We start from the raw sequence: 142,338 nt of genomic DNA on the forward strand, positions 1-142,338 counted from the left end.
AAGGTGCCACAAGTCCTCCTTTTCTTTTTACTGGGACAAAGGCAGCCCTGATTCTCTACACCAGGGATGAACCTGGCCCATGTACTTGTACCACTCTTGTTATTGTGGTGTCTAACCAGTGCTAAGGCACAAATGCTTGGGCTTGGAGGCAGCAGTGCGTGTGCAGAGAAAACCCCATCCCTATAGAGGACACGAACAGGAACGCAGCACCTTCACAGAGGAAGGGAGCAGAAAGGGCCAGGAAGAAGTGAGCGCAGGGATCCTTGAGGGGCCAGCGTGAGTTGTGGGGCAGAAGCAGGGGTCCTAGAGCTGTTTGGCCACTGAGTCAGAGCCAAGCTCCCAGTAATGGTCGGGGAACATCAGACTGAATTCCAGCCGTGGCCCCGCTGCCCTCTGCCTCCTCCGGGACAGACACACACACCCCCCCTCCAACCGACGCTGCCCCACTGGATCTCCCACACCTGCCACACTCAGACACAACCACAGCAAGCTCCAGGCTACCAGGCCAAACACACAAACAAATGACCCTGCGGAGACCTCTGCGAATTGCATCATAAACCATGCACAAATACCTTAAATAGTGAGACCCAGGAGATCCAGACGACCCTCAGCGTCCAACCACACCTGCCAGACGCTGGGTGGGACGCAACCTAGGGAAATGCTGCCACCTTGGCTTGAGCCACTGTCAGACTCACTGTAACTAGAACCTCGCTCAGACCCAGCTGCGAGGGGCAGGGGAAGGGCCCCCAAGGTGTGCCTGGCTTATCTTGTCCCCAGGGTTTCAGTGCTCTCGGCCCATTGCTCCAGAGGGGAGGGGAAGGGAGAACACACAAACGCGCTCTCTCTCTCTCTCACACACACACTCCTCCGGCACAGCCCCCTGGAAAGGGGAGAACACCGCTGTACTTCCCCCTGCCCTATGCTCTGTGAGGCTGCTAGGTCCCCTTTCTACTGCAGTCTACAGTCCCACCGCATTGCGTTTGCTCCTGTTCCCATCTGCCTTGGGCTGTGCTTCCTGAGACCAGGCTTTCAGAGGCCAGGCGGCTGTACAGCTTCTGACTCCAGGATCCCGCTAGGCGAGCCAGAGACAAAGGCAGCTGCTGCGGCCACTCGGCCAGCGCTCTAGCTCGGGGAGCACTCCAGAGAGGGCAGCTTGCTGCAGCCTCCGGCACTGGCCAGGCTGGGGCTGGGGCGGGGAATTAAACATCGTTTGGGTGAGGAGAAGGGCCTGAACGAGCCCCGTGCCTGCCCCCGTGATCCTCCCCTCGGCATCCTTCCAGCACAGGAGGCAGGCACTGCAGCGGCTGATGCAACAGCAGGGCAATCCACTCTGAGCTGGGTTTGCACAAAGCCCCAGGGCGCGGGGGAGGGACGGCCGTGTCAGCGAAGGGCCGTGCCAGTGCCACTCGAAGACAACATGGCAAGGGAGACAACACAGTGAAGAGCCTCACACACAATAATCAGCTTTATACAACACGCCCCCACCCCCCCAGGGCGCATGCCCCCCCAGGGCTCACCCCCGGCCCACAGCCCTGTCTGCGAAGTGCAGTGACAGCATGCCCGGGGCATTTCCTCCCAGAGCTGACCCAGCTGCTCTCCGCGCTCCTGCTGCCGATCCTCTCCAGGGTGCTTGTCAGCAGCATGGCCCGAGGGAGTCCCAGGCTCAGGGCCGTGGCTTTGCCAGCTCTCCAGAGGCTGCTGCAGGGTTGTGGTTTCCAGTTCCCACATCCCAGGGCAGGCAGGGCCCATCTCTTCATTCCCCCCCAACCCCCCGCCGGCTGTCCATCTCCCTGAAGTGAAGGTCTCTGAGGAGCCTGAAGGACTATGGAAATGGCCCAGAGCTCCCCACCCCAGGCTCTGGGGACGCCCTCCTCTCTCCTGGAATCATCCTTCCCTTGCAGGAGCGGTGAGGCTGGCAGGCTACTTCCTGGGGGTCAGGAGACACCCGCCCAGAGTAACTTCCCCTCCACCCCTGGAACCGGATCCAGGCATAACGCGGGAAGCCTCCGTCCCCGACTATCCTGCAGCATCTGCTTCTTAAGCGCCCCCAGCAGCTGGGGAACGGTTAGGAGACAGATGTGCAAGCATCTGTGTCTCTGCGAGAGCGAGGGCCCCGCTGGGACCCCAGCACAGCTCTCCGGGGCTGGCGGGTCCCGCAGGCTGCGGCACAGCTGGCGCAGACGGGAAGCGTGCTCTTTCGTCAGGGCCGCAGAAAGCAGACACGGCTTAGCCCAGTCCCCGCTGCCCTCACTCACTCACTCAGAGGCCCTGCCTTCTCCTCCGCCCGGCTGGGGTCAGAGGGATGCAGCTTGCACTTGGAAGGGGAGTGCCGGACAGCTGAGCGGGAAGGCCGGGCGAAGCAGGAGGTGAGGGACTGGGAGCTGCAGTCGCATGCTGTGTCCTGCAAAGAGAAAGGGGAGGGGGGATTAGAGGTGTGGAGGGCTCAGGGGAGCTGCAGCTGGGACTAGCCTGGTACCCACTCGAGGGCAGATCTCATCGGGCTAGGTGCAGTGCTGGCAGAGGGGACTGCAGCAACACCCAGCTGGGACCAGAGCCCCCTAGGGCTAGCACTGGGTGAGCCCAGAGGCAGAGCACCTGCCCCAAGAGCCAGCTCTTTAGTGCGTGAAGCCCTGACGCGAGTGCAGGCTGAGGTTCCCTGGGCCGTGAGTGTCTTGACCCAGCCCCATGAGTGAGAGCGTGTACCCAGCCCCCCTGTGGGGAGCAGTCTCCGAACGGGAGAAGCCAAGGGCTGAGCCAGCGTGGCCCCTCCAGGCTGCAGCACAAGCCTCGGCTGCTACTGCCTGAGTGTGTCTGGCTGTCAGATGCAGACAGTGCTACAGCCAACCCACCAACTGCTGCAGGAACAGGTCTTCTCCTCTCAGCCCTCCGGCCCCTGGGGTGGAGAGGGGCTGCACTACACTTCAGGCTGGGGAGGAAGCTACCTCCTCTGGTGGGCGCAGAAGCTAAACAGATGTTTGCTTTGTCAGCCAGCTCTGCCCTGAAGTCGATCTTATTCGCTAGGGTAAAAACAAAGCTGCCAGGGGATGTTGGGAAGGCCAAAAGTGTAACTGGTCTCAAAAAAGAATGAGACAAGTTCATGGAAGCTACATCCACCAATGGCTATTAGCCAGGATGGGCAAGAATGCAACTCCATGCTCTAGATGTCCCTAAACCTCTGACTGCCAGAAGCTGGGCCTGAATGACAGGGGATGGATCACTTAATAAACTGCCCTGTTCTGTTCATTCCCTCGGAAGCATCTGGCACTGGACAACTGGCAGAGACAGGATACTGGGCTAGACAGACCATTGGTCTGACCCAGTCTGGCCGTTCTTATGTTCTTACCTCATTGGCTATCATAGATGTGATGTCCAGGTCCCTTGGGGCCCCGTCTTTGCTCCCCTGGCTTGGGGAAGACGCCTTGGGCTCCTCGTTGCTGCTTTGCTTCAGGAGTTTCTTGTTTAAGCTCCGGGAGACGTTTTCAGATGGATGGCAGGTGACCGGCTGGGAGTGATCCTGCTTTTTGGTGCCATCATCTCCTGGTGATTCTTTCTTCTCTGGGGCAGAAGTGGGGCTCTGGGCCCTCCCGCACACGTTCCTGAAGAACTCTTGCACGATGCCGTATTTCGGGGCTTCTGGCTTAGCTTTGCTCTCTGGACAGCCTGGTTTCCAGATGGACTCTGTACTCCCGGAATGCTCCACAACATTGAACAAGCTGGACAGGCCATCATTGATGTTACTGAGGACCGGGCTGTCTCTGGTTGTGGTTGACCTAGCCCAGGCCGACCCATTTTGCTTACTCTGATGAAGGCTCCACAAGCTTCTGTCCTTCGAATTGTCAAGCTTGGAGGAAGACCGTCTCTGGAGCTTTGGGGAGCCATACTTGGGAGAACAACAAGGCCGTTCGATTCTGGAGTGGACTTTGTCCAGAGACGAAGAAATCTGTTTGCTACGCACAGACATCAGGGAGGAGCTGCGTGGGGACCAGCTCTTGCTGTGGAGGTTTCCCCGGGGCATGTCTGTCTGCAGACCGACGCTCACCATCTGAATGGTCTGGGTCCCGACGCTCGTCAGCCCCGCGGTCTGACTGGAGGCGCTCTTCACCTTCCTCTCCAGCGAGCTGGAGCGGATGGCCTGCCGCACGCAGTTGGTGATCTCTTTCATGTCGTCGCTCATGTTGCCGGAAATCTCAAAATCGTGCAGGGAGGATGGGAACCGGGGGCCGGAGGGCCCAGCCTTGTCGGCACTGCGGCTGTCCAGCAGCTCGCGGTGCTGCTTCGAGAAGTTGCACAGCCACCGGCTGTACGTGTTCTCTGAGCTGTCGGATGCCTCCAGCTCTGTCGGCTTGGCCATTGTGAACAGGAAGCCCGGCTCAGTCATGATCTTCCCCTCCTTGCTGTGGATTAGCGGTGCCTCCAGCCTTCGCACCACCGGAGGGCTGTAATAGATGCGGATCCCGGTCTTGTCTGGTGCCGTGTAGCTCCTCTGCATTTGCTTCTGGGCCGGATCCTGCCCAGAGAGGTTGTTCGCCCGGGAATAGTCCCAGGAGGAAATGCCCAGTTTGTCTTTTGCCAGGCTCTCAGGGGCAGGTTGCTCTGTAGTCACATATGTACAGTTTTTGGGGTGGACTCCGGCAGGGTCTGTTATGCCATTAGGCAGCAGCTGTGTGGCTGGGGACCCCTTGCCTCGTGCGTGGTCAGGGATCACAGGGCTGGTCTTGCCTGGAAGGTAGGGAGAACAGTCGAGCAAGCTTTCAAACTCGGACATCGAGGAAATGGACTTTGTCCTAAGTGGAGAGAAGAGGGGAGTGGTCAAAACGCGCGGGAAACGCAGGTAAAGAACTCGTGTAATGGCGGCTCTTTCAGAGCTGTGGATACCACTGTACGTACACACGTGCCCCATCCACGAGACCAAAAAGTTTGGAATAGCAGTGTCTGTTGGGCCTGCGCTTGTTCCCCCCTCCTGCTCATGCTCCAATACAAGGGCCCAAAGCACACACCGCTGAGAGCCTCCCGCAGTACCCTCGCAATTCAAAGCCCATGTTCCTGAGGGCTCTGAAAAGCGAGGTGGATCAGGGATCCATACTGACAACGACATCTCCAAGAACCACAGTTACTGCAGGGTAAGTAACTGTTCTTCCTTCTTCAAGTGCGCATCAGTGGATCCCGCGGTAGATGACTGGATCGTGGGGGTGAGGAGTTTCAGCTGTATCACTCAAACAGGGACTGAATCAGAGACTCACAGCAAGGTAGGGCTGGCAGGGACCTCGAGGGGGTCATCTAATCCAACCCCCCACACTGAGGCAGGACCAAGTAAAACCCAGACCATCCCAGGTAGATGTTTGTCCAATCTGTTCTTACAGACCCTCAAAGTGGGCATTCTGCAGCCTCCCTTGGAAGCCTGTTCCGGTGCTTAACTACCCTTACAGTGCTGATTACTTTTGTCCTACTTCCTGTGGACTTGGAGAACAATTGATCAGACCTCTCTATAACAGCCCTGAACATATCTGAAGACTGTCTTACTCGTTTCTCAAGACTAAATATGGCCAGTTCTTTTAACCCTTCCACATAGGGCAGGTTTTTCTAAACCTTTTGTTTGTTTGTTTTTTTGCTCTCCTCTAGACTCTCTCCAATTCGCCCACATCATTCTTAAAGTGTGTTTCCCAAAACTGGACACAGTACTGCAGCTGAGGCCTCACCAGTGCTGAGCAGACACCTCCGATGTCTTACACCTCCTGTTAATACACCTCAGAATTATATTAGCCTTTTTTGCAATTGCATCATGTTGTCCAATATTCAATTTATGATCCAGTATAACCCCACATCTGTTTCTGAAGTATTACTGCTGAGCCAGTCATTCCTCATTTTGTATTTGTATATCTGATTTTTCCTTCCTATGTGAAGTATTTTGTGCTTGTCTTTACTGAATTTCATCTTTTTGATTTCAGACCAATTGTCCAATTTATCATGGTCATTGTGAAGTCTAATCCTGTACTCCAAAGTCTTTGCAACCCCTCCCAGCCTGGTGTCATCTGCAAATTTTATAAGCATGCTTTCACTCCATTAGCCAACTCATTAATGAAAAATTTGACCAGTACCAGAACAGGACAGACACCGTCAGATCCCCACTAGGTAAGCTCTCCTAGTTGGACAGCAAACCCTGGAAAACGACTCTGAGTACTGCTTTTCAACCGCCTTACAGTAATTTCCTTTAGACCACACTTTCCTAGTTTGCTTATGAGAACATCACGTGGGATTGTGTCAGAAGTCTCACTAAGGTCAAGATACATCAGATCTACTGCTTTCCCCCTCCCTCATCCCATCCACTAGGCCAATGACCCTGTCAAAGAATGGCTCTTCCCAACTCGTGATCTGCCCTGGCTGCCATGTCAAGGATGTAATGTTTCTCAAAAGTCAGTGGACTGCTCCATGTTCCAGCCTTGCCAATGTCAGAGAAGACACATTCCTGGAGCAGGTGGAAGACAGAGCCTGTGCCTTGGTGGAGTGTGTGGTGACGTATGGAGGGGGAGGCTCACCAGCCATCCGCCAGTAGATGGAAATACACAGTGGGATCTACTTAGAGATTCTCTGTGGCAAGATGGCATGGCCTTTCGATGGGCTGGGGATGAGTCCAGAAGGGCCTGGTGCCTGATGGGTGTGGTCCTGTTAAGATAGCAGAGAAAAGCTCTGGACAGGGCCAAGGAATATGGCTTCTCTTCCCTCAGGATCGAGTGGGATTTGGGAAGGACACTGACAAGGCAATTGACGGGTAGTGGAATTCCAAGGCTGCCTTGGGGATGATGCGGGCTGAGCACCATCAGGTCCATATGGAAAAATGCATAAGGCAGTCTGGCCATGAGGGCTTACGCAAGGATCCGCAAAGGGACTTGAGCATTGCAACGCCTCACTTTTCGGCACCCAGAAAATCACTGCAATCAATCCACAGAGCCTGAGCTAGGGGCCCAGGCTCCCTACGCAAGGCACGGGGGAGCCAGGCACCACAGAAGCCAGCACACTGAGCAGCAACCCGCCTAAGCTAACCCATGGGAGATGCTGATGATGAGAGGGTGTGTCCTAAGCCCGCCCCCCTCACAGAATTTGGCACCTATGGCTGCTTGTGATCCTGGAGCCAGGCGCCATTCGCACCTAACTCCACGCAAGTGAAAGGGCTCTTCCCTCACAACCTTAGCCCGGCGGTTGAGGCATTCACCTGGCATGTGGGAGATCCCGGTTCAATTCCTCCCTCTGCCTGATCGGGGGGGAAGGGATTGGGATGGTGTTTCCCATCTCTTGACTGAGTGCCCTAACCACTGGCTAAACATTATAAAGGGATCCTTGTCCTCTGGCCATTGGGCGTGGAGTTAGGCGTGCTCCGGGTGCACTGACTGGATCGGGCCCTGCTGATGAGGTAGGCGTGACCCTGCCCATCTTCCCCGGCCTGAGGATTGCGCTGGGGTTAGGTGTGAGACAGACATCCAGATGCCTGCTGGAGGCGAGGGGTGCATTGCTGAGGAGGAAGGCTGGTGCCCCCTGATGTACTGGCATGGTACTTGGGTTGCCTTGGATGGCAGGATGGCTCCACTGTCTTGACGGAGGCTGAGGATGGTATGGGGTTGGGGAGCACAAGACGGCCTTGAAGTCTTAATGGGTGTAAAGCGCCATCTGTCCGCTCCTTGCCATCGAGGGACAAGGCTCAGTCATGGCGTGTTCCTCTCTCAGGGTACCAATGCCTGGGGCCACAACACTCAGTGCGCTGTCACAGCAGTGGCCATAGACCGAGCTGCTGTGTGAGAGGTGTCCATCACCGATGTAAGGCCATCTTGGCCACCAACTGGCTGTTCTTAATGACCTCCCTGAGCTGCTCCCTGTTGCTAGGCAGGACCTTTGAGAGGAAGGGGGTGACCCAGTACGGCCCGGCAATTAGCTACATTCAGCTGAGGCAGAGTACGATGTGCTCCCAAAGAGGTTGAGCCTTTAGGGTCCTTGTCCTTAGGGATACTCTTACTCAACTGAGACTGTTCGTGTACCACTGACATGACTGGGGAAGCCTGGGCTGGGGTGAGCAGAGACACACTTGAACCCTGTCAGAGACTTCACACAGAGTGTTACTGCAGCAGGCATCTGCCACAAGGCCCTGGCCAGGCTGACAAGTCTCTCATTCACAGAGAAGACAACCTGGGCTGGACCAGAGGTTGACACAGATGGCAGAAGAGAGGGCCCTCGGCTGGAAGATGGGGTGACAATGCTCTGATGATGGTGAGGATCAGCCGATCCCCACTGGAGTTTATGGCACTTTTGCTACCGGGGACTGAACGGGTGCAGGCAGGTTCTTCGGCACTGATGAAGGTCCCGGTTCTCCCTGGGATGCATCCTTCATGATAGGCATTGACGCTGAGGCACCACCAGAGCCTGCCTCTGACACAGGCTGCTCGTTATCAGCAACCCTCGGGCTGTATGGGGCGTGGTTGTTTTATCCCCAGGGGCTCTACGTGGTCTCTCCTTATTGGAGGACACTGAGCTCCACCTGGAGTCTGCCTCTGTGCCTGGAGCTTCCTCTTGGTGTGGCTTGAGAACAGGAAATGGTGCCTGATTTGGCGCTGCGGGGAGTTTCAGTGGGGGCGCCAGAGCAGCGTCCCTTCTCAGCATTATCTTCTGCATGCTGGCATTTGGCACTGTGAGTCTGCTAGACTGGGCACTGGATAACACTGTCTACTAGCAGGGCTCTGGGCACGATCCTCAGGCTTTGATGAGACTCCACAAATTGCTCCAGAAGATGGGCCTTCAGCCACGTCTCACAACTTGGGAGTCCTAGCCCAGAACAACAGGTACTCCAAACCCTGGCTCGGTATGTGTGACTCTCCTAGATACTTGCTATGCCCAGCTTTCAGTGGGGAGTCCTTCACAGGCTGGCCAGGGCTTGACACTTTGAGGTTTCAAGTCCACCATGTTAGGTAGCTGCGTCCCGGAGGGATGTCCAGCAGGTCTGACACTACATTATGTAGCTGTGTCCGGGGGGGGATGTCCAGCAAGGTCTGACAGCACGTTAAGTAGCTGCGTCCGGGGATGTTCTGTGGGGTCTGACAGCCAATACTCAGTCCAGACGCGTCGATGTAGATTATGGCAGTCATACGTGGAAGAATCGGAAGAGCTCTCGCAGTTGTAGAAGATTTTTGAGATGGTTCAGCCAAACCTAAGAACTAGCAGGTCTGACACCTGCCAGGTTCCATCTTTGTGCTGCAGTTGGTGAGAGGGACCTGAGGGAGGGTCATGGCTGCCCTACCCTTTATGGGAGCATGTGTAGGTACGAGGGCAGCCCTGAGAGACTCTGCTCATCAAGCAAACTCTGGCCTCGTGCCTGAGACGCACGCATAGGCGACGACTCCGTGGGTGCTCCAGGGCTGGAGCACCCACGGGGAAAAATTAGTGGGTGCTCAGCACCCACCAGCAGCCAAGCTCCCCTCCCCGCCCTCCTCGCCTCCTCCCCTGAGCATGCCTCATCCCCGCTCCTCCGTCTACCTTCCAGCGCTTGCTGCCTCCAAACAGCTGTTTGGCGGCGTAACAAGCTGTGGGAGGAAAGGGGGAGAAGTGGGATCGCGGCACACTCAGAGGAGGAGGCAGGGAAGAGGTGGAGTCGGGGCAGGGATTTGGAGGAGTCAGAATAGGGGCAGGGAGGGAGCGGAGTTGGGGTGGGGACTTTGGGGAAGGGGTTGGAATGGAGACGGGGCAGGGGTGGATTCGGGGCGGGGCCAGGGGCACAGGCGGGTCTAGCACTCACCAGCACGAGCAGAAGTCGGCGCCTATGGGCGCACGAGCCCTGCAGTGGGATCCACAGCAACACACGCATGACAAACCCCTGCTGCTTCCCCTCTCCAGCTGTCCAACAACGCTCGCTAGCCAGCCAGCAGAAAAAGAACAAGCCCAGCCCAGCAAGCCTCTCTCAGCTGCTCAAGGAGACAAGAGCTTGGACCAGTTCTGGGCTAGGGTGAACAGCTAGGCCCCTCCTGTTCTCCCCAGAGTGCTGGCCCAGTGCTCCCGGTGGCTTTGCTTCAGCTAGCCCTGGCTCCAGCTCTCTGACATACATGGCAGGCTACCGCCCTGGGGTTTGTTGGAATAACAGCTTCCATAGGCACCGACTCTGTGGGTGCTCTGGGGCTGGAGCATCCATGGGAAAAAAAATGGTGGGTGCTGAGCAGCCACCGGCAGCCCCTCTGCTAGAACCTCTCCCTCCCCCCAGCGTCTCCTGCCCACTGGCAGACCCTGTGGATCAGCCCCTCCCCCTCCTGCCCAGTGGCTAGCACCTGCCCTGGATCAGCTGGTGCCCTGGATCAGCTGTTTTGCGGGTCAGGAGGCGCTGGGGCGGGAGGAGCAAGGGAGAAGTGCACTTGGGGGAGGGGGCAGGAAGAGACAGGGTGGGGCGGAGCAGGGGTGGAGTGGGAGGGGGGCCTGGGCAAAGCTGGGGGGAGCACCCCCCCCGGGAGAGTAGAAACTTGGTGCCTATGATGGTTTCTGACGTTAGGAGCTGGGTGGCAACACAAACTCTCATCTGCCTTTCGTCTGAAAAGGAGAGGGAAGCAGGGACCCCTCCAGGCTCAGCCCTTGGGCTCTGCTGTGCAGAGCTGCTTCCCGGAAGGGGTCTGGGTGCACACTCCAGCTCACAGGGCAGGGTGAAGACACTCACTTCCCTGGGGCCCTGAACCTGCACTCAGTGAGGGCATCACACACCAAAGGGGTGAGCTCTGTATGCCTCTGGGTCCACCCAACGCTGAGCACAAGGGGGCCCTGCTCCGGACTGGGCCTCTGGGCGGTGCTGTCATACACCCGTCCTAGCACTGTGCCAGCCTGAGGAGGGGCGCTGCCCCTTAGGGGACACCAGACTGGGATTCCCTCTGGACTCTGCTCGGAGCATCAGCGGCGTGTTTGTGCTAGGAAGCGCCAGAGCAGCACGGTGGGGTTCTCAACCTGAACTGACCCACTGGGCTGATCCAGAACTTGGCCACACTCAGCTACCAGCGCGTTTCTCTGCAGGGTCATCGGGGCCCCTGGGCTTTCTATAGCACCCCAAATGAACTGTCCCACCCACGCTTGCCTGTCCAAGCTGGGGAGACCCAAACAGTGATAGGCACTTCCAGCATTCTTCCTGGCCCTCCCACTCCAACCCCTCTCGCTCCTTCTAGGAAGTGACCCTGCTGAGCAGCCTAGTTTACTACTACGCTCAGTGCTGCTTCTCTCTGGGGAATTCACACTGGGACTGATCTGACATTATCCTGCAATCAGAGAGAGATGGTGGGGGAAGGAATAGCTTTTACTGGACCAGCTTCTGTTGGGGAGACAGAAGAGCTTTCGAGTCCAAAGAGCCCTCCTTCCAGTCTGGGAAAGGAACTCCCAGCCTCATAGCAAAATACAAGGTGGAACAGACTGTTTAGCGTAAGTAGTTAGCACGTAATCTAAGCGACCATTCAAGGTGAAGTGGCTGTTAACAACCCCGCAGGCATAGGACAAAAAGGGGGGCTACTGGGTTACAGTTTGTTGTAATGAACCATAAATCCAATGTCTCTGTTCAGACCATTGGTTCTCAAACGGGGGGGTCGCGACCTCTCAGGGGGTCGCAATCTGGTTATGTGGGGAGTCGCGAGCCCCAACCCCAGCGAGCGGCTGCAAGTTGCGAGCCCTGACCCCTGAGCCAGGCTGTGAGCCCTGACCATGACGCATGGCTATGAGCCCCGACCCCTATGTGGAGCTGCGGGGCTGCGAGCCCTGATCTGGGCACGCTGCTGTAAGTCCTGACCCCAACACCTGCGCCGGGCTGTGAGCCCCGACCCCAACAAGTTTGTAAACAGCGAGCCCCAACCCTAGTGCCGGGCTGTGAGCCCCAAGCCCCTACCCCAACCCTGGCCAGGCGCAGGGCTGTGAGCTCCGGCTAGGCGTGGGGCGGCGAGCCCTGACTCTGACCCCCCATGGGGCTGCGAACCCAGACCCCAACCCTGGCCAGGAGCAGAGCTGTGAGCTCCGGGCAGGTGCAGGGCTGCGATCCCCGAGTCCGACAGCCATGTGGGGTTGCGAGTCAGAAAAGGGGCTGAGCGCTGTGAGCTGGGGCATCCAGGATGCTGTGAGCCTCGACCCCTGTACTGGGGTTGCCAGGCAGAGCCCGGCCATGTTGCTTCAGGTCATTAATTGCTGTCAAGTATTAAAATAAAATTCTACTTAAAAATAACTTTTCCACTTATATTTAATTCAATAAAAATGTGTTTTAGTCTTAATTTAAAAGCAGTCAGAAAAGGTAAATTCATTTTAAGCAATAGGGTTTAAATTTAGTATTTAACATGGTGTTAAATATTAAAAATGTGTTTTTAATTTCTAAGGGGGGTTGCACTCAGAGGCTTCATGTTCGAAAGGAGTCACCAATACAAAAAGTTTGAGAACTGCTGGTTCAGACCATGATTTTTGGTGGCTAGCAGAGTTATGCATTTAAACTCTCAGGCTTATCTTCTGAAGGTGCTGTGCAGGTTTCCTTTGAGGATGAGGACCGAGAGGTCAGACCCAGTGATCGCTTTGGAAGAAGTCCAATGGCACCTTAAAGACTAAGAGATTTATTTGGGCATAAGCTTTCGTGGGTGAAAAACCCACTTCTTCAGATGCATGGAGTGAAAATTACAGATGCAGGCATAAGTATATATTGGCACATGAAGAGAAGTGGGTTTTTTTTACCCACAAAAGTTTATGCCCAAATAAATCTCTTAGTCTTTAAGGTGCCACCGGACTCCTCGTTGTTTTTGTGGATACAGACTAACCCCTCTGAGATTTGGGAGAAGTGTTCACCCACAGGTGACAGGGTGGTTCTGTCTTTTATCATTTTACACCCAACTTGTCTCTCCAATACCTTGAGACCAATATAGCTACAATTACACTGCATACAACATCCTGCAATCTCCTTGACAAACTTTATGGAATTAAGATAAACCTTGCTGAATGAAGGGCATCACCAGGGAAACCGACTACTAACGAACACTAACTATATACAACAAGAAACTAGACAGACTATTTGCGAGGTTGTGAGGCTACAACCACACAGAGCTCTGACTCCAGCCACGGGCGGGGAGAAGGAACTGAGGGGGGGGTCGGGGTGGTGCTGCCTCATATAGCCAGGGGAGGGGCCACAGACACAAGGCACGACACCGTCCCTTTATGGATACTGCTAGGCAAAATCTCTGGCTCCAGTGGGCTGGGCACGTACACACCTAGCTGCAAGAGACGGCTGCATCTACTCGAAGAACCACCTTACTGAATCAAGTTTAGTACCTCCCCGTTGTACTGAAAATGCAAATGTTTGTGTTCTATCCAAGGTCTGTATAGGCGAGGCAGGCAGGATTAATGCAATCTCAGGGAGATACCAGGAACTTCAAAGGCCTTTTGGGGACAATACATGTGAAGTGGATTTCCCAGGAAACACTTGGAGGCAAGGGGAAGGCAAAGGCCTCACCTCAATCCAGGCTTCTGAAGCTGCACGTTGAGCAGAGCCCCACTGCCCGGCTGCTGACGTGCTCTGGGTCTCAGCATGCTCAGGTTCGAGCAAAGGGGGTGAGGACCTTGAACCCACAAGAAAATATCTGGGACGGTGGAAATGCTCCTGACAGAGCCATTTGGCAGCTGGCTGACCTCTGGTAGGCCTGTCTGCATGTACGTCCTTTCATTGTTGGTAAGCTGTGTTCTCTGTAATGCTTCTACCCTACGAATGAAATGTGCTGGTTTACAAAGGGCAGGGTGGTAACAAATACCAGGGGCAATCACACACTGCACTGGCTCAGAGGAGAGAAGTGCCGCAGGCCTAGGGTGACCAGATGTCCCAGTTTTATAGGGACAGTCCTGATTTTTAGGTCTTTTTCTTATATAGGCTCCTATTACCCCCCAACCCCTGTCCCGATTTTTCACACTTGCTGTCTGGTCACCATACACAGGCCTGCTTAGGGGATAACACCACACAGGCAGAGGGCCATTCAGCCTGAAATACCCTGCTCAGAAGGGAGAGAAACGTGTGGGTCTCCAGCCAAGAGAAGCCCCGGCTAGGGAGCAGGGAGCCTAGAGGGGGTGGCCTTGCTGGACCGTGAAGGAGGATCCAGGTGCAGTTGCCCTGAGTTGTGAGACACAACCATCTTCAGCAAGCTAGATGGGAGGTGGTTGCTCTCAGGGCTACTCACCTGGCTCTGCCAGCCAAGGCTTTGTAACTCACCAAATGAGAGAGCAAACCCAGAGGTGCGTCTAAGGCTGGCACAGCCCCAACAGCGAAGACGCTGGAGAGTGGGGAAAACCCAGAGGCAGCAGAGAGAGCCTGACAGATGAGAGCTGAAGAGGTGCCAGGAATTACAAATGCTGTAAGGAGCCTACAGCCTGGACGAGCCGAGGAAGATGAGAACGCAAATGACCTGCAGCTGGGGTCATGCCAAGGAATCATTCCAGTGAGTCCTCTCTGAATGCGGCTGCTCTGGGCATGTTTCCTACATGGCTAACAGGCTCTATCTAGGTGGGCTGGATTACACAGCTGTGATCTCGAGGAGCACACCCGGTATTTATTGCTGCTCACTCTGCTGGGCCTTTGCACAGTGTGGTGAAATGCTGGGTGGGCTAACAAGCTGCAAGGAAGGGTTATACACCAACCCAAGCTTCCTGTCCCCAGGCAGGATTTATGGCTACAAGCCAGCACAGCAGTGCATGCAGTGGGGGGAGGGGGGCACTACCAGGTGTTGGGTTCCCCTTGCTGCAGGCCCCACCACCTTGGCACACCCCACCCAAAGCAGGTGTCTTTTGGGGGGAAAATGAGCATCAAGTTTAGACCTTCAGGAGCTGCCCACAGTGGCCACCCAGGATCAGCTGCTAGTGGGACCAATAAGATTTGGTCCTCCAGTGGCTAGAAGAGCCAGGAGTAGGCAGAAGCCAATCAGGGCTCAACAGTCAAGATGCAAAGGGCTGTCTGCCTCCTCCAAGCGTGCAGTTCTGGGTGAAGTTGGGATTGGTCTTAACCTGAAAGCCTGGCCTGGCCCCTCACTTCCAGCACTGTTCAGCCTCAGTCAGCGAAAAGACTGTTCTGGGTCAGGTTACGCCAGGCACAGCTGCCTGGCCATCCTGCCTTGGTTGTACAGATTTCAGGAGCTTGCTTTGGGAGAGGTTCCCCTGGTTCAGGTGAACCTGCCACAGGCAGGTCCCTGGGAGAATATGCTCCGGGCTGGGAGCATGGAGCAATGGCATGTTTGGGCAGTGCTGGCTGAACGCAGGCTGGAAACAGGGCAGAGCAGGGTTCAGGGGGTCATAAGCCAAACCCTACAAGTCTGTTTGCAAGGGCTGGCCGCAAACCCACCCTATGCATTCACCTTTGGGTTCAAACCCAAGCATCTGTCCCAGATGCACTCGAACCCCCCCCCAGCCCCCGCCTCCCCTGGCAGTCCTGCCCCACTCACACACCTCTGCAGGCTCTGGAAACGCCCAGGGAACAGAACGTGCACCTCTCCCCTGCACAGCAAAAACAGCAATGATTCCTCCCACCCTGCAGCCAGGTCCCTGTGTAAACAGGGTGCCTCCCCCACCCAAATCCCTCGCCCAGTAACTAGGTAACACCCTGGAGTTCCCTAGCAGCAAAGGATTCTGGGGCACCTCCCAGACGCTGCTCAATAACGGGTGCTTTATGCTCATGTTCCTTGTGGAGGAGAAGCCAAGTTTACCTCTCTACCCCAGGGCACCAACGTTCCCTCTAAGCTGCGCTGCTGCCCAAGAGTCAATCAAGTGCCGCGCACATCTGGCGACGTGTGTGCAGGTGCCCCTCCCCCCGCTGCTCTGCGGCCGCCTTGCTCCTGCCCTCTGCCTTGGAGCCCCTGGCCAGCTGCTCCCGGGACCCTCCTGCTTGCTGTGGTAGAGGGGGGTGTGTGCTGATTTCAGGGTGTCCCCCTCCCCCCTGCCCAAGTACCCCATCTCCGCAGAGCGGGGGTAAGGAGACAGGGCTCAGGAGCAGAACAGAGCTGCTGTGGTCTGAGTTCTGGTGAGTGCCTCTCTGCTTAACAAGACAACGCATGGTCGCTCATACACTTCCCCAGCTGCTGGCACACTCTCTCTCTCTCACACACTCACTCTCACACTCACTCTGTCTCTGACTAGGGCCCTACCAAATTCACAGTCCCTTCTGGTCAATTTCACGGCCATAGGATTTTAAAAATCGTAAATTTCATTATTTCAGCTATTTAAATCTGAAATTTGGTGATGTTGTAATGGTAGGGGTCCTGACCCAAAGAGGAGTTGTGTGTGTGTGTGTTTGTGCATGGGGGGGGAGGGTTTTTTTTTCGCAAGGTTATTGTAGGGGGGATTGTGGAACTGCTACCCTTACTTCTGCACTGCTGCTGATGGCCCTGGCGCTGCCTTCAGAACTGAGCCACCAGCTGCCGCTCTCAGGCCACCCAGCTCCCAAGTCAGCGCAGAAGTAAGGGTGGCAATAGCACGACCCCCCTATAATAACCTTGTGACCCCCTTGCAACTCCCTTTTGGGTCAGGACCCCCAATTTAAGAAACACTGGTCTCCCCCATGAAATCTGTTCAGTATAGGGTAAAAGCACATAAAAGACTAGATTTCGTGGTGGGAGATCAAATTTCATGGTCCGTGATGCATTTTTCATAGCCGTGAATTTGGTAGGGACCGATCTTTCACATGCAGTGTCTCTCTCTCTCTCTCTCTCTCTCACACACTCGCCTCCCAACACAGACTTGTGTTGCTATTGTTGTTACTTCTCGGTACTTCCTGCAATACACATATATTCTCTGTAATTTTATTCTTTCAAAGTGCTGTTATTTTAGTTTTTTGACTGGTCTGTGCATTTCATAATTTGATTTCTCTCTTATGCTTAAATTTAATTCTTTGAGTAGTGAGTTCTAACCTGTCCTGGCTGGAGTAATTATCCCTATGGTAACTTTAAAAAAAAAAAAAAAAAAATCTAGGTTTTTTGTTTCTCCTGGTGGCGCACATCCACACATTACCTCAATATTGGTGCACATAACAAAATTTATTCCGCACATGGATGGAAAAAATTGGAGGGAACATTGCAGGGCACCATTCTAGGGGTTGGAGCAGCAGCCTCCCCCAAAAGAGTCTGTTGGGGGAAGCAGGTCCCCAGCACTAGCCCACTGAGATAGATGTCAGAGTAGCAGCTGTGTTAGTCTGTATCCTCAAAAAGAAAAGGGGTTAGTCTCTAAGGTGCCACAAGTACTCCTTTTCTTTTTGAGCTAGATGTGAAGGCCATCAGATACTGAGATGAGCTGGGGGGGTCCCGGCAGCGTGACACCTGTAAGGAGGGCTGTGAGCCCATCAGCCCACATTCACCAACCAGTCACAGCCCTAGGCTGAGGCTCCTGCACTCACCCCCCAAGCCCCAGGAGGAGCGAGCAGTGCCAGGCTGCCCTGTACCAAGTGGGTGTATGTGTCTCACCTTTTTAAACTGGCTCCCTTGGGGTCTGTTTCAGAAACGGTCTCTTTGTCGGTGATCTTTTCGTTGAGCGTCTAGAACGACACAGGAGGAAGCGCTGACGTTAGCTGGCACGCGGTCTGGACTTGGGCACGGTACGTCAGGCCGGGAGACTCCAAACCAAGGAGCTGCACTGGCAACTTCCCCGGAGTGCAGGAGCTACACCTAATCTGTATCCAAGTGACAGTACAGCTCATCTGGCAGCCAGGACTCCTGGGTTCCGTTCCCAGCTCTACAACGGCCTCATTAAGTCAGAACTTTTCAGTGCCTAAAGTTAGGAACCTAAATCTGTCTTTAGGCCCCCAGGAAAGAGACCTACAGCCCCCATGGCGCCAGGCAGAGCTGCCAGGGCTCACCAAGCCTGGATCAAAAGCCATGTATTCAGGGGTCTAATTGTAGGGCCCTATGTTTGAACCTGCCCGTAATCTTGGTGCCACATTAACCCGCCTGGTAACAATGACCCCCCTCTGAGATCTCAGGGCGCCAAGGGTTACATAAATGCCACGCCCAGTGAGGTCCCATTCATGATCCAAGGGAGCAGACTGGTCAGACTGAGTGCTCTGGGGCAGGGCCTGGTGTGTTGGTGTCTGGCACAGAGGGGCCCCGCCATGGCTGTGTGCTGGGCATGACTAACACAGGTGATGAGTCCCAGCATGCAGTGCTCCACCCCAATCCAAGGGAAGGGGGCTGGGCTTCTGCTCTCAGAAGCAGCTGCTCCGCCTTCCCACGGATCCAGTCTCATGCCCAGCTCACTCCCTGGGAAGCTGCTGGCAATGCCCCCTCCCCCCAACAGGCAGGCACAGCTGCTCTCCTGCTCACCTCTTTCCAGTTGCTACCCTGCTTCTCCACAGCCCACCGGTCGGCTCCCTTCTGCAGCTGGGAATCGCACAGAAAAGGAGCCAGTCACTTGACATGGGAGTGGGGGAGAGGCCTTGTAAGAGCAGCTGCTGGCCTGAAGGCAGGAGCTGCCCCAAGGGCCATTCCTGCAGGCAGCGACGGCTGAACTGGGGCTCAGCAGCGCGCTGGCTTTCCCATGGCCCAGAGCGCTCTCGGCCAGTGGACGTACTGGACTCCTCAGGCTCAAGGCAGGCCCAGGGCTGCACTCGACTTGGGGGGGCTGCAGGAGCCTGGCTGGAGCTGCTGGAACACAGCTGGGCTGGGGAGCTTACAGGACTGCTGCATGGGGAGTGGGAGACCTAAGGACTGGGGCAGACCCACAAGGGGGGACAGCGAGCCAAAGGCAGAGGGGATGAGTTCCACCTTGGGGATCAGACAAACCAGCTAGCAAGGCCTGCGTTCACCCAGTCACCACAAAGCGTGAGCCACTGCCTGCAGGGGAGGGGGCTTCTGAGAGCAGTTTGGGGGATGTGTGAACGCGTATTCCTGTTAGCGTGTTCCCAGGAGCGTGCACTACGCAAGTGTCATGTGAGCACGTGCAAAAGCAGGCTGGGATGGCTTGCGTGGGAGCGTGCCTGGCAGTGGCTGTACACACGTACGCTCATGTGAGCATGTGCGTTCATGGGAGCAGAGAGCACTGGCGTGAGAGCTTGGGTGCATCCATGCACTCGCACGGTCGCACAAAGCCCCATGAGCAGCAAGCACTTTTGTGAGCGTGAGCCCAGCGACACGTACATGTACACACGGGGGTATGCTCCCAGGAGCATCTCTAAGCACCAGCTCACACGCGTGAGCACGTACACATGCAGGAACAACGCCTGTGAGTGTGAGCTCAGGAGCGTGGGCAGGCACACTCCAGTGAGCGGCACCTGCGTGCGTACGCCCCTACCTGGTTGATTTTGTTCTGCAGCTCTTTCACTTGCTGCTCTGCCTGCTGCTGCTCATCCTTGAACCTGCCCAGCAGCTCCACCTTCTCCTGGTTCCAGTTCTTCTCACTGATCTGGAGCTGCTTGGTGAGGTCCATGACTGCGCTGTAGGACTCGGCCAGGAGGTGCTGGTGTTCCTCTCGCTCCCTCTTCAGAGCCACTTTCCAGTCCGACGGGGCTCGCTCCGGGACCCCTTTCCCAACCTTCGACTCCAGCTGCGGGGAATCCAGGGGAGAGGAGATCAGACCGCAGGCACGCCCGCCTCCAGGTGAGTATTACAGCCTGCCAACCACCAGCCCTTGCTAACACTGGGCTGGGCCAGGGGGCTATTGCTGAGTCAGCTTCCCAGAGCCTCACCCGGCATGTCCTCCTGGAGCTGCTGTGCCCACAAGGGGACAGTCTCTTTCTTAAAGGACCAGCAGGGCAGCTGCAGCCATGGTCATGCAGAGGGGAAGCACAAAGCTGAACATGCAAGCTCAGGTGCTAGCAGCCTGTGGCCTGGTGGCTCTTGGAGGGCTGGCTGGGAGGGAGAACCCAGCTCAGAGGCGCGGGCGCAAGCAGGGGGCATTACAGATCTTTACAGCCGATCGCTGGCTGGGACCCCATGGAGGATCCCGGGAGATGGCGCCTCTTGTACTCAAAGCAACGAGCCAGATCCCAGCTGGGCACTGACTGCACAGGGACAAACACTCCCCAGGTAGGACCCTCAGCGTCCCAGGCTGGGGGACTCCGTCCCCGGGTTAGTTAGCTCCAGTTCTTCAGGAAAAGTGCCAGGAGATCTTCAGCTTCCCTCTGGCCCATTATCTAGTCATACCACACTCCCTGTGGCAGCGTCTGAGCCCCTCTCTGGGCACACACCAGGAACGGGCAGAAGAAACCCGGGTTTAGCCCCTGCCAGTGCTGCATGAGGAATGGGCCCAGAAGCCAGCACAGGGCTTTTGGGGCACAACCTGAGTGGGACTGGGATCACGGGGTGCCTGCACAATACAGTACTGAGGCCAGGCAGTGAGAGCAGCGCTTAGTAGACAGGCTAACACCCCACACCTGGGAGAGGGACAGCAGCAAGGAGCACTCAGGCGGAGAGCAGGTGGCTGCCCCCTTCCCACGCAGCAGGGAGACTCCTGGCTGGCCGGAGCCTGGACACAGACGAGCTGCACTCTGAAGGCAAGGGGCCACGCTGGGAGGAGGCAGGGCTAGGGCGGGCTATGGGAAATCCTAGAGCCCCAAGCCAGCCCATGCCTGTGCCCTGGAGGCAAGAGGCATGGGATACGATACCCAGGATCTCCCAAGCCCTGAGACCAGCTCGCGAGCAGGGGTGAATCTGTGTGTGTCTCATCCTGGGCTCAGCAGCTCAGACAGCTCACAAGGGGCTTAAGCGTGTGATGGCTTGAGAGGCAGGTTGAAGCCACTGACAGCTACTCAGAGAGAGCATCAGCAAAAGATGCTGCCGCTGCCAGAAACATCGGATCAGCAGTAGGGGCAGGGGTACCGCGTGGGGACTAACCCCTCGAGCCGTGTCCAGTGCCTTCGGAGGTAGCACCGAACAACAGCTGGCCATTTTGGGGTGTAAACCAAACTGGGTTCTCAGTTAGTTTCTCATGGATCTGCCTTGCAAAAAGGGAGATGAAGATCCAGGGAAAGCAATCAGAGAAGAGAACAGAGCTCAGGGCGTCCAAGGGCAGGTTAGACACAGACCCCCATGAGACGGACGAGGCCATACCACTACACCACACGGCAGGGTCCAGCTAGCAGGGAGCCACGGCACGGCTCAAGTCCTCTGACAGACAACGGCTCAGACAGCAGAGTGGGAAAGGATTATTCTGAGCTTGGTGATAAATGGGTCTGGATGCTGCACGGCTGCTTAAAGCCAGGCCAGTCCAATGACACTAGGGGATACTGGAGTCTGGAGGAAAGCCTAAGAATGACACCTCTGGAGCACGGGGCTGGCAAATGGTTTATTATTCATGACTTCATGAGGGCCCAGTGCATCTCTGAGCAGGCCCTTACAATCACATTAAGCTAGCATCACACTGACACGGCCCCCAGCCCCAGACAGCTCAGCGCGATGGGGATGAAACCAACAGGAAGCCTCAGTACATTTCCAAAGCAGTAAGAGTTAGACGACGGGACAGAAAAGGTGCCCTGGTGTCAGAGAGTGGCCAAAGACACCAGCTTGTTTGCCTAATGGCCTAACTGTTCTCCTGCCCCCGGCCCATGATTTACTGCCTGCAAATGGCCTGCACACACAGCCTGCTCAGCTGGAGAGGGTCCCTGACAATTCCACTGACTGCTCCTATGACCCCCCCACCCCTGCCCCCCAAACAGAGAACGCCCCTTTCCCAACAGGGTTAACCACCATTAGAAACAAGCTTTGCTCCCTGACTACTGACATCCCCAAGGATGCCTGGTTTGACCCTAGAGTTGCCAACTTTCTGCTCACACAAAACCAAACACCCTTGCACTGCCCCTCCTCCAAGGCCCCGCCCCCGCTCACTCCATCCCCACTCCCTCTGTCACTCACTCTCCCCACCCTCACTCACTCGCTCATTTTCACCAGGCTGGTGGGGAACCGGAGATGAGGGATTTGGGGTGCAGAAGGGGGCTCTAAGCTGGGGGGTCCAGAGTGTGGGAGGGGGCCCAGAGATGAGGGATTTGGGGTGCAAGAAGGTGGTCCAGGCTGGGACCAAGGGGTTTGGAGGGCAGGAGGGAGATATGGGCTGGGGCAGGGGGTTTGGGCATGGGAGGGGGTCAGGGGTGCAGGCTCCGGGCAGCGCTTACCACAAGCAGCTCCCAGAAGCAGCAGCATGTCCCCACTCTGGCTCCTATGCAGCAATGCGGCCAGGCGACTCTGCACACTACTCCATCAGCAAGCGCCGCCCCCGCAGCTCCCATTGGCCGCGATTCCTGGCCAATGGGAGCTGCAGAGTGGTCACTTGGGGCGGGGGCAGCGTGCAGAGCCCCCTGGCTGCCCAATGCATAGGAGTCAGAGAGGGCACATGCTGCTGCTTTCGGGAGCTGCACGGAGCCACGGCAGGCAGGGAGCCTGCCTTAGCCCTTCTGTGCCACTGACTGGACTTTTAACGGCCCGGTCTGCAGTGCCACCCCCAGGGTCCCTTTTCAACCAGGCGTTCCAGTCGAGAACCAGACACCTGGCAACCCTATGTGGCCCATGGGACTCACACAGCACCCCCAGCAGAAGGTCTTGTCAACACCCTGGCTCCAGCTCCCAAGCTCAGGTGCAGGTGCAGCACTGCGCTCCTCCTGCAGATCCTGGCCACGAAAAGGTTCTCCAAATTAATCTGTCAAGTAACACGTTCCCCTGAAGCCTGGGCATTGTGGTCACCCAGCATTTATTGCCTCCGGTCATCGGAGCCAGTAAGGCCATAAATCCAGGCTTCATTTCCACTAGTTTGGGTTCTGCTGATCTCAACACTGCCTGCTTTGAGCTGCACGCAAGCCTGGCATGACTCTGAGCATGCGACAGCTTGGAGATGACTATTTGTAGGCCAGAGACATCAACACTGCACGGCCAAGGGACTGCACGTGCCCTGATCCTGGGAAAGCCCACAGAGTAGACATGTACTGGGCAAGTATTTCCAGGTGTCAGGAAAACATGCTGATTGCCAGATGAATTGGCTTTGCAAGGCTAGCAGAATGGACCCTCACTGTCAGATGGGCCAGGAATGTCACTGGAATCTGCTTGCCTTAAAGTGCAGATCTGCTCAGCAATAGCCCTTCATGCTGCAGCGTGTGGATCAGAATCCGAGCCATTGTCCTTAAGCACTAAAATCACTCTGTGCTCCTGGCAGCCCTGTCCAGCCAGCACAGCTGACAGAGAAGGGGCTGGAGTCTGTTCACTTGCTCCCACTCAGCGACACCTGTGCTAATGCCTGCTACAGAGCCTTTATTAGTGGTTTCCTAGGCATAGGGAAAAGCCCAGCTTGACTCTCTGATCCCAGACTGATTCTCCAGGTCAGGCCGTTTCCTTCTACTTGTGAAATGACATACGCGAGATGGAGTCACTGAGATAAATACAGAGCCTCCTGGTTGAAAAGGTGACCCTAGTGTCACAGATGTGGTGGTGTCTGCCTGAGTCTGAAGAGAGCCTGACAAAAGAGCTCAGAGAGGTGGGAGTTGGTCCATGCAGCTCCATGTGTGTTACCCTACAGCCGAAAGATGGCAGTGCTGTTAACTTTTTCACTGCCAATCAGCACCCAAGGAATATCTGAAAACTGCCGACCAATCCGCTGCAAGCGGCATCTCATTTTGGCATCACGATTTAATTGGGGATTGGTCCTGCTTTGAGCAGGGGGTTGGACTAGATGACCTCCTGAGGTCCCTTCCAACCCTGATATTCTATGATTCTATGATGTGGGTGGAGCATAGATTATGGGCGGAGTTTGGAGGGTACCACCTCTTACTGTCTCCTAAAATGAGGAACGGTCAGAAGTGAGGACTTGTAGCTGCACCTGCTCAGTGTCAGGGCAGCCTATTAGCACAGCAAGGCCACCTGATTGACCATTCCACCTGACCGGCTGAGGAGGTCACCAGGCCTGCTCCTATGACCATCAGCAACGACTGAATGATCTCTGGCTGCTCATCACACACGCCTGCAGCTGTGCTCTCTCTGGTGCCAGCCCTGCTCCTAGCCTTGCTCCAGCCCTGAGCCTGGCTTGTTCCCAGCATTGCTCTTGGCTTGCCCAGTCCGTTTCCTACTTGCCTACTGGCTTCCTGACTCTGGTGCCTGAGTCCTGCTCCAACCACTAGGCTTGGCTGCCCACATCCCAGTTCATGACAGTGGTGCTGGACAGCTATCCTGTTCAACCAGGGTCCCTGCTGAGCATCCTCAGGGCTCACTGCATGCACAGCCAGCCTCTCCACTGCTTCTGTTTGGGATCTCTCCAGCCAGGATACTCCTCCCACCTGCTCTGGGTCCCCAGCCCAGCAATCCCTGCAAGGGAAATAAGGGGCATCATTTACTCCAACAATTGGATTCTCAGTGTCAGCCCTGTTGCTATAGAAACTCCCTCAGCAGGAGCAGAGATTACTAATTAAGATTCCCACAATGCTCTGCTTTCATCCTCTGCCCCAGCCCAGCTTATCAGGCTGCAGACATCTCCTGCCGCTCTCAGCCCCTCTAATATTAGACAAACACTGGGAAGCGCGCTCTGCCCTGCTGGGCTCTGAGCACACGCTGCCGTTGCATTCAAAGCCCTGCCAAGGGGGTCTGCTGGGGCCATCCTGCTGGCCTGGAAGGAGGGTCATCCTGAAGCAGGGATTTTGGGGTGACGGGGGAAGGGAAGCCAAAGGAGGAAAATGCCCCCCCCCCCCAAGACTCCAGTGCGCGTCTGCAGCTCTTACCTGGGCGACGTGGCACTTGAGCTCAGTCCGCTCGACCTCCCAGGCAGCCTTGGCCTTGGCAAATTGCTGCTGCAGCTCATTCATGCCCTGCCTCTCCTCGCGCAGCTCCGTGCACAGCTCCTTCAGGATCACCTTCATGTCTGCCAGGGTCTTGACGTACTCATTGGGCTGCCGGGCAGGGGAAGGGAGAAGGGCGTGAGCGCGGGCAGCTGTTCACAGACGTCTGCCCGGGGGGAGGCGCTGCCGTCCGCTCTCCCGGAGCCGTGGGCGCAGGGCTCCACGGGCCCAGTGTCTGTCTATGCCAGGCAGCGAGGACAGGGAGAGGCAGCTCTGCCGGCCCCAGGGGTCTGGTCTAGGCTGGGCTGCCTCCTCCCGTGGATTGAGTTTCAAGAATGTGCCTTGCCCTACAGCCAGTTCAGCAGCAATGGGGCCAGCTGGGCTGTCCAGCCCCCACCCCGCCAGCCTTGGGACCTGGGGGAGGAAGGCTCACTCCAGCCCAGCACTCCAGCTGCACCCTGCAATACACACTGGAGTCATTTCATGGTCCTCAAACCTGTCGTAGAAACCCCCTGCTGAGGATGACGACCCCATGGGAGAGGGGACACAGAAGTAACCCCGAGCCCCTTCAGGCCAGTAGGCTGCAGAGTTGGGAGGGCAGAGCACAGGACTGGGAGACAGAGCTGCACAAATCCCCAGTGCCCCTCACACAAACGGGAGAAGGACTTTGGCCAGCTGCAGGAGGGCTGGGAGAGTCCTTGCCCGCTGCCCAGCTCCCCGCTCCTGCCGGAGCAGCTCAGCGTCCCACTGCCACCCGCTCTCAGTGCCCATTGGCTTCCGCCCGCCACCCAGCTCCCTGCTCCTGCCGGAGCAGCTCAGCATCCCACCGCCACCCGCTCTCAGTGCCCATTGGCTTCCACCCGCCACCCACCTCCCCGCTCCTGCCGGAGCAGCTCAGCATCCCACTGCCACCCGCTCTCAGTGCCCATTGGCTTCCACCCGCCACCTCCCCGCTCCTGCCGGAGCAGCTCAGCATCCCACTGCCACCCGCTCTCAGTGCCCATTGGCTTCCGCCTGCCGCCCCACCCCTGCTGGAGCAGTTCCGGGGCAGAAGGCTGGGAAACAGTGCAGGGACCCCTGCTAGCCACCCTAGGGTCAGCATGTAGAGGCTACCCCCTCCCTGGCCCGTGAGGAAGGTGAGAGGCCATTCCCCCAACCCCACAAGCGGAAGGGCCCGAGGAAGCTGCAGCAGGGGCCAGTTCCTGCAGAACTTGGCCCTGCCCACTGAGCTCACCCAGCCGCCATCTCAGGAAGGCCAGGCCTGCCGGGTGGCTGGGAGGCCAGCCTCAGGGCCTCTCCCAACACCCCCGTTCGTCCCTGGAGGATCAGAGAAGAGGAGGAATGTCTGCAGAACAGGGGCAAAGGGGCATGCAGGCTGGCACGCTCCATGGAGGCCCCCAGCAGAGCCTCACACAGGCTGAAGGCAGGGAGGAGGGTGTCTCTTCATTGGCACTTCCGCTGTGAGATCCCGGGCAGCCAGGTGTGCAGCCCCAGGGATGGGAAGTTCAGGCTCCTTTGTACTGCCAGCTACACCCAGACGCTGTGTCTTTCATAGTAAGGAGCCAGGCTTCAAGCGCACCTTGTTCTCAGCAGATAGAGCAGCAGGATGCTGGAGCCCACAGGACACAGCGGCTCTGCCGCAAGCTAGGCCTGCAGTTTGCTGGTTAGGCCCAGCCCCTTGCTCTACATGACACAGAAAGCGTAATGCCCCAGTGTAGAGACTCCAGCCAGCCCCGGGGCCCAGTGCACAGACTCCGGCCAGCCAGAGCTTACCCCACAGCCAGCTGCCCTGTTTGCCCCGCTATGGGACGTCCTGGTGGTGCGGGGAGCTGGCGACAGGTGCCCCGCACTGCGGTGTCCCTCAGAGCCCAGCCTAGAAGCTGCATGCAGGCTCCCTCCCCATCCAGCTTCTGCCTTACAAGGGCTAAACACAGACATCTGGATGGCTGCTGCTCTCCGATGTAAACATGGACCTGAGCCCGTGGGCCTCAGCTGGGGCAGGCTCAGAGACATCCCCCACTCAGCCTCACTTCCACCCCTATGAACGCCTCCCCACAGCCCCCAGCAGCGGGTGATGTTTCCAGTACAGACCTGCCCACCCCTGCACAGGATCTGCAGCCCCTGCTCTCTGAGGAACACCCACATTCCTGCCGGCACCGGGAGCCACGTCACCGGGTTCAGGGGCTCCCTCAGCTCGTCTGCGCGGCATTAACACTTTCCGATCAATCCCCAATGCTTACAAATAGCAGGAGCAGCCTGCACTGCAGCCCTGGCCCCAGCCCCCAGCACACATCAGGGCTTCTGGCCTCATTGCCTGGGCAGCAGGGTCTGACTGTGACCAGGCCATTGGTGCTGGGTTTGGGGTGCAGCACACCGACCCGCAGTCCCTTCTGCCAGCCCAGGAGAGGGGCCGGGATGGAAGGACTGAGGGGCTGCTGCAGCAGACACGCACAGGGCCCCGGGCTGCCTGAGCTCCCAGGGAAACAGCACCCTCCCGCCTCAGCCTGGCCCTGCACAGCCTCCTGGTCCTGGGTGTGCTTGGCTCCTGGGAAACGAGAACGGAGGAGGAAGGGGGGATGTAAGGCACCCTGCCCACAAACATGCCCAGTCTCTACGCTCGCTCTTTGCTAGAGCCAGGCACCAGTCTGTGCCCGGGGAGCCGGGCTGAGCCCAGAGACTACAGAGCACTTGCCCCCCCCGCCCCCTTCCAAGCTCAGCGCTTGGGCGCCCACCGCAGCAGGCGTGCCAGGGTCCCAGCTCACTGTGTTCTGGGTCCAGGTGTCTCCGGCACACATCTTGTTATCGGCCTGCTGCTGTGGGGTGAGCTCCTCCTCCTCGATCAGCAGGTACAGCTCTTTCATGCTGTTCACCTGGAAGCACAACAAGATACAATGGTCCCCCTCAGCCTCCAGCCACGGGCAGACGAGGGGCTCCTGGCCCAGGGGAGTGGGGGGAAGGGGCCCTGGGGCAGTGAGAAGCTGGCACCCATGGCTGCCTGTACCCAACAGAGCCCAGGGATAGGGGGTGACTGCGAGCTGGGATGGAGGGCCACCAGGAGAGCTGTGTGTGGGGCCCAGGACTGGAATAACGGAGGAGCTGCATGCGTGGACTGAGGGCCTTCAGCAGAGCTGTGGGGTGGGGGTGATCTGGTCTCAGCACCTCCCCAGCTCGTGTTTCTGGCTCTTCCGTACCAGGCACCAGAAACTGCAGCCTCGTGCCAGGGCACAGAGTCATCTTCTGGCCTCAGCACAAGGCCAGGCCATAATGAGGCTGTTGTTACCAAGCCTCAGACACAGTTGCTGCCGGCCAGAGGCAGCACACTCTGGGCACGTCATTTGTTCTCGTTTGTGAAGACGTTTAGTGCTCAGAGAAGCAAGGGACTCGGGCTTGGCACAGACAGGTGTTGGGCAAGCTTCCCCGAGGGGCAGCTATGCACTTAACTGGCATTAGAGCAGGGAGCAGCTGCCCTGGCTTGGCATGTAGATGGGCGTCTCATGGACGTGCGCAGGAACAGTAATGATGCGGAGGTGCAGCCCGCAGACTAACAGGCCCTGGCCTGTCTGCTTGGATGCAGGGCTGGAGTCTGAGGGCTGACCTGCGCTGACTCCGGACTCTCCTGCTTCCTGCCCTGTGACCTCCTCCCTAGCATGTGACCATTGCTGGGGAGCTGAGTGCAAGCTGACATTGTGTAACAGCCAGCAGGTTTCCAGCAGCCAGCACCATTGAGAGGTGGCCCCAGGCAGCAGCATGCCCCCCCCAGAAAAACCCTGTGCCAGGCACCACCTCTGCCCACAGAACAATGGACACACAAGGCGATGGGCCATTAGCCCTGCTATGGCTCCCACGTCTCCATGCTGCTCCCACGCCTCCCCCTGCGCCGAGCTGCCCAGCCTCCCTTCTGCTGCAGAAAAGGGGGCAGGATCCAGGGCAGGCCAACCCTGGCCGGCACTGCCCAGGTGTCCCCATGCACAGCCTAAGCCTGGAGCCTTTCGGAACCCGCTGAGTCTGGGGTGAGATGTCAGCCCAGACGCAGGAAACCACCCAGGACAGAGCACAGGGCGGGGAGTAGCTGGCTCAGCAATGGGCCACGGGGCCCTTCACCTCAGGACACTGCAGGACTGTACTGCCCAGCAGCTGGTCCCTGCAGTGACCTGGGTTAAATGAGCAGGACTCTTAGGGGGCTGCAGAGCGTGCGGGTGGCACCAGGTGGCACTTTATCCGCAGTCCAGTGTGAGAGAGGAAGGAACGGCTAAGCCAGACTGACCCCCACTGTCCCTACAGGGACCCTCCCCAGGCTGGAAGTGATGGGGGTTGGCAACGCTGACTCTACCCAGCTGATAGCCCAGAGACTGCAGGTCCCAGCATGCCGAGCTCCCTCCCGGGCTGCGACCCACAGGCTCTGCAGGCTGCATATCTATGTGTAGGGTCACAAAGGCTGGAATAGGCTCCACTCCATGCCACCTGCCTGCCCAGACTCTGCTGCAGGTCTCCACTCCAGTTGGGACAGTGCAGCCTAGTACCCAGCAGACTATGGGATGGGAGCTCCTGGCTGCAGCAGGGACCCCCATGGCACGCAGGCCAGGCAGCACGCCCTACCTCCAAGAAGCCATCGCCCTCACTGTGGAGGATCTTCCCCTGCCTCCAGCGTTTGAGGAACCACTTGAGCTTCATAAAGAGAAGCAGGAAATTCTGCTTGAATTGCTGGGATTCCTGCACCAGGAGGTTCTTCTCCTGGCTCCAGAACTTCTGCTCCAGCCGCCTCTGGAGGCTCAGGCTCTGCAGCTCGAACTCCCGCCTCAGGAGAGCCTTCTGCTGATCTTCCCGCAGCTGGGGGAGAGCCACTGTGAGAAGGACCCTCCCCTGGGCCGCGTGAGGACCCCTAGTGGGTGCTGCTGCAGGATCTGCGCAGGTGGCGGGACTGGGGGATTAGGCCCCTGGTGGGGAGGGGCTGAGACTGGAGCAGAGCTCCTAGGGCTGTCACTCATTCCTCGCCTCATGGGCACCGGGAGAGCAGCGGTGGAAGAGGGAGGGCCCAGTCCTGTCCCAGGGGCGCTCAGAGCAGGGTCACCTGGCTCTGGAGATAGTGGTGCTGTGCCAGGGAGCTGTGGGGAGCAACAGCGGGGAGGGGGGAGAAATACAGACATGTTGGATGATTGCCCTGATGACAGGCTATGGGGCATGTGTGCGCCCCTCACGAGCCCCGGGCATGCTAGTGGGCCAGGGGGTCCCAGGAACGCTGGTGGATGGGGGGAGAGAGGATCACGCAGGCCCCAGGAACGCTAGTGGGCAGGGGAGGGAGGGGATGGTCCCGCGAGTGTGCTGGGGGGGGGGAGGGAGGGAGCGGGGCAGGGAGTGATCCCGCTGGCCCTGGGCACGCTGTGGGGATCCCAAGGGCCCCAGGTGCACTGGTGGGCACTGGGAGAGGGCAATCCCGCAGGCCCTGGGCATGCTGCAGGGGTGGGGGCTGATCCCACGGGCATGCTTGTGGGCGGGGGAAGAGGGCAATCCTGCGAGCCATCCCCGGGTGCGCTGGCGGGGGGGCGGAGGGAGTCATTTCACGGGCCCCAGGCACGCTGGTGGGCTGGGGGAAGGGGCGATCCCGCGGGCCCCAGGCACGCTGGTGGGCTGGGGGAAGGGGCGATCCCGCGGGCCCCAGGCAGGCTGGTGGGCTGGGGGAAGGGGCGATCCCGCGGGCCCCAGGCAGGCCGGTGGGCTGGGGGAAGGGGCGATCCCGCGGGCCCCAGGCAGGCTGGTGGGCTGGGGGAAGGGGCGATCCCGCGGGCCCCAGGCAGGCTGGTGGGCTGGGGGAAGGGGCGATCCCGCGGGCCCCGGGCACGCTGGTGGGCTGGGGGAAGGGGCGATCCCGCGGGCCCCAGGCAGGCTGGTGGGCTGGGGGAAGGGGCGATCCCGCGGGCCCCAGGCAGGCTGGTGGGCTGGGGGAAGGGGCGATCCCGCGGGCCCCGGGCACGCTGGTGGGCTGGGGGAAGGGGCGATCCCGCGGGCCCCAGGCACGCTGAAGGTCTCAAGGTGAGGCTGTGGCACAGCTCCGCCAGCGCTGGGGGGAGACGGGTTTGAGCCGCGGGGGGCCCTGGGTGCTGCACACTCCTCTGAAGGAGCTGACAGCCCAAGCTCTCATGGAGACTCCCCTTCTCCCCCAGCAGATGGGGCAGGCAGTGGCTGCCTCGTGCCTGCCCAGGAGGTGGTGGGGTTCTGGGCTTGTCTCCTCCAAGGTCTGTGACTATCCCCAAGGCCCAGCCTGGCTCTTGGCTGCCTCCAGTTACCCCCACCGCAGGCAGGGGCAGGCAGTCATGGCATAGACCCCACCTGGCCGCTGCAGCAGCTCCCTGCGGCGCCTCTCACTGACCTGGCAGATCTTCTGGGAGAAGTCCTCCAGCTCCTCCTTCCTCAGCTGCCTCTCTTGGGTGAGCTGCTCCTGAAGGCCCCGCAGGCTCTCGTTGGCTTCAGCCAGCACCAGCTGCAGCTCCTTGATCTGCATGGGCAGCGGACAGAGTCAGTCCCCTGGCACTCTGCCATGCCCAGGCCTCGTTCCTCTCCCCTGGAGAACAAGGCCCAGGAGCAGGCGCGAGTGCATTGGAGGGGACGGTGGATACAGTTCTCCTGGGCTCCACCCCAGCCAAGGGACAGAGGAGGGGGCTCAGAGGCTGCACTCTTGGACTCTGCTCCTGACACATGCCGTGACCTTGAGCTCATCACTTCCGCTCTCTACACCGCAGCCGAGCCAGCTTTAAAATGGGGAAGCCACATCCTTCCCCGCCAGGTTCACTAGCCAGCCAAGGCCCGTAGGCTCGTAGACCCTGCGGCGTGCAGCTGGGAGGAGCTGCAGACAGGCACACAGGGACTTGGAGCCTGGGGCAGGTGGCTGTTTGCTGTACTGGGGCCTCATGGCAGCCACTGCTCCTGGGCATACGAGAGAAGAAAGGCCCCAGCCATGATCATGCTGCTGCTGGGATGGGGTGAGCTCACGCCATTGCTGCCAAGCAGTGGTTTGGAAAGGCCAGGGCCCCTAACCAAAGCCCTCTCAGTTTAGCCACAGAGCCACACCGCACTAAGGGAGCAGCTCGGAGACACCGGGCCTGGCACAGGAGCTGAGGGGTGGTGTAAGGACAGCGCCCCCGTAAGCAGTGCTTGGAGGAGACATGCTGGAGGCTGGGGTGTGAACTGGCCTCTTGGAAAGTTCCCCTTCCAGCAGCTCTGCTCTCCCAGTGCACCCGTCCCTCCAAGGGTCACTGGACATGCCTGGCAGTAGGTGGCTGCTCACAGGATCCCTAGGGAGGGACAGGACCTCTAGTGAGCCATTGGGCCCGTCCCCTGCCATTGGGGTCCCAGCCCCACATTTTAAAGACCCTTTTCCCATGTTTGGACCTTGATTAGTTCAGAGCAACGGAGCCAACAGCCCCACTGCTGGCTGGGTGTCCCACACCCACTCGTCTGGGAGCTGGGGCCCCCCAGGATCCGCAGCCCCAGGCCAACCGCTCCAACCTTTCCCGAGGCTCTGCCCTCCCCGGGTCTGACGGGCCCTCCAGCTCACGGAGCTCAGCCCTACACAGGAACTGCAGCTGCTTGTGGGACTGTGCGGGGAGCAGCGTGCCAGGTGGCACAGCTCAAGGTTTCCAGACAGCAGCCGGGTGCGGAGCAGGACCGTGCCCCCGGAGGCCAGGGCACAGACACACGGCACCAGTTTGTACAGAGATTCCCATCAGCAGAGCCAGCCTGCCAGGAACGCGCCGCTTCGTGGAAAGACAGCAATGAGACTCATGCCAAGGCAGCTCAGAACCCAGATCCTGCTCTGGAGAAACTGGCCAGTGCAGGCCCGGGGGGGCAGTTTGTCTCCCCCATGTTGAGGGGCAGCCAGGAGCTGGGGAGGCCTCCAGTGCAGGCCCTGCCTTGTGTCACTGCTGCAGTGGTACAGAATACCTGGAGCCATTCCCCTCCCGCTCCAGCACGCCCCCTACCAGGGGAGGGGCAGGGCCACAGAGCTAGTACTAAGCTGGCGGAAACATCACACAGAGCCAGATCCATGCCTGCCCTAGGGTGCCCACCACTGGGGCTGCAGGGGAGCTGAGGCAGCAGCAGGCAGGGTGCTGTGAACAGCAGTCCCTCCTGAACAGTCAGGCCGAGCAGGAAATGAAGGGCAGGTGGGTTCAGCAGGGCAGCAGCTCCCAGCCTCGGCAGGGGTGTGTGTGTGTGTGGGGGGAAGAGTGCTAAGAGGGTGGGGAAACCCTCTTAGGCCAGGCTGGGGAAAACCCTACTACCCAGTAGCCCAAGGCAAGTGTCAGGGCTCATGCCTGCTGCACAGGGACAATGGGGCAGCTGAGGGCACTGGGCCCAGCAGCACAGAAATGCCAGTCCGAGGGGACGGGGATGGACCAAGCTGCCAATCACGCCAGCGACGCCTTGGGCAGAGGAGGTAGGACCAGGGAGCAGGGCCATGCTGTGAGTGCCCTGACCCGAGCTCTGGGGCAGTGACTGGGGAGGGGAGAGGCAGAGCTTCTCAGTCAGTCATGGCTCCATCTTCTGCCACAAAGGCCAAACTGTCTGGTTTTCCAGCCAACCCAGAGTTAGCTTTGGGGCAAATTAAACCTCCATCTAGTTACATGTCCCTGCTGTGAACCACACATGCAGCTGAAACGAGGAGGGAACTGGTCTTTCAAATTCATTACAGCTCTGCCTTGCAACCTGAGCAGCTGCTGCGGAAGTGTACCACGTGCTCTACAAGGCTGCTCTTGAGACACGCACAGACTATTCCACACACTCTGCAGAAGAGCTAGGTCCATGGATACTTCGGGAGTTGGAAACAAAAGCATGAAACCACCCTGGGTCGGGGGCTAAACCTGGCAACAAACCCGCAGCCTGGCTCAGCAGAGGGTAACACCGAAGTTGCTGCGCCAGAGGAGCACAAAGCCCGTGGCACAGAGGAGGCGGCTCAGAGACAGGATGTGACAATGTTTCCCAGAGCTTGTGGAAAGCCATTTACCCCAGGCTTCATGTCAGGAAGACGGAGCACTGGGTGGGCAGCTTGCAGAAAGCACGGGGAGCTCTCTTGGCAAGGCACTCCTCGTTTGGGGCCGGCAGCACTTTCCTGCCTGTGGAGAAGCAATCAGAACCCCTCCCCGCGTCAGACAGACCCAGGGCAATCTGGGAAGAGAGGTGGGAGATAGCGAGAGGGGGAAGCCCCATCCTCCACAGCAGCTAACAGACACAGACCCATCATGCATGAGTCAGGTGCATTTTAGGGACACCCAGGTTGATGCTGCTTGTCCCTCTCTTGAGCACTGGGCTCTGACTGCACTGTGCCTGTCTGCTTAGGGAAGTGGTCCTGCTGGGAGCAGCATGCCTGCAGTGCCCATATCACCAGCTGGCTGAGCTCCAAGACACGAGAGGGGCTGCAGGGCTTTATGGCAGCCCGGGAACCCACAGCCTCCTCTCCTCCCAGGACAACCGGCTCCCCTCCAGGTGGTGCTGGCACATGGGGAAGGACACAGCCTGCTAGCTGGAGTCTTTGCTCTCTGGAAGGAGTCTGCCCCATTGCCCCACTAGCTCAGCAGTGCTCTCCCCCATCACCCCATTTACCACAGAGAGAGGGGAGCTCTCCCCACCCACATCTGGCAAGCTCCAGAAAGCAGCTTTCAGAGTGATCCAGCAGCCCTGTGGGCCCGTGCTCCCTCTCACCCAGCTGGGCCATGGGCCTGCTGAACACACGTGCCGAGAGCTCTCCCATGGCAGATCCCCAAGGGCCCCAGCAAAGCCACCCCTGCCCCACATCAGTGCCTCCCCTTTCACATCTTCTGGCCTTCCCCCTCCCCCCGCTGACTCAGCATCTCCTAGGCCAGCCTCATCTCCTGCAGGGCGGGGCGCTCCCGCCCCCTCTGCTCACCTACCTCGGTGACATAGGAGTCGTTCTCGTCCGGTCGGTAGGGCTTGTAGTTCCTGGGGAGTTTCACACTGGGGTCCACGTCCATGGCGTTGTTGCTGCGGTACAGGTCAGGGGGCCGGCTCCCCGCGGCGTCCCAGTCTGGGCCGTCCCTAAAGTCTGGCTGCTGCATGCATGGGCAAGTTAATGAGAACAAACCAAAAGGGCGGGAAGAAAAGAAAAACAGACAAAACAATGGGTCTCAGAAACAGCAAAGAACTACAAGACAACGAAAAGGATGAAGAGGAAGAGGAGCTTCAGCACAGTGGCATAAGACAATGTGGAAAACAAAAGGAAACACAGGATGAGGAGACACGTGGGCTGGATTGTTTGGGGTGGGGGAGAGAGAGAGAGGGGAAAAATATGCAAACCCCAGTTATGGTGCCATGCAGTGACTGGTGGGGTGGGGGCTCGGGCTGGGTTGGACTAAAACCCAGCAGCATGCAGGAAAATAGAACTCTGAACAAATGAGAGTGTGCTTCGGAAAGGGGTACTGCCACCCGGACACGTCTGGAAATCTGCTCCCTCTTCAGAGCCCGGAGCCCTCTACCCTCCCCTGGCAGTCTGCAAATTCTCAGCTATGGTCCCCCTCCTCCTGCTGCACATGGGCTGGGCTGGGCGATGTGGAGCTCGGGGTGGGGGCGGGGGAGGCGAGGGGGAGCGTGCTGGCTGGTTTGGGGAACAGCGTGAACCCAGGGTTTTTGGCACATTCCCAGCAGGACAGATTTGGGATGGTGGTGGCCAAGGGTCTATGCCGTGAGGAGATGGTGCTGCTGGAGACGTTCCTCAAGGGGAGCGCCGCCATGCATCTCGAAGGGACTGCGTGCTTTGGGACAAGCCGCATCCTGTTGCTCCAGCGGCATGGAGGGGCTGCTCCCCAGGGACAAGAGGACATGCTCAGAGTCTTACTGAAATTTGCCTTTCAGATCTTCACTCTGGAGTCTCTTGCTCATGGGCTCTCTCTGCAGCACTTAGCAAAGGGGCTGGGAAGTTCTCTCCCAAAGAATGGCTGTTAGGTGGGGTGCCACCGGGATCCTGGAGACCCAGGACAGCACCCCTTGCCCTCTCTCCCATGCACTGTGCCGATTTCACATGAGCCTCCTGCCTCGCTTAGATGGGGTCTGAGCTCACTTGGGGATGTTTCACCATGACAGGAATCTGGCATCAGACCGGGCAGCTATTGCTGGGTCTGCAGAACAGTGCAGTCACCTGGGATGGACCCTGGGCATGCTGAGGTAGGACTGTACTTGAGAGCCCTTCACCTGTGGCTGGGGACAGGCTCCGTGTCAGCCAGCCCACGCCCCAAGAGTTCTGAAGTGACGATGACCCAAAACAGTGTTCCTCTGCCTGCCCCATCTCCAGGGCTCCACCTTCCCCCTACGCACACTCTGTTAGAGCAGAGTCCTATCTTGTCTGTGGGTTCATTACCATGCAGTGAGTTGTTAGTTTGTCATTCACTCTAGAGAGGAACAAGGGAGGTTACATTATAGGTGGGGTTTGTTTTGTTAAAGCAGGAGAAACAGCACGGCAAATAAAGCAACCACCACTGCACGGGAACGGCAATGCTATGGAGAACACCCTACCTGGAAGTCAGAGCTGTGCTCTTTGCGCAGTGCTCCTTTGGGAGAGTCCTGGGCGCCGCAGCTGGGCAGGAAGGCGAAAGGGTCCATCTGCTCTTTCCAGCAGTCCCCAATGTGATCCACCTTCCTCATGAAGGAGCTCAGCTCCTGCTGCAGGACGCGGAGCCTCACGAAGATCATGTTGATCAGCTTGGAGTCACTGGGACTTTCACTGTTGTTATCCACCGGCTCGCTCAGCACCAGGTCCATGCAGTCATTGTCCAGACACACCTTCAGGCTGGGGGTGAAGCCATTGGAGTCCGAAATCAAGACATCGATGGCTTTGCTGACAAGTGCGGCCTGGTCCCGGATGCCGAGCAGAATCTCCAGGTCCTTGGATTTGAACAGCTGGGTGGGGCTGTTATCCTGAGACTTCCCATTGCCGTTGCCAGGCCCTCTCTCAGGGCGGTCCTTGGCATCATTCTCTCCTCCAACGGGCACGTCTCTCCAGAGAGGGGTCGGGATGCAGTCCGCAGAGTCGCCAGCCTCAGCGTCGGTCTCCATCATCGGCCTCGTGGTCTGGCAGGAGGCCAGGTCACAGCGCTGCAGGTTAGAGAGCAGCACGCGGTTCTCGTACTGCAGCTTCTTCACCTTGCCGCTGAGCTCGCTGATCTGCACCTTGGCTGTGGCCAGCTCCTCTTGGGACGGCTCGCTGATCACCGAGCAGCTGTCCTCTGACAGGGTGATGTCCAGGTCATGGTCTGACTTGTACTTGTTCAGCTCATTCATGAGGAGCTTGTTTTGGTCTTCCAGCTCCATCAGCGACCTCCTCAGTAGCTCTGCCTCCTCTTCCACGAACTGCAGGTGTCGCCTCAGCTCCACCTGGCTCTCCCCAGAGTCCCCACAGCTGGTGGAGGAGAAAGCAAACCGGATATCCTGCCCCATCAGCTCTCTGTCGCCTTGTCCCTTCATGTCATCCATCTCTGCCCTCAGCCCGCGGTTTTCAACCTCGAGCTCCACGATCCTCCGACTCAGGATGTTGGCTTCTTCCTCAACGAGCTTCAGATGGGCCTTCAGTTCTGCTTCTCGCGAATGAGGGGAGTCCGCCAGCTCCTCTATGGACAGAGAGCTCTCCAAGTCCCCGTACAAGGAGTGGTATTTCACCAGCTCCTCCTTCATGCTGTCGTTCTCCTTGGCTAACTTTGTTAGTTTCTTGCACATCAGAGCCGACTCTTCTTTCGCAAAATGCAGTTGACACTTTAGGTCTGCGCTGTCCTCCTAGGGGCCAAAATGGCAAAGGCATTAGAAAACAGGCTGCTTCTGGTTAAAAATGAGAGTCACAGACCACGCAGGACCATTGTGATCATCTAGTCTGACCCCCTGTACAACACAGGCCAGAGAATGTCCCTCAAATAATTCCCAGGACAGAGCGTTTTAATACCTATTGTTTGCAGCTCTACAAAGTTCAAGTAGTCAACCTGCCCATTTGTAATTTATTAACATACACCTGAGCCAAAGCACAAGGCCAGGAGCACAAGACATGGCTTCATATGGACTGCAGTTTATTGAGAATTAATGGGCCTACCTCAACGGTTTCATTGCCTCAGTTACACTGGGCACGTGAGAAGTCCAGGAGCTCATGTCACGAAGTGGAGCTGCGCTCTCAAACCTATGGGCAGAATTTGGCCCTTGAAGTTGGGAATTAATTTGGGACACTGACATGGAGAAAAACCAAGTGAACTGGCCCACAGCAGACATTCTGTCATTGTCAGAAAACTGTCCCTCAGGTCTGCAGAGTGACAGTTCCTACAGGCCCTACCAAACCTCAGATACCTGGAAATACGGCTCCATGGAATTGTGGCAAACACAGGAAAAGGGTACCCAGAGAGCTGGAAAGCAGCTAATCACACAGGAGATGGGCCCCAACTGGTCTGAACTGACAGGGAGGAATTCACACCCCTGAAGCTCCATGGCACTGAAACGATGTTCACACTTCACTCTAACCGGGCCAATAAAATAGAGCTAAATGTTGTTTCAGCAGCGTGGGGAACAAGCTGTCAGACTCCATGTGGAAGAATAAAAACCACAAGCAGGTTTCCTCCTGAAAGCCTGGCATTGCTGTGCAAGTGCGGCAGTGTTTTGAATTAGTTCAGATTGCTACAAATCCCCCCTCTGGGCTCCCTTCTGCTGCCCAGCCAACAGGAGTCAATTGTTTCAAAACAGAGCAGCTCAGCCTCCCATTCGCTCCCTCCCCTGGGCACGTCACTCCACCCAGCCTGCTGTGTGCTCGCTGTGCTTGGACTGAGCGTGCAGGGCACAGAGACGCTCTGTGTGCTCTCGGACAGTGCTGCATACATCCCCGCGGACGTTAGCAGCAGCAAACACAGATCTCATTTGTCTAAGGGCTGGAAACGTCAAAGGTACATTTTCAAAATGAGCTGGGCCTTTTGCTGTACAGCTCCCAACGGCCAGTGAAACAGTCCCACCCACATCCTGACACAACGGCTGAAGTAGCTGGCCCTTTATGCCACAACTTTGTTGCATGAGCATAGATGGGGAAACCCTGATAGGTCCCATCCACCCCCTTTCCCCCAAGGACCAAAACTGGGCTGCTCCTCTCAGCACCGCTCTCTAGTACTTTGTCCATGGGGCAGCGGGGAGGCCCCCAGTTCCCTGGGGAGACTATTCCCCACCCTCAGGAAGATTTCCTGTCGTTCCCTTTGCAGGAATTCACTCCACTGCTCCGAGAGCTGCCCCATGGCTGACAATGGCGTAGAGGGCCAGCGCTGATCTGATACAGATTCTAGGTGTCTGTCAAGTCAGCCTTCCAAAGCAGCTTGGGAGAGCCCCTTCCCCTGCTCACGCCAAGAGACGGAGACACACAGAGGAGCAGGGTGCTCCCTGCAAAATGCCAAGTACATGTCTTGTGGGGAGGGGACATCAGATGCCTGAGGGGCTAGAGAGACTTCCACTCTGCGACTTCCATCTCAAAACCCAGCAGTAAATACTAAGCCAGAAAGATGGGATGAAGCCATTGCATGTGGAATACAGGGAAAGCTGGACCTGTTCCACGTCCGGAGAGACAGCCGAGGGGAAAATCTCAGCTCTGCTGTTCATTACCATCAGTCTTTCAAAAGCCAAGCCATTAGGAATTTGGAGATTTCTTTCCTGGACTCCCCAAGTGCGTTAGGGATTTTTTGCTCCACGAATATGACCTCATGCAAAGGGTCTGTTGGTTGTAAATCTCATTGAACGCATTTCATTTCCTGTTTTCAAGGCTGGGAGAAAGCATGTTCCTGGGAAAACTCTGCACACTGGTGACGAATCCCTCCCACTGAGTGCCCTGTGAAGCAGTCAAGATCTTTTTTCCAGATGGCTAATACAGTTTGAAAATTCAAATTCAACAGCTACGCCTGAGCCTGCATCACCCTCAGATGAGCAGTAGCTATTAACTCTGCAAACTTCCCAGGCTGCTTTATGAAACCCCAGAGTTTTTTACTGCAGCCTCGTTCAGAGTGTAAAGGTGGGTGCCTGCTCCCAAGCTAGGGCGCAAACCCCTGCTTGACAGAGCAGTGGGCATGATGGCCTCATGTTATCCTTCCGCCTCACTCAGAACATTCCGCAGGAGCTCACCAGCCGATTTCACATCAGTGGAAAAATGGTGTACTGCGAAGGACAGGATATAGCCCTTACTATACCCTATGAGGGCCAAATTTTCAAGTGTTGAGCATCCTCAGTTGGAGGCAGATTTCCAGGAGAGGTTTCCATTTGGGCACCTAAATAAAAGCAAGACTTTCAAAACCCACACCTCCCTGCAGCTCCCATGGGGACACTCCTGGCCAGATTTTTAAAAGATCTCAGCACCCCAGATGTGGTACCCTTTTAAAATCTGCCCCTTGCTCAGGTGCCTGAATGGGAGTTCAGATCTTGAGAAAATTCAAGTCTTAGTGTTGAAGATCAACACACCCAAACTGCCAAACCACTGGCCTGGAACCATCAGACCCCTAGAAGTGATGGTGAATGGTGCTCTCTGAACACTCAGATGACAGACGGAAGCCCACCTATAGCAGTCTGTCTGATTTCCACCTAACACCCTTTTAATTTGAACAGAGTCACATTTCATACTACACCAGTCAGATGTGAGCAGGATGTGGCCCCAGCAACTCTCTAAATCAGCGATCAATCATGAATCAAAGCCGTCACTGGCGATAGCTCACAGCACGCAAGTAGCAGTGCTGAGAGTTACCCATGAACAGCGCTCCCTCCCGCAGAAACAAGCAAGTGAGGAAACGAACGCGGCCAAGGGTAGGCAGAAGGATGCCACTTCTCTAGGTGTTCCTGCTGCACTCGTCACGGCCTACATCAGTCGCATCACGGGAAGGGACTAGTCTTGCTGAGAAATTGCTGGACTTTCCAGTTTTACCCACAGTGCTGAGACAGGGACAGTCATAACTCACATGAGGCAGAGCCCCAAGTCCCCCAGACCCATTTGCGCAGTAGCATGGACAGCCTAATCCCTTTGCCCACCCTTGCACACCAGCATACTGCTCACACCCTAGGGATTTCTGAAGAATCTGGGGGTCCATCTCCTGAGCTCACCCAGCTTTGCAGCAGCCATGGGGTCTTTCTTGGCTCCATGAAGACGACAGCCTGAGAAACATGAGGTTTATGTCCTGTGGTTTGGAGTTGTGTTGTGTTTGTTCCCTCTGCCCCTTGTGGTATCTCATTAGGAGGGAGTGGGGATGGTTTTGTATTTCAGTCTCAACAATGTCTTGTAAGAATGTTTTTGATGTTCTCAAAGGCCTGAACATCTCCCACTAAGAGGGACAAAGATGGCAGAGGGGACAGCGTTTCCAAGTGCAGCTCAAACGTGCAAACTGGTGCACCTGACCATTAACCACAGTGCCCAACACATGTACAGACGTGTGCTCTGGGGAACATCCAGTCGTCTTGACTGAGCTCCTCCACTGATGAAATATGGGAGGACGGAAGAAAAGCCACAAATGAAAGGACAAAGAAACCAGCAGAAACAGACCCCCATTCTTCAGCGTGTCCCCTCCACCAAAGAGATCTGCTAAGACACAAACACCCTGCAAAGGGAAAACACAGACTGCTTCCTGGTCAATGATTTCAGAACCACCACCAAGTGTGTCATGGTGGGCAGCGGATTATCAGATTTATCATCACTGCGCAGGTATGGGGGTGAGACAAACTCTCAGGAGACATGGACCTTTCCCTAAGTCTGCAGGGAAGATATACCTGCTATTCCAGTGAATACTTTGTACGTGTGTGTGAATCTGTGTGCGTGCCCTCCACGGTATGCCCCCATGTACAATGGCAGGCCAGATCCTCAGCCGGTGGAAATCAGCTCAACTGATGTCAGTGTAGCTATGCTGATTTATACCAACTGAGGACATCTGTGTGCGCAAATCCTGGAAGACCAATTTTATCCTCACTGCAGATTTAAGCAGGGCCATAAATTTAACCCTGCAATGCAATGAGTTGGAATTTCCTCTAACACTCATTCTGCTGCAGCAGACTCATGTTATCTGGGGGGAGGGATAGCTCAGTGGTTTGAGCATTGGCCTGCTAAACCCAGGGTTGTGAGTTCAATCCTTAAGGGGGCCATTTAGGGGATCTGGGGCAGAAATTGGGGATTGGTCCTACTTTGAGCAGGGGGTTGGTTGGACTACATGAGGTCCCTTCCAATCCTGATATTCTATGATTCTATTTCCTTTGTATCATTGTATTGTTCTAATGAACCCCCTTGGCATTGCTGCCAGTGTCTTGAGTTGTATGTAATTCAGATATTCCGCTGTTATTCGGGATTAACTAATGCAGCTCATGAACTCAACATCAAGCATTTGGACGCTGGAGACAAACCAGAGCAATGAATGATGAAGACTTTACCGGTCAGTCCTTTCCTACCTCTAAAATGCTGACATCAGCCTTTGAGAGAGGCTTTTAAGAACAATAAACTGCTTTCATTTCTGCAGTGACAACACCAACTTTGAACCTTCGCACCGCGGTCAGGTTATTAGAGAGTCAAAGCCACTGAACACACCAGTCACTGAGAGACGAAATCCTTCCACCAGTGGAGAGAGCCCATATCTGCTGCGTGTCCAGTGTCCTGCACAAGGCAGGGATACAGAGTGCATGATGTTCGGGAAGTTTACAAGGCGAGACTGTTGGACAGAGGCACCTCAGCTGCATCCACTAAACCGTCTGAGCAAGATGGATACCTGAGCATGCCCGTGTGCAATGGCCCGTGCTGCAGAGGCAGGTGTGAATGGGACACACACAATCACCCGATAGCCAGGGCACAGCACCCTCTCTGCAGGCTGAGCTTTGGCTTGGATTTTTAAATATCTCAGAGTGTCAAAACTGCCCAAGTGGTGCTGGGATCACTGTTCTAGCCAGGCACGATGCTCTCTCCACCAGGCACACGGGAACAGGACGTGGAACTGGAAGGGACCTCATGGGTCATCAGGTCCAGTCCCCTGCTATTGCAGGCAACCCCGTCATGCAATCCCCATCCATCCCATGCAGCTAGGCCCAGAGCCAAGGTCTAAAGCAAGGGCACTTAGCTATGTACTGGGTCTGAGTAGTTTTCTGGTTAACGAATCCTCGTTACCCCAGTGGAGTCTGGACTGTTCTGAGCCCCACCCCATTTCTTCAGGCTTGACTCTCCAGCTGTGTCATAAGTATCCTCCCTCCAGCCAAGGAGACCTGGCTGAGATTCCTTACAGAGCACATCACTCAGTATGCCATATGCTCATCCGCCTCCCCACCCAGCCACGTGGGGGTGAGAGCATGAACTCTGTAGCACTCCCCAGAAAAGCGACCGTTAGCGTCCCAGGTAGGAGCACTGCAGGGGCAGATGCTCCATTTGCTCCTCAGCCATTGGATGTTCTCCAGAGAACAGCCCCAGCTAGCCCCCAGAGAAAGTCAGCTACATGGCTCTCTGCAGCACCAGCATCGTTCCATGGCTGAGCAGGCTGGCCAACCCACTTAGCACTTCTGGTTCCAGGCCTCGGGAGCTACGTTCCAAACCCTTTATTAGAAACCCTTCACCCTAACCATTCCCCAGGAGCCACTCGACTCATCAGGGCCACGCAAATTAAGACATGACTCTTCCATGTGCACAGTTTTACTGCTATGCCAGGACTGGCGACCTGCAGGGTGAGCATGGCTCTTTGAGTTCTACAACGCCATGGATAGTCAACATGGCCCCAGGAGGGCCTGACTGGCTACAGTCTGGGTACCTGGACTGACGGCTTCTTTTCAGTCTTCCCCACAGAACGAGATCCCCTTTTCTTCAACGAATTCTGGAAAGAGATGAGAGAAGGGTTATGCAGAGTCGTTTGCACACTGCAATGCATTTGTGAATTCGGTTATTTAATATCAAGCAGACACTTGCACCAAGAGACTGCTCTATCGGCCGTGGGCCCCACCCTGAGCTAGAACCCTGCCGTTTGCTGCCAGCTTCGGTTATGGGCTGCTGAACGCAGAAAACAAACCCCAAAATGTGAACTTTGACCTTTTTGCCACCTAGGTCAATCTAACCATTTGCAAAAACAATACCAATGCCTGCCAACTGCATTATGGGTAAGGCTATGTTTATGTCACGAAGGTCATCCTGACATTCTCTGCTTCAGCCCGAGGGGCTGAGGGATCAGAGCTGGCAGCTAGCAGGGCCCCGGGAGGGTTCCAGCGATAGGCAACAGCCTCCTCAGGGTTTCAGCGATGGGCGACAGCCTTGCGCAAGGGAAGGGCGGCTCCTTGGGTGAGTGGCTGGGTGTGTCCTGTTTTCTCTTTGGGAAATACGGTCACCCTGCAGCTCCCAGCCACCGTGTGTGGAGGGAGACCCCCCTCCCCTGCAGCTTCCAGCTGCCGCGGGCAGTGGGGGTACCCCGCAGCGGCAGAGGACACCATGGAGCCGCAGCAGCAGAAGTCACAGACAGGTCACAGCTTCCGTGAATTTTGTTTATTGCCCGTGACCTGTCAGTGACTTTTACTAAAAATAACCATGACAAAATCTTAACCTTAATTATGGAGGCACACTGCTGCCGCCTAGGAGAAATCCCATCACAACATGGTCCCCAGCTTGATTTAATGGACTTTGGCCAAGGATGTAGTTAAAGGGGAGGGAAGGTGCAGCACATTTACCAATGCGATATATGCCATCATGTGCCAGCAATACCCCTCTGCCATGTACACTGGCCAAACCGGACAGTCTCTACGCACAAGAATAAATGGACACAAATCTGACATCAGGAATCATAACATTCAAAAACCAGTAGGAGAACACTTCAACCTCTCTGGCCACTCAGTAACAGATTTTAAGGGTGGCAATTTTGCAGCAGAAAAGCTTCAAAAACAGACTCCAAGGAGAAACTGCTGAGCTTGAATTAATATGCAAACTAGATCCCATTAACTTGGGTTTGAATAGAGACTGGGAGTGGCTGGGTCATTACACACATTGAATCTATTTCCCCATGTTAAGTATCCTCACACCTTCTTGTCAACTGTCTAAATGGGCCATCTTGATTATCACTACAAACGTTTTTTTCTCCTGCTGATAATAGCTCATCTTAACTAATTAGCCTCTCACAGTTTGTATGGCAACTTCCAACTTATCTGTATGTATATATATTTCTTCTTACTATATGTTCCATTCTATGCATCCGATGAAGTGGGCTGTAGCCCACGAAAGCTTATGTTCTAATAAATTTGTTAGTCTCTAAGGTGCCACAAGTCCTCCTGTTCTTTTTGAGGATACAGACTAACATGGCTGCTACTCCGAAATCTGATTCCCCTGAAGGGGGCTGCTGGCAGCTCGTTTAATACCTTGCATTCCCAGCCTCCGGCTTCTGCGGATGGAAGAGCACCAAGTACCGAGCCAATCCCCAGTGAAGCAGGGAAGTGCTGTCACAGTGAGGGTCTGCCATGGACTAGAGCGGCACAGCTGGGGCTGGAGGCCAGCAGCCCTGATTCGCAGCGCCCAGTTCTACCCACTAGGCCATGCTGCCACCCCAGGGTTTCTAGGGGCACCCTGTACCCCACATGGAGCAGAAGCACACAAGAGAAGCTTCTGCTCCTATTACCCGTCTTTTGGTGATAAAGGACAGCTCGGCCTGACACTTCTCAGCAGCACAGTATGTAAAGCGGACACCAGCACAAACCTCCCTGGCTTCTGATCATCACACTTGGAAAACTTCCACGTGTACAGGAATCCTGTTGCAGGCCTTCTGGAGCCACCCGCTTCGGCCTGTCTCCCTGCAGTTCTAACACCCTGGAGGGAAGTCACTCTATCATGAGCTGCCCTGGGCTCTGTAAACCACAGATCCAGAGACAGCTGCCCAGACAAATGCTGGGTGCAGACAGCGTGACCGATACAGCTGGACCAGACCTATTGATGACTTTGGAGATCAGGCCCGAGGCCTTGTACTGGTGATGGAAGTGGGTTGGAAGCTGGTGGACGAATCGGCGCAAAGGGGAACTGTGCTCACAACAGGCTGCTCTGTGAGGGGGCTGGCTCCCTAAGGAATGAGACGCTGACAGCTTCAGGGCGGGGCCAGAGAGTGAACAAACCCTGTGAGGTGGTTTGCAGGGCTACTTGACACAATACTGTATCTAAGCACATCAGGAGGGGCTGCATGGTGGTCTGTGCAAAGCCGCGACCCGCACCACCCACCAAGAATGTCGCAAATGCCCGTGTGGTTCCAGCATCAGCATCCAGAGTAGCAATAATGACCTTGGCCCAGGGCATTTCCTGGGGCTTCACAACCAGTGGCCGTCCTCTGTTGCACCTTAGACCAGCAGCTCCTGCCAGCCAGTCATGCACCTACACTCCCGGCTTCAGTCATTTCAGTTCCAGGCCAGACTTCCTGGATTGGCTGCCCAGTTTTAGTCTTGATCACGATTTGCATGGAAACAGCATCTTTATTTCTTAACTGCTCCCCCAGCTCCAGCCTGACATCACTGGCCAAAGACAGAGTCTGTCCAGGTCCTTACAGCGCTCCCATGGCTAGCATGCATGACAGCACCAGAGCGCGATTTTTTAAACAGAGTCCAGGAACCCACAGCAGTCTGAGGGCAGATGTCAGAGGAAGCAAGCTCAACAAAGCACTTCTCTCTTCCTACCTGCATCCCCTCAGGCTTGCCCTGGGTTCAGCAGCTTAGCTGACCACCGCCAGGCACTGAGTGAGCGGGGAGATGGGGCTGAGCAGACACTTCAATCCAGGCTGCACCACCACAGGCCTTCCCCAGATTTAGGGCAACATGAGGAGGAGGATGGAGCTGGAAGGGACAGCTCAGAGCACTCATGTCTGTTGCTCAGATGCCCATAACACCACTCTGGGTTTGCTGCGAGAGCGACGACCTGAGCCAGTTCAGGGTGTTTCTGTTGATCTGTGCAGGGACTTAGAGGTGGGATCGGACTGTCTACTGATCAAAGGCATCCACTGCAGCAGAGGCCCAATGTCACGAGGATGGAGGCACCTGTACCTGCCCACCAGACTAACAGGTGCTGTCTCTGTCTCATTCCCTGGGCTGGAGCCTGATGCAGTAGGGTCCAGCTACTTGGCCAACAGGAGGAACTGGACCCTGCTCATTTATTACCTTCTCTATCAGCTTGTTCAGGAGTGTGAGGCCTGACAAGGCAGCACTCCCCAGTCATTCCCTGGAGCAAGGGTTTTGTTAGTTCTGAGCAGACTCCTGCCTGCCTGGGGCAGCATGGCAGATTCCTCTGCTCAGGTGAGGTGCCCAGGTCGGGGACCATCTCTCAGGTGGGGTCCTAGAGTTCTTTATTCTTTCCCCATCTAAAAGGGCAGATGCAGGTGGTGCCCAGGTGCTACCATTGGCCCAGGAGAGGAGCAGCTTTGCTGCTAGAATTCTTTTCCAATGGCTGCAGGAACAGAATTTGTTTTACCTGCTAATTCATGTGGGCTCAGCAGGATTCCTGGGGGTGGGAGGTAAGGAGGAGTGTTTTTGGCTTTGAGGAGAGAGCATTATTCATTGCTCTGCAGCCACTATAAAACAGATTAGATCTCTGTCCCCAAGGTTGCAGCTCTATTTTACTTGCCCCAGGCAAAAGGTGAAGCACTCCTGCAGGGCTCAGAGGTCCAGTTCTCCCAGGAAGCCTCTAAAACCCCTGTCCTCCCAGCTGCCTGGCTCCGGCCCATCCAGTCCCCACAGCTGTCACCTCGGCCTCCTGGAAATCCCAGCGTAAGACTGCCAGCCACTGCAGGAAGTGACAGGTTGAGGGAATGTAGACGCTCTTGGGCTTCTCTGCCAGGGAGCAGCCCACAAATCACATCAGCACACCAATGTGTCAACTCCCCTTTACACTACACATATTGGCCCATGAATCCTAGATTTATCAGTGCTGGGGACAGAGCGACTCTAGGGAAAGGCCAATGCCCACAGCTCATTGGAATCCAGCTTCTGCCTCTGGTCCCTTACACAGCATGGAAAGGACAGAGGCGTAGAGCAGCCGAATGCTGCAGACATGAAGATGGGCTTTGGGGAACAGCTGATTGAGAGCTTTATGAGATTTTAACACCCGCTTTCAGTCCCACAGCCTGCTCCAGCTGCAGGCCTCCTAGGAAACCAAACGGATTGCAGGCTCACGTGGTCTCCTCCCTCCCCAGGGCAGCATGGAGCTGGCAGGCCCAAGCACTTGCCGATACAAAATGTAGGGAGTTTGTTACAGATGTCCCTCCTATACCTCTACTAAAAATGCAACTGCCCCAGCCACCACCACATTGTCCACAGCATGATGCCACTGAGCCTGGAGCCATCACACTCCCCCCGGTAGATGAGACAGGGCAGGGCTCGAGCCTAGGACTGGGGCCATCCAGGCTCAATTTCCTGCTCTGCCTCCGACTTCCTGTGTGCCCTTAGGCATGCCCCTTAGCCTCCTGGGGCCTCAGTTCCCATCTGTGCAGGGGGTGGGGTCATCACAGGCCTGCCCTGCCTCCCGGGAGGTGTGAAGATAAATGCGTGGGAGATGGTGAGGGGCTCAGATACTGTGGGGAGGGGGAGTAAGTACCTCAGATAAACAGGAGAGACTCAGACTGGGCAGCCAGTTCCAGGCAGGACCCTCCCAGCCAAGCTGCCTGACCTGACTTTCTGCACCATCCAGCAGGGAGTGTTTGGGCAGCAGACCGTGAATTCAGGGAAGGGACGAATGACCCAGATGATCCTCCAAGACCACAGCAAGTGCTCCTCACCGGCCGGCCTCTTCCTCGCTACCCCACATGGGGCAGCAGAACTGAAACCTGGGTAAGGTGTTCCACCAGCTGGCGTTGTACAGCGGGTTTCGTTCTGGCCACATGCACAGCAGCCTGGCCGGCTGGTCAGGCCAATCCAGCAGGGCAGCAAACCTTCAGGCTAGCCCCGGTTCTCCACTCAGTAGCCAGGAGGCCTCAGGTACAGAGGGTGAGGCGGGGCACTCAATGACGAATCTTCCCAGAGATGCCCCGCACTCATCTCCTACCCCCAGCAGCTCGGACAACCCAGCTTCCAAGCACGCAGCACCTGGGGTTCTGACCTCCCCGCCCGGGGCTGCAGCTTTGGGCCGTGCTGCCCAAGAAGAGTTAAGAACACCCCCCCACACACACGCCTGCTGGGCTAGTGCTCACTCCCTAGGCAGGACCCAAGAACAGCCTGGCAGGTCAGCTGGGGAGCAGGCGCCACGACCTGGAGGAGTCAGAGCTGGGATGGAGAGAGAAGAGGGGACCTGGGTGGGGGTGGCTCGAGGAAGGGAGAAAGGTCAGCTAGGGAAGGAGGCTGTGGGGGGAGTCAGATAAGCAGGCAGGAAGTGGGGGATGCCTGGGGGAAGGGGCTGCTCCCCACACACTCAGAGCAAAGAGGACCTGCTGTCTGCCCAGAGACACTGCGTGTGGGGAGAGTGGGCCTGCGCCCGATGGGTGAGAAGGCTGCTGGGGCCCCGCCTGGGGAAAGTGCCATGGGCAAGGCAGGGGCTGCTGAAGAAGGGAGCAACTGGGTGGAGCAGAGAGTGGTGGGATATGGCAGAGCCCCCAGAGGTTGGGATACATTTCAGGTAAGCGGCAAAACACGCATGTGCTTATCTGAGTGAGACCCAAGATTCTCCATCTGTGCACCCACAGACTTGGGGGCTGGCCCAGCCCAGGCTCCGTGCACACCAGTGCTTGCTGCTGGTAGGGTCAGCTCCAAAAATACCCTAGCCCTGGAAGCACCAATGCTTCGCTCTGCCTAAAACCCACCTGTGACTCACCAGCTCTGAGCAGGGGAGTGAGGGAGGTGGGGCGAATATCCCTTTCTCTTGGCCATGCCCTTCCCACTTCCCTCTTCCCTCACCAGCTGGGGGTGGGTCTGGCAGGCGAGCAAGGTAAGCTTAGCAGCTGCCATTTGGCAAGCCGGGCAGGAGGCAAGCCAGAAAGGAGGAAGGTGCAGCCAGGGGGGGTGATGACCAGCAGGGCGCGTAGCCAAGGGCACCATGGCGGATTTTCAATGTGTTGTGGCAAAGCACGAGCAGGAAGAGGAGCGAGGGCCCGGGTGGGCAGGGGGAGCCTGCGGGACAAGAACCCTCATCGCCATTGTTTAACGTGCAGGGCAGCAGACAGGATGCAGAACCACGGCAAACCCTGCCCCCGCGAGCCCCCCCACATAGTGTGGTGGTGAAGAGAAGAGCGTGCAGCGGCCTTGGAGGCTCATGATCATCAGCCCTTCGCCAAGCAGATTGCGCGGGGAGCCTCACACGCAGCGGCAGTTCCCCATCTTGGAGGGTGCAGAGCGAGGTCCCAGGCATGCACCGTGCACCTGGGCTGCTCCTGCATTCTCTGCACATTACCTCCTTCCTTCCCACCAATTTTCACATCTCTTTTCAAAGCTGAATTTGATTCTTGTTTTCCAGCCACTGCCACCTGCTCCTGATGTGGAGACCCGGGGGGAAGAGAAGCCACACTGACTCGAGGGGGACAAATTTCATGCTGCTTTAGTGGGTCTTGAGAAACCCTCCACTGTGAGCCACCACGTCTCCTGCTCCTGCGAGATGCAGGCATTTCCCCTCGCCCGGGCGGAGCAGCCCAGCTGCCTACTCAACCCCGCAGTCCCAGCAAGTGTTTGGTGAACAGCCCTGCCAGCCACACTACTGAGCAGGGACGCTGCAGTAGAGCAGGGCCCCGTGGATGCTGCCCTCAACACATGTGCTGCACCAGAAACATTCACAAGCTGGTGCTGGGACCCGGCAGCCGAAGACTGCAGCTGAGCAGTGCAAGCCGCTGGCTGTGCCAAGGTGCTGAGATCTAAGCCACTGCTATCAAGGACATGCCCGTTGTCAGGGCTGCTGCTGCTGCTGCTGCTGGGAAGCCCCCATGCAGTGAGCAAACCCTCCCAAAGGAGCAGGGCCACACCACGCTTACATCTCTCCCCCTTCTCTCCCTCAGAAGCAAAATGCTCTTGTGACACCAGCATGACTCTGGAACGGGGCTGGACCCGGCTGTCCCACCCCGAGGCCAGAGAAGTGGCTGGGTAACGGCCGGAGAGGGCGTCCCTGAGCCTGCGATATCAGCACCACAGTCCCGTCAGCCTCTGGCGCTGGGGTCATGGTGTCAGCACGGCCATGCCGCCGGGCACCCCTCCAGCAGTACGGGCTGGCAGCAGGACTGTGATTGCTGGGCAATGCTGGGTTCAGATTAACACGTCAGTCCTGCTGTGCCGAGCTGCGCCATGTGGCTCCGCTGGGCGTCAGGACCTGGTCCTGTCTCATCCCCCTCCTGCCACCAAAGGACTCAGGCGCTCCGGGAGATGCAGCCCTGGGAGGGGAGAAGATGCACGGAGCCACAGGTGTTGCGTTGCATGCGCTGGGTGATTAATTGGCCTTCCCAGCATTTATCCAATTATGGGAGACGCCTCTTCCGGCTGCAGAAATAATCAGCCTCTAATCCCCTTAGGGGCAAGCCTGTCCCTGTGCTGAGCCGTGGAGAGGGGCTTGTTTGTATTGCTACTAACCAGCTTGGCTGCTGCGCTGCCAAGATGCACCTCAGCACAGGAGGAAGAGGCGGCTGAGGGCTGTTAACTCACTTGTTCAGAAACCCTAATTAGAAAACCAAATGAATCACTGAAGCTGCTAATGAGGAGCTGGGACCTTGCTGGCCTCGGGGTATCCACTGCATGGGCATGCCAGCCCAGCTCCTTTGCTGAGCCACCTCAGACAGCACCTCAGCCCAGAGAAGCATCACGGTTTGGACACAGTCCAAGAACAGCAGGCTAAATAAGTTAGCAGCCAAGCGTGAGTATCCCAGAGGATGCCTGCTGGAGTCAGGACCTGACCTGACCCCACCTGCAGTTCAGGTCTAAGCCACTGAAAATACACAGCTCCCAGCTGAGAAGAGATTTTGGCCCCCGCTCATCACACACCTCTGAAGTGCAGAGTCCTGAGAGCTGGCACAAGGGATGGTTCTCCCCAGCCCAGAGGGGACCCTTGCAACCCTCTGTAAAGGAGGCAAGAGAGTCTGGCTTTAGCTAAGATACCTGCAGTGGGCAAGGGGTGTGTGGGGGTGTCTCTCTCTCTCTCTCTCTCACACCCTCCCTATAGATTTGTCTCTGGCACACCTGCAAGCTTTCAGATGCATAAAAACAGTTTCTAGTCATGCTGACGCCTCCAGGAAACTGCACATTTGCCTCTGAGATGACAATATTCTGTGCTTATGTACTGCTTCCTCTCTCAAGCCCCTTCCCCAGGAGGGTCAGCATTAGCAACTCCATTTCACAGATGGGAAACTGAGATAATGAGGGGGAAGCAACTTGCCCAAGGCCACAAAGCAAGTCAGCTACAGAGAAGAGAGCACAAGCCATGTCTGACTTCAAGCCCACTACTCCATCAGATCACAACTGCCCTTGGGACAGCCCTGAGGATCCCAGATCCAGGCAGATCCACCTCCCTAGCAAAGCTAAGGAGCTGCATCTTCCTGTCTGTAGCCTGTCAGGAACCCTGTGGAGATTAACAAGAGGGACTTCAAACACCAGTGCATGGCGCTGGCCTTTCCTCCCACCTGCCCCATCCATGCACAGCTGCTCAGAATAAGAAATGAAAGGCTGAGGCAGGAGGACAAACCCAGCTGGGCTGCATCGAGACTGGCAAAGAAACGCAGCGACACGAAGCCAAGCTGCCTAGCAGAGGAGGCAGGAAGGCGTTTCCAGCGAGGAGGAGAAACTGACCAGACAGAGGGCATGGAGCTGCGATACCAAACCGAGAGAGCCCATGCGAATGAGGGAGAACTCTCCAGATGCAGCTCTCCTCTGTGCAGCGCTGAAAGCCTGGACAGGGCACTGCCATTCCTGTGGGGGCGATTCTGCATTGGCACTATCTGCCTGGGATTGCAGGGGTCGCCCTCGCCCCTGAACGAGGAGCACTAGACACAACGACACCCTGGAGCTGCATGTTCTGGCATCTCTCAGCGAGACCCTGAGTGCAGGCAGCACACAAACCTTAATCCCTGGCCACAGCTAGACATCAATAACTCGGTCTGCTCACAGCACGCTCTCATTGCGGCTTTCTCTGCCTCTGGGTATCAGGCCATAGAATCCCCTGCAGTTCTGCTCCAGCCACTTTCCTTTGCTAGTTCACGCTCTCCGGCTGCACACAAGCTAATCTCATGCCCATTAGTACCGTCTGCTCACGGTTGGGCAGCACTCTGGCTGGGGAGCCATGCTCAAGGGAACGCTGAGCCAAACGTGCATTGGAGAGCAAGGACAGACAGTAGGCAGCTCAAGAAGAGCCGCTGCTCTGAATCAGCCCCAACCCTGTACACAGAGCAGCTGGACAGGGTTTGCAAGTGTGAGATTAGTTCCCAGCTGCTCACATGACATGTAAGCAAAGTCCGCTCTTGGCCTGCAAGGACAAGGGCCATGGAAAGGGATCTGCACAGGAGGGAGCCAGGCAGGGCAGGAGGGTTACTGCACAACATAAGGGTGGGTGGCTAGCTGGCTCCCCAGAGGGGCTGGCCTGGGCCAGCAGTGCAGGGAATGGCACTGGGGTGAGCATGGAACCAAGGCCCCAGCATGGTGCTGGGGTGCTGTGCTGCGAGAGGCACGGTTAGCAGAGGTGCCCGGCGCCGAGTCAGGCCGACGATCCTGCTGTCTGCGCTGAACGTCAGTCAGGGTAATTCCATCCTGCTTACCTGGACCCCCCCCCACATACACATATATTCAGCGATGCCCCTTGCTCCTGCCCTGAACTATGCGTACTGGCTTTACTGTCAGAGCCCAGAGCATGGCAGGGAGAGCGGGCCCTGCAGGAGGGAGAAGCAAGTCAGCTCTCAATGCTCCTCTCTGGCCTGCCCCGCAGCCGCCTCCCCTAGACAGCCCCCGGGGTCCTGCAGCCAGCCCCAGCTCCCTGGCTGAAGGCAGGGGCTCAGGATACAACCCAGACGATGCATGCTGGAGAGAGGCTATTCTGGGAAGCTGCAGGACCAGCAGGGCCCTCCCAGCCCCACGAGGCAGGGCATGGCGCTGCTGCTGACTGGGGCGTGCATGCTGCTGTGAGGCAGACACATGGGGGGAGAGGCAAGGGCAGCACTGGACTTGAGGAGGGAGGGGGGACTCTATGCCCAGAGTGACCCCAGACCCGGGCTGCTGCCAGGAGCCAGCTCCCCGCCATGGCACATGCATGCTATCCGTCCCCCCCCCCATGCACTAGTTGCCCGGTGCATGCATAGACCCTCCCTCTGCGGCTCAGTCACACACGCCTCAGCTGGACCAGAGCCAAGGGTGCCCCAGGGAAAACCGGCTGACATTTCTAGGCTCAGGAGGTGCTGGTTTCCTCCCTCTCAGGGACCCCATTCATATGCTGGGAAAGTGTCACAGTCCCTTCCACCAGCAAACAAACGCACCCCCTGAGGGACGTCTTCTGCAGCTCCTGGGCCTCCCACCCTGGCCCCACTCACCGGCCGTCACAGGAGGGCGGAACAGTATTTATTGGTCCATGTCTGTGGAGGGCGTCCACACAGGCAGTCAAAGCCGCTGCTGTCGATTCAGAGAGCTGGAGGCACCTGGGTCAGCCCCTGCTGCCAAGGCCCCCCTGAACCGCGGCGAAGTAAATCCCAGCAGGGCTAGTGTCTAGTAGGGATGGAACGGAGATCTCACAAGCAACTTAGCTGAGGCCCTAGGCCATTGAGGCTCACAGAGAGGAGACAGGCACTGCCCAGAGCTTGCAAACCGGGGGAAAGGTTATAAATATTTTGATGGCAAAGCAGCTTTCATTTAAATGAGGAGAGCAGAGAGGCCAGTGGATTCCCACGGTGCAAGGAGACAGGAAGCCTTCTAGAGGCAGAGAGCCTGTAGCCACTAACCACTAGCAGCTGGGCTGGCTTCCTGGTACACCAGGGACACATAAAATACCCCCCACCCCCACACAGCAGGGTGCATACATGCTCCCTCCCCCATGCACCCCAGCCCTCTCACCTCACGCAGTTTGTCCATCTCGTTCTGCAGCACCTGCTTGGCCAGCTCTGTCTCGATCAGCCTCTGGCGCAGGTCTTCATTCTCCTCCTCCAGCTTGATCCTCTTCTTCTCCACCACCTCCAGCTCATTGTGGAGCCGCACAGAGACGTCCTTGGCCACCTGCAAACAGGGCAGGGCCACGTTCAGGCTGAGGCTCACAAGAGCGAGCAGGTGGAGCGTCTCTAACGCCCGTATGAAAGCAGTGCTCAGAGGGGCAGGCAGGACCGGGGCCCATCACGCGGGGTGCTCTACAAGCACACAAGGACCCAGACACTGCCACAAAGGGCAGCCCAGGCTAGAGGGCTCTAACATTTCCTTGTGGCTTGCAATAGCTTCTCCATCCATGTAGACTGGGGATTTTAAAAACAACATGCAAACAGTAGCCACAGTTTATATAGGGCCTAAAATTTGCGATGAGCAGTAGTAACTAGCCAGCAAGCAGCAGTTCTCAGAGCTGGGCTGCTATGCCCTCCCCTAAGCAGGTGGGAAGCCTGCCCGCTGAGCCCTCTCTGAGCTAGGGGGTTTGCTGCTCTCACTGAGGCCCTTTGTGTCCATGCAGGAGAGAACAGACTCTGACCCAGCCTCCCGAGAGGACAAACCGTCTTTGCAGCTGTGCATTAGCCGCCCTGCTGTACTGGTGGCCGTGCTGGTGCAGCCCCAGGAAACAGGAGCTAGTCCGGGATTGCTACTCGAACCGCTTCAAACCCAGCTCCACTGAGAACGGAGGAGGGAACTGACACCAGCAAGAGACATTTATTGTCACTCGTGCACAGCAGGGAGTGCAAATTACAGGGGCCCGAAGTGCAGCAGCTGACGTCCCCGGTGCCCGCAGGAAGCCCCAGTCCCCAGGCTGGATCCCCCGTGTGGCATGGGGCAGGAGCTAGCACTGATCGTTCAATGGAAACATTGGTCCCACCAAGCGGAGAGCTCAGACACAGGGAAGAGCGCGTCACGGCCAGAGTAAAAATGGCCATGGGGGAGCCTGCAACTGCTGACATAGCCAGGGGGCATCTGGCACAGCTCCACTGTACTGGCCACAGCTCCTGGAGGAAGAAGAGTCACTAAAGTGTCAGTGGGTGACTCAGAAAGACACTGACAGCTACGGAGATCTCTGCAAACAGGTCACATTCCTGCAATGGGTCTGCCTAGCCAGAGTGCTTGGGCTGCCAGAAGGGCCCGAGGCTAAGGCAGACCCGAGCCCCAGGCAAGGAGGAAGGCCAGCTGAATGGATTTAAATCAACTGATCATGGGTTTTAAACACAACTATATCTGTCACACCAGATGGGCTCAGTCTCCTTTGCCGGGTTCCTGCTAGTCCCCCAGGGCTAGATGTCTGTATCTATGACAGGCTTCAGAGTAACAGCCGTGTGTGCACGTGTGTGTGTGTGTGTGTGTGTGTTTGGGGGGGGGGGGAGGAGAGAAAACCTGGATTTTGCTGGAAATGGCCCAACTTGATTATCATACACATTGTAAGGAGAGCGATCACTTTAGATAAGCTATTACCAGCAGGAGAGTGGAGTGGGGGGGAGGTATTTTTTCATGCTTTGTGTGTATAAAAAGATCCTCTACACTTTCCACAGTATGCATCCGATGCAGTGAGCTGTAGCTCACGAAAGCTTATGCTCAAATAAATTGGTTGATCTCTAAGGTGCCACAAGTCCTCCTTTTCTTTTTGTATCTATGACCTTTTTTCTATAAACGAAGCACCGAATGGGGTCACAGCCTAATTATCCACCGCTCACAAACCCACGCCTGCCAATCCCGGTGATGGGTTTTGTCTCCTGGAGTACCACCTGGGCCCTGGGAAGGGACACTGCGACCGGGTAGCACCAGGACGTGCCCTCCCCAGCAGTTAGGAGGAGGTTAGCTCTGGGCCAGGATAACACCGCAGTCCTTGTGCAATCTGCCAGAGATCCGTACACTTAATCCCGGGTGGGGGCAGTTGGCAGAGGCACACGTTGCCATCGCACTAAGCCGATGAGGGGGAAACCATGCCCACCACGTGGGGAGCGGAGCGCCTCCCAGATTCCAGCAGATTGGAGAGAGAGACAGACAAGGCTCTGATGGCAACACACATGCTAATAACCCACATGAGCTTCACACGCTTGTCTCTCTGCTGGAGGGCGTAGGGTGGCTGAGAGCACCAGAGAAGGGGATTTATACCTGGGGGAGCCTCCTCTCCGTGAGCAGACTGTCTCCAGGGCAAAAAGCTCACACAAATTCCACCTTCCTGGGTCTGACCTTGGTGCATTCAGCATCCTCTGCCTCTCCGTGCACTTCCCACAGCGAGTCTGCCCAGGTGGGGTCCTGGAGAAGCCAGAGGGTCCTGCACCCCAACTTCACAGTCAGACACGACTCTTAGCCCGCCGGGAACACAGAAGGTTTATTAGATGACAGGAATACAGTCTAAAACAGAGCTTGTAGGTACAGAGAACAGGACCCCTCAGCTGGGTCCATTTTGGGGGGCAGTGAGCCAGAAAACCACATCTGCACTTCACTCCACGTCCCCTGCCAGCCCCAACTGGCCCACTCTCCACCCCCCTGCTCCTCTGGGCTTTGTCCCTTTCCCCGGGACAGGAGGTCACCTGATTCCTTTGTTCTCCAACCCCTTTAGCTATCACCTTGCAGGGGGGGAAGGGCCCAGGCCATCAGTTGCCAGGAGACAGAGTGTCCGGCCATTTATGTACACTGGCCCTTTGCTCTCCAACAATTACACCCCCTTATCCCACCACCTAGAGACTTAAGAAATGCATAGGGGAAACTGAGGCATCCCTACAGTATTCAGAGGAAACATTAAGAACAGTCCCACTTCATCACACAGGGCACCACCCTCAGCCAGCGGCTGTGTCAGAAATGGGGGTGGCTTCCAGCTGCAGTGCAGAGAGGGAACAAACGGGCGGGCGGCATCTCCATGCCAGGCCAGGCCAGCATGGGAACCTGCAACACAACAGCTGCAAAGGCTGGGGGAGGTACGGGATGTCCCAAGGCAGCCCTGACTGACAGGTTGGACAGCGGGAGGGGGGCGGGGAGGGGGGAAGTGTGTCAGTGTGTGTGTGTGTGTGTGTGTGTGTGTGTGTGTGAAGACACAGAACTGCCCAGTGCACAGCTGAGGGGCCAGGAGAAGGAGATGCCCCTTCTTTAACCTTCCGCAGTTATTTGTGCAACACCCCAGCGTAGACTGGTCTCTGGGAACCGGCAAGCAAGCTGTGAGGGCACTGCTGCATGGCAGACAGCGCCCAAGGAATGCAGGCATGGCTGTGGGCCTCCATGGGGAAGGCAGCTTTGATGAGCAAAGTGCTTAATTCCTGTGCGTGGGAACACGGCCAAGAGGCAGCTGCTGGGAGTCGAGGGCGGGAGGTGTAGGGACAATACAGACTGACACACACATTGGAGCAATCGCTCCCAGCTCCTGCTCCCAGGGCAGAGCCAGCCCGTGAAGCCAGGCACCCTGTCTCGCCATTCACCTCCCTGCTGCGAGACTCATGGCAAGGGAACAAGAGGATGCAGCCAATGCCTGAGACACTGATCCCCACTCTTGGACCCCGACCTCCAAAGCAAAGCCAAGCCTTCCACCCTCAGAACACAAGTGTCAGCATCCGGACTCATCTCCAAGGCAGAGCAAGTAGGCAGTGTCGGCTAGGGTGTGCAGAACCTGGGGGAGACAGGGCCCCCCCTCACGGCCCTGAGATACAGCAAGCTGATTTGACAGGCCTGAAAACCCAGGCCTTGGCCAGCTGCAGAACCGGGCCTCAGCCCTGCTGCTCTGGGGGCTGCAGTCTGACAACACCCACAGTAACACTAGACAGCACCACTAGTCACACTGCCTGCGGGTGCCTGCCACCCAGTCCCCTGGGGCAGCTTCCGGAAGCCATGGCTTCTGGGAGATTTTGAAAGCACTTCCAGGAGTCCAGGGAATTGTGGGACAAGAGATCAAATTCCCCTAATCCCTGTGGCATTGGTCACGTTTCCTAACCCTGGTCTCAAGACAGAGGCCAGGGTGTGTCATGCAGATCCACAGGGGCTCAGGCGCTCTCTAGGGCACTCAACCCAGCACCCAATCGACTGCACAGGGGACGTGGGAAGGCGACTGCCACTGGCTGCAGCGACACTGTCCGGCAGCACTGCTCAAGGGAGCTGGCAGCATGAAGCCAGGGTTGCTGTGCATCAGAGGAGCAGTGCAGGGGACCCAGGAGAGGAACAGCACGGGGGCAGCAGGAACATAAACCCATACATTTGGGTACATTGATTGCAGGGAGCAGAGTTCTGTTCTATCGGCTCTCGCAGGGTTTGTCCCCAGCAGGTGTGGGCAGCAAGAGACTCGCTTTTAAATACACACTCAGACTTTTCCTCATAATTACAGGCCAGTTAGCGCCGGATGCTGGGGAGGAGCCGCCATCAGTCACTTGTGGCATGTTTCTTTTCCAGGATCAGCCGCTTTCTGATGCCTGGGGCACTTGGCAACCCAACACCTCCTTTGTATAAGGGCCCTTGTTTGGCTCAAACTCAGACTTTGCTCAGCTTCCTAACGCGAGGATGGAAAAGCGCTTCATGCCACAGGATGGCCAAGTGCTAATCTAAGCCCCGCGGCTGTGATGCCTGCTTTTACGGGAGCCAGCGGGGGGAGGGGAAGGTGCCGCCTGGGCTCTGGCTGTGCAAGAGAGATTACAGAGCCAGGGCATGGAGACTTCCTCCTCCGTGTGCACAGCAGGGCAGGGAGGGGAAGCCAGGCCCTGCCCAGCTGCTGCAGCGACCTTCCTCTTCTGCCCCTCAGTGACTCTGCAGTGTGAACTCTAGGAGCCAACTGGGAGAGAGACAACTGGCTCCCCCCAGACCCCCCTGCCTTAGTCCTACATCTACTGATTGGCCCCGGGAGGGAGCAAGGCCAGGCCAGGCCCTCTGCCTGCGGAGCAAATAGCATTGGAATGGTCCCAGAGAAGAGAAAGGGAGGGGCGACGGTGTCCAGCAAGCTGCTAGGAGCAGGATCCCTACTGTCACTGTCAGCACTGAAGACCACACGCTGGCAAAGGCAGGCCAGGGCCTTGCCCACTAACCCTGCCAAGCTGCACTGAGTAGCACAAAGACAGCAGGGGGACCACAGCATCTCTGACTCCAGAGAGGGGAGTGATACAGCCCTTTGGGGATCAGCAGATGGTGCAGAAAGGAAGGGTTCAGGGCCAAGCTGGGGGGAGGGGCCTGGTTCCAGCTCCAACTCTTCGCAGGGTTGCTGATTTGGAGGCCGGGTTCTCTGGGCGACTTGGTTTGCAGGGGATCTGAAGCTGGAAACAGGGGCGCAGACTGTCAGGTGAGAGTCAGTAAAGGCTGTTAACAATCCGATGCTTCCTGCACCCCAGCAGCTGCCTGCTCCCCTCGTTATCTGCAATCCAGAGGCTGTAGAGACCCCCATGCTCCTGCTGTAGAACCTAAGGGTATAGCTGTACTCCAGCGCCTCCAGCTGCATCGCGATGGCACTGCTGTTGCCTATATCAAAGGGCTTTTTCCATCGCTGTAGTTAATGCACCCCCACCCCCTGAGAGGGGGTAGCTAGGTCGGCAAGAATCCATCTGTTGACCTAGCTGCATCTACACCGGGCGACCTAGCTACGTAGCACAGGGTGCAGAATTTCCCCCCATCCCTGAGCGATCTAGCCAGGCCAATGTAATATTTACCTTTAGATCAAGCCTTAGGGTTTAAAAGCTTCTACGTGTGATGGTTGTAAAGGTCACCTTCCAACGGCGAACAGCGTTTGGCTAATCTATGGTCACCTTCCCAGTGGTCCTGGGAATCAGCTCAATCAGCCAACACTTCTCTGTTTCACTGCTGACCACTTCAGCGGGAACACCTGGCAAACGTGCCTGTCTGTTGGTCTTGGATGCAGTGATAGTTACTGAGGAGTGGAGAGCAACCAGCTGAGGGGTGCTAGGAATTAAAGCCCCACAAAATTCAGATCACTTCTGCTCTACCCAGCTCTGTAAACGAGTATTCAGTGACGCCAGCTGCAATCAACAAAGGCTCAGCTCTGCCAGCGTGGCTGAGACATGTGGTGGGAGCCAGGACCCCCCAGCTTTGGCTCCACAAGGGCTTCACCTGGGGCTGGGGAAAAGGGGGAGCCTCTTGTCAGGAAGGCTGAGGCCTCTGTCCTAGCCAGGCTCCAGGTCACTGAGCATAGCCAGCCCCACCACAATGGGGCGAGCTGCATCTCGGAGTGACACTCCCCTGGGAGACCTACAGGCTACAGCTCTGCAGCTGGAACAATTCCCACACACTCAGCAAGGGTCAGGAAAAGCTGAAGCTTCATGGCTTGCCCAGCTGTACCAAGCCAGCCCTCTCTCCTCCCTCTCCCTCCCATCCTCTCTCCACCCCCTCCATCCTGTTGTCCTTTCTCCCTCCCCCCAGCTCCTTTCCCTTACCTCTTCCCCACTTCTGTCCCTTGCCCCCTTGCGGCTTGTGCTATTCCCAGTGTCACTATGGCCCCATCCAACTCCTATCCCTTCAGCTAGGGAAGCTCTAGCAGAAGTCCTGAGGCTGGGACCGGGCCACAGAGGGCACAAGATGACACAGCCGTCCATCCGGCAGCGTGGGTGCTGTCGTGCCGAGCCCGCACCATCCCCAGGCAGCAGTGGAGACAGCTGCCTGGGACAGTCATTAGCTAGCCCAGACCCTCAGCCAGCTCCTGGGTACAGCTCGCCCTTCCAGGTCCCTTCAGCTGCTCAGCTCCGGGATTCGAAGCAGCACTGGTGGGAGAGCAAATCCCTGCCCGGGAGGCCAGGAGCCCTGGACCCACACATCAGGCTGGAGTGGCACAAGCAAAGGGGCATTCGAGGGGAACAACAGAGGGAAGCGTGACTCCTGCTGCAGCTGTGCCCTCCCGTGTCCCTCCTTTCCACGGAGAAAGAGGCTGCCAAGGGAGAGGGGAGCCCAGAAATCTCAATCCAAGGCTCCACCGTGCAGAGGAGGGAAGGGGGACGCAGGGCTATGGGGTCACAGTATTGGTCCCCTTCTGATAAGGGGGAGGAGCAGGACCTTACAGACTACCTGCAATGTGAGATGACCCCAGCGGCCCCTGGGACTGGCCAGTTCAACCCCTCACAGCCAGCCAGCATGGAGGGGGCACAGCCAACCCCCCCGCCGCCCATCCACTGCCCCTCCCCTCACACTGCCTGAGCCAGAGAGAAGCCCACCGCTCCAAAGTGCCCACTCCTCTGCACAGCCCCAGGGAAAGCAGGACAGCAGCTTCCACAGACCAGCAACTGCCACAGGGCCTTCCTCTCACCGCGGCAGCGTGGGGGGCGGGGGGGGAGAAGGGGGGGGACTTCCACACCCATCTGCCTTCAGAGCCACAGCAGCAGGGTCCCCTCCCCCAGCCACCCAAAGAGCAGCAGCGGGCCCTCGCCTGGGGCAGCCTGCCCTAGTGTACACCTCTGGTGGCACGTGGTACCACCCGCCCCAGAGCCAGACCCCACACACGGGCCTACGGTGCCTGGTGGCTGACGCAGCCCAGGGCATTCAGCTGCAATGGCACCATTATGGTCACTGTGGTTACGCCTATGCTGCGGTCAGGAGGCGTGACGTAGCACGGGCAGGCACCCGAGCTAGTGCGGATCCAGCTCACTCCAAGCACGCCGGGGCACCACGCCGTGTGCTGGGATCACGCCGCCTGGTGCAGGGCCCGCACAGCCGAGTCAAAAGGGGCCAGGGAGGAGCCAGAACCCTTCCCAGACTCCCGGGAACGCTCCTGGCTGCAGGAAACAGAGCCCTGACCCCAGGGCCTGGTGACAACTGGGGGGCCGAGATTACAGCACCTGAGCCACTCCTCCAGCCCTGGGCCATCCATGGCTGGCCTGGGCTCCTAGTACTGTCACCCACCCTCCCCACACTGGTTTGTCCCACCCACTTGTCGGGTCTTGCCCCATTAACTGCGATTGGAAATGCCTGGGGCAGGAGCTGTCTCTCCCTGTATGTCTGGGCAGTGCCTAGCGCAGCAGGGCCTGGGCCTGGCTGGAGCCCATGGGTGCGTCTGCAGTACAAAGTCCCTGGCACAACGGGGCCCCCGTCAGCCGGCCCTTAGGCACTGCCACAATAAACATGGCTAATAAGAAATAATAACCATTCAGACAGGACCACACATCAGTCCTGTGCAGCTCCGGGGTCCTGCACACACCACCAGCCCACTGGGCAGCGGGACCCCCGAGATCTCTCTGGCAAGGTCCCCATCCCTGCAGCATCTGAGCTCCCACGACTAACAGCTTTCTGTGCCCGGAGAGCAGAAGCCAGAGCAGACGTGGCTGGGGCCCGTCTTACCTTGACATCCTGCTCCAGGCTGTGGATGAGCTCGCCGTCCACCTGCCCAGTCTGTGCCACACGCAGGCTGCGGCGCTCTGCTTTGCGCAGCCGGTACTGCAGGATGCGACAGGTCTTGCTGGCCTGGTCCAGCTGCTGCCGGAGCTCCTGCAGCTGGTAGACATCCTCCTCCATGTAGACGTCTCTCATCTCCAGCATCTCCGCACGCAGCTCCTCAATCTCATCCTGAGAGAGGGGGGGACACGGGCATCAGGGGGGCCCACTCTTGACAGGAAAAGCCCCCACGACAGATCACCCACCCAGTCCTTCTCACTTGCTGCCCTGAGCTGCCCCCCGAGAACACCAGGCCTCAGCCTACAGGGCAGACGTCCCACAGAAAGAAGCTCTTTTCCCCCCAGGACTGTCCATGCCATGCACCAGGTTCACCAGCCACAAGGAGGGGGGCAGTGCCCAGAGCCACCATCAGAAATCGCCAGGCCCAGGGTCCCCTGGGGGTCTCTGGGGAGCAGCAATGACTGTTTCACTCCCTACCTGCAAACACACCCCACAACTACCAAGACTTTTCCTCTCCATGAGCCTCTCGCTTCCTTTGTACCAAGCCCACAGAGGATTTGAGGGGTGCCACGGCCCCTCAATGAGATGAAGCAGTTCTGGGGGTGCTTATGCTCCCCCTGCAGGCTGCATTAACTAGTGGTGCCCCACGCAGAGCGTCACCACCCCAGAGACACTACACGTGAGCACTTCGTGGTGAGGCAAAGACAGTGCTCTGGCCGCTGTTGGCAGGACCGTGCATTCTGCAACTCTGGAGCTCCAGAGCATGCTCTGGGATTTGCTCCTTGTCGCTGAATCTCAGTGTTCCCTTCCAAGCCATAACGCTGTCTAGCCGGCATGGTCGTGAGGAGCAGCTTGGAAACAGGAACAGAGTTTACCACAACTCCAGCTAGCACCAGACCACAAACACTGGTGCCATTGTGATCCCATGGCGTGTACAGTGTCCTCACAGTCCCCAGGGGCAGCCTACAGCTCCAGGAAGAAGGAGCTATGGCCTCACCTGCCTCTCCGGGCCCACGAATGAATTTATTCATAGATCCACAGCTTCCCAGGCCAGAAGGGTCCACTGTGATATCCAACACAGGCCAGAAACCAGCCCCACAATCATTCCTAGGGCAGATCTGTTAGAGAAACTGCCCATCTTGACGGCAAAATGGCCATGGATGGAGAACCCATCAGAACCCTCAGTAAATTGTTCCAATGGTGAATTATCCCCACTGTTCAAAATGTATACCCTATTCCCAGTCTGAATGTGTCTACAGATTCATAAGCAAGCAAGTCATTGCTGACAGCAAGCCCCCCCATGAGCAAAGCAGCCTCGGGCAGAGCTTACCTACCCCATTGTCTGGGGTGCACAGGATAATTATGTGATTTACCACATGCAGAGGAAGAGCCAGGATTAGACCTCACGATCACCTGGCTCCTAACAGCAAAAGCAACCCACTAGCCCACATTGCCTCTTAACCCCTTGGCCCCATACTGCGATCGAACCCATACCCTTTCTATTATCAGCACCAGGCTTTAACCAGCTAAGCTAATGGGCTTGGGGCACCCAACTGTGTGGCACTGGAAGAGGCAAAGGCTTTGCTGTTGGGATCGGATCATAACACTGCCACAGAGAGAGAGCTCTGTGCCAGCCAGATCCAGGAGGGGAGCAAAGCCCTTCCCCTGAAGCCACTAGGGTGGTGGCTGCTGACCCCCAGGGGACTTGGGCCAAACCGTACAGGCCCTCGGGATGGCTTAAAGACAAGTTAGGGGAGCTGCTGAAAGGGTGACACCTGCAGCCCAGGTAGTTTTGCAAGGCTGCCTAGGAGCCTGGAGGGGTTTGCAGAGACCATGGAGCCTATTGCAAGCCACACCCGTAGTCTTCACTGGCCACCACCAGTGAGAATAGGACTTGCCCTCTGCTAGCTCTGCCCACCCACACTCTTTCTTCCAAACCCCTTGGCAAGCAATCAAAGGTGAGGAACGCAGGCAGGCCCCTCCCCCATTTGCTTTCCCTAGACTGGATACAGGGCTGCAGGATTCAAGGTTTTAAGGCGGCTTTGTGTTTCCTGCTCGTTTTTTGCATCTGAAATCCAGGCTGCATCTCCTCTGCACCAGCAGAGCCTAGAGAACTGGCAGGGCCACACCAAGAGAAACCTTCAACCCACCAGTGACAGGGGAGTGGGTTTGATCACACGGCTGGGAATGCTCTTTCCATTTGTGTTTGACTCAAACTCTTGGGAAACAGGAGACAAAGAATCTCTCCTTGTTAAAGATTCATTTCCCTGGTGGCCCCTTTCGAATAGGGCTGAGATAGCCCCAACTCACAGGAGTTCTCCAAAGAGTCCCGCAGCTCCCCTTTCCCTCAGCTTTCAGAGGTAAAGAAACCAAGCCCACAACAAACAAAACAGCAAACCTCCCACCCCTTCTGGACCCCCCCATGAAGACACAAACCCTCCTCCCAGGTCACCACTGAGCCTCAGGATCCCCCCTTTGAGGTAGAGCAATATTATCCCATTTTAGAGATGGGGAAACCGGGGTACGGAGTCATTCCATGACTTGTCTAAGGCCAGAGCTAGAATAAAACCCAGGTCTCCTCCCACCATCCACGCGAAAGATGAGGACCCATTTGCTTCGTTTCATGCTCATCCCTTGCAGCAGCCACATGGACTCGTGTAACACGCAGCCCCAGCCCTGCCCCAGCACGCTGGCTCCGTTCTCTCCTAGCAAGGGCAGCTCCACACAGGCCAAGGGATGGAAGAGAATCGCAGCTACGCGAGTCCAGTCAACCGCTTGACCACCCCACGCTGTGACTCCCATCACCGAGCTGCCTCCCTACGCTGACACGGCTAATTAGACCCGGGTGATTATGACCCACCATGTCCCACGTACCATGTGCAATGCGGAGATAAAAGAGGGCAAGGGTTCCTATGCAGGAGGGAAAGATCCACACAGGAGCATTACAGAGGCCCTGGGCTCGGCCTCCCCTGCTGGCAAAATCAATGCTGTCCCATTTACACAGATCCCTCCCCAAAGGAACGTTAAATTGCCCAGCCCCGCAACAGAGCCAGCCTGGCTCCTGCCCCCAGCGGCGTAGCTGGAGGGGAGCGGGGCAGCGGCCGCTCCCCCACTGAGCACAAGTGGCGCCATGTCAATGTCTTGGCGCCTTTTAAATTTTCCCCCGTGGAGGGACCAGGGGGAGCGATCCAAAACTAAGGCGCCACCCGCTGCGGGACCGTCAGTGCCGCCGGAGACACCCGGCGCGAGTGAGGGCCGGCCGCCGGGGTGCCACCGGGTGAGTAACAGCGCCGCAGCGGGTGGTGCCTTTGTTTTGGATCGCTCCCCCTGTTCCCTCCACCTGGCTACGCGGCTGCCTGCCCCATGCCAGCAGGTCAGGGTGCATGTGCTTCCCGAAGGGGTAGGCGAGGACCGCAGCCCGAGCCCCCGGGAGGCTGCTGTCGCCACAGGGAGTAGAAGAGACGATCTCACATGTTGGGAGCAAGCGCACCCCCCAGGGATAGCTCCAGCCTCCCGCTCTGGGGCTCAGCCTGGGTGCCCTGCCCTGAAGTGCTCCCACCACCCAGGGATCCACGCCCTGGGCTCAGAATCTCATCATCGCTTTGCGCAGCTCATTAGGTGCCAAGGGCGAAAGGACAATGCCAGTTCTCTGCCACGGTCCACGATGCACTAGACAATGGCTGGCCATGTGCAAACTCCTGCTCCTCTCCCTACCATCCCCGGCTGACCTGCACACAGCGCAGGAGTGCAGCAGGCACCAGGCCTACCCAGCCCAAGCTGAGGGGCCAGGAGGCTAATTCTGTGGGATTCATTCCCTAAGCACATCCCCACCTAGGCCCCAGCAGCACTGGATGGGCCACTCCTTCAGCTGTGCTCCCACGCAGGGCAGAAGCCCTTCCATGCCACTGCTGTGAGAAGAGCCCAGGAGAAAACACCTCCTACGTGGGGGTGGGCCTTGGTCCCCACGCTGTCTATCAAGGGGGCTGTCAGCCCCAAAGCAGCGGCAAGAACTGCTTAGGGTTCAGCAAGCTGTGGGGCATCTCCTGCCAGTTCCAGCGCTGAGCGTACGTGTCGCTGTGCCCGGGCTCTGGAAGGGGCAGGCAGGCAGCCTGGGCTAACGACAAGGACAGCACAGCCCTGTGCCATCAGCCTGGGAGAGCTCAGACGTCCGCCCGGTACATGTGCTCCCAGTCCCTGGGCCCTGGAGTCTGCCCCAAACAGACATACTGAGAACACAGGGCTCGCTAAGGCAGCCTGCAGTCTGCTAACCACAGGCTTCAGTTCAGTGCTCAGGCCCTCGCCAGCTGTTAGCAAAGGGCACGGTTAGCTGCTGTGAGCCAGGACACCTGGGTTCTATTCTGGGCTCTCCCGCTGCCTCACTGTGTTATCCTGGACAATTCGCATAACTGTCAAATGCCTCAGTTTCCCTTTCTTTAAAATGGAGCTAATAAAACCTTCCCTGCCTCAGGCACATGCTGAATTAGCCACGGTCTCCTTCAGGCTACCCAAGAGAAACGTGTGAAGAATAAAGGGCTCCTGCTTTTTCTTTTGCATACCCAACTCACCCCACTGTACCAGCGGTGCACTGCTGCCCACGTAGAGAGCCTGTGAAAGAACACGGCACGGACTCTCTGGGTACCGACACTCCTCCCCACACACGCAACGCCACCGCACAAACAGCAGGCCCTTGCTCACAGACAGAGAGCTGGAGGTAATTCCAGAACACCCAACTCCCCCTGCAATGACAGCACGCTGAGTAACCCTGACATCCCGCAGAAACAAATCAAACCTGAGAGACTCCAGCAAGGGCGACAGTGGGGGACGCGCAGCAAGGGGCCAAAAACATTTACAGTGAAATAATGAGGAAGGAGGGGGTGTGGACAGGCATAGCACAGACAGAAGCAGCAGCTAAAACAAGAGCAATGCAGGTTGGCAAGGAAAAGATCTTTCGGCAATGCAGCAGGCTGCCCTAGGGGCCACTCGCGCTGGAGCGATTCACAGAGAGACTGCACTGCACTCCAACCTCTGACCCGGGCCAGCGAAGGGCTCTCATCCCAGCCCTGCTGCCTGTAAGTGTCCTTGAGACACACCCCAGCACAAAGGGGATGCTCTGCTCTCCCTTCCCTCTGCACAGCAGGACCTGTCTGGGTCTGCAGCCCCATTCAGCTTCTGGGGTTTCATTGCCATGCAGAAGTGCACACCCGCACTTGGGGGGGATAGCGGGACATTTACCAGCTCTTCTCCCCCCGCTGCAACCCCCACACTTCCCCCAAGCTGGAAAACAAATCAGGCCATGGCCTGCTGGGGTGACAGGCCAGCCAGTCAATCTCAGGTGAACTCACGGCCCTGCCGCCCTCCAGGAGGCACTAGCTTTGCAGGAGGAGGCCTGGCGCCCTATGGGAAAGGAGCTAACACATCAAGTAACATTAACGGCAAAGTGAAAAGTTAAAGAGCAGATTGTGTGCGCGTCCCAGGGAGGGATCTCTGCTAAGCAAAGACCTCAGCTAATCCTCTAGTGGCCAGTACAGTGCGTCTGACTCCCCTATGTCTCAGGAGTGCCCCCGCAGCTCCATTCTGCCCCTGGCAAGGCAGCACCAAGCATCTCCTTCGGAGCCCTCAAGCACTGGGGCCTCCTTTGCTAAGGAAAAGCTCTGGGGCAGTACTACCTAGCAGGCTGAGCTCAGGACAGGGAGCCAGGAGCTCCCAAGAGGCGGTCCTGGTTCACTGGCTCAGATATCCATGGAACTCCTGATGCATGCAGAGTCCAGGGCTGCACACTAGGCGAGTGACTACATCTGCAAATGGTTGACTTGACACAAGCATAGGGCACTGCAGGGGTGCGCAATTACACGCTTAGATTCCTTAGGAACCTGGCTGGCTGCATAGCCTGGGGCAAGCCCAGCCACTGCTCTGCCTGAGCTCCTTCCTTCCCAGGACTGGGCTAGTCCTTAGTCAGCTCCCTCCCTTCCACATGTGTAAGAAGTGCTTTCAACGTGTACAGTGCTAGTGAGTCCCACGCGGCTGGGTGAGAGAAAAGGCCTTATTGTGCACAGAGCACAGACACCAGCCATCCCCAGCACGGTTTGCTCTGAGCAGGATTCCCACATGGGAGCAAAGGGAGGGAGAGAGAAGGCTAATACAGCAGCTTTTCCCATCCCTATTCTGCAGTGCCCTGGGTCCCCAGCCCAGCTTCTCCTGCCTCCTCCCACTGGAAGCTCAGAACCCTGCACTGGGGACATCACTGCCTGGTGCCATGGGAACAACCAAGCAGGCAAGGGCTCCATTGCGGGATGTGGCAGGAAAGCCTGGGTCAGCTGGGAGGGGCGAAGTCCCTCCCCAGACTGACAGGTCCGAGGGCAGAGAGATGGCAATGCAGCGTCCCTCCCCCCCAGGGTTCCACAGTTCCCATCCAGACGGCAGCACACAACCCTAGGGGAGAGGGGAACTCCTTCCTTTGGGCTTCCTCCAGTCGTTACCCATCGCCCAGTCTAGAGAGCGCTCACACCTGCTGGCACTCCTGGCTGCCCCAGCTGCAGGACTCCACCACAAACAGCAGGTCCCTGCCAGTTCCTCTGGAGGTCACACTCTCTGCTGCCTTCCCCGAAACCCTCGGGCTTTTACTGAGTGGATTTTGGGGGTGGGAACAGCGATATAAATTCCCTTGTTATTCCAGGCCAATGAGTCACTTGCTGTGAACAGCCGCAGAAAGCCAGTCACGGGACAGCACCCATTAGAAAGCCTTTTGATTGAGCCAGCGTGAAAAGGGGACATGAACAATGGCTTAGCAGGCCTGTCTCAGCCAGCATGTCAACTCAGATGACAAAACGAGGCATCATCTCTCAGGGCACCCAAGGCTCCAGCTCGATCTGCCGTCAGGAAGCACTCGCACAGCACTCTCCCCCTCACTTCAGTTGCTGAATGTGCTATGGGACGCGATGCAAACCCCTCAGCCGCCACCCCAGAGGCTCATAGCATGTACACAGCCCTTCCACCAGGCATCCCAAAGCTGGGCTCGGAACCCCATTCACAGATGGGGAAACAGAGGCCCCGGGTCCCAAGTCTCCCCTGCCTCCCACCATCTGAAGCCATTTTCACCTTGGCAAAGGGGGCAAGTGGAAACTCCTGCTCTGGTGGCATTTTACAAAGGTGTAAGGACAATACAAAGGGCAAGACAGGGTCACCAAGGCACACGATTTACCCTTGGTGACTAGCACAGCCAGGAACAGAGCCCACCTCCTGCCTCCCAGCGCAGGGCCCTGGCCATACCACCTCCTTCATGCAGGGAACTTCACCACAGTAACAACAGAACAGGGCACTGGGTGAATGAACGTAGCCCACTGAGTCCTGCTCCACATCCCATGGCTGCCCTGATGGGGAAAGCCTTGGGGCAAGGGATGTCTATGTGCTGGGCAGCACATTGCTAGTGTTAAGTACAGACATAATCATACAGGTGTGCCCTGCAGACTACAGGTCCTAGCATGCCATGCTCCATCTCCCTGCACAGAGGCTACTTGCATTCCTGAGACTTGTGGTGTCCAACATGCATATTAAAAATGAGGCCAGCCACAATTTGCTCCATTTCATGCTCATTGCCATTGAAACATGGCATGAATCTGGCCAACAGGAAGACTCCCCAAGAGCCTTCTTTGTGAGGCTGCTCAGTCAGGACCCATCTTCCTCCCGCATCGACAAGCCTGGCCCAGGAACACCCAGAAGGCTGAGACTCAGACAGAGCACGAGGCTGGGCGGCTGTGGGGGCCAGTCACTGTTGCTGGCAAATAGAGACCGTCAGCCAGGCAATCCAGGATTACCTTCCAGAGAGGCTAACCCAGCCGCTCCTCAGAGTGCAGGGAGAACAAACAACCAGATGAGTGTGAACTCCTGAAATGCCAAAGGGGAGAAATCCAACCCAGCTCACGATTCCAGGTGCCGCTGCGTGCCAGGTAATTACCCATTGCCGCTTGTGGGAGGCAGCAATTGGAAGAAGCACCGGGCCAGGCCATCGGGGCCGGACACATACCTCTACAACCACACACAGGCACTAAATGCTGAAAAGAAAGTCTTTGTGCCAACACGTCCCATATGACTGGCTCCCACTCACTGGGCTTTGACTGTTCCCAGGGGCTATTCTGGGTCAGAGCACCAGGGCAGATATGCCATAGCTGTTTGGAAAGGAAGAACACACAACACAGCGAGCTCTCTGGAACAGCAAGTTCCAGGGGGCAGAGTGGCCTCGTGGGAGATGTGTTTGGAGAAAGGATCCTTAGAAATGAAGCTGCCTTTTAGCAAGAGACCTGCATTGTTAAGAGTCGCTGGGGCTGTGATTGCATCCAATTAAACTCAGCAAACAGCCCTGGGGAGCGGTGCAGATTGAGCAGCCGTATGCAATCATGTAATGAAAGGCTGTATCACAGGGATGCTTTCCCACCTTTGGAAAGCCCTGTATAGCTATTATTATTATGAGTATAATAAAGGGCAGGGGCTGGAACCATGCAGTACAGAGTACAGCAGTCCAACCCCCACCCCCTCCCAGTGTCCCCAAGTACAGCACGCAAGTATTTCTCTATGAAAATTCCTCCAACATAAAACCAAGGGAAGGAAATTGTTACTCACAAGAACTCTGTGTACACACATGATCAGCTTCAGAAACCAAACAAGTCTCAGACATGTCAAATTAGAGAACACCGGCCCAAAATGTAACCACTAGCTCTTCAGATGGCCTGATGCAAAAGAAAAGGAGTACTTGTGGCACCTTAGAGACTAACCAATTTATTTGAGCATGAGCTTTCGTGAGCTACAGCTCACTTCATCGGATGCATACTGCAAAAGAGTCTCTTTCTCGCCCACCTGCATCATCGTGAGTGGTGCAGGCATCGCTCTGTCCTGCTGCTCCACCCTTGAGGGCAGGCAGGAGATGGGAGTCCTCAGGTCTCAAGAACAAACATGATGGGCTGGAGGAGGGACAACTCAGCAGACCAACCAGGGAAGCAGCCGGGTCTAAGCTAGAGCCTTGCCTAAGTCTGCACTGCCCCTTTAAGACAGAGGTGCCCCAAATTCGCCCAAACATGATTGCTTCTCTGAGGGCTTGGCTACACTTGCGAGTTACAGCGCAATAAAGGAGCCCCGGGCGCACTAGCTCACTACCTGTCCACACTGGAAAGGCACGGAGCGCTCTGACTCCGCGGCTACAGGGCTGCTGGTAATCCACCTTGGTGAGTGGAATAACTTTTGCTGCGCCCCTCGCTGGAGCACCATGGTGCCAGTGTGAACGAGGTGTTGCTTTACTGTGCTCTGATCAGCCTCCGGAAACGTCCCATAATCCCCTTAAGTCAAGCGGCCACTCTTGTCATTGTTTGGAATCGGCGGTAGGAATGCGGAAATGCCCGTTGAAAGCTCCGTTTCTGACAGCCAGCTGCTTATCTGCTCCGAGACAAAGCAACCCTTCGTGTGGAATGCTGGGGGAGAGAGAGAGAGGCAGGGGCGAGTCTGCTGCTGTCTGAACTTACAAGACAGCACGCTGACATGCTCTCAGCCCCCCAAAAACCGACTCTCTCTCCCCCCACATACACACAACACACTCCCTGTCACACTTCACCCCACCCCACCCCTATTTGAAAAGCACGTTGCAGCCACTTGCATTATGGGCAGCTATCCCAGCATGCACCGCTCCCAATGCTGCTGCAAATGCCGCAAATGTGGCCATGCCAGTGCGCTTGAAGCTGTCAGTGTGGACAGACTGCTGCGCTTTCCCTACTGCGCTCTCCGAAGGCTGGTTTAATTCAAAGCGCTCTATATCTGCAAGTGTAGCCATGCCCTGACTGAAGGGAAGAGTGCAGCAGCTCAGAGCAGGAAATTGCGTGGCCCACCTCCGGGCCAACTTGGCTTGCAGCGTCCCCAAATCCTCACTGGAATGGTTTGAATGAGAAAAGGTACAAAATGGTAAATAAAGCCATCTGCTTCCTCGGAAGCCCAGCTTTTGGAAGTGTGAGTGAACAAGTGTACACCTGACACGTGTGCCCACAGCGCTCTCGCCTTATGCAGGCTGGAGATTTGTGACTACACAGCTGAGCTTTGCATGTACATGAGAAGGGCACAAAACACACATTTGAAACTATAACAGAGTCCTTCCCTCTGAGCAAACTGCTGCATCACCAGTGCCAGCGGTCTGGAGAATGACTTCTGTACAGAGCAGCCTCCCTCCCCCTGCTCACAGAGTCAGAGTTTCCAAGGCCAGAAGGGACCATTGGGATTGACCTCCTGCATAACACAGGAGATGGAAACCTCGCCCAGCAATTCCTGCATCCAGCCCACAACTTCTGTTTGAGCTACCGTGATCAAAACCTTCCAGTGGAAACCATCTCGCCAGGTTTTGGTGGAATTATTGGTATTGTCTTTTTTTTTTTTTTTTAAACATGCGAAGACAAAATACTAGAAAACATTAAATATCTAGAATGAAATCCTAGATTAATGATATCCCCTAAATATCTTTAGAATGACCAAAGTTAGTGGGAGTTTTGCCACTGGCTTCAATGGGTATGTCTACATGGCAATTAAAATGCCGTGCCAGCTGACTCGGACTAAGGGGCTGTTTAACTGCAGCGTAGCAGAACAGGCTCAGGCTCGAGCCTGAGCCCTAGGACTCTCCCACCTTGCAGGGTCCTACAACCCAGGCTCCAGCCTGACCCCAAACATCTACTCTGCAATTAAACAGCCCCTTAGCCAGAGCCCCACGAGTCCAAGTCAGCTGGCACAGGCGGGTTTTTAATTGCAGCATAGACAGACCCAATGGAGGCAAGGTTTCACCTCCAGGGCGTAATACAGCCATGTGCAGCCAACCCCGAGCTTATAAAGGACAGCTCTTTCCCAGAAAATTTGATTGGTTTAAAAATAAAAATGACAAACTGCTTGGGAGCCGTGAGGAAAGCAGGCATATTCCACCTGGATTTCAGTGGAGCATTCAATCTAGCATCTCATGAACCTTTTATCACCAAATTAATTCAAACTGATTTCGCTATGAACGAGCTCTGCCATGCAGACTGGCTCAGGGACTCCGAGCAAAGGGTGATATATCGAATTCGCGAGAGGCGTCCCGGGAGAGAAAATTACACTGATCCAAGAGCCTGGACTTAATAGAGAAAGTCCTGGACCAGTGCCAAAATAGAACCACGCTAGCCTGAGGGACCATTTAAGGACCAGAGTCTTGTGCAGTCCAGGGCTAGAAAGGAAAGCTCTCAGATTCCCAGTGGTGCCTAGTGTTCATTTATAAGCCCAGTAAGTCATGGCGTATTACAGCCTCAGCCACAATCATTCGGATCTCCAGCCTGACTTTCCCACGCGCCACCTACTTCAATTCTGACCTGATTTTAGGGGCCACTGAGCACTGTTAGTACATCAGGTTGGCTCTCACTCTGTGCGCTATGAACTCATCCAGTTTCCAGCCACGGGTAAGCACCGATCTGTAACTCCAGGGGCTACTGAGACTATGAGCATATAAAATCCAGATGGAAGGCGAGTGAATCGGGGGCTGAAGCAGGGTAATGCTGGTTTACTGAATGTTAACAATGTAAAACAACTTCCATCGCATCACAGCAGCTAGACTTCATTGTATGCCTCACTACAACAAGCCAGACAGGCTGTCTGCATCCCATGCAGCTGCTGACATGGGGAGCTCCTCCTCCCCACGCACACAATGGCCCCTGGAGGCGAAGTGCAGAAAAATCAGCAAATTTAGGAAAAGGACTGATTTTACTCCACCTAACTTCCCTTCAACACCCTCCCCGCCACGCCCTCCGGCTCAGCCCCAGTACCAGTGAACAGGTGACTGCTGCACAGTTCCCACCTCTCAGAACTAGCATGTCAGGCTTTCTGCAGACTCAGGTAGGCAGCATCGGCTTCACCTCTGGAAGGTTCACACCAAATCAAAGGCTCAAATCTTTGTGGGTTTTTTAATTCAGCAGAAACTGGCAGAAACTCTGTGCTTTAAAAAATACTCATGTTTATCTCCAGGATGGCATCTGCTGTATCAAGAAAACGTGGCCATCTCCTCATCAGAGCTCTAAAGAGCTGCCTGGATGAGACCCAGCCATGGAGTCCCAAGCCCTTTTTATTCAGGCTACCCTACCAGAGAGCACAGCTGACCCAGCAGATACCTTTGCCTAAAAAGTTAGGTCGATTCAGATACATCGTTCAGAGGTGTGAAAAATCCACACCCCTGAGCGACATAGATAAGCCAGCCTAACCCCAGGTGCAGAAAGTGCGAGGTCGACCTAGCTACCCCCTCTTGGGGAGGTGGATTACCTACCCCGATGGGAGAACCTCTCCTGTCAGCACAGGCCGTGGCCACAATGAAACACTACAGAGGCGCAGCTGTGCTGCTATAGTGTAGACAAGCGCAGAGTAGCCATGGGATGAAGCTAAAGTTTGGTCATGAATTAGAAATTGGTTAAGAGAAAAAACAGAAACCAACTGTTCATTTTTAGACTGGAAGGAGGTTAACAGTGGTCCCCACAATCTTTTCTCTAATCGACGTATTGATTATGTGCAAAAAGAGTTGAATGGTGAGGTGGCAAAATTTGCAGGTGACAAAAATAATTGTGTGTCAAGAGTAGAGAAGAGATTGGGAGGAAATTCAGAAAGCCCTAAAAACTTAAAAGTACAACAGCAGATGAAACTCAAGGTGCAAGGTGATAGCAGGGAGAGCTGCATGATCATATCCAGGGATGGGCTGCAAATTAATTGTTACCACTCAGGAAAAGTCCCTTGGCATCACCTTGGGCAGCTCAATGAACAAACGAGGTATCTGAGAAAGGGCTAGAAATCACACTGGACACGCTTCAGAGTAGCAGCCGTGTTCGTCTGTATCCGCAAAAAGAAAAGGAGGACTTGTGGCACCTTAGAGACTAACAAATTTATTTGAGCATAACCTTTTGTGAAGTGAGCTGTAGCTCACGAAAGTTTATGCTCAAATAAATTTGTTAGTCTCTAAGGTGCCACAAGTCCTCTTTTTCTTGTTACTGGACACACTGTATCCCTATATAAAAGCAATGCTGCAGCCTTGCTGTACCTATGGCATTCCAGTTCTGTCTCAGGAAGGAGCACAAGTGGCAAAGGTCCAGAAAACAGCAACAAAACTGATGACAGGCACAGAGAGACCCTGCAAACATTTATGCGTGTGCATGACTTTACCTTTGTGAGTAGACCCACAGCATGAAATCCTGGCTCTGCGGAAGTCAACAGGATTTTAACCATTGAATTTAATGCAACTACTCACACAAGTGGTGATACACATGCTTAGGTATTTGCAAGTACGGAGAAAATTTAAAACTGGTAAAAGGAATTTTTTTATACAATGAATAATTAATGTGAGAGACTTGCTGGCACAAAATATTGAGACAGAGAGCTTAGTAGGAGTCAAAAGACATCAGACAGTTGTATGGATAATAAGAATATCACCGGCTGTTAAGTTAGTTAGGATGAAAATACGTAAAGGATATCAACCCTACTGCTTCAAGGCACAAGCTAACTATTACATGCCTGGAATTAGGGAAAAAATTCTCTCATGAGCCTGTTACGATATAATTTATTACTAATGATTACAGTAGGATGCAGAGCCTCCAGTCAGGACTGAGGCCCAGCCTCACTGGATGCTAGACAATATACAATAGAAGACAGTCCTTGCACTAAGGAGCTTGCAGTCTAAATAAGGACAATACACAATGGGGAGGGGAGAAGGAAGAGAAAACAAGAGATGGCCACAATAATAGGAACAGAAGCTTGTGCATATGTTTAGCTAAGTGTGCACTATGTCCATTCACAGTTTCCCCCAAAGCTTCTGGTACCAGACCCAGTCAGAGCGGGGTCATAGGCTAGAAACCCCAAGGATCTGATGCAGGATGGCAGTGCAGTGTGGTTGTGATCTCTCCTTGTAAAATGGGGATTACTAGCCAGGAATGACAAGGCGACATTTCCTCTGAGATTAAAGAACAAAAGCAGCAGCTTTCAATTAGTGCCAGAGGAGGGGATCATGCTATAACTTACCAGAGAAAATGAGATGGGGATTTCCACTGGGAATTAGTAAGAAGGAAGCTGCCGAGGCTTCCAGACCCCATGCCATGCTGTATCCCAAACTCCTGGGGCCCCTGACCCCAAAAGACACAGCTGGCCTCCGCTGCAACAGGCCTGAGCTCTGGGTCGCTGCACAGCACAAGGGGACAGCAGGTCACCTCCCCCAGCCAGAGGCTGGGATAAGATCGGCTACAAAGTACCGGCTCAAACGAAACTCAGAATCCTCAGCCCCACCCAACAGGTCCAACGATTGATGTATTCCAACAAGTCAGTCTGAGTGGCGGTCAACCAGCAGCAGTGAGTGAAGCCGTCTGTCACCTGGGGGCTGCACAGACAGGTGAGCCAAGAGCAACCACCCAGAGATAGGCAGCCTCTGGGATTCTGGGGCACAGAGTGGGCGAATAAAGCCTGGCACACCGCAGAGAGCACAAGCTTTCAACGCCAACACAAGCCAGGCTGCTAGCCAACTGCCATTGCTCCAGGAAGGACCTGTAGCCATCTGCCCACAGAGCAAATGGTGGGGCACAGCAATGTGCTGCAGGAGAATGGCTGTTATTTATACTGGTGGTTCTGAGACATACCTGGAAGAATGATGATAAGGGAGATCAGCCCCTATCCCTGCCCTCTCCTCTCCCTGCTCTCATTCTCTCCCTGGCTCCTCCCCAGACTGATCAGCTCTGGGCTCCTCACAAGTCTGGGGCCAAATCCTGGCTCCAGAGAAGTCAAGGCACAATTTGCCATTGACTTCAATGGGGCAGGATTTCAACCAGGGACCTAAGGCCAAGATTTTCAGAAGAGATAAGGGCCTCAAAGGGTCCTGAGTCTCAAAGTGCTGAGCACCCAACCTCCGAAAATCAGGCCCCTTTAAACCCGCTCAAGTTGGGACCTCAAAATCACTAATTGCTCTCAAAAATCTTCGCCAGATCCTCCAGAGTGTTCCCCTTTTCTGCCCCCAAATAGCGATGGCAACATATTGGTTTTCGCAATATAAAAGCAATAGACTGGTGCCAGGTTGGCATAATTTATTTCAGCCCTGTAATACAAGATGGGGCAGGTTGGGGCCGGGGGGGGTGGAAGGGGGGAGGAGGGAAATGGTATGATGTAACCTAGCCACATCTCTGCTGGGATTGTTGTTCAGATGCGGTATGTATTCCTGTGCTGTGAAAACACAATAAGTATTCTTGAAAAGCTGTAGCTATTCTGATCTAGCTCTGGAAACCAGAGACAGTCTGTAAACCCAGGCTCCTCCTCCATTGTGCTAGGCAAATAACCAGATACAGCACATCTGTTTTACACTGATGTGCAATAACGAAAGGCTGGACTGTGCCTTCTGCACACGGCAACCTGGAAGAGAGTCTCAAGTGCTGCAACACCCCACTGCATCTTGCCAGCAGATAGCGCACAGCTCAGCAGAGATTAAAATGTGTTAAGGAGGGAAAAAAACAAACAATTCACAGCTTTATGCTGCCCCCATAAATTAACAGCCAAACTAACAGCTGAGAGCTTCGATCAATGCTAACTCAAACATGCAACATTTCAAAAGTAAAAAGGGGCCACAAAGTCTCTTTCCTCTCACTCTGCATTCAGATCACACACAACTAGCAGGATATTCCACAAAGCACTGGCTACAGAGAGCACTGATGACTTGGGTGGCCACATGCACCCAGCGTTCTACAGCAGAGCCGCAGGCAGCTCCTCTGCAGGAGGGCGAGCAAGTGGCCCGCAGAGGTGACAGGTCCCAGAATGCAACCCTCCACCTTGATGCGAGCAGAGCCATGCTGGGACCTATAGCCTCCTGGGGCCACAAGGCCATGTTCTAAAATGGGAGCGGTAGCAATCTGATCCCATTAACGAAAACTAGCAGCAGCCTTGGGGGTCTTGTCATATTGCCAGCAAAGCCTGGGCACCTCTGCAGGAGAGGGGCAAATTGGCAGGAGCTCATCAACACATTTTGTTGGCATCTCCTGCTTCCCCCTTGTTCCACTAAGTGAGAACACAAAACATCAACCAGAGCCCAGCACTCTTTTTTTACACAAAAAAAGGGCGTCGCAAGACAATACAGATCAACTGGGGAAGGTTATTGGTGGGGGGAGGGGGTGCTAACAAGCCTAATTCTGGGATGAGCAGAGTCAGGTTTAGAGCCCTGGGCTGTAGCAGGTCTCAGTCCATCTGTTAATGTTTGTAGCATGACCCTTTTCTGTCTGAACAGGGATTGGTCTGAAGGCTTTGCCCTCCCCTCATTCCAAACTAGATCTCCAGTCCCCATTCTTTGTCTTCACATCTCTCCGCAGCTGCTGCCATATCACATCTCACATTTTCCGTTTTGCTGAGCAGGGATTCGGGGGTCCTGCTCACCACACTGCTGGGTGACAACAAGGCAGCTGGTGAAGCTCTTAAAGGCACAGCTCCTCCAGTTGAACAGCTCACAATCTGAGCATGAATTCTGCTGTCTCTTAGGGGAAATGCTTTCAATAGAATCCGGATGGCTGAGGAGGGTCAGGGCAGGTGCACACAACAGAGCTCCCACACATATCTACAGTAGAAGCCAGAGGGGAGCAGTCCTCTCCCTCCAACACTCCTGATCAGAGAGAGGAAGAGGTATCAGCAGTCGGGTTTAGAGGTTTCAGTGACTAGCTTCTGTCCAAATGTACAAATCGCACTGCACTTCTGGGATAATACAGCACAGGCCGGGACGCACACGCCTTCAAACAGGGTCATTTTAAAGACCTTGTGCATGTTTCTGCTCCTCCCCCGTACAAGATACAAATTATTATCTATCTAGTCACAAGCACAGAGCTGAGCAGAACTGAGGTGTTTGTGCAAAACCAAACCTTAGCGGCATTTTGCTTCTTGATCTCACTTTATACAAACCCTGAACAATTGGAGGTGGTTGGGAATCTAAGTGATTCTGATTTTAGCTCATCTTACTGAAGATTAGACAACATCCCAGATCCCAAGAGCCTACAGCTTTGGCGCAGCACAGAGATCCCTTCCAGTGCTGCCAATATTTTAGCAAGGGACTCCCACAAAAATTTGCCCTCTTAGTCTTTGAAAAACCCTGTGTCCCCAGGATGCACGTGCAGCAGAAAGGAAAGAGTGAGGGGTGGAATTGGTTTATTTGTTTTCCATTTAACAAGCACTTTTTTTATAATCATATCCAAGGAGAGAGGCAACGATAACTTATATGAAGCTGCACTTTGCTGGAAGTGTTTATACTTTGATGCTCATAAACATACTGTGCATAATGCTAGCATAGTCCTGCTGTACTTGGGCAGTCAGAAATGGGGCAAGGGAGGGCCTCCTCCTCAGGAATCTCTTTCTTTAATACCTGCTTTTGGTGGAAACTCACACCATGCCGAAGACAAAGCATTTGGACGTCAGTATTTTCATGAGGTCTAGAAAATAAGTGATTTATCAATAACCAAGAAGGATGAACTTGAGTCAGGAGAACCTCCAACCCTAAGCTCTAGCTCAACCAGACATTGTAGGCTAGCTGCAAGAACCACTGGGGGAGATTCTTTGGACTGTCTTATACAGAAGCTCAGACTCACTCAATGATCATAATGATCCTTTCTGGCCTTAAAACCTAGCTGTCTATGAACACTTATTTCAATGTGGAGCCAATTTTATCAAGTGGCTCCCTAGGTCACGCTCTACCATATTGTTATTCCCATACCCCTGTGGGAAAAGCTGGGCAGAATTCATGCAGCAACTTGCTTTCATTTGCAGTGCACAGGAGGGCATGTCTGTCCGTGGTTTCGAACCAGCAGGAGCACAGTGTATTACTCCACAGGCCGAGGTTGAGGGTTCAGGAAAGGAACCTGAAAAAAGCTGCTTATACTGAATACACAAGTCAGAAAGGTGTGATCAGAACTACTGACACTCTGCCACACTCCACATGTACCGCTGTAGCAGCACATCACTCATCCATTTGGGAGCTCTTCCCTAATGTCAGGAAATATTGCTGTACTATTATACAGCCAATTATATATTCAGCTACAGAAATGCAGGAATCGTACTATACATGAGGGCTTGAAAAAAATCCACCCACCAGTCCCAACATAGAAGTCCTGCTTGGTGAGTGCCTAACTTAACAACTTCTTCAAAATTCTCCCATTTTAAACAAAAAAATGTGTCTTGCCCCCATGGTTGCAAAGCAAACCTTCCAAACGTGACCCACCTGAAATCAACATGGTGCTGACTTCCTGAGTCTGCAGACAGCAATGCCTCTGCACAACCAGATCAGTCTCACTCTACTGCAGTTTGGAAAGGTATAGAGCCCAGCTATGCTGCTGCTCAGAGTATGAATATGAAAAATGAAGTCTCCAGCAGGGAGAAATCCACCCCAGTGGAAACCCAATCCCTCTTCCTTCCCAGGAGCAGGGGTGGCAAAGGGGATAGGGTGCTGCAATTGTCACTCTGGCATTGCCGTGGGCCTCACAGTCGAACCCCAGTCTCTCATTTTATAACCAGTAGGATTGAATCCTTCTGCCCGCATCTAGTAAGATGTGTAACCCTGCTACATATGCACATTGTCACCAGAAAGGGATCACAGGGATGTGTAATTATTTAAGCTGGATAGACAGAATAGTTTTCAAATACATTCCTGGGAAACTGGAGGATTCTCATCTGTATTTTCCAACTGACAGTAAATCAAAGCCCTAAAGCTCCTCCTACTAATCCTGGCAGGAGTTTGGACTCCAGCTGTGAACAAGAGCTTTGCTAATGGACAAAAGGCCTTGGGAAGCATCCCCAAGGGTTTTACTTCTGCACAGTGCTCATCTCAGAGCTGAAATCCCCACACACTTGCAATCTTCTGGCCTCCACATCGGAGAACTGCCCTGTCTTCCAACCTGAGTCCTCAGCAACAGCAGGTGCAAAGGCATAAAAATCACCTTTCTGAACCCACTCCTGCTGTGACACGGCTCTTCAGATTACAGAGGTGACTACATTTATTTCATCCAACATCACATAGCTTAGGCACATTCGGGGGGCGGAAGGTGCCTGCAGCCTGCCTAGCCCCATTTTCCTGTACTTTTCTTTAAAGTACAGTCACAGCTACAGATTTTCCTGTAGTCTCCAGCAATATTCAACCTCTGCATTACAGAGAACTTTGCTCATTGTCCCAGCCTGGATTCAGACCAGCTCCCTACAGGTAAAAGCCCCTTTATTCCATTCCCAATCACCAAGCCCTCTGTCCTGTTTCATGTGTTAATGAATTAGATAGCAAAGCCACAGGCCTGGAAAATGGCCCCGAGGGACATGCAGGCACCATGCTGACAGCACACATGAGAAAGAACCAATGGAAAAGTAAATGATTTGGAAAATCTGTTCCCCAAAATGAGGCCAACTGCGTCAGCACATGCTGGGTGAACCTGTCATTGTGCTTCCCAAAGGCAATAGGTGCATGCAAATACTGCAAGAGCATCACACTTGCTTTGCTCTGCTCTTGCAAGCAGACAAGCATGGCAGAGTGGCAGTATGAGCCACAACACCTGGCAGACCTTATTCCATACTGACCAGCCCCAACCCCATTTCTACATCAGTTGTTAAGGGTTACACCTCCACCACACAGGCAAGGGGGCAGAGCCATGTCTGCTTAAGGATGGTGATCCTTTTCCGGAACTGAGAAATCTCCCAAGTCACAGGTCTAATGAGCTTTGAGCAGAGTTTTTAACATGTCATTATTTGTTTCTAAGGTCTAGGAAATGTTGTTACATTGCCATGACAACTTTGAATATCTGCAGCAGTTCTGTATCAGAATACTGAAAGGGGCCTGTCTGCGTGAAACCCTGACTTCCTGCCAATGTGCTTTCAAAAAAAAAAAAAAAAAAAAAACACCCTACTAGTTTATTTGGCTTTGCATGAACTGAGTCTAAACCAGTAATCCACAGCTTTTAAACCGGGGGGTGGGGGGGGCTGCACCTCCGTAAATGGGGCAACGCCAGCGGCAATGCTTATAGTGAGCAGTAAGGCAGGGGGACAGTAAGGGGCTAGTGAACCAGACCCGGAGCCTGTCCCCCAGGCCAGGTGCACCCAAGTGCAGCGGACCCCACAGCGATCTGCACAGACCCTGCGGCTCCCTCCGGCAGCTGCACCCGGCAGCCTCCTTATGGATTTTCCTACAGCTCCGAGCTCCAGGCAGCCCCTGAGCCGGGCTTCCTCAGCCACCGAGCCGTGCCCGCTGCTCCGAGCCAGCGCCGCGGCTGACAACCCGGATGACAAGCGATGAACCTGACATCACCCAAACACAAACCTAACGGCTCCGCCGCCGCTCCCCGCCCAGGGCCCGGCCCCGCCCCGGCACACAGCTGGCCTATGGGGGCGGGAGCAGCGAGAGCCCGGGGCACAACACAGCTGGGACCCGAGTGACGCCCCCGCCCCCTAACAGACCCCGACGTCTGCCCCGGCCCGTGACCCACAACCCCCGCCCGGCCCCGCTCCCGCTCCAACAACTCCCTGCGCCAGGTCCCCTCCGTGCCCTGCCACGCCCCGCGCCCGGCCAGCCCCGCACCTTGAGATAGTCGTTCTCGGAGCGCAGCTCCTCCAGCTCCCGCGCCAGGCCCTCCTGCCCCGCGTCCAGCAGCTCCTCGGTGAGGTCGGAGAAGGCCAGCGAGGTGCTGAGCTGCAGGCGGCTGCTGGCCATGGAGGCGGCGGAAGGCTCGTCGGGCGGCGGCGAGATGCCCTGGCCGGCGGGCAGGGCCGGGGCGCTGCCCGGGGACTCGGGGTCGCTGCCGCTGAGCTCCAGCGAGAGCAGCTTGGCCTCCTCCGAGCCGCTGCAGTCCGAGCCCTCCGAGCTGCTGTCCGTCAGGCTCAGGGGGGGCGGCGGCTCCTCCCCGGCTGGCCCCCGGCACCGCCCCTTCGCCTTGGCCCCGGCCCGGCCCGGAGCCCCCTTCCCGGAGCCCCGGCCGCCAGCGGGCTGCGGCTGCTTCCCCTTCTTCTCGGGCCGCCCGTCTTTGCCCCCGCCCGGCCGCCGCGAGTGCCCGGGCCCAGCGCCCTGCTTCCCGCAGAGCGAGGCCGGCGAGCCGGGGTGGCTGCCGCGCCGGCTCTTGGCCAGGGACCAGCCGGGCACATCCTTGGGTCTGGCCGGGGACGGCGCCCGCTGCAGCTTCTTCTTCTCGGGCGGCGGCGCTGGGGCCGGGCTGAGGGGCTGGCTCGGCTCCGCCTCGGCCGCTTCCATGCCGGCTGCGCGCTGCTCACCGGCCCCAGAGGCTCGGGCCGAAGGCGCGCATCCCTCTGGGCGCGCCGGGGATCGCAGCGCCGGCCCGGGAGCTCGGCGGCTCGCCCCAAGGGCTGCGGCGCGCCCCGCTGGCCGGGAGCTCGGGATCGGCGCGCTGGTCCCTGCTACGCCCGGCAGCTGGCTGGGTGCTGGGCTCTAATCAGCGCCCGGTGGCCGTCAGCGCGTCCCTCTGCAACGCCACGGGGATGCCTCCTGCGCCGGCAGCAGCGCTGCTCCGTCTGGGTGTCTCCGCCCAGCAGCCGCCGAGACGGTGACGCGCACGGTCTGGGAACAAAAGGCGGAGAGGGGCGCCAGAGGGGCGGTGGGATCCTCAAGGCAACAGCGACCCCTTCTCTGGCTGGGCTGCGAGGGGGAATTTCCTCCCGGCACAGTCAGAGCCGCGCGCCGCGCTGTGCGGGCACTCAGCTGGCTGGCAGGACGGTAGCTCGGGGGCTGGGGAGCAGCCTCCCTCTACTGGCCTCAGCAGCAGCCAGGAAGAAAATGATTGCGCCCTGCAAGGTACCATAGGGGTTAGGACCTTTCAGACACCCCAAGGAAAAGCATCTTCGAGCCCCATCTGTCTTGTGGCTCCACCACCCCATCCTTCTTGCTCAGCTGCCCCAACCTCGCCCGATGGGCTGGGCCAGTCTGTATTCTACCTTGGTGCCACAGTCTGCCCAGGATATCAGCTGGCAGCTCCTTCATGGAGCCGAGAGCAGGGGCATGTACCTGGTACGGTTCACCCCCCTCCCTAACACCTGCTTCTTCTGCAGTGTGAGGGAGACCCTGGTGCACATCTACCTGGAGTTTACCAGACTGCAGCCCCTTTTCCGGCTCCTCCAGAACCTTCTCCTCAGGTTCTGGTTGCACTTTCCCCCGCACCTCCTGATCTACGCTCACCCCATCCATGGCCCCACAATGTCACGAGACCTCCTCATCAATTTCCTCCTGGCACTGGCCAATGTGACCATCCATCATACCAGGAGGAGGAAGGTGCTCTGTGACAGTGGGGCCTATTTCCGCTCCTCCCTCAGATCACGTATCCAGGCAGAGTTCCTCTGGGCTGGTCCACTGGTCCCTGGAAGCCTTCGAGGAGCAGTGGGCACTGTCCAGGGTTCTCTGCTTGGTGTCCCCTTCCGGCTCTCTGATTTTGCCTCTATGACCCTCACTCCTGTCCCCTGTTTGTCATTAGTTGTCCTCTGACTTCAGCTGAGAACTGGGTTCAGTGGCTCCTCCCCTTAGGCTTGGGAGGGGCCTTTACAGGAGGATGGGCTTGCGCTCACCCTTCCCCAGATCTTCAGTAGGTGCCCTAACCTCTCACCCCATGAAAGTGCTTTGTGAAATGCTTATTGTCAGCTGTGGTGCAATTCTTTTTTTGATACTGACCATATCACCATTAAAGTCTGTTCTTCAGTCTCTCTAAGAGAAACACTGTCTTTGATGTAGCTGCTGCTATACAAGTTATACCCACATCGCAAACATTTACAAAATGTTGTAAACATGGTAGGACTCGGAGCATGTCAGGGGCCTGCAGAAATACAGCAAAGAAGACACAAAGAAGTAAAGGCCCCTCCTATAAAGCCTCCAAAGCATTTGCATGAACAACTCTCTGAGCCCTCACTTAAGCCTTTCCCCATGCCTGGAGCCCCCTCTCCCCCCCCATCCTGCTAATCATCATGGAAATCTGTTCACTGGGATGATGGGGAAATCCATTTTGAGCACTTTACCTTAATATGAACCCAACAAAATGCATACACAGCCCTCTGGTGGCTGGGCCCTGGTGGGTCTTTGGCTCAGTGGGAGAATTGTCCTTAGGAAAAAAGGCAATTTGTTGATAACTAGGGGAAAGCCTGGGGGAGTGGTATGATTTCAGAGCCTCAGGCCCTGCTCTTATACCCCATCATAAATCCCAAATTGTCATTTAAAATGTTCAGATTAATCTAAAAAGAGGAGCGTGCTATGGGACCATAAACTTTGTCTCACATGGTTCATACACGCACTGTACTTACAGCCACGTTTTTGAACGCAGCCTCTAAAATTGCTCTTGCAAAGCAGTGTGTGTACAGAAACTCAGATTTGGATGTGCAAACTACATTTGCATGCATGCAGTTAGTAGGCCTCTAAGTGTCCAGAGTGCATGGACAGACACAGCTTTACATACACAAATCCACATTTTCAGCGTGCAGAAAAATGCTCAGAGCCTGCTTTGGAAAATGCGTTGTTCCAAAGGTTCCTGTGACTGGAGCTCAGCAATGTGGAGCAAGGGAAGCCACAATATGCGGCCCATCTAACTGCAGGGTGAAGGCAATGCTGTCTAGCTAGTGTCATTTATACAGCACTTTGCACCATAGCCTTTAAGCACTGATTCGCTTCAGGTTTGTAATGCCAGAGAACACAGCATCCAAGCTATTTCTTTTCCTCTCTGGAGAAAAATACAAATCCAGGCAAGTACTCTAGCAAGCTGCATTCATCTTTAATTTTAAATAAAAGTCTATGCACAATAGAGTTGGTTCCTAGATACATGGCAAGTCACCTATGTGGCCTCCTCATGGACACAATGTTTGGGGAACCCTACTTTACAGTACCCCAGACTTTATTATCACCTACAAGTACAAAAAAAAGCCAACTCCACACTCCTCTGCTTTCTGTAGTGCTAAAGATTGCTGCTAAGAATCCCATGACTAGAGCAATCACTCTGGACCATCCTTGGTCATATGCAGAATGAGAGGGAGGGCCATTAAAGCCTCCCCTGCAGCCTCAGGTGATAGGACTCCACCTAGGAAGCTGCCATGGGTGACTAGGTCAACATGAGTGTGCCTCCTGGTCTTCATAAAGCAGCTTTGCATCAAGCTGAGCCCAAGGAAAACCATCATTTCATGACAAGTCCAAGAGACTCTCGTTCAAAGATGAGTTCAAAGCCTTCAATAATACCTTCAGAGAGCCACAGAGCCCACTGCAGGCCTATGGCAAAGCTGTTAACGCACCAATGGATAATTTGAGGCCACCTCCCTGAAGCCTCATTACTAGTCACAAACCCTCCATTACAGAGGTGCACTAAGCACATAAGGATGAAGTCATTTTTCCCCCTTTGTAAAGCTGATGTTATCACCAAGACCTTTTCTCTCCCCAGAGCAAGGGATGTGGTGTTTTCAGCCTGGATGGATTCTCTGGGCCAAACGGGCCAGTGCACCCCAGCATTTTACCGACTCAGATAGCAAATGAAACCTGAGTTTGCAACCCTGTGACCATAGGACTGGAAGGAACCTCCTGGGTCGTCAAATCCAGTCCCCTGCTATTACAGGCAATGCCATCATATCATCCCATTAATCCATTTCCAAACTCCATTCTAAGCCTAGCCAGGTTTCTGTTGCCCCCCACACTTCCTATTGGGAACCTGTTCCAGAACCTCACTCTTCTGCTATTTAGAAACCATCTTCTGTTTTCCAGCCTATGTTTATTCATGGCCAGTTTATACCTATTAGTTCTTGTGCCAATGCTGTCCTTTAGCTTCAATAGCTGTTCAACCTTTATAGAGAGCAGTTTGTATTTATAGAGAGCAATCAGATCCTCTCTCAGCCTTCCTTTTGCTAGGCTAAACAAGCCACACTCTTTTAGTCTCCTCTGGTAGGAGAGGCTCTCTATTCCTCTGATCATCCTAGTAGCTTTCTCTGCACCTGTTCCAGTTTAAATTCACTTTCATCCCAGAGACCCTGCACTGATTCCCATGTCGCCTCCTCTCTCTAGTGATCTGTGCTTTGAGTTTTTCTTCACCAGATAGATGATCTGCTTTTCTTGGAGATGACCATTATTTCCTGCCCCTGTCTCTGATCTCTCCAGACACCTTGCTGCTATTGCACTGTCCTGCTTGGTGTTCTCATTCCAATTTAGGATCAGCTGTGAATGCCATGAACATGCTGCTTACTCCCTCTTCCAGACTGTTAGCAAAGCTGTTAAACAAGACCAGGCCTAATAGAGATCCCTCAGGTACCAAAGGCCAGATGCCTTCTCACAACTCACTACTTTCTCATCACTCTTTGCCTAGGCCCTGCTGCCAATGTTTAGTCCATGTGGCAGTGTTTATACCCTAGCAGATTAAAATGAATTGTGAGCAGCCTGGTTTCATGGACCTGCTTTCCCTCAATGTGTTTATAGAAGCATTTCTGGCTCCCCTGTTACCACATTCCTCTTTGTTACTGCCTTAACCTTGTCCTGGAATTCTTAACAGAGCTGGGCACTTTTTTTTGGTGCCTCTGCCTTCTCCCTTGCCAGGACAGAATTCCTTACCCTCTGGCCATGGAGCAGTCCTTTACTGAGCCATTTCTTGTTCCTAGCACTGTCCCTTGTCACAGGAGTTGCCAACTGTTGAGCTTTCATTGTGGTTTCTTTTACTATTGCTCCACCAGTGTGTGGCCAGAGCAGGGTGTGTGAGGACTTTATGAATTGATAGCAGCAGGTGACAATCCTAATCCAGACAGAAAAACAACCTCTGGACCTTAGCACGCCTTCCCTTCAGACTTCACTCGCCAGATTTTTTAAAACCCATTTTATTTCGTCATTAACACGCATGAACTTTCTATACAAGAATTAACAAACCTAATTCATAACTCGTGAGTGTCACCTTTAACAGACCCACACGCACTACATTGAATTCCTCAACACTTGCTTTCTGGAGTCTAATCTCTTTGTACACAGGACTGTGGGAATTACCAGCATGGATCAGATCCAAGGTCTGTGGTACCCTAGTGTCCTGTCTCTGACAGTGGACAGTATCAAAGGGAGGTGTAAGAACCATTTAGTGGTGATGTGGGCTTATCTCACCACATTAGATTTGCTGTGCTCTGTGCATCCTCTTTTCTTCCTAGGATGAATTTCAGTCATTGATAGTGCCTGGTTTCAAGAATATTATTTTTTCTCACAGGAGAATAGGAAGACGAGGTGGGTGAGGTAATATCTTTTATTGGACTAACTTCTGTTGATGAGAGAGACACAGAGCTCTTCTGCAGGTCTGGGAAAGGAACAGGTATAGAATAGGAAGGCAGGAATTGCTGGTCTAGAGATCCGGTTAGGCTGGAATCCTCATCTCCAACAGTGACCAGGACCAGATGCTTCAAAGGAAGATACAAACCTCTCATGAGGGACATGCAATAAACATGACTATGGACTATGGTTTCTTCCTAACCTGACTTCTGTGGGCTTTGGATCAGGCCTGAGCAACTGGTTCACGTGCTAAAGCATGAAGGTTTCTAGCGTTCTTTATTTTATACCTCTGTCCTGTCTCTTCTCTTTCACCTCTTCCCTACACTAACCAGTCCTACTCCTTCTCTCCTGGCCTGGAGTTATTTCCATGCATCTAATAATTATGGTGATGGGGGGTGAAAATTGAACCACAGTATTCAAGCTGAGGTTGTGTATATAGTGGTGTAAGCCATGTCCAGTATCTCTCCAGCCAGCTTTGTGTCTTGTTTGTGTGTTTGACCACTGCTGACCACTGAGCAGGTATTTTCATTGAGCTGTACACAATAATGGCTTGGTCCTTCCCTGCATGGTTGCTGTTAGTTTAGAGCCTATCATTGTCTATGAGCTGTTCATACTGTTTCCTCCAATGGACACTACTGTGCACTCATCCATATTGACTTTCATTGGCCATTGTATTGCCTAGTTGCCTAGCATTGTAAAGTCGTTCTGAAGTTCCTCAGAATACTCCCTAGATGTGAGCAGTCTAAATCATTTTGTGCTATCCATATATTTTGTCAACTCCTTGTTCACCCCATCTTCCAGATCTTGAAGAAATATATTAAATACCCCTGTTCCTAGCATGGATGTTTTGGGACACCCCACTCCTGCAAATTGGCTATTTGTCCATTTTGTTTCCTCTCTCTTGTCCAATCCTGACTGGACAGAGGTGACATCGTCTGTGTCAGTTCCCTGCCATGGCAGTGTAACTCACAGAACCATGTTTCCAAGGTGAATACTCATTTGGTTTCTGCAAATATTCACCAATGTCCCTCTTCCTGCAAAATCTCTGCCAGGCAACCACATGGTCCCAGAAAGAGAAAGGAACATAAATGCAGCCAGACCAAATTCATCCACAAATTCAAATTGATGTTTGGGGAAAATAGGTCATGGATCAGCCTGCTCTGCATCTGCATCATTTGTATGCGGATGCCTCGTGAAATGTTACATTACCAGACTGTAAATTAAAAGGCGTATTTGACTGTACTCAGGAAGTCCCGTGAAACACACAGCAGCTGCAGGCAAAGGATGCTAAGCAATCAATGGCCCCATCTACACTACTGTTGTCATTGAGCCAAGGGACTTGGTTGTCTCCTGACCCGATTAAAACATGGGTTAAAATTGTCCTTTAAAGGGAACCTAACCATCTCTGTGTGGGCAAGTTGAAACACCAAACTGCCCAGGGTTTTAACAGGTTACGAGGAATGGTTAGAGCCAATCTACACCATAGCTTATTGCCAGGGGGCGACTGAATCAGGAGGCACTGGTGTTGCAGCTGGGTCCCCTGGCCTGCTTGCAGCTGTAGACAGAGCCAATGTGTGCTAAGTGCACTGAGCAAAAAGCATCACTTAGAGTGGAGGCCTGCTGGGGATGTCTTCCGAATGGCCAATAATGAAGAGCCTGTCTTCACCCCCAGCCCCGACCCCCTTTAAGAGATAGGCATAAGCTGGTAGCCGCCATGCTCTGATCAGTTCCTGTCATTCCTGGACAGCGCTTGAATTCCAGCCCAGGAACTCCGAAGCAAAGACACAGGGCATTTTATTGCTCTCGATCTGAACAGTGTGAAGGTCAAAAGGAAGAATGGCAGAGAAATCCCAAGAGGTGGGATATTGCTGGCATCATTTTCTTAGGGACTGAAACCCACTGAAACCTCTGCTAGAGCCAAAGATCATAGACAGCTGAGAAGAGGCATAGAGGGATTCATGGCTAACGTGAAAGCTGCTGGAGCCACAATGAAGCCACGTGATCAGGGGACAGCTTTATTTCTTGCAGTCGCACGCAAGGAAGCACTTGAACTACAGACATTTTTTCAACTACAGACAGATAAAGAGGAACCTTTGGATTTGGATGTGTGCTGTGTGCCCAGAAACCGTGTGCCTTCTCGAAGCCATGCTGGCCCAGGGCTGGCCTTACCTTGAGGCGAACTGAGGCGGCCGCCTCAGGTGCCAGACTGTGGGGGGCACCACTAGGACCCAGAGTGTAGAAAGTTGTGTCTGCTGCTGGTGCGTATGTATTCTCTCTGCTCTAGATGCACAGAGATGGTGGAGAGCTGTGCTGGAGGAAGGAGGGCACAAGAGACATAACAGGCAGGCAGGAGAAAAGGTGAGAGGGAATAACAGAAAGCAGCAGGAGCTGCAGGGAGAGAGGGAGAAGAAGGGACCTCTTATGTACCTCTGTAGCACCCCTAGGAGCCTGGACTGATTAACACCAGCTTCTCAGGGAGCTTCCTGTGTCCTGCTGTTTCCCTGAATCCACTCGAGGAGAACAGGCAGTCAGCTGAAGGAGTAGGAGCCAGTTAGGCCCTTAAGACGCTGATATCTTCCCTCACTCAGGCCCTGCTACCAGCCTGCTTATTTGTCCCCTTCAACTGAGTGTTGAGAGCCACTATAGCTGGCACAGAACAGCAGTCATGAGTGAAAGAAGAGAACGCCTCTCTGGGACAGTATTCAGAAAAAGAAAGAAAGCAAAGGAAGCTTTTCTATCTAAGCAGGAAGGAGCTCTCCTGAGATACATAAGACGCAAATGTTCACGGTGAGCCTTCCAGCCCCAGTGAGGATGTGAGTGCTGAGGAGATGCCTGATCTTCCAGTTAGTCAGAGTGCAGGTGACCTGGCAGCTACTGCAGCATCCATATCTCCATCTCAAATGGATGTAACCATGCACATTCCTGAAGAAAAGTGTAGATCAGAGAAGAGTGTGGTGGAGGCGCAAGAAACAGCTGCTGCTGAGTTTAGTTCCTTAAGTCTAGATGATCCAGGACTGTGGACCCACTTGAGCAGCAGCCTGAGAGACTTCCTTGTACTGCATGGGCCACAGCAAGTGAAAAACTTCATGTTCTCCAAAGACAATGAAAATAGAAGTGTCCATCCAACACATTACTGGTGTGAAATCCCCAAAGGTGACAAAGTGGAGAGGCCATGGTTTAAGTACTCAAAAATCTAGAATGCTGCATTCTGTTTTTGTTGCAAACTCTTCCAGTCTAATGTTCCAGCCACATTGGGTTCTACAGGAAGAAAGGACTGGAAAAATCTGGCTAGAAATCTGGTATGCCATGAGAAGGCAGCAAATCACCAGAGAGCATTCCATAGGTGGAAAAAGCTTGAGATGAGACTAAGGTTAAAGGCCGCCATAGATGATCAGCATCAAGAGCAGATTGCATCAGAGTCTCTTTACTGGCAAAATGTTCTGAAAAGGCTCATTGCCACTGTGAGAATGCTTGCTACCCAAAACCTAGCACTGTGTGTCACTTCAGATCAGCTGTATGTGCCAAACAATGGAAACTTCCTTAAAACTGTGGAGCTGATGGCTGAGTTTGATACTGTACTCCAGGAGCATCTAAGAAGAGTCACCACCCAAGAAATGTACACACACCATTACCTTGGAAAAACCATTCAAAATGAGATCATACAGTCACTAGCAACAAAAGTCAAACAGAAGATTGTGGCTGATTGTGGTGGGAGGGATAGCTCAGTGGTTTGAGCATTGGCCTGCTAAACCCAGGGTTGTGAGTTCAATCCTTGAGGGGGCCATTTAGGGATTTGGGGCAAAAATTGGGGATTGGTCCTGCTTTGAGCAGGGGGTTGGACTAGATGACCTCCTGAGGTCCCTTCCAATCCTGATATTCTATGATTCTATGATCTGAAGTTATTCTGGACTGCACACCTGACATCAGCCATATGGAACAAATGACTTTAATGGTGTGTTTTGTAACAACAACAGAACCTAGTGAAAACATCCCTGCATTGGTGACTGTCAGAGACCATTTTCTAGAATTTATTGACATTGATGACTACAAGAGCTGGTATGACAAAGTGCTTCTCAAAAAGCTGGAAGATACAGGAATTGCGATAGCTGACATGAGGGGTCAGGGCTACGATAATGGTGCCAACATGTATTTTTCTCTGCATCAACTCATCAATGGCAAATTTTTAAGCAACATCTGGGAACATCCTCTCTGACACTGAAACCACTGAGTGCCACACGATGGGAAAGTCGAATGGAGGCGATAAAGCCTATCAAACACCAAATTGGGAAGATAGATGATGCCATAGTTGCCATTATGGAGGATAATGCTATGACAGGAACTGTTCGTGGGAGAACAGTGGCAGAGGGAAATGGAATCACCAGAAACCTACATAACTTCAAATTTCTGTGTGGCTTAGTGTTGTGGCATGACATACTGTTTGAAATAAATGTTGTAAGCAAGAGACTCCAAGGTGTTGACCTTGATGTATCTGGAGCAATGGAACAACTGGACAAAGCAAAGTCTTACTGGTCAGATGAGGGATTTCAAAATGTTCTGAAGAGTGCACAGAAGTTGGCAGAGGAACTTCACACTGAAGCTATTTTCCCATCCATGCAAGAATACAAGAGTCACCGAAGAAGAAGACATTTTGATTACGAGGCATGGGATAATCCCATAAGAGACCCCAAACAACAATTCAAAGTTGAATTCTTTAACCAGGTGCTAGATTGTGCAATACAGTCAGTTGAAGAACATTTCATGCAGCTCAAGGAACACAGCAGTATATTTGGGATGTTGTATGATATTCTAAAACTCCTCACTGTACCTGAAGAAGACCTACACCAGCAATGCAGGGCACTAGAGACAGTGTTGACACATGATGACATGCGCGATATTGATGCGAGTGGTTTAGGTGATGAACTGAAAGCCCTTTCAAGATACATTTCAGCAGGATCAACTCCAAAGGCTGTTCTGGAATGTATGTGTACAAATAAGATGACCACCCTCTTTCCAAATGCTTTTGTTGCTCTTCGCATACTTCTAACGCTTCCTGTAACAGTTGCCAGTGGAGAACGCAGCTTCTCCAAGCTGAAGTTAATAAAAACACATCTACGCTCCACAATGACACAGGAGAGGCTGGTCGGCCTTGCAACCATCTCAGTAGAGCATGAGCTGGCCCAGACTGTGGACCTTCAGGAAGCAGTTCAAATCTTTGCAACCAAGAAGGCACGGAAAGCACCAGTTTGATTATTCAAATGGAAAAAAATGCCAGTGTTTACTATGCAGACAAGAAAAGTTATATTTGCTCTTCAGGCATTTGAAAGTTAACTATTACTTAAAATTTTTGAACAAGGCATTTTAAGTTGTTAGTTCTCCTTTATTGGGGTAGGTAGCAGAGCAGTACCATGAGTGGAGTAGAACAGGAAGAAGGCAGAACTGAGACCTTTCAAAGTTTTGGCCCAAACGAGGGGACATGGGGGCGTCATTTGAGCTCCCCGCCTCAGGTGCCAAAATGTTGTGGGCCAGCCCTGCACTGTCAGCATGTGAATGGCACCCCAGTGGGAGCACCAGGAAGGTTTGTAATTGATCTGAAGAACAAAACCCAGTCATGCAGCCCTGGAGTTGTAGGGGAATTACTTACGAGAGATGAAACGTTGAGAAAAGAAACAAGGAATGTTTTATGGGAAGTTAGATGACGCTGGAGCATGCAATCCAAATCCAGACAGACTGCAGAGTGCCCTGAAGTCACTGGAACTGATTTGCAAGATTTGCTGGTTAGTGTAGGTTTGAACCCATCTTTTCACATCCAAGATACCCACAAGCTAATGTGTAAGGCCATACAGGGTCAGACCAGTGGTCCATCTAGCCCAGTATCCTGTCTCTTGACAGTAGCCAGTACCAGCGCTTCAGGGGAGCATGTAGAACAGAGTGATCCACCCCTGTCTTCCCCTCCAGGCTTCACTCTGTGTCTGACTTCTCAGTCCTCATCCTCAAAGGAAACCTGCACAACCCTTTCAAAAGACGAGCCTGGGAGCTTAAATGCATAACTCTGCTAGACACTAAAAAGGCACTGGATTTATGGCTCATTACAACAATTTGTAACCCATTACCCCCCTTTTTGTCCTATGCCTGTAGAGGTGTTAACGGGCTACTTCACCTTGAACCGTCCCTAGATTGTGTGCTAACTACTTATGCTAAACTGTCTGTTCCAGCTTGTGGTGACCTAGAATCCTAGTCTCCGACTCAAGGAATACTTCCAACACACCTCTGAACAACATACTAATCCACAGAGACCTCCCTACCAACACTACAAAAAGAAGGATTCTAGGTGGACTCCTCCTAAAGGTCGAGACAGCAGACTGGACTTCTACATAGAGTGCTTCCGCCGATGTGCACGGTCTGAAATTGTGGAAAAGCAGCATCACTTGCCCCACAACCTCAGCCGTGCAGAACACAATGCTATCCACAGCCTCAGAAACAACTCTGACATCATAATCAAAAAGGCTGACAAAGGAGGTGCTGTTGTCATCATGAATAGGTCAGAATATGAACAAGAGACTGCTCGGCAGCTCTCCAACACCACTTTCTACAAGCCATTACCCTCTGATCCCACTGACAGTTACCAAAAGAAACTACAGCATTTGCTCGAGAAACTCCCTGAAAAAGCACAAGATCAAATCCGCACAGACACACCCCTGGAACCCCGACCTGGGATATTCTATCTACTACCCAAGATCCATAAACCTGAAAATCCTGGGCGCCCCATCATCTCAGGCATTGGAACCCTGACAGCAGGATTGTCTGGCTATGTAGACTCCCTCCTCAGGCCCTACGCTACCAGCACTCCCAGCTACTTTCGAGACACCACTGACTTCCTCAGGAAACTACAATCCATCGGTGATCTTCCTGATGACACCATCCTGGCCACTATGAATGTAGAAGCCCTCTACACCAACATTCCACACAAAAATGGACTACAAGCTGTCAAGAACACTATCCCCGATAATGCCACAGCTAACCTGGTGGCTGAACTTTGTGACTTTGTCCTTACCCATAACTATTTTACATTTGGGGACAACGTATACCTTCAAATCAGCGGCACTGCTATGGGTACCCGCATGGCCCCACAGTATGCCAACATTTTTATGGCTGACTTAGAACAACGCTTCCTCAGCTCTCGTCCCCTAACGCCCCTACTGTACTTGCGCTATATTGATGACATCTTCGTCATCTGGACCCATGGAAAAGCAGCCCTTGAGGAATTCCACCATGATTTCAACAATTTCTATCCCACCATCAACCTCAGCCTGGTCCAGTCCACACAAGAGATCCACTTCCTGGACACTACAGTGCTAATAAACGATGGTCACATAAACACCACCCTATACCGGAAACCTACTGAATGCTATTCCTACCTACATGCCTCCAGCTTTCACCCTGACCACACCACACGACCCATTGTCTACAGCCGAGCTCTGCGATACAACCGCATTTGCTCCAATCCCTCAGACAGAGACAAACACCTACAAGATCTCTATCAAGCATTCTTACAACTACAATACCCACCTGCGGAAGTGAAGAAACAGATTGATAGAGCCAGAAGAGTTCCCAGAAGTCACCTACTACAGGACAGGCCTAACAAAGAAAATAACAGAACGCCACTAGCCGTCACCTTCAGCACCCAACTAAAACCCCTCCAACGCATTATCAAGGATCTACAACCTATCCTGAAGGATGACCCAACACTCTCACAAATCTTGGGAGACAGGCCAGTCCTTGCCTACAGACAGCCCCCCAACCTGAAGCGAATACTCACCAGCAACCACATACCACACAACAGAACCACTAACCCAGGAACCTATCCTTGCAACAAAGCCCGTTGCCAACTGTGCCTACATATCTATTCAGGGGACACCATCACAGGGCCTAATAACATCAGCCACACTATCAAAGGCTCGTTCACCTGCACATCCACCAATGTGATATATGCCATCATGTGCCAGCAATGCCCCTCTGCCATGTACATTGGGCAAACTGGACAGTCTCTACGTAAAAGAATAAATGGACACAAATCAGATGTCAAGAATTATAACATTCAAAAACCAGTCGCAGAACACTTCAATCTCTCTGGTCACTCGATTTCTGATCTCAAAGTGACTATCCTTCAACAAAAAAACTTCGAAAACAGACTCCAACGAGAGACTGCTGAATTGGAATTAATTTGCAAATTGGATACAATTAACTTAGGCTTGAATAGAGACTGGGAATGGTTGATTCATTGTAAAAAGTAACCTATTTCCCCTTGTTTATTATCCCCCCCCCAACTGTTCCTCAGACGTTCTTGTTAAACCCTGGATTTGTGCTGGAAATGGCCCACCTTGATTATCATACACATTGTAAGGAGAGTGATCGCTTTAGATAAGCTATTACCAGAAGGAGAGTAGGGTGGGGGGAGAGAAAACCTTTTGTAGTGATAAACGCCCATTTTTTCATGGTTTGTGTGTATAAAAACATCTTATGTATTTTCCATAGTATGCATCCGATGAAGTGAGCTGTAGTTCACGAAAGCTTATGCTCAGATAAATTGGTTAGTCTCTAAGGTGCCAAAAGTACTCCTTTTCTTTTTGCGAATACAGACTAACACAGCTGTTACTCTGAAACCAGTTCCAGCTTATATCTCCGAGTATCTTTCCCAGACATGAAGAAGGGCTCTGTGTAAACATGAAAGCTTGTCTCTCTCCCCAACAGAAGCTGGTCCAATAGAAGATATTACCTCCCCTACCTCGTCTCTCTAATATCCTGTGACCAACAAGGCTACCACTACACTGCATATCTCCTGGCTTTTGGCAGTCAGAGACTTAGGGTTTTCCAGAGCATGAAGTTGCATCCCTGACCATCTTGGCCCTTAATGGACCTGTCCTCCATGAGCTTATCTAATTCTTTTTTGAACCCAGTTATACTTCTGGCCATCACAACATCCCACGGCAATTAGTTCCATAGGTTAATTATGTGTTGTGTGAAAAAGTGTTTCCTCATTTGTATTAAACCTGCTGCCTATTAATTTAATTGGGTATGTGATGGGTTGGATCACAGAAACCCCCTGGGGACTGCCAACTGATGTGCCAAGACTACTTCTGCCCCTGCTTTCCTTCCCTGGCAGCTTGGGACTCCAGTGCCCTGCCTGGTTTGAACCAGACCCGCTAGCCTGCTGCAAACCCAGACCCAGGTCTGAACCACATCCCCTAACAGCTGTAGACTTAATTGGAAGCAGCTTAAGAAGTGTTCCTGTCTTTAACACTCAGATGCCCAGCTCCCAATGGGGTCCAAACCCCAAATAAATCCATTTTACCTATAAAGCTTATACAGGGTAAACGCATAAATTGTTCACCCTCTATAACACTGTTAGAGAGGTATGCACAGCTGTTTCCCCCCCTGCAAGTATTAATACATACTCTGAGTTAATTAATAAGTAAAAGGATATTTGATTAAATACAGAAAGTAGGATTTAAGTGGTTCCAAGTAGTAACAGACAGAACAAAGTGAATTACCAAGCAAAATAAAATAGAACCCGCAATTCTATGTCTAATACAGTAAGAAAACTGAATACAGATAAAACCTCACCCTCAGAGGTGTTCTAGTAAGATTCCTTTTACAGACTAGTCTCCTTCTAGTCTGGGTCCAGCATTCACTCACAACCCCTGTAGTCACTGTCCTTTGTTCCAGTTTCTTTCAGGTATCCTTGGGGTGGAGAGGCTATCTCTTGAGCCAGCTGAAGACAAAATGGAGGGATCTCCCAGGGTTTTAAATAGACTTTCTCTTGTGGGTGGACACCCCTCCCTCCCCCAGTGTTGGATCCAGCTACAAAATGGAGTTTTGGAGTCACCTGGGCAAGTCACATGTCCATGCATGACTTAGTTTTTACAGGCAGCAGCCATTGTCCACATGTTATCTTGAATGTCTCCAGGAAGACTTCTTATGTGGATTGGAGCTTTCCAAGATCCATTGTTCATTAAGTGCTTCTTGATTGGGCACTTAATTTGCACATTCCTTTCTCAAGAAGCTGACCAAATGCTTTACTAAGGCTACTTATAAATCAAGCAAGTACACAGCTGATATTCATAACTTTGAATACAAAAATGACACATGCATACAAATAGGATGAATAGATTCAGTAGATCATAACCTTTACAGAGATATGTTACATGGCATATGTAGCATAAAACATATTCCAGTTATGTCATATATACATTCATAAGCATATTTCCATGAAGCCTTATGGGGTGCACTATCACAGGGTGACTGCTGTTTTTTGTTAAGGATAAATGGCACTTTTCTATTCACTTTTTCCACAGCATTCATGATTTTATAGACCTCTGTCATATCCTCCCATAGTTGTCTCTTTTCTAAGCAAACAGCCCTAATCTTTTTAGTCTCTCCTTGTATAGAAGCTGTTCCATACCCTTGGTCATCTTTGTTACCCTTCTCTGAACCTTTTCCAGTTCCACTACATCTTTTTTGAGCTGGGGTGACCAGAACTGGATACTGTATTCAAGGTGTGGATGCACCATGTATTTTATAGTGTTTTTATTTGTTGCTAAAAAATAATAATAATTTTAAAAAAATGAAAAATCATGATTTTATAGACCAAAGCCCTGAGGTAAGTGGGGAAGTGGGATACCAGAAGGAAGCACAAGCAGGAGAGCGAGAGAAAGGAGGGCTCCTGCCTCATACTGAGAAAGCGGAATGATCAGCGAGTTATCTTACGTGCCTATACACAAATGCAAGAAGCCTGGGAAACAAGCAGGGAGAACTGGAAGTCCTGGCACAGTCAAGGAATTATGATGTGATTGGAATAACAGAGACTTGGTGGGATAACTCACATGACTGCAGTCCTGTCATGGATGGATATAAACTGTTCAAGAAGGACAGGCAGGGCAGAAAAGGTGGGGGAGTTGCATTGTATGTAAGAGAGCAGTATGACTGCTCAGAACTCTGGTATGAAACTGCAGAAAAATCTGAGTGACTCTGGATTAAGTTTAGAAGTATGAGCAACAAGGGTGATGTCGTGGGAGTCTGCTGTAGACCACCGGACAAGGGGGATGAGGTGGACGAGACTTTTTTCCGCAACTAACGGAAGTTACTAGATCACAGGCCCTGGTTCTCATGGGAGACTTCAATCACCCTGATATCTGCTGGGAGAGCAATACAGCGGTGCACAGACAATCCAGGAAGTTTTTGGAAAGTGTAGGGGACAATTTCCTAGTGCAAGTGCTGGAGGAACCAACTAGGGGCAGAGCTCTTCTTGACCTGCTGCTCACAAACTGGGAAGAATTAGTAGGGGAAGCAAAAGTGGATGGGAACCTGGGAGACAGTGACCATGAGATGGTCGAGTTCAGGATCCTGACACAAGGAAGAAAGAAGAGCAGCAGAATACGGACCCTGGACTTCAGAAAAGCAGACTTTGACTCCTGCAGGGAACTGATGGGCAGGATCCCCTGGGAGAATAACATGAGGGGGAAAGATGTCCAGGAGAGCTGGCTGTATTTTAAAGAATCCTTATTGAGGTTACAGGGACAAACCATCCCGACGTGTAGAAAGAATAGTAAATATGGCAGGCAACCAGCTTGGCTTAACAGTGAAATGCTTGCTGATCTTAAACACAAAAAAGAAGACTTACAAGAAGTGGAAGATTGGACAAATGACCAGGGAAGAGTATAAAAATATTGCTTGGGCATGCAGGAGTGAAATCAGGAAGGCCAAATCACACTTGGAGTTGCAGCTCGCAAGAAATGTTAAGAGTAACAAGAAGGGTTTCCTCAGGTATGTTAGCAACAAGAAGAAAGTCAAGGAAAGTGTGGGCCCTTTGCTGATTGAGGGAGGCAACCTAGTGACAGAGGATGTGGAAAAAGCTAATGTACTCAATGCTTTTTTTGCCTCTGTCTTCATGAACAAGGTCAGCTCCCAGACTACTGCACTGGGCAGCACAGCATGGGGAGGAGGTGACCAGCCCTCTGTGGAGAAAGAAGTGGTTTGGGACTATTTAGAAAAGCTGGACGAGCGGAAGTCCATGGGGCCGGATGCGCTGCATCCAAGAGTGCTAAAGGAGTTGGTGGATGTGATTGCAGAGCCATTGGCCATTATCTTTGAAAACTCCTGGCGATCCGGGGAAGTCCCGGATGACTGTAAAAAGGCTAATGTAGTGCCCATCTTTAAAAAAGGGAAGAAGAAGGATCTGGGCAACTACAGGCCAGTCAGCCTCACCTCAGTCCCTGGAAAAATCATGGAGCAGGTCCTCAAGGAATCAATTCTGAAGCACTTAGAGGAGAGGAAAGTGATCAGGAACAGTCACCATGGATTCACCAAGGGCAAGTCATGCCTGACTCATCTAATTGCCTTCTATGATGAGATAATTGGCTCTGTGAATGAGGGGAAAGCAGTGGACATGTTATTCCTTGACTTTAGCAAAGCTTTTGATACGGTCTCCCACAGTATTCTTGCCAGCAAGTTAAAGACGTATGGGCTGGATGAATGGACTATAAGGTGGATAGAAAGCCAGCTAGGTCATCGGGCTCAATGGGTAGTTATCAATGGCTCCATGTCTAGTTGGCAGCCGGTATCAAGCAGAGTGCCCCAAGGGTCAGTCCTGGGGCTGGTTTTGTTCAATATCTTCATTAATGATCTAGAGGATGGCATGGACTGCACCCTCAGCAAGTTTGCAGATGACACTAAACTGGGAGGACTGGTAAATATGCTGGAGGGTAGGGATAGGATACAGAGGGACCTAGACAAATTAGAGGATTGGGCCAAAAGAAATCTGATGAGGTTCAACAAGGAAAAGTGCAGAGTCCTGCACTTGGGACGGAAGAGTCCCATGCACCGCTACAGACTAGGGACCGAATGGCTCGGCAGCAGTTCTGCAAAAAAGGACCTAGGGGTCACAGTGGATGAGAAGCTGGATATGAGTCAACAGTGTGCCCTTGTTGCCAAGAAGGCCAATGGCATTTTGGGATGTATAGGTAGGGGCATTGCCAGCAGATTGAGGGACGTGATCGTTCCCCTCTATTCGACATTGGTGAGGCCTCATCTGGAGTTCTGTGTCCAGTTTTGGGCCCCATACTACAAGAAGGATGTGGAAAAATTGGAAAGCATCCAGCGGAGGGCAACAAAAATGATTAGGGGACTGGAACACATGACTTATGAGGAGAGGCTAAGGGAACTGGGATTGTTTAGTCTGCAGAAGAGAAGAATGAGATGGGATTTGATAGCTGCTTTCAACTACCTGAAAGGGGGTTCCAAAGAGGATGGGTCTAGACTGTTCTCAGTGGTAGCAGATGACAGAACAAGGAGTAATGGTCTCAACTTGCAGTGGGGGAGGTTTAGGTTGGATATTAGGAAAAACTTTTTCACTAGGAGGGTGATGAAGCACTGGAATGCATTACCTAGGGAGGTGGTGGAATCTCCTTCCTTAGAAGTTTTTAAGGTCAGGCTTGACAAAGCCCTGGCTCAGATGATTTAGTTAGGGATTGGTCCTGCTTTGAGCAGGGGGATGGACTAGATGACCTCCTGAGGTCCCTTCCAACCCTGATATTCTATGATTCTATGATTATGATACTGTGTCTTATTTTTTATGTCTTTCCTAACAGTTCATAACATTCTATTAGCTTTTTCAACCATTGCAATAAAACAAGTTTATTAAATACAGAAAGGTAGATTTTAAGTGATTACAACTAATGAGGCATAAAAGTCAGAATTGGTTACAAGAAAATAAGAGGTAAAATGCAATTAATATCCAATTTAACAAGCTACATGAATTCAAAGCAAAGGTTTCTCTCACCACATGCTTTAGCAGCCTTACTGGCTGGTTTCCTTTTTGCTAGGATGCCTCCCCCAGTTCAGTGTTAATTTCCTTGTCCTTCAGGTGTCGTTGATGCCATGGGCAGAGAGAAAGGGAGAAGTATTTTGAGGTATCTGTTTCCCTTATTTATAAATTCTCTTTTTCTTTGAAAATCATCTCCAGCTAAGATTCAGGAGACAGCAAATCTGTGGGGAGCCAGCTGTTTCTTTGCCAAAATGTAGATTTTTCTACCTCATACCCTTTTTCCTGCCAAAAAATGGCTGCTTAACCAGGTGATAGTCCATTTGATTTTCTTGACACCTGGCTGAGGCATCAGTTTGCCTTTTGTCTCTGGGGAAGTGGTTTGTGCCTGCTTTTCTAAACTTGGAAGATGTCTCAGCAAGGTCATACAGTAGAATTTTATAACTTTACATACGATGTTGCCACATGTATTTTATCAGGACAATAATGATCAACAAATTATGAGTTTTCAGATGATACCTCACAAGGCGTACTTCGTACAAAATTTATCCTAGTCTTGTAAAAAGAGTGAACTCGGGATACAGACTGTCACACTGCAGCAGGGGTCACTCATGAGGATGGTGTTCAGTTTACCAGTGAGTCTCATCTCACAGGGAGTTGTTGGTATAATGCATGGCTCTCTGTGTATCTCTGTAGCTGGAGGCTGCCTTGCATCCCACAAGGGCTGCTGCTGAGCATTCAGTGTGTGCTGAGTGGAGGGAGCTAAGCCCAGCGTCCTAGGCATGGTCTGTGTGTGATGCGCTGTGACCTTATCAGCAACAAAGACCTTCCCTTACAAAGCACAGTTGGAGCACCACAGTGAGTCAATCCCACAAGGCCAGAGAGGCAGGCTGGGTTGGACGAGGTGGGATGAATGGACAGGGTTCCGAGAGGCACAGTCAGGGGTGGGGCAGAGTCTGCAGAGTGCTTTGAGAAGAGCAGGGCAGTATGGAGCTGGGTTCAGAGGCAGGTAGGAAGCCAGTGAAGAGTTTGGAGGATGGAAGAGAGAACAAAGGAGTGTCCGGCCACTATGTGCTGGATTCCCAAGCTCAGAGATTTACAGAATCCACTAAAGGAGCTTTGATTCAATACGCCTGCATGACTGCACATGTCCCTAGGCAGGCCCCTGACCCATGGCTCCCTCCTTCGTTAATTAAGATAATTATTTCTCACTCAAGCAGCAGTTAATTGCACCACACTGGCATCCTACATCTCTGGCCCTTTTCTGACTCAGCCAATGCTGAGGGAAAATACGTAATGTACAAAGAGGAATCAAATTTCTGTGAGCCAACCCAGCATCTCCCTGTGACTCTCCCTCCCTGTGTGGGGCCCGGATCAGTGTTCAGAGAGGAAGTCTCCTTTCCAAGACGCTGTGGAGAACCATGGCAGGGACCTGGGCCTGTTGCTGTGTCCCTGGGCCCAGTCCTGGTACTTATGACTTTCCTGCAAGAGTTTAGAGAAGGGCTAGCAGCACCCTTTAGTACTCTGGGGACAACTGTTGTCCTTGCAGCCCAGCCTGACAAACTGATGGAGAATAAATGAAAGTTCCAGGGATAAAGATTATAAATCATGCAGGAAATTAATGCAACCAGCCTGATTCTCCTCTCACCCTAACTTTACGCTCAGGCACACCAATTACTTCAGCAAACTTACTCCCAGTTCACACTGGTGTAAGAGGAAGAAGAATTGGGCCCACTAGCATCATCCTTTCTTAAAAACTTAAAGAGACTTTTTCCTTAGTGCAAACAAATTCACCCTCGTTTGCTAGTGAGAATTACCGGCTCTGAGATTCTCTCTGTTTGGCAAGCACAGCCCAGCCTGCCTTGGGAATGGTACCAATCTGATAAATAAAGACCTCAGCTGTACCAGCCCACCACACTCATACCCAGCTCTCGGTCAGTTGTGTTTGTTCTAACCCACTAGGGAGTTTGCCCTGCTCCAATCCCCCGTCTAACAGTCGCTCACGCTCGGTTGCAGGCTGCGATGCAGAAGGCGGGTAGGGAGCAGGCTGTGACAGCAGCAGCGCAGTGGGCCTGTGAAGCCGAGAGGAGAGCCTAAAAAATCCACCACAGACCCCCGAAGTGTCAGCGCTGGGGTGTTGAAGGACATTGCACCCGCCAGAGTGACCACAGGTAACAGCATTGCACCAGGTGTCGCGCAGCAAAGTTCCTGGATATGGCTCAATCCATAAACCTCTGGGGTGGCCTGGAGCGCCAAGTAAGATCAGGTCATGCCCCCCTTTGGGCTCTCAAACTGGGAGTGTTTGTCATCTGGCAGCCAGGTGGAACCCAGTGCTCTGCTGCCTCTCCAGGTCACCCACCCGGTCACAAGCTTTCGCTTCATCTGGACACGTGGCGGCCAGGGGAGACGCCCAGGGCAGAGGGTGAGGAGTGTGACCTCCCAAATGGTGGAGACTGGCACCAGCAGCTCTGACAGTTTAAGAATGTAAGACTGGCCATGCTGGGTCAGAGCAGTGGTCCATCTAGCCCAGTATCGTGTCTTCTGACAGAGTCTGGTGCCAGACGCTTCAGAGGCAATGAACAGAACAGGGCAATTATGGAGTGACCTATCCCCGGTCATCCAGTTCCAGCTTCTCACACTCAGAGGTCTAGGGACACTGGGAGCATGGGGTGGGTCCCTGACCATCCTGGCTAATAGCCACTGACAGACCTGTCCTCCATGAACTTGTCTCTATTCTTTTTTGAACCCAGTTATGCTTTTGGCCTTCACAACGTCCCCTGGCAAGGAGTTCCACAGGTTGACTATTCGTTGTGTAAAGAAGAACTTCCTTTTGTTTGTTTTAAATGTGCTGCCTATTCATTTCACAAGGTGACCCCTGGTTTTGGTGTTGTGTGAAGGGGTAAATAACACTCCCCTGTTCACTGTCTCCGCACCCGTCATGATTTTATAGACCTCTGTCATATCCCCCCTTAGTCGTCCCTCTTCCCAGCTGAACAGTCCCAGTCTTTTTAATCTCTCCTCACATGGAAGCTGTTCCATCCCCCTAGTCAGTTTTGTTGCCCTTCTGGGTACTTTTTCCAATTCTAACGTATCTTTTTTGAGCTGGGGTGACCGGAACAGCAGGCAGCATTCCAGGGGGGCCATGGATTTATATAGTGGCATTATGATATTTTCTGTCTTATTATCTGTCCCTTTCCTTGTGGTTCCTAACATTCACAGGGTTCAGCATCAGTTCCCATCACAACTAATTGGCTGCCCAACAAACTCGAACAATCAGTCATTGCTCCCATGGCCACAACGAAAAGGGGCAAGTGAGGCAGAAAAACTCTGCCGGAAACCGCAGCCCCCTCTCAGCAAGCCTAGCAAACCCTCCCCCAGGCAAGAAGGATGGAGGGCGTGGGGGGGAGCTGGGCCATGGTGGGGAGCTGGGCTTGCAGAGGGAGTTTGGGAATTGTGTAGAAATACTCCCCAGTACTATGTGCTTAGGGTAGGGATGCCGCTGCTATAGGTTGCAGTGTGGCTGTCATAGGGACATAGGGGGCTATGGCAGGTGACTGGACCAGTGCCAGTGGAGGGGAAGGGTCAGGCCATGCTGCGAGAGCTGAGCCCGTTTTTCAGTACCAAGTAGCTGGCATCCCCCGAATACCCGGCAGGGCGGGTTCCACCCTCTGCCAGTGGGGTGCAGCGCTTGTTTAAGAGCAAGGCAATCACCGTCTTGCTGAGTCTCACTTAAATGCCTGCTGGGAGGTGTGCCAGCAAACCTTGCTCCCAGGCTGGGGCTGGTGGCTGCATTCATGGCCACTGGAAGAGAGAAAGGGACAGAGCCAGGTTCCTGCATGAACCATTTCTGAGCCGCCAAGAATCCACCTGAGCTGGGGAAAACCCTAGTGTGCCACAGAGAGAGACAGGTTCAACATTCCTCTTGGGAGCACTCAGCCAGCACCAGGATTGTGGGCCTGGGAAGGGGTTGCCTCCGCCACAGCAGCAGGGAGCTTTATATTCCTCCTCACAGTCGCCTCAGTGCAGGTGATTTGCTGTGGCGACGCAGCCTGGAGAGCCCGGCGAATGCGAGACACAGAGGGGCCCTCTGCAACAGGCAGCGCTGGGGCCATGTCAGCCTGGTTCATTGATTGTCTATTTTCCTGGCTGGCCTTGAACTAGCTGGTCCCAGGAGAATTATTCAATAAATCTGAATTAACCGCGGGCAGCCGACTTTCTGAAGGCTCAAAATGAAAAGCAATGAGCTTAACCAGCCCCCTGGGCCTTCAGCGGGCCTGGAAAACAGCCAGCCTAGAGCCTGAGTTAGACACGTCTGGTTGTGGGTGGCCGCTTGAGCTTCCCAGTGCAGAGCAAGAGGCCAGGCTCAGTAGCTGCTCTACCATGGACAAATCGGCTGCAGAACACCCATCCCGCTGTCCCTGCTGCCCAAGGGCTGGCCAGATCACCGCTGGTCCAGCACTGCCATAAAGAGCCTGTGCTTCCCAACCGCAGGCTCAGGGCCAGAGAGGGCATCACACAGGGTCATTAAGGGAGCCTGTCAGGGGTCCCAGGGGGCAGGGGAAAGAGGTGGGGTGTCAGGAAGGGGCACTGCTGCAAAGGGAATCTTTGTCCCACATCAGACACTCAGAAGAGCCTTTGCCAAAGGGTCAAGCATGCTGGTGCCCTGTCGTCCTCTTTCCTCTGTCCCCTTGTCCCAGGGACATTCCGGGGTGAGAGTGAATGGGCCTGGACCAATGGCTGGTCTGGGGAGAACTGTGACCCTCCCCTCCCCCAAAATGTGTACACACACCCATACGCACCCTTGTGGAACCAACCCAATGGCCTTGTGAAACGAAAGCAACTTCTTGGGACCTGTTGCACTTCATGTCACTGTCCGAGTAAGAGATTGTGTGATTTAGTTGTTAGAGCAGGGTGCGGGCACCAGGACTCCTGGGTTCTATGCTGGACTTTGTCAATGACTTGGACAAGTCACTTATGCCTGCCTGTAGAATGGGGATCATAATGTGGCAACAGAGGGAGGGTTGGAGATAATCAGGGAATGGCTGCCCATGGCTTTCAGATCACAGGCCAGGGGCAAAGGTCACGGCAGTATCAGGAGACACTTGAACAGCTTCCCCTGCGTGTGTCCATTAATTAGGGCCGTTCCCTCTCTCCCTGTCCAGACTCAAAGGGAGGGTGTCGGGATCAAGCTCTCAAATCCTCTTCGCTGTACCACTATTGACCCTGAGCTAAATCCCTCTGGCAGCACTTTAAACACTGCCTTTGGGGGCGTTGCTCTCAACTTGGACACTGTCGCGGGCAGGGTCTCATGCCCCAGCCTGACGCTGCAATGCCAGCTACCCCAGGGTTTGCAAAGGCTGTCTCTGTGTGCGTTAGGAACATGGATTTCCTACGAACCTCTCCTCCTGGTAGATTCTGGGCTGTCTCTGACCCAGCCACATCCCTTGGGGCTCTGGCTGGTGATTGCAATGGGTGCTTGGCACTGGGGCACCAGACCAGGTGCCAGCAGCATGGGGAAGTCTGTCTCACTCCCCATGCCCCCCAGCTGTGCTCTCCAGTGCCGCCAGTTCCTGTCAGCCCCTTCCCCTCACCATTGTGTGTCATGCTGGAAGCCTTTCCAGCTGGCCACAGCGTCAGGCTCCAGACAATTGCCTTTCTCCGCTGCTGCCTCTAATCACTTGCGGGAGGGGGTGACAGGGTAGCCAGTGTTATCTGATCGCCTCCCACCTCCGCTGGGCGAGGCAGCAGGCTGCCCGAATCCCATTGCCTGGGACACAAACCGGGGCGCTGAATCCCTGCTCGCCTCCTTACTCCTGGGCAGGCCGCCATTGCCATGGAAACCACCAGAGGCTCAACAGGGCCTGACTGTAGCAGGAAGCCCTTTGGCACGGGGGTGCAGCACATTGTGGGGCTGCTGGCACTACTGCAGGGAATGCCGATGGGGCGCCGGCCCCCCCGAAGCCTCCCTCAGCCCCCTCACTACACTGAGCCTCCCCCGGACGCTGCATCCACCAGCGCTTGACAGAAGCGAACCAGGCAGCTGTGACGGAGCCAGCAGCTCAGCACCGTGTGCCGTGGCTCCGGGCTCAAGGGCTGTGCCGCCGTCAGCTTGCCTCCAGCTCTCGCCACAGCGTACCTGACACAGTACCCAGGCTGCAGCCAGGGGTCTCTGTGTCCCGTGCCATGTTACTGCAGCTGGGGCTGCCATGTGGGCACACACCATGTACTCAGAGTCCTTGCCTCACTGGTAAGCAAGGGCTGTGTTTTCATTGCACCTGCTTCTGGGGGCGCGGGGAACAGCAGTATGCCTGCCCCAGCGTTGTGTGTGCCCACATGTGGCAGCCCCTTCTTCATGGGGGGGGGGAGGGCTGTGCGCTCACACCACCAGCAGGGCATCTCCACATGCCCTGCTGGGCCCCAACCGCGGCACTCCCACTTGGTGTGCACTCTTTGACCCAAATGGCATCATGTGGCCCAGTGCAGCCATCTGGGGGCTGGCAGAGGAGGGCTGGAGCAAGGGGCTTCCCGCAGCAGCAGGGAGTGTGAGGGTCCTTAGACAAATGTGTGCCATTTGGTCTGAGGGCCGGAGGGAGGTTCAGGTAATTTGTAGGCTGGTTTTCCATCCCATTAGACCAAACGGTGGCTGCTTGTGTCCCTGCTCAGGCACCTGCTGTTGCTGGCATTGTGATATCTTGGACAAGTCCTTTCGCCTCCTGGTGCCTCAGTTTCCCCATGTGTAATGTGGGGATGACAAAGCTGGTGCCCATTGGCGAGGATGGGAATTGCCAGAGAATTGCTTTGTGGTGTTATTGGTACTCTGCAGCCTTAGCAGAAATCTTCACTGAATCGTTCCTTCCTCCATCAAACGTGGACACTGCAGTCCTCCTCAAGTGCTCCTGGGCTGAGCCAGAGCTGCTGAGTTGCAGGGTTAGTGATGAGCCCCAGCTGGGGAATGTGGGAATTATCCTCACTGGTTTGGACCAGAGCAGAGCAGACAGGCCGGGCCTGGGTTCATGCTTGGCCAATTCCTGTTAATTTCCAGACAGACTTGAATCGAAATCCTGGACACAACGTCCCCCAGCTTTCATAGGCAGCTCCATACTCTGCAACGGGCCACGCCCACCCACAGATCTGAACATCCCCCAAATGCATGGCGATGTCAAACCTTGATGGCTTGGGCCTCCTGTGGGGCAGAGCAGCCCAGCTGTTGGGGTGTCTGGGCCCATATGCAGAGCAAGGCCTCCATGGCTGGCAGGCACGTTTTCAGATCTCAGGGGTGCAGCAACTTCACTGAAAGGCCACTGCCCGCTTTACCCAGGGACAGAGAAGGGGCTGGAATCCCTTTGGGTGCATGTTTTACAGTGGGTGCAGCTGGAATCACTTGAACCACCTGGTAACCTACAGGGTCCCTGCCCCTCACCCCGTCTCTGGGGGCTCTTGCTGGTTTGAAGCCATAACATTGTGACATTGTAGCTACCCCAGGAAAAGCTGAGCCAAGCTGAGGGATCCAGCATTTAAGGGGGTCCCACAAGATGCCTTCTGGCCCTGCTGCTTGATGAGACAAGCCAGATGGGGCGTGGGGGTCAGGGGGGCTCTGCAGTGAGCCCTCTGCCTGGCAGTGAGGAGCCAATGCACTATTTATATTCACATGCAACGTGGACCCAATTAAGGAGGGGGTCAAAGCTAATCTACTGCCCAGCCCTTGATAGTCCAGCACGACTCTGGCTCTGGGGCTAGCTCCAGTAAACAGGATTATGTCTAACCAGATTAGCTGCTGCTCAGGCAGAGCGAGGATCCAAAAGCAAACCAACAACAGGGGAAGGTGGGGGGAACCCTGTCCCCATCTCACCACAGGAGGGCAGCTGACTTCCAGGCTGGCATACAGAGAGGTGGGCCCTTCCAGGGCTCCACGCCAAGGCCTGAGGAGAGCCCCTTGGGCACACGGGACAGTGGTGCCAGCAGCAGGGGGAGGGCTGACGAGACTGGACTTGGGACCTTGCTTATTGTAAAGCCCCTGGTAACAGAATGGCCTGGGGCTGCACCCTCAGCCTCCTGCCAGCAACCCTGGCTGCAGCTTGGCAGAGACAAGCCTGCTGGGGGGCACACTGTACCTTCAGCCACAGGTGCTAAGAGGAGATGGCCCTGGCTCCTACTGCTGTCAACTGTGGGGGGAGGTGCGGGGGGAAGGAGAACTCACAGAAGATCCCAGCCACTGCAGAGATACTATAAAGCAGGCTCAGAGACCAGAAGGCAAAGAAACAGAGTCCAACATCTGTGATTTAAAAAAAACAAAACAAAACAGGATTTTTTTAAGCCAGCCTCATGATTTTTGGTACCCGATTCAGTTTTTACACGTCTGCAGTTGACTCCCATGTACTGCCCCAAAACAGCTGAAAAGTGCTACTAGAATGATCAGGTGTGAAAGAGTTAACCATGTTGGGCTTTAAATAGTCATCATTAGGTACCAGCATCAACACTCCATTGTGATGAACAGGGGCGTTGCTCTGAATTTGCCACACAGGGACAGAGGAGAACCTGGCCCAGACCTGGGAAGGGCATGGGCATGGGACACTGGCTCAGCACTAGGTTCTGTCCAGTTGTTGGTTTACAGAGCCATGGTGGCCCTCTGTTGCAGGTTCTCAGTGGGAGAGAGCCAAGGCTGCAGCAGGTGTCTGTTCCTCATCTAAGGCTGTCAGATGCACTTTGGATTCAGAAAATAACAAGCTCCTAACACAGATTGCAGGGTGAGCAGAAGAACAACAAGAGCAGAGCCTTCTCCAGCAGCAAATCCAGCCAGCCCCTGTGAAGCCACACAGCCAGAGGCTGCAAATTTACACGAGCCAGTCTCCCTGCTGGGTAAGTTGCAAGATGACAGACTGTAGAGAGAGATGGATTCCTCCCACTGCCGGGGATTAGAAGAGGCTGGGGGGCTTGGCCAGCAGGCCCCCAACACTCCCAGCCTCTCTGATTTAGGAGGGCCACAGAAAGCTGAACAGCAAAGGCCTAGTTTCCACCCCACTGGCACCAGTTTGACACTAGTGCCATCACTGACTTCCATGGAGTTACTCCTTTACACACCAGTGCAAGGCAGGAGAAACAGATACCCGGTGGTGCAGGGCCCAATCCTGTGAAGGGTTTGATACCACTGACTTCATCAGGACGCGAGGGTGCAAGGTAAACGCTGCAGAAACCAGCGCGAGGGGGGCACGGCACCATCCGGAACTCCAAAGCAGCCCTACAGCTGGCATAGTCAGACTCAGCACAAGGGAATGTTCCATTGGCATAGCAGCTCTTTCATGACCTCCGGGCTGCCAATGATAGCCTTGGTTTGGGCCATGGTGTAATTAGAGAGACCAGGCTATGGGTGCAGCCCAGCACACAACAGCCCTAGCATGGGGTTGTGGTGGGGAGAATATCAAGCCACCACAGTCATATTTAACTTTCAAAACGGGAACTACACACACATGAGGAATCTAGCTAAACAGAAATTAAAAGGAACAATCACAAGAGTGAAATGCCTGCAAGCTGCAGGGAGACTTTTTATAAACACCATAATAGAGGCTCAAATTACATGTATGCCCCAAATTAAAAAGAATAGTAAGAAGACCAAAAAAATGCCACCATGGCTAAACAGAATAAATGAAGTGGCTAGCGGCAAAAAGGCATCCTTTAACAATTGGAAGTCAAATTCTACTGAGGAAAATAAAAAGCATCATAAACTCTGGCAAGTCAAGTGTAGAGTATAACTAGACAGGCCAAAAAAGAATTTGAAGAGCAACTAGCAAAAGACTCAAACTAACAGCAAAAAAAAAATTTTTTTAAGTACATCAGAAGCAGGAAGCCTACCAAACAATCTGTGTGGCCACTGGATGATCGAGGTGCTAAAGGAGCACTCAAGGAAGACAAGGCCATTGCAGAGAAACTAAATGAATTCTTCCCATCAGTCTTCAGTGCAGAGGATGTGAAGAAAATTCCAACACCTGAGCCATTCTTTGAAGTGAAAAATCTGAGGAACTGTCCCAGCTTGCGCTGTCACTAAAGGAGGTTTTGGAACAAATAGATAAATTAAGCAGTAAGAAGTCACCAGGACCAAATGGTATTCACTCAAGTGTTCTGAAGGAACTCAAATGCAAAATTGCAAAACTGCTAACTGTGGTATAAAGAAAAGGAGTACTTGTGGCACCTTAGAGACTAACAATTTTATTTGAGCATAAGCTTTCGTGAGCTACAGCTCACTTCATCGGATGCATTCAGTGGAAAATACCGTGGGGAGATTCTATATACACAGAGAACATGAAACAATGGGTGTTACCATACACACTGTAACAAGAGTGATCAGGAAAGGTGAGCTATTACCAGCAGGAGAGAAAAAAAACCTTTTGTAGTGATAATCAAGATGGGCCATTTCCAGCAGTTGACAAGAAAGTGTGAAGAACGGGGGCGGCGGGGGGTGGGGGGGGGAGGAATAAACATGGGGAAATAGTTTTACTTTGTGTCATGACACATCCACGCCCAGTCTTTATTCAAGCCTAATGTAATGGTGTCCAGTTTGTAATTTAATTCCAATTCAGCAGTCTCTCGTTGGAGTCTGTTTCTGAAGTTTTTTTGTTGAAGAATTGCGACTTTTAGGTCTGTAATCGAGAGACCAGAGAGATTGAAGTGTTCTCCAGCTGGTTTTTGAATGTTATAATTCTTGAAGTCTGATTTGTGTCCATTTATTCTTTTACGTAGAGACTGTCCGGTTTGGCCAATGTACATGGCAGAAGGGCATTGCTGGCCCATGATGGCATATATCTCATTGGTAGATGTGCAGGTGAATGAGCCTCTGATAGTGTGGCTGATGTGATTAGGCCCTGTGATGGTGTCCCCTGAATAGATATGTGGACACAGTTGGCAACGGGCTTTGTTGCAAGGATAGGTTCCTGGGTTAGTGTTTTTGTTGTGTGGTGTGTGGTTGCTGGTGAGTATTTGCTTCAGGTTGGGGGGCTGTCTGTAAGCAAGGACTGGCCTATCTCCCAAGATCTGTGAGAGTGATGGGTTGTCCTTCAGAATAGGTTGTAGATCCTTGATGATGCGTTGGAGAGGTTTTAGTTGGGGGCTGAAGGTGTTGGCTAGTGGCGTTCTGTTATTTTTTTTGTTGGGCCTGTCCTGTAGTAGGTAACTTTTGGGTACTCTTCTGTACTAACTGTGGTATGTAACCTATCATTTAAATCAACATCTATACCAGATGATGGGAGAATAGGTAATATGACACCAATTTTGAAAAAAAGAAACCAGAAGCAATCTTGGTAATTACAGACCAGTAAGCCTAACTTCAGTACCAGGTAAATTGGTTGAAACTATAGTAAAGTACAGAATTATCAGACATAAATGAACACGATTTGTTGGGGAAGAGTCAATATGGCTGCTGTGAAGAGAAATCATGCCTCATTGATCTACTAGAATTCTCTGAGGGGGTCAACAAGCATGTGGACAAGTGTGATCCAGTGGATATAGTGTACTTGGACTTTTGACAAAGTCCCTCACCAAAGACTCTTAAGCAAAGTAAGCAGTCATGCGATAAGAGAGAAGGTCCTCTCATGGATCAATAACTGGTTAAAAGACAGGAAACAAAGAGTGGACTAAATGGTTGGGTTTTAGAATGGAGAGAGGCAGATAGCAGGGTCTCCCAAGGATCTGTACTGGGACCAGTGCTGTTCAGCATATTCATAAATGATCTGGAAAAAGGGGTAAACAGTGAGGTGGTAAGTTTGCAGATGATACAAAATATTTCAAGATAGTTAGGCGAGGGGGATGGGACACTGCATGCTTCTAGCATCAGCCATCTCCAGTTCAATCCCTAGCATCAGCTATCACAGAAGCGAGCCGTCCCGCAGAGAGGAAGCTTGTCCTGAGCATCTGAGGCCCACAACATCCAAATCCCAGACACACCCTGCTTTCTGAGCCAGCCAATGCTGCGGTCTGCAGAGCTGAAAGCACAAGCTTGAGCTATCTGAGCAACCTCTTGTAGATCAGAGCTGTCATGCGGCCCCCGTGGATCACGGACATGTGACCTAACTCTTCTTCTGCTTCGTCTTACATGGAATTGCTCTCAGCTACCGACAGTGTGCGTTGGTCCCATATGGTTTGCCTCTGAGCCGGGCGGCTTTCCTAGCAGTGTGATGTGTATCAATCTCATTAGCTTGTATGTGCAGCAATTCCCGTGTTAATGAACTAAACACAGTCCCAAGACAGAGCCTTTAGACTGGACAAAGGGAGAATGACTATACTCAGCTTCAGTTCAGTGTGATCTCCTGCTCACAGCGTTAGCATTTCCCTATTACCGTGATGGGGACAGTAATTATACAAACCTGCTCCATCCTCATCATCCCCTAAGAGTCAAAGCGGGGATTAGCCAGTGTCATTATAACCTGACATTAGGGTGTGAAGAAGTGGGGATTTTCCCTTGTTATGTTGTATGTGAGCCTACGTGAGTTTTACTGTTTTGCATGAATACTGTGTGTACCTCAGTTTCCCTATGTGCTGCATCAATGCCTCGGTGGTGGGACTAGGGATGTGTGACTGTGGCTGAGACTCTCTGGGGCAGGTGAGGCTGCTTCAGCTGCCTGCATGTATGCTATGGCCGGTGCCCTTCATAAGCTGAGACCCAGGAGGGGGATGCAACTAGGTGACAAGCAGGTGACTCTTTACCTGGGAAACAGGACAAAGACAAGGATGAGGGGCATTGGGGGTGTCTGAGGTCAGGTCGCTGGAAGCTAGGCAGTCTGCTTGGGGGGACTGCAAGGGGGGAGTCCAGGGCGTCTGGCCCAGTACTCCCCAAGATTGACTTGGCAGAAAGTCACTGATTTCTGTGCTAACGAGTTCTGTTCTATGCTCTGTTCCTGTCGACCAATAAACTTCCATTTTATAATGCTGGTTGAGAGTCACGGCTGACTGCGGAGTTGGGGTGGAGGGTCCTCTGGCTTCTCCAGGAGCCCCACCCGGGCAGACTCGCTGCTGGAAGCGCACGGTGAGGTAGGGGATGCTGAATGCTCCGAGGTCAGACCCAGGAAGGTTGAAGATGTGTAAGCTTCTTGCCCTGGTGACAGTATGCTCAGAGAGAAGAGGCATGCTCCCCCAGAGTCCTGACTGGCTTCATATGGAGTAGTTCCAGAGCATCACCCGGTGATTCGGTGACATAGGGCCATTCAGTCTCGTTCATTTCCAGAAGTGTGTTGTCACAAAAGCCTGTCTCCCATGTGAAAGCAGCTCCCAAATGGGGCTTTCAATCCAATTAGCTGGATGAGTGTTCACTATTCTGGGGATCGGGGAGCCAGGGGTTTGTCCTCTGGGCTGGCACCACGTTCCACCTGGGTCCTGCCTCCTTCCCAGAGTCTCGGGGATGAGCTAGCCCATGGTATGCCAGCGCTCCAGGGGCTGCTCCAGTTTGCTGTTCGTGGCCCGGGGAGGGGCAGAACTGGAGCAGTGCGAACCCTCAGATGATATGCCACTGGCTTTGTGCACACATGGAAGCATCACCAAGCCTGGCCCTGCAGTGTCACCAGCCTGGCTAAAGATCTCTGCGTTTAGCTTTGAGGGTCCATTTGCCACCGAGAAGCCCCACATTTGCTGTTGTTCTGCCTGACACTTAACCCAAGTGGCAGAGAAATAAAAGCCTGGCCAGAGTGGCCAGTCCCTCCTTGCCATCAGTGGAGCTCCGCTGAGCTGCACCAGCTGAGGTCCCCCATCACTGGCCCCAGGTTACACCCCGGGCACCTACAAACAGCTAGAAGAGCAAACGCTGGGCCCTTTTCTGTGGGCAGGGGAAGGCCTGTTCACAGGGGTCCCTCTGCACCTGCATCCCAAGATACGATCTGCACAACGCCGTTGTCGCTGCGGGCCCAGGGCCATGCTGCGTTGTATGTATGGTATAAACAATCGGACCCCCCCCACCATGCAGAGTCGTGTCCCTGCAGCAAAGAGCAGCCCTGCAGTTCTTGCAGCTGGGGAAATGGCAGCGATGGAGGTGCTTGGGGATGGAGTACCTGCTATTTTCCCCTGTGTCACACACATAGCCACCTGCCGGACCCAAAGCTTTGCTCCCCCATGTATGGAGCTGCTGGCGGGGGCCGACTCTCACCTGCAACATAAATTCATAGATACCAAGGTCAGAAGGGACCATTATGATCATCTAGTCTGACCTCCTGCACAACGCAGGCCACAGAATCTCACCCACCCACTCCTGCGAAAAACCTCTCACCTATGTCTGAGCTATTGAAGTCCTCAAATCGTGGTTTAAAGACTTCACGGAGCAGAGAATCCTCCAGCAAGTGACCCATGCCCCATGCTACAGTGGAAGGCGAAAAACCTCCAGGGCCTCTTCCAATCTGCCCTGGAGGAAAATTCCTTCCTGACCCCAAATATGGCGATCAGCTAAACTCTGAGCATATGGGCAAGATTCACCAGCCAGATACTACAGAAAATTCTTTCCTGGGTAACCCAGATCCCAGCCCATCTAACATCCCATCACAGGCCATTAGGCCTATTTACCATGAATATTTAAAGATCAATTAATTACCAAAATCATGCTATCCCATCATACCATCTCCTCCATAAACTTATCGAGTTTAATCTTAAAGCCAGATAGATCTTTTGTCCCCACTGCTTCCCCTGGAAGGCTATTCCAGAACTTCACTCCTCTGTTGGTTAGAAACCTTCATCTAATTTCAAGTCTAAACTTCCTAATGACCAGTTTATATCCATTTGTTCTTGTGTCCACATTGGTACTGAGCTTAAATAATTCCTCTCCCTCTCCGGTATTTTTCCCTCTCATATATTTATAGAGAGCAATCATATCTCCCCTCAACCTTCTTTTGGTTAGGCTAAACAAGCCAAGCTCCTTGAGTCTCCTTTCCTAAGACAAGTTTTCCAGAGCACTACACCCTGGCAGGAGCCAAGTGACAGGGCGCTGCTGGATGAGGGGCATGGTGCGTGGGCCCAGGCCCTAGAAATCAGAGTGCCCGGTGACCTAGGATTCTTTTTGAACAGAGGGTGGTAGGATCAACACATCACAGTTTGTAGTTTTTCACTAAGAAACAGGCCCATTTTCAGGGGAAACACCAACATTTTGCTGCAGGTTTTGCGAGGTTTTACCAATTTAAAGAAATCAACCCAAAATGTGAACCCCTCCCAGCTGCACGGTGACTGGCTCACACAGCCCTGAGCTTCACAGTGCTTCACCACCCTCCTAGTGAAATAGTATTTCCTAATATCCAACCTAGACCTCCCCCACTGCAATTTGAGACTATTGCTCCTTGTTCTGTCATCTGCCACCACTGAGAACAGCCTAGCTCCGTCTTCTTTGGAACCCCCCTTCAGGTAGTTGAAAGCTGCTATCAAATCCCCCCTCACTCTTCTCTTCTGCAGATTAAACATCCCCAGTTCCCACAGCCTTTCCTCATAAGTCACGTGCTCCAGCCCCCTAATCATTTTTGTTGCCCTCTGCTGGACTCTCTGGCCTGGCCTGGCTGGCCTGGGATTAGAAGATGGACCAGTGGCTAGAATGTTAGCTTGGGATTTAAAATAATCAGCAACCTGGTCTACTACAGGCTTCCTGTGTGATGATGGCCAAGTCCCTCATCCTCTCTGGGCATCTGCTCCCCATCTGTACATGGGGTGACAGCCCTGCCCTGTTGTGAGGACCAAGACATCAGGGATTGTGAGGTATCCTGATGCTGTGGTAATGGGGGCCTGTGGCAGGCAGCCTCACCCCCTTCCCCGAGTCCTCACCACAGTTCTCCCCCTCCCCCCTCCCCCCAGTCCCTGCTTACAAAGTCCCTGCCCTGCCTGTGGCACACAAGGGGGGCTCCAGACCCAACACACCCGCTCCCACCTCTGGGAAAATCAAAGCCAAGGACCAAAGGTGGTCAGTCTCTGAGGCAGGCATGGTCACCCTTTGGGGTTCACCAGATCTGCAGGGTCTAGTGTCTGTGGTCAGGGCCTCCCACTAGGCCCTCTCATTTTGATGGACCCTGCTTTATACCAGGTCCATATAGTGTCTGGGGTGGCAGGGTCTGCAACTGTCTCCTCTTTGCTGCTCTGTCCCTGCAGCCAGCTGTCATCAAGGCATGGCAGCCCTGCCCGCGGCAGCCACATCCCTGTGACAGGCTTTCCCTTTCTAAGCTTCCTCTCTGCAGGCAAAGCAAGCGTTCCCAATGTGCCTGGTTAGTGCTGGGTAGCTCACAAGAGCTCGTTAGCCTGCTCCACTCTAGAGTGAGGTGTCCCCCTCCCTGAGCCATAGGAACCCCTTTCATAGGATTTCAAGTTCCTTGTAGCCAAGTGCAAGAAAATGAGCGTGCGGATGCCTGGCCCCCATTTTTTCTTTGGGCTGCAGTTCACCCTGTTAGTCACTGACTGTGGCAGGGCCCTTTGCAGGCGGAGGGGTTAGCGTTCAGGTTGGCAGCACACAAAGAGAGATGAGATTGGCATGACCCCAGCCCGCCTGGCAGAGGCAAGAAGCCTTCCCTTGAGCTCACCTAGAGCTGCTGTTTCAGTCAGGTGCTGGCTGCAGGCTGCACACACTCGGCAAGCCCAGCTGCTATCCTGCTAACTGGTTCAGTCCAGTCGAGACTCTAGTCACCAGTTGGCAAATCCAAGAGCTGCTCCCGGTTGCTGCAGGAAGCTGTTGGCAGCTTTTTAGCAGCCAGTCCATCATGTACAGGAACTTTCAGAAAATCAATTCTTCACAAAGGGAAGTGCTGATGAATTGCCATGGCCTGAGGACATTGTTAATAGAATTTCACAATCTTTTTCCACCCAAAGGATTTGCACCAGACACCCCCCTGTGCTGCTCAGATATTTAGCATTTGTGGGATTTCAAATGATGGTGGGTTAAAATCCCCAGACCCTCACACACAAACCAGATTAGTGCTTCAGCATGTGGACATTAATTATCCTTGATCTGTTTTGTTCCTAGTGAAGACATCCCCCAGTGGTTTCCTTGGGATCCTGCAAGAAGGCGTGAGGCGGGTTTTGATTAGCAAAGATTATCCCTGGTCTGAGCAGAGCCCCGTCAGCCATGGTGAGCATTGTGGAGACACATTGCTACTTCAGCTCACGATTGCCACATTCTGTATTTACATTTTTAAGCACATTTCACGCCAGGCAGAGAGCCCTGGAAAATGAAAATCCAGTGCTCCTCCCCAGAGCAGGCACAACACAGGCAGGGGCTGGGCAGGCCAAAGAGAGGCTGGCTGGGAGAGGACTGTATCAACAGGGATACCTGCCCCTTTGGGAAATAGACTGAGACTGCCAGCTCATTTCCCTGGACAGCTAGAGTGTAACAATCTTCAGTCACACCTGATAACTGACCTAGGCTGAATTTGACTAGGGAAAAACTCCATATCCCATTCCCAGGCCCCAGCATAAGTCCTATTTATCATCCTCTAATGCAGTGGTTCTCAACCAGGAGTCTGGGGCCCCCTGGGGGAGCCGCGAGCAGGTTTCAGGGGGTCTGCCAAGCAGGGCCAGGGTTAGACTCCCTGGGGCCCAGGGCAGAAAGCTGAAGCCCCTCTACATGGGGCTGAAACTCAGGGTCCTGAACCCTGCCACCCGGGGCTGAAAAGAAAGCCCGAGCAATGTAGCTTCCACAGGCAACTGCCCTGCTTGCTACCCCCTAACACTGGTCCTGACTTTTATATGCAGGAAACTAGTTGCTGTGACACAGGTGGGCCGTGGGGGGCTGGGGGGGGCAGGCTCAGAAAGAAAAAGGTTGAGAACCCCTCCTCTAATGCACACATGGTCCTGGGCAGACGACGGAATGAGCCTGATTTCCAGGCCAAATTTTCCCCCCTACCAGGCACACCTGCTACCTCAAGTGCACACACACATTTGGGATTGCTCCATGCACAGGGCTAGAAAGGAATCTGTCCAGCCAGGCACAACTGCTCGTGTGCGCATGCTGAGGTGTGCATGCAAAGCAGGTGCAGGTCTGAAATCGCAGCAAAGGCATGCAGAGTTTGGGTCTGAAAATACCCCCTGACAGGTCGTTCCCCATGCTGGTTTCCGTCACTCTGTGATGAACGTGGCCATCTTCTGAAGCATGGGGCACTGGCCACTGCCAGAGGCAGGGCGCCAGGCTAGATGGGCCACTGCTTTGCTCTGTATGGCAATCGCTATGATCCCATTCATTTATGGAGAGTTCGCCCTGCTCCCCTGGCTTAGGCCCCATCTAAAGCCTGACTGCTCTGTCATCCCCCAGCTCTGGCTCTGCAGCCAGGTGAGGGACCCAGGAGCTGAACGCCGGCAACAAAGTCCTGGTTTCCACATAAAGACCCGCAGAGAAAAACCGAGGGAGCTGTCGCACTTGGGAAGCGGGCGAGGCTCTGGCTGGCGTGTTACAGCACCCTGGGGGGACGCTCTCTTCACCAGCTAGCGTCACAGCTCTCTGCAGAGATGTTCAGCGAGCCTCGTGTCTAGAATGGCGCCGCTGTAGCCATAGCAACCAGGCTGCTCTTGTGCTTCCCATTTCTATTCAGGTGAGCACGTTCGCTGCTGCCACATTTGCTGCCATGCACAAGGCTCCTGGGCAGAGACACTCCCCGCTGCCCAGGCTGCTCCCTGCGGGTTGATTGCCAGTCACTTCCCGGTTTGGACCAGGAGGCTCTTGAAAGGAAAGGCAAAGATGATGGGCGTTGCATTTGGGCCAAAGGCGCATCAGAGCAGCCGGGATGGCTGGAGCTGCGGCATGCTGGCAGCTCTGCACAGCCTGCTGGGCTGGAGAGGAGGCCTCGAAGCACCACAGCATCCAGTGGCTCTCGAGCGCCTGGGAGGCCAGACCTGTCCTTGGGGTGTAAGCCTTCTGGGGAGGGGAAGGAGGGGAACGACAAACACTCTCCCTGCATTGGCTGTGGAATTGCTCTTCCGGCCAGAGCGTAAAAACCAGACTAGGAGTCGGCAGTCAGGGCAGGGGAGTAGGAACCGTGGTGGGAGATAAAGTGGGGTTGTGTTGAGTGGTTTGAACACAGGATAGGCAGCCAGGGGATTGCTGAGGGTGAGCTCTGACACTTCAACCCTCTGTTTCCACTGCCCCAGCTGGGAATGGTGATGATAACACAGGGAAAATCCCATCATCTGAAAGTCTCTGGTTGATGGATTTCAGCTCCCATCCAAATGCTGGATGGAGGGGAAAGAAATGAACCTGCACATCCCGTCCATGGGTGGGTCAGTTCGTTACCAGCAGCGCAGCGCTGTGCAGGTCAGTTGTGCTCGGCAAGTGCTGAGTACGAGTGTGTGAGTGTTCTCGGATGCTGGGGGGACAATGACAGTGACTTGATCCTTGAGCATTTGAAAGATACCGTCACAGGGAGACACTGGCTCTTTAAGAGAGAAGAGGCCAGCTCCCCTGTGTCTGGTCAGACAACCCCCATCAGTGGGTTTAAGGGAGGGCACCTGGGCCCCACAGAGTAGGAGACTGGGAGATTTGGGTACAGGAGGTGTGGGTGAGGGTGTGGGTAAGGGCTACAAGGAAGAACTGGCTGGAGTTGCTTGGGTGAAAGCTTCAGGAGACCTAGCAGGGAGAGCTGAGCTTGGAAGAGAGCTGGGACAGATGTGGTGGTGAGCCCTGACCAGAGCTGGGGACCCCACGGAGCAGACAGGCCTAGGAAAAGCAGGAGATCTAGCTTGGTCAGGGGAAGCTGAGCTAGAAACAAGAGGGTTGTGGTGAGCAGGGTGTACGACTCACTGGCTGGGCAGCCTGGGGAGTGGAGCACTGCAGGATGGGGAGTGCTTGGGGCGAAGGGCCGTGTGAAGGGCAGCGGGAGGACTAGTCAATGGGGCCCTGGACCAGGGGCCAAAGGAACTGAGAATACAGTGTTGCTGTTGACTCTTGGGTGGGTGACTTGCTGGTGGTGTCCCATAAGAGGGAAGTGGAAAACTGCTGTACTTTTAGATGTTGCCTGCGGGAACTGGAGAATAGTTTTCCTACGAGCCTTCGGGGAACTACTGCACTGGTGCACATGAATAAATTATGCCCAGAGGCAGGTTCTGTATTGATCCTGAGAGACCATGCCCCTTTCACGTGTGGGAAAAAAGGGAATCCGAGGCTGGGTGCACCTGTTGTGCCCTGGCTGAAGGTAAGATTGCCCTGCTACATACCTTGACGTAAAGATGCATAAGAAGGAAGCCGTGGCAGCACGGATTGCTGAGACAAAAGGTTCTGTGCCATGTAGCAGTAGGATTCCATGGCCTTGGAAATAATGCCTTAACGAGTGTCTAGCTGAGTAAACCTAAAATACCTGAGGTGAACTTCTCTTACCCCGTTCCTAAACTGTTTTACACCACCAAGGCCACTGGGCAATCTTCTGATGGATAGCAGGTTACCACGGCTACACTCCACTCCTCTCTCCCCTTGGCAACATCTGTGCATAGCAACAAGGCTGCATACTCCCTCGTGTGCAGGGACGAACCGCAGCAAGCCTCTGAGCCAATCCAGTGCTTCCCAATCACAGACTTCCGAAATGGAAACCATCAGTCCGATTATTTAGCTTCTGCGGTGCTGGTAACGACTGCTAGGGCAGGATTTCCATGCATCACAGCAAACCCCCTTACAGAGCCCCAGCCCAGGCATTGCTGCTCAGCATCTGGCACCTTTGTCCCTCTCCAGGGCCTCAGCCCTGTCTTGCTTCTTCCTTCCTTAGCCCCTGCATTCGCTTGGGAAATGCCCAGTCCAAGGCTGCTCATGCAGCTGCCTGGCTTGGAAAGGCAGCCTGCGTATCCCACTCCCTTTGTGCAGCTGCTCTGTTGGGCAAAGCAACCTCAGAGCTTTGCTGCTAGAGAAAGAGGAGCATTTTAAGTCACCCATCCCCCTTTCCTGGCTGCGGCTACTTGCTGGGGTCAGTAGCTGTGCCTGTGTGACATTTCACCCTGAGTGTTGGCCATCAATGACTCTGTGTTGCCAATTCTCACAAGTCTCATGGTCTCTGGTGTTTTTCTTGAGGCCCCAGCTCTTGGAGTCCTGTGATCACATAAGTCTCTCAGCTTCCGTTGAGAACAAACAATAAATTTCTAGACTTCATGGTTGTCGAGCAAATCTTGAAAACATGACCCGAGGACAGAACCAAGAGCTCAGTAAACAAGGAAAACAAAATGAACGCCATATTTATTATTTTTAACAAACCTTCTCCATTTTCAAGCCCAGCTCCTAATGGTTGAGGCCTGACTCATAATTTTTGATTGCCAGGTGTTGGTGATTTACTGATGACCCCGAATGTGCAAGCGACAAGGAAAGTTTGCCATAGCATCCCTGTGTCCCCTGGATGATTCTACCCACAGCACATGCTCCTTTCTGTCTCATCTGGCTCCCCATACACCCCTCTTCAGCCCTCACCTCCAGGTCCCAGCACCCTATGTTGTCTTCTCTCCCCTGCCCCAAGCACCAGCCCTTGCTCTTCTCTGCATCCCTCTGCCTCTGTTCTCCCTGGCCCACGGGCCCTGGTGCCTTTGTTCAGTCAGTAGTGTCACCTTGCCTCTTTCCCACAGCCATGCTTTGGTCTCTCACTCCTCCTGCCCCACAGGCCCTTGCCCCTTACTCCAGGTGTCACACAGTCCCATACCACTTGTGGGCCTTCTCACCTGCCAGGCTTCCCCCATTGCCCCAGTCCAGGGACACCAGCCTCCCATCCTCATCCCACTGCAGAGGCCTCTATCCTTACCTCAATCCCTGTATCACCTCCTCCCTGAGCCCTGAGTCTTTTGCCCCCTCCCCCTGGCTCTCAGATCTAGGTCCTTCCGCCCCCCCACCCCACCCCCCGGTTCTCTGTCCTCTTCTCCTCCCTCAGTTCTGGGCGTGAGGAGGATGGGGGTGGGGAGGAGGATGTGCTGTCTTGGCTTCCTCTTCCCTGGGATGTCTTCCACTGGTGCTGCCAGGACAGGTGATGATGGGCCCCACAGGCGATGGGGGAAGGAGTGGGGGGTGTTACACCTGGAGCAGGCAGACCTGCGTAAGTCGCTCCTGCCAGCCCCCATCGTTATGGTTACTGTTCTCCGAGCTCTCTCTGGTTTCTCAGTGGCTCTGGCACTGGGGCGAGACTTTGAATGATTTTTCCATTTTGCACCACTTCAGACTCTCACTGCGTGCCTTGCCCAGTGCACTGACCAAGGACTGTGGGCACTAGGTAATTGCCACATGCTTGGGGTACCGAGAGTAGGCTCTTACCCCTCCAAAAGCACAGCTTCCCCTTGCACTAAAGGAGTGCTCCCACGGCAGGTAATGCTAGCAGGTCTCTCCCCGCAGGCTTGCCTGCACAAGGCCAGTGTACAACATGTGCTGCAGAGTGCACAGGCCTCTCTGCCTTGCCTTTGGAAGAGGCAGACAGCAGAGCAAACCAGCCTGCAAGTGATTGCACTTCTACAACAGAAGGGAAAATGGCACTTAGATCAATGAGCAACCAGATCTGAGGCTCTGTCTATGAGTGAGGCATGTAGATTTAGCTTTCTGGAGACTCCAGATCAAAACCAAGTGTGCCTCTTGCTTTAAATAAGGAAGTTGGATTGAAAGTATTCTGTCCATGTCCAAAATCATGAGAGGTAAATTTACACAGGCATGGAAATGGAATAGGATGAAAGCAGCTGTCACTATAACTCACTAAACATCTGCACGCAGAACATTTGGGGGTGTCAGGGCAGAATTTACTGCTTTCTTGGGAGTGTTTTCACCAACACAGCCTGGCTTACAGCCGTTCCTCCTCCAGCCACCCTATCAGCTCTTGCTTGCTAAACAAGTTTAGGCTGGGTGACAACATGGATGAGAGATACCTGTCACAGCCTATGATGGTCCAAGAAGTGGTGTCGGGGAGTGAGCAGGTGCCACTCTTCCTCTGAGTCAGTACTGAATTAATGCTGTTGAGAGACGTGGTTCTGCCTTCCAATTAGATTTAAGTTCCCTTGTGTCCTCCACAATGATAGAGGTGTTAGCTCCAGGGTCCTGGATAAACTGAACAGCAAGTCACCCGGCTCAGGTGGGATGTATTCAAACATCTTATGAATGAAGTGGCTGTGGTGCTCACAAAACTATCAGTCTTACATGAAAATCTGCCATTGCCCCGCTCCAGTGGATAGGCTGGAGGGTAGCAAATGTTCTGTCTATTTTGAGAAAAGGCTCTGTGGGGATCTGTAGAACTGCAGACCTGTGAGACTTATTCCGGCACCTGGTAAACTGATGACCAATTAAAAATTGAAACCTCTAGAAGGCCATGACATGACAGAGTCTAAAGAGTCTGGCTTCTGCAAAGGCAAGTCACAGCTCACTAACAGATTCCTAGCTATTAGGATTGGAAGGGACTACTATAATCCTGCAGCTTGATCTCCCGTGTCACACAGTAAATTCCTGCATCAAGCCCATGACTTCTGTTGAGCTAAAGTGGTGTGACATACATAGGGTACAATCTAGACTAGTGAGGCACTGGATCACACCTGCACTCTAACCTAGGGTGCTCTTTACATCACTTTCCTTTGTTGCCTCTGCTCCTGTACTGCTCACAAACAGCCTCCAGCGTGTAAATCATTCCCAACTATGTCTGTGTGCACTTGCAGCCTGCCAGTCACACCCAAGCTTTCACCAGCCTGGATTATACTACAGGGTGACTCCAGCACACTCCCGGCCCCAGACTTTCCCCAGAAATATATGTTTCATACTGCTCAGCCCTCTCCTGGACCATAGAAGCTCATATAAAGTCCGACATTTTATTAATAGAAATGATATGCACAAATCTTGTTGCCCCAAATGGAGTTTCCCAGACATTTTAATTCAAATACTCTGGATTAGATACAACAATAAAACAAGTTTATTAACTATAAGAAGATAGATTTGAAGTGAGTACAAGTAATGAGGCATAAAAGTCAGAAGTGGTTACAAAAACAATAAAGATAAAACTCAACTAGTGCCTAACTTAACAAACTATGTTAATTTCAAAGCAAAGTTGTTCTCACCCACAAGCTCTTAACAGCCTTACCGGCCAAACTTCTTAGGATCCCTTCTTCTGTGTGATGGCTGCTTCCTTTGTTCCTTCTGGTGCAGTGAATCAATGGACGGGGGGGGGGGGGGAGGAGGAGGAGGAGGTATGGTCCATTGGAGTGTCTGTCCCTTATTTTTATAGTCCTGTCCTTTCTTAGAGAAGCATTGGAGACTGGTGCCAGGAAGTCTGTGGACGAGAACCCCATGCTGCTTCTAACCCCCCCGCTGCAAGGTAATGAGGACACCATCTACCTGCAGTACCCCCTCGCTGCAGACGTGCTCACCTGCCCCATCTGCTCTCCGCCTTGAAGCTTCCACCTCCTCAGTGGTGTCACCAGACACCTGAAGAGATGCCAGAGCAAGCGGGTTATCTTCAGCTGTGCCCTCTGCAGCCTGCCCTTCGAGACGCAGAAGCAATGCAAGACGCACCAAGTCACCTGCAGGAAACACCTCAAGGGAACAACACAGTCTCCTGCCCCGGCTCCCAGCCCTCCTGCTGCACACTGACCCGCTGCTCCTGAGCCTCAACAAAGAAAAGCAATTGTGCAAGCTGCCATGAAGAAGCCTGCGCCCATCGCCAGACCAGCGCAACGGGGTGCTGCGATCGAGAAGGTACCTGCTGCCGCGGGGAACACCACCCAGGTCCTTGCCAGCAGGAGGCCCATCTCACCCTCTCATGTTGCCAAGCAAATCTCCATACTGAGACAACTCAGTACTACCTGCCCCCTGCCCAGCACGTCCTCGTCCCCAGAAAGATCAGCACTCCATCGCGCAGAGCTGCTCGAGATCCTGTCGCCAGAGGAGCCAGCGCCGCCCCTCAGACTGCCCTGCGAACCCCAACTGCCGGAGGAGCCAGTGCCACACCTCAGACCGCCCTGCGAACTCCAACTGCCGGAGGAGCCAGCGCCGCCCCTCAGACCGCCCTGCGAACCCCAACTGCCGGAGGAGCCAGTGCCACACCTCAGACCGCCCTGCGAACTCCAACTGCCGGAGGAGCCAGCGCCGCCCCTCAGACCGCCCTGCGAACTCCAACTGCCGGAGGAGCCAGGGCCGCCCCTCAGACCGCCCCGCGAACTCCAACCGCCGGAGGAGCCAGAGCCACCCCTCAGACCGCCCTGCGAACCCCAACTGCCGGAGGAGTCAGAGCCACACCTCAGACCGCCCTGCGAACCCCAACTGCCGGAGGAGCCAGAGCCGCCCCTCAGACCGCCCTGCGAACCCCAACTGCCGGAGGAGCCAGAGCCACACCTCAGACCGTCCCGCGAACTCCAACTACCGGAGGAGCCAGCGCCGCCCCTCAGACCGCCCCGCGAACTCCAACTGCCGGAGGAGCCAGCGCCGCCCCTCAGGCCGCCCCGCGAACTCCAACTGCCGGAGGAGCCAGCGTCGCCCCTCAGACCGCCCCGCGAACTCCAACTGCCGGAGGAGCCAGAGCCACACCTCAGACCGCCCCGCGAACTCCAACTGCCGGAGGAGCCAGCGCCGCCCCTCAGACCGCCCCGCGAACTCCAACTGCCGGAGGAGCCAGCGCCGCCCCTCAGACCGCCCTGCGAACTCCAACTGCCGGAGGAGCCAGCGCCGCCCCTCAGACCGCCCCGCGAACTCCAACTGCCGGAGGAGCCAGCGCCGCCCCTCAGGCCGCCCCGCGAACTCCAACTGCCGGAGGAGCCAGCGTCGCCCCTCAGACCGCCCCGCGAACTCCAACTGCCGGAGGAGCCAGAGCCACACCTCAGACCGCCCCGCGAACTCCAACTGCCGGAGGAGCCAGCGCCGCCCCTCAGACCGCCCCGCGAACTCCAACTGCCGGAGGAGCCAGCGCCGCCCCTCAGACCGCCCTGCGAACTCCAACTGCCGGAGGAGCCAGCGCCGCCCCTCAGACCGCCCTGCGAACTCCAACTGCCGGAGGAGCCAGCGCCGCCCCTCAGACCGCCCTGCGAACTCCAACTGCCGGAGGAGCCAGCGCCGCCCCTCAGACCGCCCCGCGAACTCCAACTGCCGGAGGAGCCAGCGCCGCCCCTCAGACCGCCCCGCGAACTCCAACTGCCGGAGGAGCCAGCGCCGCCCCTCAGACCGCCCCGCGAACTCCAACTGCCGGAGGAGCCAGAGCCGCCCCTCAGACCGCCCTGCGAACTCCAACTGCCGGAGGAGCCAGCGCCGCCCCTCAGACCGCCCCGCGAACTCCAACTGCCGGAGGAGCCAGCGCCGCCCCTCAGACCGCCCCGCGAACTCCAACTGCCGGAGGAGCCAGCGCCGCCCCTCAGACCGCCCCGCGAACTCCAACTGCCGGAGGAGCCAGAGCCACACCTCAGACCGCCCCGCAAACTCCAACTGCCGGAGGAGCCAGCGCCGCCCCTCAGACCGCCCCGCGAACTCCAACTGCCGGAGGAGCCAGCGCCGCCCCTCAGACCGCCCCGCGAACTCCAACTGCCGGAGGAGCCAGCGCCGCCCCTCAGACCGCCCCGCGAACTCCAACTGCCGGAGGAGCCAGAGCCGCCCCTCAGACCGCCCTGCGAACTCCAACTGCCGGAGGAGCCAGCGCCGCCCCTCAGACCGCCCTGCGAACTCCAACTGCCGGAGGAGCCAGCGCCGCCCCTCAGACCGCCCCGCGAACTTCAACTGCCGGAGGAGCCAGCGCCGCCCCTCAGACCGCCCCGCGAACTCCAACTGCCGGAGGAGCCAGCGCCGCCCCTCAGACCGCCCCGCGAACTCCAACTGCCGGAGGAGCCAGAGCCACACCTCAGACCGCCCTGCGAACTCCAACTGCCGGAGGAGCCAGCGCCGCCCCTCAGACCGCCCTGCGAACTCCAACTGCCGGAGGAGCCAGCGCCGCCCCTCAGACCGCCCTGCGAACTCCAACTGCCGGAGGAGCCAGCGCCGCCCCTCAGACCGCCCTGCGAACTCCAATTGCCGGAGGAGCCAGCGCCGCCCCTCAGACCGCCCTGCGAACTCCAACTGCCGGAGGAGCCAGCGCCGCCCCTCAGACCGCCCCGCGAACTCCAACTGCCGGAGGAGCCAGAGCCGCCCCTCAGACCGCCCTGCGAACTCCAACTGCCGGAGGAGCCAGCGCCGCCCCTCAGACCGCCCCGCGAACTCCAACTGCCGGAGGAGCCAGCGCCGCCCCTCAGACCGCCCCGCGAACTCCAACTGCCGGAGGAGCCAGCGCCGCCCCTCAGACCGCCCCGCGAACTCCAACTGCCGGAGGAGCCAGAGCCACACCTCAGACCGCCCCGCAAACTCCAACTGCCGGAGGAGCCAGCGCCGCCCCTCAGACCGCCCCGCGAACTCCAACTGCCGGAGGAGCCAGCGCCGCCCCTCAGACCGCCCCGCGAACTCCAACTGCCGGAGGAGCCAGCGCCGCCCCTCAGACCGCCCCGCGAACTCCAACTGCCGGAGGAGCCAGAGCCGCCCCTCAGACCGCCCTGCGAACTCCAACTGCCGGAGGAGCCAGCGCCGCCCCTCAGACCGCCCTGCGAACTCCAACTGCCGGAGGAGCCAGCGCCGCCCCTCAGACCGCCCCGCGAACTTCAACTGCCGGAGGAGCCAGCGCCGCCCCTCAGACCGCCCCGCGAACTCCAACTGCCGGAGGAGCCAGCGCCGCCCCTCAGACCGCCCCGCGAACTCCAACTGCCGGAGGAGCCAGAGCCACACCTCAGACCGCCCTGCGAACTCCAACTGCCGGAGGAGCCAGCGCCGCCCCTCAGACCGCCCTGCGAACTCCAACTGCCGGAGGAGCCAGCGCCGCCCCTCAGACCGCCCTGCGAACTCCAACTGCCGGAGGAGCCAGCGCCGCCCCTCAGACCGCCCTGCGAACTCCAATTGCCGGAGGAGCCAGCGCCGCCCCTCAGACCGCCCTGCGAACTCCAACTGCCGGAGGAGCCAGCGCCGCCCCTCAGACCGCCCCGCGAACTCCAACTGACGGAGGAGTCAGAGCCACACCTCAGACCGCCCCGCGAACTCCAACTGCCGGAGGAGCCAGCGCCGCCCCTCAGACCGCCCCGCGAACTCCAACTGCCGGAGGAGCCAGAGCCACCCCTCAGACCGTCCTGCAAACTCCAACTGCCGGAGGAGCCAGCGCCGCCCCTCAGACTGCCCCGCGAACTCCAACTGCCGGAGGAGCCAGCGCCGCCCCTCAGACCGCCCCGCGAACTCCAACTGCCGGAGGAGCCAGAGCCGCCCCTCAGACCGCCCCGCGAACCCCATCTGCCAGAGGAGTCAGAGCCACACCTCAGACCGCCCTGCGAACTCCAACTGCCGGAGGAGCCAGCGCCGCCCCTCAGACCGCCCTGCGAACTCCAACCGCCGGAGGAGCCAGCGCCGCCCCTCAGACCGCCCCGCGAACTCCAACTGCCGGAGGAGCCAGCGCCGCCCCTCAGACCGCCCCGCGAACTCCAACTGCCGGAGGAGCCAGCGCCGCCCCTCAGACCGCCCTGCGAACTCCAACTGCCGGAGGAGCCAGCGCCGCCCCTCAGACCGCCCTGCGAACCCCAACTGCCGGAGGAGTCAGAGCCTCACCTCAGACCGCCCCGCGAACTCCAACTGCCGGAGGAGCCAGCGCCACACCTCAGACCGCCCCGCGAACCCCAACTGCCGGAGGAGCCAGCGCCGCCCCTCAGACCGCCCTGCGAACTCCAACTGCCGGAGGAGCCAGCGCCGCCCCTCAGACCGCCCCGCGAACTCCAACTGCCGGAGGAGCCAGCGCCGCCCCTCAGACCGCCCTGCGAACTCCAACTGCCGGAGGAGCCAGCGCCGCCCCTCAGACCGCCCTGCGAACTCCAACTGCCGGAGGAGGCAGAGCCACACCTCAGACCGCCCCGCGAACTCCAACTGCCGGAGGAGTCAGAGCCACACCTCAGACCGCCCCGCGAACTCCAACTGCCAGAGGAGCCAGAGCCACACCTCAGACCGCCCTGCGAACTCCAACTGCCGGAGGAGCCAGCGCCGCCCCTCAGACCGCCCTGCGAACTCCAACCGCTGGAGGAGCCAGAGCCACACCTCAGACCACCCCGCGAACTCCAGCAGCCGGGGGAGCCAGCGCCGCCCCTCAGACCGCCCTGCGAACTCCAACTGCCGGAGGAGCCAGCGCCGCCCCTCAGACCGCCCCGCGAACTCCAACTGCCGGAGGAGCCAGCGCCGCCCCTCAGACCGCCCTGCGAACTCCAACTGCCGGAGGAGCCAGCGCCGCCCCTCAGACCGCCCTGCGAACTCCAACTGCCGGAGGAGCCAGAGCCACACCTCAGACCGCCCCGCGAACTCCAACTGCCGGAGGAGTCAGAGCCACACCTCAGACCGCCCTGCGAACTCCAACTGCCGGAGGAGCCAGAGCCACACCTCAGACCGCCCTGCGAACTCCAACTGCCGGAGGAGCCAGCGCCGCCCCTCAGACCGCCCTGCGAACTCCAACCGCTGGAGGAGCCAGAGCCACACCTCAGACCACCCCGCGAACTCCAGCAGCCGGGGGAGCCAGCGCCGCCCCTCAAACCGCCCTGCGAACTCCAACTGCCGGAGGAGCCAGAGCCACACCTCAGACCGCCCCGCGAACTCCAACTGCCGGAGGAGCCAGCGCCGCCCCTCAGACCGCCCTGCGAACTCCAACTGCCGGAGGAGCCAGCGCCGCCCCTCAGACCGCCCCGCGAACTCCAACTGCCGGAGGAGCCAGCGCCGCCCCTCAGACCGCCCCGCGAACTCCAACTGCCGGAGGAGCCAGCGCCGCCCCTCAGACCGCCCTGCGAACTCCAACTGCCGGAGGAGCCAGCGCCACACCTCAGACCGCCCTGCAAACTCCAGCAGCCGGGGGAGCCAGTGCCAAGCCTCAGACCGTCCTGCAAACTCCAGCAGCCGGGGGAGCCAGCGCCAAGCCTCAGACTGCCCCGCGAGCTCCAGACATTACTGGAGGAACCAGCCCTGCAGCCACAGGAAAGCACCGGGCCCTCATCGCCAGATGGTCCAGCACGGCCCCCGAGTCCATTCTACGGGACGCTGCCTACGGCAGATCTCACGCTCCAGCAGCAACCGCCCAGGCAGCAGCCACTCATAGAAGGACCAGCGGTGTCCCAGCAACCCCCGAGCCGGACCGTGTCTCTCCGACCACTAGCAACGCCAGCATCCCGCCAGAGATCCCGCCCCAGCACCCAACCGAAGGGAATCCTGACTCACGAGATAGATGGCAGGCCGACCATGCAGGCTTTGAGCCTGCACCAGACGAGGTCGAGGACCATGAGGGCCAGCAGCCGATGGTGAGGGCTGCCACTCCGTGGCAGACTGCCTGGACCGAGGAGCTACAAGCGACAGCTTCCTTTGACAACTTCGACCTCCTCGTAGACAGGCTCACCCAAGAACTGTCTGCGGAAACCGCTCGAAGGAGAAGTTCCAACCAGGAGAAGGCCCCGCCTGCCCGCAGAACGCCTTCTCCAAACCTCAACACCACCACCAGGGGAGCCAGAAGTAGAGACTCCAGCCGCCGCTACGATCCAGCAGCGGCTTCAAGGATCCAAAAGCTGTACTGGGCAAACCTCTCCAAAGCCATGAGGGCGATCCTCGACGGGCCCTCGTCCTACTGCACGATCCCATCTGAGCGTCTCTACAGCTACTTCAAGGATGTATTCGACCACACAGCCCGGAATGACGCGCAGCGCCCAGAGCGCCTCCGTCCCCTGCCCCGTGTCGACGAAGCAGGTGTCCTGGAAACTGACTTCACGCCCAAGGAAATGGTGGCCAGACTCTCAAAAACAAAAAACACAGCTCCTGGGAAAGACGGCGTCCCCTACAGCCTCCTGAAAAAGCGAGATCCCTGCTGCCTGGTCCTCGCCACGCTCTTCAACCAGTGCAAGCGATTCTACCGGACTCCCAGCTCCTGGACGAAGGCCATGACGGTACTGGTGTACAAGAAGGGTGAGCAGGATGATCCCAGCAACTGGAGGCCCATCTCCCTCTGCTCCACGATGTACAAGCTCTATGCCAGCTGCCTGGCGTCGAGGATCACGGAGTGGTCGGTGAGTGGGGGAGCCATCAGCTCCACCCAGAAAGGCTTCATTTCCTGCAAGGGCTGCTATGAACACAACTTTGTCCTCCAAACCACCATCAAAATGGCCAAAAGGGCGCAGAGGCAGTGCACTGTAGCATGGCTCGACGTGACTATCACTTTTGGGTCCGTGCCCCACCACCATATCTTTGCCACGCTCCAGGAGTTTGGGTTGCCAGAGAACTTCCTCCGTGTGATCCAAGAGGTGTACGAGGGATGCAGCACCACCATTCGCTTGGTCGAAGGGGAGACCGCCGAGATCCCGATCCGGAGCGGAGTTAAGCAGGGCTCTCCCCTCAGCCCCATCATCTTTAACCTCGCCATGGAGCCGTTGCTGCGAGCGATCTCCAATGGCGCAGATGGCTTCAACCTCCACGGTGAGAGGTGAGCGTCCTGGCTTACGCGGATGACCTGGTTCTGACCGTGGACAACCCAGAGAACCTCCAACGTATGCTAGATGCCACCAGTCGAGCTGCCGATTGGATGGGGCTCCGCTTCAATGCAAAGAAGTGTGCATCTCTCCACATCGACGGCAGCAAAAGGGACTCAGTGCAGACGACAGGGTTCCAGATCCAGAGTGAGCCCGTCATCCCCCTGGCAGAGGGGCAGGCCTACCGGCACCTCGGCACACTGATGGGTTTCCATGTCCGGCAGACACCCGAGGACACCATCCAGGAATGCAAAGAAGTGTGCATCTCTCCACATCGATGGCAGCAAAAGGGACTCAGTGCAGACGACAGGGTTCCAGATCCAGAGTGAGCCCGTCATCCCCCTGGCAGAGGGGCAGGCCTACCGGCACCTCGGCACACTGATGGGTTTCCATGTCCGGCAGACACCCGAGGACACCATCCAGGAGATCTTGCAGGATGCCGCCAAGATCAACACCTCCCTGCTAGCACCATGGCAGAAGATAAACGCCCTGAACACCTTCCTGATCCCCCGCATCTCGTTCGTCCTAAGGGGATCCGCCGTGGCGAAGGTACCCCTCAACAAGGCAGACAAGATCGTCCGGCAGCTCATGAAGAAGTGGCTGTTCCTTTCCCAGAGAGCCAGCAACAAGCTGGTCTATATTGCCCACAGGCATGGCGGTGCCAATGTCCCCCACATGGGTGACCTGTGTGACATTGCGGTGATCACCCCCGCCTTCCGCCTGCTGACATGTCCCGACACCATGGTAAGGAACATCACAGCAAACGCCCTCCATGATGCAACAAAGAACCGGATCGGCAGAGCCCCCTCCAACCAAGACACTGCCAGCTTCCTGAGCGGTTCCCTGGATGGCGAATTCGGATGGGACAGCCGCGACATCGCTTCACTGTGGTCCCGCGCTCGCAATGCCACGTGTCGCCTGGGGAAGCACATTGGCTGCTGCTGGGAGTGGTGCAACGAGCGCCAGGAGCTGGGAGTCCTGGTGCCGCAGATCAGGTCTGACGACAACACCATCATCACCCCGAGCGCCAGGGGCATGCTGGAGAGGACCCTCAAGGCAACCATCCATTCTCTGTACATGGAAGCCCTGAAGCATAAACTGGACCAGGGTAAAGCCTTCAGACTGACCAGCAAGTGGGATGCCAGCAACCACTTCCTTGCCGGGGGCGGCTGCACCCGTTTCGCCAACTGGCGGTTCATCCACTGTGCCCGGCTCAACTGCGTCCTGCTCAACGGAGCCGTCCACCACGGGAACCGAGACAAGCGTTGCAGGAAGTGCGGCTGCTCCAACGAGACCCTGCCCCATGTCCTGTGCAGCTGCAAGCCCGACTCCAGAGCCTGGCAGCTGCGCCACAATGCCATCCAGAAACGCCTAGTGACAGCCATCGCACTGCTCCTGGGAGAGGTCGCCGTGAACTGCGCCATCCCCGGTACTGACAGCCAGTTGTGACCTGACGTGGTAGTCACTGACAAGGCCCAGAAAAAGATCATCCTCGTCAACATCACGGTCTCCTTCGAGAACAGGACCCTGGCCTTCCGCGAAGCCCGAGCTCGAAAGCTGGAAAAATATGCCCCCTGGCCGACAACCTGAGAGTGAAGGGCTATGAGGTGCAGATGGATGCCCTGATCGTCGGAGCCCTGGGTGCTTGGGACCCCTGCAACGAGCGTGTGCTGCGGACCTGTGGGATCGGTCGACGCTACGCATGGCTCATGCAGCGCCTCATGGTCTCGGACACCATCCGATGGTCCTGGGACATCTATATCGAACACATCACCGGCCACCGACAGTACCAAGAGGTGTGAGCCGGTACGACATCGTGCATCTACTATGGGAAAGGGACTGAGAGACTTTTTCCATTGGACCATATGAACTGGAACCATAAACTCACTGAACATTAAATCCCACCAAATGAGGGTAGATCCATCCCCATCATCGTATCCACTTATTATACTCCACACCTGAACATAGCCATTATATGGACAACATACCCCCATATCTCAATGTCTGTACTTTGACCGGTTAAACTTTTACCCCCATCGGGGAGGCTGCAGATTATGTATTCCTTACGCCACCTGTTCCTAAACCGAATTTCGCACCCCTTGATAATCTGTAACTTATTCCCTTGATAACCAGAAACTTCTATGCCTAAACTCTGTACCGTTTTCTTTTTATTTCAACATTATCTTAATAAAATTATTATTTCTGCCCACACTCCTTTTCCTGCCAATGAATAGCCATTTAGCAGGTGATGGCCTATTGACCTTGTTAACACCTGGTTGTGGCATCAGCTTACCCTTTGTCTCTGAGGAACTGCTCTGGCCACTCCCCAGACTTGGAACATGTGTTAGTAACTCCACACAGTGGAATCCCATAACTCTACATAGAGTGTTGCCACACATATTTTACATCAGGACAATGATGATGAGCACATTATGAGTTTTCTAATGATACCTTACGAGGCATACTTTGTACAAATACTCCAGGGTAACGGTCTGCACTGGAGCTGAATCAGCCCATTCTGCTGCATTGCCAGGTCGGGGCATATTCCATGGCAGGTGAGCGCACCATCCAATCCCCTGTCACCTGGGCTGAGCTGAGACCCAGGAGTTCCAGCCTCACCTCGCCTGCCTGCCATGTATTGATTTATTTCTATTTCAGTAGTAACCAAGAAGGCACTGACTTCAGCAGCAATAAAGTATCAGTTCAGCTGGAACTTGGCCAGCCATGCACCTAGAGACTCATTTCTGCCCTTTACCATTACAGGGAGCACACCTCCATCCCTCTCCATCCCCTCCCCCTCAGACTGTGTACCTGCAAAGGTCACCCCATGCTGGCTATTTCAGACCAAGGGTGGGAGCAAGGTCCAGAGCCCGGGAGCCCCCACAGAGAATGCCCAGACAGCCACCTCTTTTTTCATTTATGTTAATATTTCTGTACACTTCACCAAGTCCTCAAACCCCACCCTAAAAGGCCATCCAGCATTAGTCCCCCACCTCCATTAGTTAGAGAGATTAGGAAAGGGCACTTCAGGCAGAGTTGGGAACAGAATCCAAGTTCCTAATCTAACAAGTGGGGGAGGGGTGTGACATTATGGCTGTATGTACCAGAATTTGTCCAGGTTTTTTAATTATTATTACTAAATAGGTTTATTTCATTCACCCAGGGAGAGAACAGCCTTCAAATGAGGTTTAACAGTTAAAATCTGTTCTAATTTGCCAGTTATGGTGTGACACGCAGCAAAGTCGAAGTATGTCACATGACAGCCATTTGTCACACATTTTGATTTCTGGTGTCACATCGCACCAGGTCTGAGTGTTGAACTCTGGTGGAAGGGATCCAGTGAGGGAGGGGGCTCTCATTCAGAGAGGGCAGGGGAGAGGAAAGCTAGAGGAGACCAATTGCCTTGGCTCCTGTCCCTCCCCTTTGAGTTCTTGGGGGCCATGCCAATCTTTGTCCTCCAGGCTGTTGGGAAATCCTGTACCAGGTCAGCTTGTATTCAGCAGAGGGTAAATTAAGAGCCCTCATTCCAAACAGTGATGATTAAAGGTTGCTCCAGAGTCCAGCCTCATAGTCCCCTGAGATATTAGCTCCATGAAACACTCCAGAGAGCAGGCCTCTCCCAGAGGATGACTGTGCTCAATAATTAAGCAGGGCAGTGCAAATATCCTTCCCCTGGCCCAGAGCCCGCTGCTTGCACAGAGGACCCAGGCCAGAGATGCTAATCAGTGTCGGGGTACGAAGCCGCCTGCTTTCCCAACAGGGGTGTGACAGTGACTGCGTGCAAGGGCTGAAGCGCCAGTCCAGAAGGGCTGTGACATCCTTTTCCTTTTCCCTTTTAAAATCCGCCCTTGATTGCAGGTTCCGGGTTTGCTCGTGGGGCCTCTCCTAACGGAGCAGCTGCTTCCCAGCTTGTCTGGGGTGCTGAGCTTTCTCACCGCAGTGAAGGAGCCCCAGTAGACATGTCCTGGGGTGGTTCAGCCATTGTCATGCTCCCCTGCACCCGCCCCCAGTGGTGACAGCACAAGGCCCTCGGGGTGGAGGCACAGGCTGGGCAGCCACAGATGGCCCTCTGCATTCGCTGTGCCATGGAAACAATCCCCACGTTGGCAGGTGCTGAGGGTGGTGGCAGGGGATGGGTGGGGCTGTGTATCAGTCAGTGCATAGTGAGATGCTTCCACTGGCTGTATCAGAGGGAGAAGAGACTCCCTTGATTATTGACTGGCCTTCGATATAGCTGAACAACCACAACCAAGGAGAGGTACAGAAAGTGTCCCCTCCTGCTGGTGACGCATCCTAGGGGTTGTGTTTGCAGCGTGGGTTGGTCACATTCAGTCCAAGGATGTCTCTATCTGTTCGCTAGAAAGTCCAAGTCTAATTGGGATATTGCTCTGAGGATATTAATCTCTGTTTAGCGCTAGAGTTGCCAGGTGTCCCGTTTTCGACTGTTCAAAGTCCGATCGGTGGTGCAGCTGGGGCCCAGGGCTAAGGCAGGCTCCCTGACTATCCTAGCTCCATGCGGCTCCTGAAAGCAGCCGCCAGGTCCCTGAAGCCCCTAGACGTATGGGCGGCCAGGGAGGCTCCGTGCGCTGCCCCAGACCTGAGTGCCAGCACTGCAGCTCCCATTGGCCAGGAACCGCGACCAATGGGAGCTATGGGGCGGAGCCTGCAGACACGAGGGCAGTGCGCCAGAGCCCCCCTGGCCATCCATGCACCTAAGGGCTGCAGAGACCTAGTGGCCACTTCCTGGGAGCCACAGTAAGTGCTGATGCGACCCTGCCCCTGCAACACCCCAACCCCCTACCCCAGCCCGGAGTCCCCTCCCGCACCCAAACTCCCTCACGGAGCCCGCACCCCCCACCACCACAGCAACATCCTATTCCAGCCCTGAGCCCCATATTGTACCCCAAGCCCCTCATCCCTGGCCCCACCCCAGAACCTGCACCCCCAGCCAGAGTCCTCACCTCCCTCCCACACCCCAACCCTCTGCCCCAGCCCGGAGCCCTCTCCCATACCCTGAACCCCTCATTTCTGTCCCCAAAAGGATCCCGCACATGGACAGCGGGTATAATAGGCAAGGGGAGGCGTTGTCTCCCCTAGCACAGCCATCCCTGCCACACAACACCTAGGCCATGGTGCTTCCCCGCCTCACCTCTTCCCCTCCCTGCTCTGACCCTCCCCCGAGGCTCCCATGGCCTGCTGCTGCTGCCTGGACTCTTCCTCCTCTCCTCTCCTCTCCTCTCCTCTCCTCTCCTCTCCTCTCCTCCACCGTCTTCTCCCCTCAGAGGTCCCTGCAACTGCTGGCCACATCTCTCCTCACCCCCGCCCCCCACGGGGTGTGGGGTGTGTGTGTGAGAATGCGAGCGAGTGGGGAGTCAGTGTCAGATGGGTGTGGGGGGGGCAGTGAGGAGGCAAAAGGAGGGGATCCCTGAGTAACTTCACACAATGACAGGTTTCAGAGTAGCAGCTGTGTTAGTCTGAATCCGCAAAAAAGAACCGGAGTCCTTGTGGCACCTTAGAGACTCTAAGGTGCCACAAGGACTCCTGTACTTTTCACACAATGAAAAAGCCTTCCAGAGACCTAGTAGCAGAGATCACTGGAACTGTTAAATAGCCATTAAAGTGGTAACAAAGCCATTTAACAGGCATTTGCCAACGCCCAGGAAACCTTTGCTGACTTTTCTATTGTAGGAAAATGTGTTATTGGGGTTAAAAACAGTTTCCAAATGATGACCCTTCAGTTAGTCTCTGTACCCAGAAGAAGTAACTGCTGACCTGGCTCAAGGAGGAGCTGACATAGCCAGTGATTTTATTTGTTGGTCGAGTCGTTTTATTCAAACCCAGTTTCAGTAAACCAGTCTGGCAGGGAATTCTGTGTAAGAAAGGTGATTAAACTACTGCCTTAATGCAGGCTGTCAATGACAAGCACTTTTGCAAAAGCAGAGATGAGGCTTCAGGTTGGGGCAGGTAGCCTGGCTTTTTGCCTCTCTCTGTACAGCATATGCCGAACTCCCTGCCACGCAAAGGAGAATCTATCTGGCAATTCAGCTACCCCTGTTGCCTGTTTAGTTTCCTTGGGGAATGTTATTAGTGTTTTAAGGTGAAAAGGGGAGAGGGTGTCATGGGGGAGGGGGGAGGCAGCAGCAGGGTGAGTGACTCTAACAGGGTTCTCAAAAGAACTAGATAAATTCACGGAGGACAGGTCCATCAACGGCTATTAGCAGGATGGGCAGGAATGGTGTCCCTAGCCTCTGTTTGCCAGAAGATGGGATTGGGTGACAGGGGATGGATCACTAGATGATTACCTATTGTGTTCATTCCCTCTGGGGCACCTGGCATTGGCCACTGTCGGAAGACAGGATACTGGGCTAGATGGACCTTTGGTCTGACCCAGTATGGCCACTCTTATGTTCTTATGTTATGTTCTTATGTGAGGAGGTGAGTGGCAAGCCAGCTGCAGAGCAGGTGGTGGTGGGGGTCTCATGGTGGGTGGGGAAAGAGTCTGGCGGTGCGGGGTAGGGGGGTGTTTGCCGTCAGCCCCTCTTGTCCACTTTATATTAGATGATTCAGGTTTTCCACTATTCCCCAAGTGGAATCCGATGCATCCGATGAAGCGAGCTGTAGCTCATGAAAGCCTATGCTCAAATAAATTTGTTAGTCTTTAAGGTGCCACAAGTCCTCCTGTTCTTTTTGCGGATACAGACTAATATGGCTGCTACTCTGAAACAAGTGGGGAGAAGTATTTTTTGCTGGTTGTTTGTTCCCAGCATTCTGGCTGCACCAAGGATGCTGGGTGAACCCAGCTGTGCAATACCAGAACACCGAGTGGCATGCATTCTGTTATCTGCGGAATCTCTTCCCTAGTGTTAAGCTAATATCACTAAACCAAATACAAAGCAAGCTGCCTCTCTGCCACCCCTCTGCAGGATAGAGCAGTGTACTACATAGATCTTCTAGTGCAAGAGGCCCCGCCCCCTGATTCCCATGTCATTTTCTTGTACAAGACAAATGGAAGTGTCAAGGCTTGTAGCTGTGTTGTCTGCCAGTCCTCATGTGTTCTCTCACTTTGTGCATCACTTGGCCATTTTTTCATGAAAGAACGTATGTGTGCAGGGCCTATTGTATACTAAACTGGAGATACATTTGAAATCAGCTTTCTGTTTCCTGTCATTGCCGTGTGTTAGAGCTCATCTTTTGTGTGCTCCTTTTTAGAACTGGGAGTTAGGTTATGTCTGATCTGCAAATACTGGGGAAAGGCTGGCAGAGGATTGTTCAGTTTATTTTTAATCCCCATGTAACTCATCATAGCATGTGTTTTTTATCAAGAAGTTGGTAGAGTCTCTTAAGATCTATCTTCTCCCATTGCTCAAAGCTATAGCTTAGTTTTGCATTTAGGTGAAAGTCTCAATTTCTCACCCTGGGAGTCATAGGTAGCAGGAAAGAGCTAAGTTGTCCGGGTGCCTAATCCTGTTATAATAAATAATAATTTATCGCAGATCGGTTATGGAAAACAAACACACACACACCGCTCCCACACACACACATACACCTGGTCCTAGCTCAGTTCTGAGGTGATGCCCCTGGAAATGGCAGCCCATAAGACCAGTGCACTGGGTTCATCCTGCAAATTAAAAATAAATAAAATCATTAATGCTAGCAGTGTGCATTAGATGTTCTCTGCATGCAGCAGTGTAAGCTGCTCAGCACACTCCCCTAGTGGTGATGCATTTGCACGAACAATCCATTCAACAGGCAGATCACACA

At 54.6% G+C, this 142,338-nt stretch overlaps 1 protein-coding gene across 5 annotated transcripts; it reads right to left on the bottom strand.

Annotated features, from left to right (window-relative positions):
- Positions 1–426: 426 nt before the first annotated feature.
- On the bottom strand, positions 427–84,572 carry MTCL2 (microtubule crosslinking factor 2). Of its 5 annotated transcripts, XM_077831917.1 has the most exons (15): positions 83,643–84,572; positions 63,011–63,235; positions 54,674–54,832; positions 43,486–43,548; positions 36,245–37,498; positions 34,630–34,788; positions 31,095–31,220; positions 29,327–29,557; positions 27,493–27,600; positions 24,674–24,841; positions 19,276–19,527; positions 18,309–18,365; positions 17,454–17,524; positions 3,344–4,784; positions 427–2,401 (listed from the first exon to the last, which is right to left on the bottom strand). In XM_077831917.1, exons 1-15 carry the CDS (start codon positions 84,306–84,308, stop codon positions 2,252–2,254), a joined length of 5,130 nt encoding a protein of 1,709 aa, XP_077688043.1. In that variant the 5' UTR covers positions 84,309–84,572; the 3' UTR covers positions 427–2,251. The 5 variants fall into 5 exon arrangements, with proteins under 5 accessions (XP_077688043.1, XP_077688044.1, XP_077688045.1 ...); XM_077831918.1 differs by lacking the exon at positions 18,309–18,365; XM_077831919.1 differs by lacking the exon at positions 3,344–4,784.
- Positions 84,573–142,338: the final 57,766 nt, after the last annotated feature.

This window comes from Eretmochelys imbricata, chromosome 13 (assembly GCF_965152235.1).
Source record: "Eretmochelys imbricata isolate rEreImb1 chromosome 13, rEreImb1.hap1, whole genome shotgun sequence".
Taxonomy (NCBI): Eukaryota; Metazoa; Chordata; order Testudines; family Cheloniidae; genus Eretmochelys; species Eretmochelys imbricata.

Excerpts from the sequence above, each read along its gene's own strand:
- MTCL2 (XM_077831917.1), bottom strand. The coding sequence starts at position 84,308 with ATGGAAGCGGCCGAGGCGGAGCCGAGCCAGCCCCTCAGCCCGGCCCCA. Across the intron at positions 37,499-43,485 it reads AAAAGAAGCCGTCAGTCCAG|GAGGACAGCGCAGACCTAAA; the intron begins GTACCCAGACTG and ends TTTGGCCCCTAG. Across the intron at positions 27,601-29,326 it reads AGGGCGATGGCTTCTTGGAG|GTGAACAGCATGAAAGAGCT; the intron begins GTAGGGCGTGCT and ends TTGTGCTTCCAG.